Source organism: Coptis chinensis, chromosome 1 (assembly GCF_015680905.1).
Source record: "Coptis chinensis isolate HL-2020 chromosome 1, ASM1568090v1, whole genome shotgun sequence".
NCBI lineage: Eukaryota > Viridiplantae > Streptophyta > Magnoliopsida > Ranunculales > Ranunculaceae > Coptis > Coptis chinensis.
Window position 1 is genome coordinate 21,932,670 of NC_141456.1, and position 142,941 is coordinate 22,075,610.

The following is a 142,941-nucleotide window of genomic DNA, read 5'->3' on the forward strand; positions in this document are numbered from 1 at the left end:
CAACCTTTTCCCTTGAATTAGTATCACTCCCAACACCACCTTTTCCAATCCGACCACGCAACTCACTCTCCTCCTCCTCAGAAATCATAATAACAGTAGCAGCCTCTCACACCACTAATCTTCTTCTTACTACAACTCTTCTTATTATTATTCTTAATCTCAATTCCAACTACCACTTTCCTTTCCCTTTCCCTTTCACTGCAGTTGTCTCTTTAGCAATTGCAGCTCTAGTTCTAACACAATTACTAACTAAAACTTGTGGTTTCTTATTCTTCTTCGCAACAGCCCAGGCCCGGCCCCTCCTCGACCTTTGGGTTGCTTACGTTGCTGAGAAAGTGAGAAGTACCTCTGTGGCTCTGTGAGTGAGACTGGATCGGCTGAACCCTTTCTTGCACAGATATATATACAATTGAACCTTCTTTGGAAAAGTGAAACACCTCCAGAACAATCAAAAAAGCATACTGGAAAATTTCAGAGATCAGGCTGATCGTGTTCTTACAGACTGTATCTATAAAAAACGATATTTTTTCACTTTTCGTTACATGTGAGGAAGGGTTCACTTACAAAAGTTAAAAAGTACCCGCACAACAAATTGACTGGTCGACATTCTCAAATATTCAAGCAACAACAATTGGTTTGAAATTCATACCTAATCCTTGTACAATGCAAACACAGTAAAAAGAACACGGACCAACTAATGCACTTCTCCTAGCCTCTTAGGTTGTAAAATAAAAGTACGCCAATAATGAAGATGTAGACTCTTTTACAAAAGCTATCACCTATTTACACTTACTGCTCCTAAATCCTAACAATATGGAGTTAGGGACAATTGTTCCCACCGATGTGGACACAGGACATTAGAGTATATATCTAATTTTCGGATTGCACTAACTAAATCATTTAGTTGGAAATGCTTCTATCGTGCAAGCAAATTTTGCCTTATGTGTTGAACTCAAAATCGATGCTCACTTCATACCACTTTTAATTCGTTAGATAACTATCACATACACTCTATATCACTTAAATTAAGTTTTTTTCTTCGAGATCATAGGATTCATAGCTCTTATAATTAGTTAGATAGCTATTAAAAAAAACAAACGATCTACGCTATCGCTTGTTTTATTGCAAAACTGCTGCATAGTGCTTGAAAAAAAGCAAGCAAACTGCAGCCATAATTATCTAGAATTCCTCTACAAAAAAACATTATCTAAGATTCTAACAGATCACTAAAAAGAACCTTTCATTATATTCGGTCTGTTACACTAATAAAGGTTTTTTTTCTTAGATAATCAACGACATGATTTTAAACTAACCATTCTCTTTCTCAACAAAATTTGAAGCCCCCATCACCACCAATTATTCTACTCACAACAAAAAACAATAATTTGATTAGAAATTGAAGTGATGAAATGATGAGATAGATCTTATAGTGGGAGAGAGAAGTATACCTGGTTGGTTGTGAGGGCTTGATGTGTGAGAGAGAAAAGAGTCCACCGACTGTAGTAATAATGGAAGAGGGTAGAAGATTCAACTCTTTCTGGTTTTTTTTGGTTGAACAGAGGTGTAGGTAATAATTTATTCGCCATTGAAATTCAAGAAAAAAAAAGAGAGAAAGTGAAAGTGAAATTGAAGGAAAGTAGAGAGAGACTGTTTTTTTTTAACATTAGCTTTTGTTTTTGTTTTTTGGAGAAGAATATATAAAAAAAAATATATAATATTCCAGATGATATATTGTTGAAAGAGATTATTAAAAACCAATTGTGCGTGGCTGAGAAGTGGAATGAGTAAATGAGTTGTAGGTGGAATTCATGTATCCGCAATCAAAACCTAGGGACAAATAGTATAAAGAAATTGATCAATTTTTTTGTGTATCATAATAAATTACACGATTCCTTCATAAACTAAAATACATGTCAAGTGCATAATTACATTGACTGAGGTTACTCCAAATGGTACACTATTATGCTATTTTTATCTGAACATGAATGACATTTGGTAGGATGGGTTGGAAATTCGACCGATCATCGCCTCGCCAAATGACCTTGAGGGGAGGGATGTTATTGCCCCTCCGCTCAAGTCCATACAGAAAGATTTTGGAAGAATAACCACCATTATAATTGTAAGGTGATAAACACATAATCATTCAATTTCAATTTCAAAAGTCATGAAGTTCTCAAGCTATTTAATTGAATGAAGCATTTGGGTGTTTCTCCTGATAGAAAGGTTTACAATGCTGTCATTTATGCATTAGCAAAAGGTAAGCATGTGAAAGAAGCCTTTGATTTAATGAAGACCATGGAAGAGAAGGGTTTCAAACCAAATGTTGTTACTTACAATTCACTAATCAAGCCTCTTTGTAAGGGTCATCGGGTGGAAGAAGCGAAGGTGGTCTTTGATGAGATGTTGCAAAAGGGTTTCTCCCCGACAATTAGGACTTATCATGCTTTTTTTGGCATCATTAAAACTGGGGAAGAGGTATTTGAGCTCTTGGAAAAGATGAAAAATGCTGGATGCCACCCCGCTAATGATACTTATATCATGTTGATTAGAAAGTTCTGTTTGTGGCATCGATTGAAAATGTTTTCAAAGGCGTGGAGTGAGATGAGTGAGAATGGATTGAGCCACGACCGAGCTCATATATAGTCTTGATACATGGACTCTTTTTGAATGGAAAGTTGGAGGAGGCCTGGAAGTATTATGAAGAGATGAAGGAGAAAGGATTTTTGCTAGAACCAAAAACGGAAAAGATGCTTCAAGCTTTCGCCTCTGCCAGGCAGTGTTGGAGTTATCCCTCACATGAGGAGAGAAAACAGAGCTGGAGAGAAACGGGGCGAATTCGCATCGCATGTCATGTCGCCAGGCCGATATAATCTCCGCCCAGTTCCAAGATGCTAGGCGGACCCGCGCCGACTCCAAGACGTTGAAGCGCCACGCTTCATGTCTAATTTCGTGGGCCTTTGCTACAGTACCCGCGAAATTTGGTTTTTGGAGATAAAAACCAAAATCAAGGTTTTGGAAAACCTAACTAACCAAGTCGGAAGGATTGGAATCCAGACCAAAACAAAGAGAGAGAAACCCAATCTTCAAAGCTATCAAGATTGAGAGATAACCTTTACAGAGATACAACCCTGTAAAGAGATAAGAGTGATCTAGTAAGGTGAGAGACTGAAAGGAGAGATTGTAATCTTCCTTCCCACTTTATAAAGAACTGGCTCTTGTGGAAGTAGGCATTATTGGCCGAACCACGGTAAATCTTTGTGTTGTGGTTTGCTTTTATTGCTTTACATTATTATCTGTTGTTAATAGTTGTTTAGCGAGTTGGGCATGTTAGTATAGGTTGTAGTTGATATTTAGATTTTGTCCGAGTTGAATTGTGTTCAAATACAAGTTATCCGTGTAGTGGGGAATCGATTGGTATTGGTATAATCCCCAACAAGGGTATCGAGCCGTTTAGATAGCCTAGGGTGTTATCCGAATCTTAGTCGGGTGTTTGAATTTAAACTCCCGAGAGAAGATTTGAGGTTAAATAACTTGTAGAGATGGACCATTCCGCGAACACTCGTATGATGAGTCCGAATAGGAAGAACTACACCATCCGGAAAGCCAAGATGGAAGACTTGCTATACCGCAAGGACTTGGCACTTCCCATTGAGAATGAGGGAGTAAAACCATAAAAAGACCGATGAGGCCGAAGTGGAAAAAAAAAAGCTGACGTAAAAAAGCCGATTGGATACATTCGACAGCTGGATTGACGACATGTCTTTCACCATGTGTCCTTAGAGACTACAACCTTCACCGTGGAAGAAACTCAAGACCCAGATGAGAGAAAGTCGGGTGGAAACAAAGTGCTAGTCGTTAAGAAGTTTGCGCACCACGGCACCAAGAAGGTTCTTCAATGTTTGAGCATCTTAATGAAGTACGTAATATCATCAACCGATGCATTTGATGAAGATCAATTTGGGAGACGGTTGAGGCTTTGTTTCTATTAGGCTCTCTACCCGAAGTTGGGAGACATTAGCGCTTTCCCTACATGGAGCAGCCAAGGATGGAATTGTTACCATGGAAATGGCTACCATGTCTTTGTTGAATGAGGAGACTAGAAGGAGTGGAAGAAGCGGCTCCTCTCACTCGCAGATCCTTTCACAGAAAACGGGGAGAGGTCGAAAACGTAAAACCATCTCGCTCTGTGGTGATGACGTAAGTAAATCTAGGGGTAAAGCTAGAACTCCTAAGGCGCAGAGGCAATGTTACTATTGTGCCACCAAAGGCCACTTCGTGATATGAGTGCGTAACAAAGAGGGATGAGAAGAATAACCGTGGTACATGAAGACATGGTGCGCAGGAACGGAAACACAGCAGAGATACTACCGCATCTAGTCGATGACCTAGTGGGATTGTGTCGATTGTGGTGTGTGCCGCCTTAGTACCTCATGTCGATACGAGTGGGTGATAGATACAGAGCATCCTATCACGCCACAATCGCATCGGGATTCTTCACTACCTACAGCTGTGGTGAATATGGTGAAGTAAGGATGGGTAACAGTGGTGTCTCGAAGATTATAGGCATTGGAGATGTTCATATAGAAACCAATGTCGGCTACACCTTGACACTCAAGGATGTAAGACATGTCCCTGACATACGGCTAAGCCTAATTTCGGCTGGGAAATTAGATGACGATGGCTTTGTAAACTCGTTTGGTAACGGGGTATAGAAACTGAGCAGAGGTTCCATTGTAGCAGCCAGAGGAAAGAAAACTTGCTCTCTTTACAAAACACGCTAGTTTGTGTAAAGCGTAGTTTAATCGCGTAAGAAGAAGCTTCATCCGAATCGGGGGCACAAGAGACCGTGGTCACATGGGCATAAAAGGGATGGAAGTTCTTGCTAAGCAAAAGGCCGCGGCCGCATACATTAAAAGTACACATTTAAATACATGTACTCATCGTTTGGTAGAAAGCAACACGGGTGTCTTTCCAAAGATTCTCGCTCTCACGTAAAGGACACCGCCCTTGAACTAGTGCACACGCACTTATATGGTCCTATGAGAGTAAAGTCCCACCAGTGGAGTTTCGTACTTTGACATTCATTGATGATGCGTCAAGAAAGATATGGGCCTATAGTCCGCCCAAGGATAAAGTACTTGGCGTGTTTGAGAAATTCCACAAAGATGGTGGAAAGAGAGACCGGAAGTTGTTGAAGTGTATTCGCCGATAATGGGGTGAGTACATTGGGCCATTTGAAGAGTATTGCCGTGAGTCATGGGATTCGCCATGAGCGCATCGCTCCCAAGACACCGCAAATGTAATGGAATAGCAGAGAGAATGAACCGCACTACCATTGTAGAGATGAGATGCATGCTATCTCACTCTAAGCTACCTAGAAGCTACCGGGTAGAAGCAATGCGCATAAATGTGGTGCATGTGATCAACCTATCGCCGCAAAGCCTCCGAATAGTGATTATCCGCAGAGAGTATGGTCAGCAGATGTTGATTATGGATACTGAGGGTATTTGGGTGCGGGGCATTTGTGCATATTTCGGGATGAGAGATCCAAGCTTGATGACAAAGCTAGCAAAGGCATTTTTCCGGTTATGGAGATGAAAAGTTTGGTTACAAACTCTATGATCCGATTAACAAGAAGGTAATCCGGTCGAGATGTTGTGTTCTTAGAAGACCAAACCATAGCAGACTTTGAGGAGGGTGAGAAGCTACGCTTTTCACCAATGATCTTGTTGATTCGTAACCGGTTCCTACCGTGGAATGTCGCGTATGGCATTGAGAATGCAGAGAACCATGAGTTTGAAGCTCATGATGAGAATCCTATTGCTCATGATAGGATAGAACCTATTGGTATAGAAGATGCAGATGAGATGCATGAACCACCACCAGAGCAAGCAGAAGTGCATCCTCCTGAGGCACCAGCAGATGGGGCAAGGAGGTCTAAATGAGGGAGACTAGCTTCAACCAGGTATCCACCACATACGTACGTGCTACTATCGGATGGTGGAGAACCTATGTACTATCAAGAGGCACTTGAAGGTACAGACAAAGAAAAGTGGTTGAAGGCCATGCATGACGAGATGGATTCTTTGCATAAGAATCACACTTATGAATTAGTTGAGAAACCCACAGGGAGAAAAGTTCTCAAGAATAAGTGGATATACAAAGTCAAGCATGAGGAGAACAATCCTCACCCAAGGCATAAAGCTCGCCTTTGTTGTGGAAGGGATTCGGCCAAAGGAAAGGGATCGACTTTGATGAGATTTTCTCTCCTGTAGTGAAGATGACTTCTATCCGGATGGTATTGGGTATGGCCGCAAGTATGAACCTAGAGGTTGAGTAGCTAGATGTTAAGACAGCTTTTCTTCATGGAGACCTTGAAGAAGATGTCTACATGGACCAGCCAGAGGGGTTTGAGGTCAAAGGCAAAGAGCACCTAGTATGCAAGCTGATAAAGAGCTTGTATGGGTTGAAGCAAGCACCGAGACAGTGGTACATAAAGTTTGACTCCTTTATGGCGAAGAAAGGATACAAGAAGTCCGCCCGATCATTGTCGCTTTGTTCGAGATTTCCGGATGGGGATTTCATAGTGCTATTGTGTATGTGGATGATATGTTGATAGTTGGCCCAAACATCAACAAGATATCCAAGCTGAAAGAAAGACTTGAGTAAGTCCTTTGAGATGAAGGATTTGGGTCAAGCAAAGCAGATACTTGGGATGGGATCACTCGCGACGAAAAGAGTGGGAAGTTGTGGCTTTCAAGAAAGCTACATTGAGAAGGTGTTGAAGAGATTTAACATGGATCAAGTGAAGCCAGTCAGTTGTCCGCTTGGTGGCCAGTTCCGCATGACCAAAGAGATGTGTCCTAAGGGTGAGCATGAGCAGAGTCAGATGGAAAAGATTCCTTATGCATCCGCAGCCGGCGCTTTGATGTATGCCATGGTGTGTACTAGACCGGATATTGCTTTTCGCCATTGGGGTTGTAAGCAAATTTCACAACCGGGTAAAGAAAATTGGGAAGGTGTTAAGTGGATATTGAGATATCTCCAAGGCACTTCCAAATCATGTTTGTGCTTTGGTGGAAGTAAGCCCTTACTTGAAGGCTACACCGATGCGCACATGGCGGTGATGTCACTCGATGAAGTCTACTTCGGGTTATCCGTTACTTTTGCGGGGAGCAGTTTCTTGGCAATCTAAGTTGCAAAAGTGTGTTGCCCTCTCCACTACGTAGCCGAAAGTATATTGCAGCCACCGAAAGTGTTGCAAAGAGATGCTATGGATGAAGAGATTCTTCGACGAACTAGGGCTAAAGCGTAAACAGTTTGTAGTTCTATGTGATACCGAGCGCCATCCACTTGAGCAAGAATCCGAAGTTTTCATTCTAGATCCAAGCACATACATGTATGCGTTATCATCGATTAGAGAAGTACTTTCAAAGACAAGCATTTGTGTATCGAGAAGATCCATACCGACAAGAACGGGTCGGATATGATGACCAAAGTCTTACCGAAAGGTAAGTTTGATATTTGTTGTGCTTCTACCGAATGGTAGCGCACTCCTCCCGCTTGATTTGGCAATTGCATGGAGGTATCCCCCCTCACCGCTCGAGGGGAGATTGTTGAGTTATCCCTCACATGAGGAGAGAAAATTTGGAAAGAGAAACGGGCGAATTCGGCATCGCGACATGTCGAAGCGCCAAGGCCAGTTCCAAGATGCTAGCGCCGACCCGCCGACTCCAAGATTGGCCAGCCAGCATCGCGCAGTGTCTAATTTCGTGGGCCTTTGCTACAGTACCCGCGAAATTTGGTTTTTGGAGATAAAAACCAAAATCAAGGTTTTGGAAAACCTAACTAACCAAGTCGGAAGGATTGGAATCCGCACTCAAAACAAAGAGAGAAAACCCAATCTTCAAAGCTATCAAGATTGAGATAACCTTTACAGAGATACAACCCTGTAAAGAGATAAGAGTGATCTAGTAAGGTGAGAGACTGAAAGGAGAGATTGTAATCTTCCTTCCCACTTTATAAAGAACTGGCTCTTGTGGAAGTAGGCATTATTGGCCGAACCACGGTAAATCTTTGTGTTGTGGTTTGCTTTTACTGCTTTACATTATTATCTGTTGTTAATAGTTGTTTAGCGAGTTGGGCATGTTAGTATAGGTTGTAGTTGATATTTCGATTTTGTCCAGAGTTGAATTGTGTTCAAATACAAGTTATCTGTGTAGTGGGGGAATCGATTGGTATTGGTATAATCCCCAACAGGCAGACTGCTGGAACATTGGATTTCAATAATCAAACGGGTTTGGATTCCTCGAAAAAGAACCCCAAAGTTGTCTTGAACACGTCTAGCTATGAAAAGGATTTTCAAACTACCAAACCGTAAAGGTTACGCTGGAGAAGGGGTTTCTTTTTTGGGAGAAGTAGGATCTAGTAGTATACTGAATGGGACTCCTCACCTAGCCCTTGATATTGACTTCCATAAAGGTTTTAATCCGGTGTGCAAGGTATATAATAAACATCATTTTTGTTATTTATAGATGCTTTTTTTCTAGATTTTTCCCATAACTTGTTATAGTTGTCATTTGCATGAACTCTCCTTGGCAGAGTCAGTTTCAAACAAAGAATGTTTGTTAACAAACTGCCTAATGTTGACAATGAAATAAAGATATGCACAAAAATGTAATGGGTATTAACATCAAGTCATTCTTCAACAGGGTAAAAACCTCAAGCTCTAAGCCATTTGATATCCATCTCAAAGTTTGAATTATATGTTCTCTGTAGTCAGTTACTCAGTTGTTCCTAGTTCTTATTGCACCAAACAAAATATCAAATGTTATGTTCTTTGTGACTCAACTTTTTGAAGTGTTGTGTGTAGAGTTGGATTGTTAGGTACTGTTGGTATCAGGTTTCAGTAGTATGTAATGATCACATAGTTTCAAAGTAGTGTTAATGCATTTGAAGTTTCTATGACGTCTAGGTTATTTAAGCTATATATATGGTCAAAAAATAAAGGGCAATGTCTCGATTCTGAGTACTGTGCTAAGACAGACCAAGGTTAGTGTTTTGCTTAGAGCAGTTTCAAATGTGCTATTTTGCTGTAAAGATTTACTTAAGGCAAATGGAAGCTTATTATGGATTAATGAGAAGCAACCTGCAAGTAGTGGCCAGTGATTGAGTTAGGAAATTTGATTTTGACCCTATCGAGCATTGTTGGTAGTATAACAGATGATGACAGACAAATTTTTATTTTTGTGACACTCTTCACAAAACAAAAAATCTTGGCCCATAAATTACCAACTCGTAATTCAAGATCATGCCTGTGGTCTTGTTAAAAGGATTTGCTACCTCTAGAGTAGATGGAACCTAATTAATGCCAACAAAACATAATATTTATGAAACCACTAACCTTGAGTGCCGGATATCTGTAGAGTATTTGTGATTGTCTCCTGAGTGAAGCACTACCAACAACACTCCCAGGTGGAAGCTCTGCTAAAGAAGCTGCACTCAAGGAAATGAATGCATCTCGAACATCCTCCCCGGAAGGTTGCAAGGCAAAATAGTACCATTTGGTAAATATGTAGGTACATCTTTCATGGAGTGAACATCAATATCAATATCACTATTTAAAAGTGCCTCATCTATTTCTTTCGTAAAAAATCCTTTACCACCTATATCTACAAGGGGCTGATCTAAGATTTTGTCACCAGTTGTTTTTATTAGTACAATATCAATGGCCCCTTCTTCAGCCAATTTTGAATGCAAAGCAATGAGCTTTGCTCGTGTTTCGTAAGCCTGCGCAAGTGCAAGTGGGCTGTTCTACATAAGGAACAAAGTGAATTCATCCAAGATGCATATGCAGTGTAAATCGACCAAATACCCAAAAACAATAAGTAGCTAAAATATTTACAACAATAAGTGTAAATGGACTGACACCAAAAACAATAATTGCTAGGAAAAAATGAGCACATTCAGTAAAAAAGAAAGGAGTTACACCACTACCTGATAAGTAAAATTACTCAGAAAAACATGAAGACAAAGGTGCTACAATAAAATTCCAGAGTGCTAAAACACATCATAACAAAAATGTGTTGTGTATTTGAATTTGCTAGAAACAACTTAACGTACAACCTTTCCGATTCTTGAGCTTATCATTCCACACCAAAATAACTAAACAAAGAAGTCGTTCGAGTAGAATAAATCCATTACTACAATCACCGTCAACCGCAATTGATCTGCCTATCATCCTATTGTATAAAACAACATATTACTTATTTTGAGAGAGAGTACCGTGTCAACGCTGACTGGCTTTCCATCCTCCAGGAGTACCTCAACTACGGTTCCTGACTGATCAGAGAGTACCGTGTCAACGCTGACTGGCTTTCCATCCTCTAGGAGTACCTCAACTACGGTTCCTGGCTGATCAGCCTGAAGTAAAAAAAAGAAACAAAAGGTAGAGTTACACAACAAAGCCTGTGCATGACATGATTTACAAATTTTCAATAGAACCACCACTTGTTAAGCAGGAATTTGTTTGTTTTTCTGCAAACTTTAATAAAAATTGACCTTGAAGACTCTTAATTAAAATGTATGACGCAAATACTTTAACTGATCAGTATAAGAAAGAAAAAAACAAAGCGGATTACTGTAAATACCTTGCTTTAAGAAGTAAACGAATCTAGTAAAATTGCTTTGTTGTTCTTATAATATATCCTAAAGTTCAAACCAAATTAAACTTCTGTATGACCCGCTTGCATCATGGAATTATCCATATGATCAAAACCTTTGTCTCCTAATTCCTAAAAGGTAGGATCAACACTGAGAAGAGTTTCAAATGATAAAAAACTAAAAGCAAACCCATCCAACTAAATAGGGTCAAACATTGCACACCTTCGATACAGTCAAATGATTCCTCTCCTCGTGATTCTCCTCGATATCTCAACAACCTCTATTGGCGAGACGTAGCGGTTCCACTCTCTTCAGATCTCCCCGAAATTTCCTTATCACTATCAGCAGTTCCATTTAAATTTTCGAACAAAACACCATTGTCATGAGAGGAAGGAACCTGGTAAAAAACAATCTTCTCATGATCCATCATAGCCACATCACCAATGGTAAATATTTAGGAAGCCATTGCACGCTAAAAAAACAAATGTCACTAATATCAATTGTTCTTCTTATCCACTTCACTCAAATACAACCAAACCTACGCATATGACACAAAGAAATCAATCACTTCTCAAATATTTGACTCGACAACCCAATGACAACCTACGCTCCTCTTTTTTAATATCAGTGACAACCTACGCTTCTCAAATATCAAGACTCGACAACCCAGTGACAACTCCCAAGAGAAACTTTTAAAAATAGAAAACGGATTTGAGAGAGTGATTCACAGAGGAAAAAAAGATACCTGTTGATCTTGGATTGTCAATAGAAATTAGATTGGTGATGATTGAAGAAGTAAAGATGGTTTGCCGTTTTTTTTCCTATAAAAACCCATCCTTTCTCTTTCCTTCACAATTCGTGTAAGATTGCTTCAAGATTCACGTTAAGCCTTTGATCTGAAACACGGTACTAAAATGAAAGAGAACTTTGTTTTTTTTTTTTTTTGAGTTTTGTTTTTTTATGTTTGTTTGGGTTACGAACAATTGAAATCTGCAAAAAAAAAAAATGGCGTAGATTTACTTTTTTGAAGAAAAATATGATGTGTCAGTCTCAAAGAAAAAAGAGAGACTAAAGCATTCTCAACTACTTAGTATTAATGGTCTTTGATGTCTCATATCTCTAATCTCTCTCTCTCCTTAATATCTCATCTCTTCATTTTTTTATCCTCATTATCTCATCTCTCTCTCTCTGATCTGAAATTTCAACAATTCCATCAGAAATTCCACACAAAATTTCAATATACTTTAAAATTTAGAACTTATTTTATTTTATTTTTATCCTGACAAATTTAACACATTTAGTCTAAATTAGTGTATTAGTGGGACATTTTTACATCTAGAGCAACAAATTGGGTCAGGAATTTAGATTTTTATGTTCGATTCAAATTTGAATTTTGGAATCGGGGGTTTTTATTATCCCGATTGATTTCGGTTTCGGATAGGTAGTATAAAATAAGTGCCAAAAAAAAAATAGTAACATCGCTCACGCCAGAAGACAATTAAATTTCGACAATTCCATAAAAAATCTGGACATAATTCCAATATGTTTTAAAATTCGGAAATTATTTAATTTTTTTTTTATCCCGACAAATTTAATACATTTAGTCTAAATTAGTTAGTGGGTTAGTGGGACCTCTTTACATCTAGAGCAACAAATCAGGTCGGAAATTAAAATTTTTATGATCAATTCAAATTTGAATTTTGGAATCGGGATTTTTTTATTAACCCGATTGATTTCAGTTTCGAATAAGTAGCATAAAATAAATGCGAAAAAAACAGGCACATCGGTTGCAATTTGATTGGTTGGCTTATTTTGACTGGGATTTGGTTGCAATTTTTTTAAAATCAACATTGCCACATAGATTGGGCTTTTGGTGGGCTTGCTTTCATGGTTTGGTTGATTAGACACTCAATTTCACACTCATTGAGCGTGCCCAAAATACTAGTATATATATATATATATATATATAGACCGTTTTTATAAATTATAACCTTGCATATGATATTCTGAACCTCACAAGTGCTTTCTTGATAACAAGCAAAGAGCACACTTCAGATTTCAGACCTACTTAGCAGTCCCATCCTTCTGCAATACGCCTAGACAGACAGAGATGCAATTGAGCATGTGACACATAATTAAGAGTATGACACACAAATTGAGGTGACACAATACGCTCTGTAAAGATTCTCATTGTATGTCTTATGAGAGTCTCAATCAAACTCCCTAACAGTAACACAAGAAAATATGGCCACTGAAATTAATCTAGAAGATTTTCAGTCTTATTTGAAATCTTTCTTCAAAGATATGAAACCCAACATACAAGAAAGAAATTTAGTTTTTACTGAGATTTTACGGATTAGATGAGTCTTCACTGGCATCCTTTCCATCGTCTGCAGTCTCTTTCAATTCATCAGCAGCAGAACTTTTATTGGGGGTGATGTATTTCCCCGTCATAGGATTAATAGGACGGGTATCACGTGGTCCGCCTTTACGTTCCATTGCAAGCATTGGTGGAGGGGGTAAAACTCCCGCCCTGAAGAGAATGCGTTGAACAGGTTCTGAAGGTTGGGCACCAACTGATAACCAGTACCTGCAACAGAATAGAGAGAAGGCAAAGCGAAAACAAGATAAGCAATAGTCATGCAGAAACGTTTTAACATAGAAATCTTGGCAACTCTAGTAAAGAAATAAAACACCTGTCAGAGTGTTTTAGCTCTGCCAATCATTGAGGAAACCATTGCAAGTAATTGCACCATGAAGAGTAACAAAGAATGCACTCATTAGTGATTAGTTGGTAAATAGCCTCACTGACAAGATGCGGCACAAAATATTTAACTATCATACACATTTCAATCGAAGAGTGGTAATTGAGGATAAACATGTCACGTTTGAGGACCACAAAAGGTGAAAACATTTCAATTAACAACTGAGACAAGAAAGTGAGAAAGTTTGATACTAGAGTGGGTAGTACAGATTATGTAATAAAGAATCACACATGTTGGACAAGGATAAGAAGTGCCAGGCATGTAGACCTTTGTAAGTGGCTATATGTATTGTATTAACGCTTGTCCAAACGGCTATTAACAAATAAACAAAGAAAAAAAAAACGTAGTCAACAACATAGGTAAAAAATGATGCCAAGACAGTCCTCGGTAAGAGTGAAGACAGAGATAACAATTAAAAGAGATAGCATGACTTTTCACAAAATTTGAGATTAAAATTCCAAAATAAAAAGGCAAACCCTTCTATTTTTAGTGGTCTGATTATATGTGAAGCCGTGAATATCAATTTGTAACATATGCACCAGCTTGGTAGCAGTCAGGCTCCCTTTCATCTTAGAAGTGAGAAAGCATATATTAAGGGCATACAGAATGGACAGCAGCAAGCGGAGCGAGAAAAGTGAATCGAGCATGTCAGAGAAAGCAGGTGGCCCTGTTTATTTCTTTATTTCTTAGGGTCAGATGAGAACCCAATAAAAGTATGTCAGCGATGGAGACCTATATGTGATGGTTATTTTTTGAAGACTAAATAACTAATAATGAATAGAGAAATAATACAGGGCACACGTAAGGAAAATCACAAAGGAGAGAAGCAGCATCTAATGGTGCGGCATGTGTGATACCATGAACTAGTGGGAGATAGTACAGAAACAGAAAAATAGAGAACGGTATGACAGGCTAAAAATTTAAACGAGCCAATCTTTTTCAACAAATAGTGAAACTAGGAGTAAATCTTCACAAGGTTGCTAGTGACTTAGTCAAGGAGCACTACAGTGTCAGAAGCACCTAGGTGTCCACTCAAATAAGTTGTGTATGTAGGGGAGCGATATCCTCATAGGGCATCGCACTCGCGAGGAGCATAAGGGAACTGAAGATATCGACCTCCAAGACGGACTGAGAACAATAGCCCCTAGCAGTACACGAGTCGCAAAGAGATAGATGAATCCAAGGCGACCTCCAAGACCGACCTGCGAGCGGCTCGAGTAGGTGGTGCGAACGAAGATATCTCAAGATTTAACACTTTGCCGATACGAACGCCGGATAGAAACACACCCCACCGTGTAATGATTGCCAAGATCTTAGTGGTAATCTCATCACCGGAAATAGGGACTACCGCGATCTACCCCCAATCGCATCGGGGCATATCCAAAATCCAATTCAACACTCATCCGCGATCTCTACCCTACATTTGCACAAAAGAGTACACGCGTCGGAAGGATCTCCTCTCCCCGAAATCTATAAATACCACCTCCACGAACTACGTCCGGACTGATTCTTCTCTCCCCAAGAAAAGGAAAACGAGAGAAGATAAGATAGGCAAAGCGGTTAAATTCAATAATTCCTCGGTCACATCCAAAATCCAAACCCCTCCCGTTCTTCCTTGTTGTAATTAGGAGAAGATCAAAACACTCCTTTACATTGGCGCCGCCTCGTGGTTTCGACATCGGAGAGCCACTTTAGATCGGGCTTCATCCATCTCTAACTCTCCACCCCACGAAGCATGGTTAGCATAGAAGATCAAGTTCTAACCTTGCCCACCGGTTAGGAATAACGAATGAGAACATTTCCTTGCTCGGGAGGAAAATGCTACTTTACGCTTCGGTGGATAGTTACCAAAGAACAACAAGTCGGCAACGGAGCCGAAAGCACAAAGATCAATGACGTTAATCGCCAGATTAATGAAGTTATCCCAAAGGATTGGCCGGACATCACGCGAAGAAGGATTCGACACGATTGTGCACAAGATGCTTAAGACGTATCGTGCATCTCCGCTCACCGCAGAGGTCCTCGAAATCCCTCTCCACACGACTTTTATCCAGCCACGCTTTCCCATGTACGACGGCAAAGACATGCCTTGGTCGACATGTGGCTCGCTATATTCGAGTTTGGCACTTTACACTTCACCCGAAGTTTGATTATCTCCACTGCAGATTATTTCCAAACCTTTCAAAGATGGCGCCTCGATTGGTTCTTTTCATCGAGTCCGATTCTATAAACACCTTCAACGAAATTTTTATCGATTTGTTCGCCAAACCAAGACGTCCACAACAAAGGAAGAAGGCGATCTTGATTCTCCGCTTTCAATTATCATTCAAGGAGGACGAAACTATTCGTGAATTCCTATGACGGTTCAAGGCCGAATCATTTGCGGCATGGAAAGTGGCTTGAAAGAATCTTTCGCCATTAATCGGCCTTTTCCAATGCTTGCCGAAGTCGCGACACCGACCTCGCTAGGTCGTTAATGAAGGAACGCCAGAGACACCGTCCGAGCTCTACGCTCGCGTGGACAAGTACATCAAGTTGCAGGAAACTTTAAAACTCCATGGTTTAGCAGAGAACCACGAGGTCGCTGAAGTCTCGGATCGTACCCCACGGGTCAAGAAGCGCCGACAGTCGCTTTGCACCCAGCTTCGTGCGCGACCGATAATGTTAGAGAGTTCATTTGTCGACATCGCCCCCCACCACATACTGGATAAGATTAAGCGCGCCCCATTTTTCCGGCCAAACATCAGGCAACCCGCAGATCGACCTGGCAAGCCTTTTTGTGCATTTCACAAAGCAAAGTGCCATGAAACTGATGCATGCTGGGGGCTCAAGCATTATCTCCAAGACCTGGTGGAAGATGGTCATATCAAATAATACACTAGCATTCCTGATGGCGACCTGCATCACAAGTTGATGGCTCGTCGTGTACGTAGTCGATCTCCACCTCACCGTCACCACCAAGGGTACAGCTCGTCCTCACAAGTAGGACGCCCCGCGGATCGTTCGCCACGCGAGAAGGCAAAGACTCGTCCGATTGTGACAATGCCCGCACTATTCATGTGATTACCTTTCCGGACGATTCCGTGACCTCTTCCCGAGAAAAGACGCCGGTAGCGCTCTTCAGAAGTCTATCATTTTACTTCACAGTGCCCACGCCTGGGTTCAGTCGCAGCAGCGATATCATTTTCACAGAGGCCGACTTAAGCAAAGTCTGCCTTCCTCATAATGACGCATTGGTAGTTCATGTCAAAATCAGCGACTCGATACCGATCAAAGCGTCGATCGACCCTAGCAGTTCCCGCGACATCTTATTTTACCACACCATGCAAGAGATGAACCTCCCCAAGTCCGTTCTCGTAGACCCAATCGCCCCCCTTTACGGGTTCAATGGCTCCAGAGCCGACCCCATTGGTGACATTATCTTACCAGTATCGGTGGGATCTCGAGAGGATAAGATTACATGTAATACACGGTTTTGCGTTCTCGACATTAAGTCGTCCTACAATGCCATACTAGGGCGACGCTGGATCCATCAGATGCAAGCAGTCCCATCAACATTGCATCAAGTTCTACGTTTTCCAGGACCTAGGGGAATGATGGAGCTTAGAAGCAATCACCAAAGTGTATCATCAGAAACGGATAGTATCAACCAACAGGATCGCGATGGATCGACACCCATCATACACGAGCCCACCAGTTACACAATGGCACATGATTTAGTGGCCGGAGTCCAGACTCGACCTGCCAAGCAGAACGCTGGGGGCTCCAGCAAGCCAATACCTGCAGTCGCTCCCCGACTCATTCCTGCACAAGCAAAGCTACCCAGCATTGATACAAAATCAGCCGCCCCATCGACTAGAGTGTCAAGAATCGCCTCGATTGTGGTGGGCCAACACACGCGTGCCAACAACGGCCGTACCACCGTGTTGTCCATCCCTCCATCTTTGATCCACGTTTCGGGGATGCCCCCATCAACGCTGATGCTCAAGTCGTTCAGACCCCAACTGCTAGCCAGACTAGCCCAGAGCACGCTCAAGACCCCGAGAGCGAACTACCAAAGCAAATACCCACCATCCGTTGTAACACCTCCAAAGGGCGTAAAAGAAAGAGTGAACTTAGGCAATCACCGACGACCCCAAGTTCGTTATGTAGGGCCAACCTCGACCCCATGTTAAAGACCCAAATTTTGTAAATTTTTATCTATGAATAAAGATGTTTTTGCTTGGTCGAATATTGATGTGTCTCGAGTCGATCCTCAAATCGCATGCCATAAATTAAATGTGAACCCCAATGCTAAACCAAACGACAACGACCTCGTAGACTATCCCCGCGGCTTTCAAAAGCCATCAACGACGAGGTCGAAAAACTCAAGCAAGTCGGTTTCATCAGAAAGGTAGACTACCCCGAGTGGATTGCAAATATTGTCGCCGTCCCCAAAAAGAATGGCACAGTTCGCCTATGTGTCGATTTCACAAATGTCAATCGCCACACGCCAAAAGACAGTTTTCCCTTGCCTCGCATTGACCAACTTGTCGACCAAACCTGTGGTCATGAGCTCCTCTCCTTTATGGATGCGTACAGAATGGGTACAACCAAATCCCACTCGCCGAGGAAGATCAAGAGAAGACTTCGCTTCATTACGGAGCAAGGGATCTATTGCTACAACGCGTCCTCCCCGCTCGGTCCAAGAACGCCGGAGCGACATACCAACGCCTTTGGTCACCGACATGTTCCAAGACATGTTAGCGACACCATGGAGGTCTACATTGACGACATGGTGGTCAAAGCAAAAAGCCGGTGATCACCTCACCCACCTCGAACAAGCGTTCTCCGCATTACGCCGTCTGGGCATGAAGTTGAACCCAGAAAAATGCCTCTTTGGGGCGTCCTCCGGCAAGTTTTTAGGGTATCAGGTGTCGCAGCGTGGGATCGAGGCAAATCCTGACCAGATCCGAGCGTTCTTAGATATGCCCGATCCACGCACAAAGAAACAGATACAGAAATTGTCGGGAATGGTCGCGGCGCTCAACCGGTTCATATCAAGGGCCTCAGATAAGTGTAGACCATTCCTGCAGCTCCTCAAAAAAGGCGAGCCATTTTCATGGAGCGATCAATGTCATCATGCATTCGCTACTCTCAAAGAGTATCTCACCACGCCTCCCGTCTTAGCCAAACCAATATATGGAGAGACACTGGGGCTTTATCTGGCCATATCCGATTTCGCCATCAGCTCAGTTCTCTTTAAAGAGGAGAACAATTCAGAGAAGCCAATCTACTTCACGAGTAAGACACTCACGCCAGCCGAAAAGAATTACGCCTTCCTAGAACGAGCTGTACTTGCTTTGTTGTATTCCGCACGGAAGTTCAGGCCGTACTTTCAGGCACATCAAATCAAAGTTCTTACCGACCTTCCATTGAAGAAAGTCCTTCACAAAGAGAACAAGACTACTCGAATGGCAGTTTGGGCCGAAGAACTCGGAGAACACCACATAGAGATCGTCCCCCGCACTTCTCAGAAAGGTCAGGTCGTCGCCGATTTCCTAGCAGATTTCCCAGTCGAGGACCCCAGCTGGGAACAAGAAACTGAGCTCCCAGACACAAAAACGAGAGTCAAATCGCCCTGGTCTCTCTTTGTGGATGGTTCGAGTAATCTCGGTGGAAGTGGCATCGAAGTCGTCTTAGTTTCCCCCGATGGAAATATGATTGAAAAGTCAGTCCGCATCGTCTTAGGGGGCACATCGCTTGATGACGACATCTACCCCCGACCTGACGTACTGGCCACGTCATCTCCTGACCTAGATCGGGCATTACCCCCGCCTATCCTATCCTCTTCTTCCAACTCAACCTCCATGCCGACACTTACTGTTTCTTCATCCTCGTACTCTCCACAACTTAAAGATATCTCTCGGACCTCCTCCGATCGAGTATCATCAGAATCGGACATTATAACAACTCTTTTCTATCAAATATTCAGTCCTAAACCCTTTAGCCTTACAATAACCTACCTACTTAAAATAACGAGCCGGACAGAGAGGAAAGCAAATGGAAATTGGAAAGATAACAGCAACAGGAGCACTCACCTAAGAAACCCTAGCTGGCGTTTTTGCGGAGGAAGAAAACACGAAATAACTTTTTGGTATCTCAAATCTGATTTTGTATAAACCGCCCGTTCAGTTACCAAGGAGTAATCATTACACCTACGCTTATAGCCCGCGACGTGTTCCAAGGCACCGCCCTTTTCAAATTTCGATAACGCTGGCGACACGTTTCTTCTCCAACTGCTACGATTCTGTCACGTGCAAGTAAGGTAAAACTACCTTTTTCCCGCCAATTCACCAGCCACAAAGATTCAAAAGTGGTGCCCTACTACCGGTTCATCCACTACTGTTCGCTCATGCTCCACCACGCTCGTCCGACTCTTTTCTCGCCAAGTAGCGCTTTCCACTACATCTATGCCCCATCGAGAGGGTCGGTGGGGGAGCCGATATCCTCATAGGGCATCGCGACTCGCGAGAGCATAAAAGCTTAACCAAGATATCGACCTCCAAGACACCTGAGAACAAATACCTAGCAGCATACGAAATCGCGCAAAGATAGATGAATCCAAGGCGACCTCCAAGACCGACCTGCGAGCGGCTCGAGTAGGTGGTGCGAACGAAGATATCTCAGTACGAACACTTTGCCAGATACAGAACGCTTCGGATAGAAACACACCCCACCAGGTGTAATGATTGCCAAGATCTTAGTGGTAATCTCATCACCGGGAAATAGGGACTACCGCATCTACCCCCAATCAGAACAGGGCATATCCAAAATCCAATTCAACACTCATCCGCGATCTCCACCCTACATTTGCACAAAAGAGTACACGTGTCAGAAGGATCTCCTCTCCCTGAAATCTATAAATACCACCTACTGGAACTACGTCAGACCTGATTCTTCTCTCCCCAAGAAAAGGAAAACGAGAAGATATCAGGGGCTAAGCCGCTTCGCTCCTCGGCGACCTCATCCAAAATCCAAACCCCTCCCGTTCTTCCTTGTTGTAATTAGGAGAAGATCAAAACACTCCTTTACAGTGTAATATGTAATGGAAAAAAGAAAAGAGAGTCATGAGATTGAGACTAAAATTAATTAAGGAATAAGGATCGAGAATAAGCAGCTCGCTAATCCATATCTTATTGTTTGTGATATGGGCATTGTCAAGTACTCAAGTGGTTGTCTTTAAGAAGATGGACTTAGATGTATACCAGGTAAATGTGATCCATAGTTTGTGGAAGATTGGATCGATGACTCGACTATCGATATTGAAACCCCTCCCCACCCGCCAAAAAAGATAAAAGAGCGGTGGCGCAACTTTAATGACTTTAAATTTGAGGAGATGCACAAAAATGCTTTTTTTAGAAAGATATTTCAAGAAAAACAAGAAATATCTAGAAGTTAACACTTTGGATCTTTGGTACTTTAGTCTAAGGAGGGGGTTATCTGGATACCTAAGATGTCGCCCTCAAAATTAGGGGACAGATTCGCGACCATAGAGGTGTGCTTCATGCAATTTGAAAAATGTATCAAAGTCTTGATAATGGAAAAATTTGAAAACCATGTACTACAGAAAGACAAGTAAAGCTAACGTTAACTTGATAATTAGCCTCCTTATGAATATGAGAAAAACAGGTTTCAAACAAGCCAGCCTTCTAATGAATGCCTTCCATTAGTTTTGAAGTTCCAAAGGAAGCTTGCAAATTTAGCTAATGGATCATGTTATATCCATAGGGTATAACAGCCGTTATCCCAAGCAATCCACACCACAGTTAATTCCAAATCACTATATATGCATAGTGCATAGTGGACGCCCAATACGCATTGAAGACGTTGAGATTTAAAGATAGGATAAGTTATATGAAGTTTAGCCGTTAAGAATAGGATTAAGTTAGGAACACTGTAGGACTACTTCCAAGAGGTGATAAACTAAGACACTATACTGAAGTTTTTTTATGTCGAAGAATGACACTCCAAATATATATATATATAAACACTTTTTATACGACAGTTTATACAGTTTATATAACATTATGTATGTATGTATTATAGTGTTTTTTCTATTGTTAATTAAAAGGTTTTCACTTCTATACAAGTCGAACACAAGACCTCCCTTATGGACAAGCAACCCTCAAACCACTAGACCAAAGGCAATTTCTGCTATAAGAAAGATACTAGTTATTAGATACTTAGACTGGAAGTCTAGAACACCAATGTAAAAAAAAAGAGCACCAAAAGTCAATAAGATTATGTACGATTGTTTTGTCTTCCCCAAGTCATTATCGATATGTGTGCTACTGTGTCTTCTTTACTAAGAAACTAAGAATACCACACTAATACTCTTTCACTCAAACAATATATCTTCTCTCCATTCTCATGCATTTTTCATCTCTTAGAGACAAACAATCCGATTGTTACGGTGTTACCCTCAAGATCTCACTATTTTAGGTAAGTTCACTCTCTCTCTCTCCACCATTTATCAATTTGTTTATGTTTTAATATTTATGCAACTTATATATTGTATATTTGTGGCTTTCTCTTGTACAACATTAACAAGCATTAACAGCAAGAATATCATATTGCTTCTAAGCTTCTTCTCTTTCTAACGTGGTTTGTATTATGCCGACCAACTCATATCAATATGTACCCTCTAATAATAATTTTCTTTCATATATTGCATGTCGCAACGTCTCGCAAATGTTAACTATTTGCAATTAATTTTCTTCCTTAATGTAGAAAGGTATGATATTACTCTAGCTACTCAAGTGTTTGTATAAAATTGTTTATATTTGGTTTCTTTTCAGGTGAGATATGTCTACGCCAGGAGAAGATGAAACTAGTAATGTTAGTCATGCAACAATTACTACTCTTACTGATCAATCTATTCCCGCGACTTTGGTAGAATCCAACGCAACTCCAAACGGTGGTGATGAAAGTCAACTTACTTAAAGTAGAAAAAGAAGACCTACTTCTGAAGTGTGGAACCACTTCAAAAAATAGAAAATCAATAATGCAATGAAGGCTATTTGTAATTATTGTGCAAATAAGCTTGTAGGGGGGCCTAAGGATGGGACATCACACTTGTGTAATCATTTAAGGATATGTCCTTTGTGGAAGCAAACAGATATAAGACAACCAATGTTGAGTTGCTCTCGAAAAGCTGATGGGAAAACCATTATGAGCACCTATTCCTTCGACCAAGAAAGTGCATTGAACTCGCTTGCAAAATTGACAATATTGCACGAGTATCCAATTGCAATGGTTGAGCATTATGGATTTAGGGAGTTCTGCCGCAATATCCAACCCATGTTTTCGTATTTTTCCCGGTACTTAGTGAAGAAAGAAATTTTTAGGATTTATGAAGATGCAAAGAGTAAAGCCATGGAATTGATGGGAAAAACTCGGAGTAGAATTGCCATTACTACTAATATGTGGACATCTTCTAACCAAAAAAGGGGATTTATGGTTGTCACAACACATTTCATTGATGACTCTTGGACTCTTGTACTGGTGTTTCTCTCTTTCATAATTTTTGTTTTTTTTTGTTTTTTTTTGTTTTTTGCATTTGGTAAATGTTGCATCTGCTAAATATTTTAATCTTTCATTTTGTACAAGGTTTATATATGTACCATGTCCTCATACCTCTGAAAGACTTACTGATGCTTTGATTAAATGCTTGTTGGATTGGAACCTAGATCGTAAACTATCGACTTTGACAGTAGATAATTGTACGACTAATGATTCTATGGTTGCCCTTCTTTTGGAGAACCTTTCTTGTAATGAATTGTTACTAGGTGGTGATGCACTCCATGTGTGTTGTGCTGCTCATATTTTGAATTTGATTGCAAAGGATGGGTTAGATTTGATTACTATAGGTATTGAGAATGTTCGTGACAGTGTTGTCTACTGGACAACAACACCTAAAAGAGAGGAAAATTTTTCTGAGGCAGTTCGTCTATTAAACATTTCAAACACTCTTAAACTAGCCCTAGATTGCAGAACTAGGTGGAACTCAACCTATTTAATGCTTCACATTGCTTTGATATACAAGGATGCCTTTTTTTGTTTGAAACATCGTGAAGCGCAATACAAGTGTTGGCCTAGTGATGAAGATTGGTTGTTAGCAGATGAAGTTTGTGATAGGTTGGAACTTTTTTTTTAAGTAACTGAATTGTTTTCTGGAACTAAATATCCCACAATTAACTTGTTTTTTTCCTAAAATTTGTGAGATTAGAGTAGCACTTAATGAGTGGGGGTATTCTAACTATAGCGTAGTTCAACACATGGCAACAGAAATGATCAAAAAAATTGAAAAGTATTGGATCTCTCTTCTTGGCATAATGGATGTAGGGAATGTTTTGGATCCACGATATAAGATGAAAGGGGCTGAGTTCTATTTTCTTCTTATTTTTCCAAATGGTGAGGAAAAAGAAATTAAAGTTGTTCAGGATCTTTGTGCTAAGTTGTTAAAAGATTATCAAGCTAATGAGAAATCAAATGTGAAAGCTCGTCATATAGGTGAAACTTCAAGTGAAGGGTTTTCTGTATCACAAGGGGTTCATGGAAAGAAAGGATGTTATTTAACTAATATGTTCGACTTGTTTGTTTCAAGTAGTACTTCTACTACTGAGCATGTTAAGTCAGAACTTGACTATTATTTGGAGGAGCATATCTTACCCAGAAAAGATGACTTCGACTTATTGGCTTGGTGGAAAACAAATGGAAATAAATATACTACTTTGCTTGCTATTGCTAGTGATGTTTTAGCCATTCCAGTGACTACCGTTGCTTCCGTGTCTGCTTTCAGTACTAGTGGTAGAATTTTCAGTCCGCATCATAGTAAACTCCTTCCAAAGACCTTGGAGATATTAATGTGTGCTCAAGATTGGTTATGGGATGAAAGTTCAGGTAGTTAAATCTCTTTATGAAAAAGTTGAACTGTATTTTTTGTTAGTTAAATGTGAGCTAATCATTTTTTTAATTCTTTTAGTGCTAGGAACACCATGTGGGAAAAGTTTATACACTGAAGACATGGATGTTGATGAGGTAAATGATAGAGCAAAGTATTTACAAGAAATCACGTTAATCTGATTTTGATTATATATATTGATACCAATTGCTATTATTTATTGTTGTAGGATGGCGGTTGCACTGATCCTTGAGACAGAACCATGAAGTCATTAAAAAAACAATTTTTTGGTTTTTGTGGTGGAAGAGGCTTTTGTTATGCCTTTTGTCTTTTGTCTTTTTTTTGTAAAAAGGGGGAATGCCTTATATTAGAAAGAAACAATGAAATACAAGAAACTTCTGTTTGCTCTATACAATCTATATTACAGGCTGAAGGATCATAACTTCTGGAGTATGTGTTAAACAACGCAGGGAAGCACAAATATTTTTGTACTTGGCAAATTTAATCTACCACCTAGACTACTGTGAAAGCTTATTAGTTTTTATTAAAAGTGAGTATGATGAGTACAAGTCATGATTTTTTTTTTCTTTGTTTCAAAGTTGGTTAATGAGGAATGGGGAGAGTATGGGGACCCGGTACCCATACGGGGCAGGGATAAAGAATCCCCGACTACTCTCAAGTGGGGATTGGGGCGGGTATGAGGAATGGCAGGTATGGGGAATAAAATTGAAGTTAGGGACGGGGATGGAGATGGCAAACCCGCCCCATTTACATCCCTACTATATCTCACTCTACAAATTTACTTACGACCTGATTTTTTGTGGATGACATCTTTCTATCATGAATGACAACCCTGCAAAAAATAGGCTCATTTGGAAATTTCTAAAGATGTCAAAAGAAGGTTACAAAATTTTAAATCCTGACCATTAAAAAAAATTACATTTTCAAATCAACTTTGGAAAGGAGTAGAGATTTCGAAATGAACTCAAAATTTGTATATATGATCTTTATGGTGATAATACCATACCCACAAAGTATTAGCTCTTAGTTCAACTTAGAAAAGGGTGTTGTATAAACTGTTGTACAAAAAGTGTTGTCAGAGGGAGAAGAAAAAAATAATACTAGTTGGCTATTTATCCGTGTATTAGTCATTGAAGCTTATATTTTTTTTTTATGAAGCTTATATACCTACGCCGTGTCGGATAGGTGTGTCAATGGAACTTAAGGAGAGTACTTATTGACAAATGAATAAGATTCAGAAAATAACCAAAGGGGTCATCCCTTGATAAGGTGAGAGCATTTCTTCCATATGAGTACTACACATATATATTATTCCCTGATTCTTTTGTATATTATCACAAACTAAAAGTAAACTCATGAATTGACAACTAACTGAAGATATGGTCACCTACATCCCTACCGTCATTACATTACGCATTTACATAGAACTAATATTGCAATTCTCCAAAAGAAAATCACTTCATAGACTACCAAGAACCATAACAATGACTATCAGAATCTAAAATATTATACTTACATCACTCTATCGAAGTTTAAACCCATCCGTTTCCCTCCATCCTGACCTACATAATCTTAGAAAATAAAAATTACAAAATTTAATAAAAAGGATAATAAATAACTTCAAATTGAACAATGAGCAGTATAAAAATTAACACTTTAGCTGATAAGAATCATTAATAAATGGAAGGGGGAAATGTACCAGGCAAAGGATTGTAATAGCCCAAGACTTCAAGATGTTTGCCATCTCTTGGAGATCTACTATTTGCAGCCATAACTCTATAAAATGGTTTGTTTTTGCACCCAAATCGTGATAGTCTCAATCTTACCGCCATTTTGCAACTGAAATAAACTAGTATGGCTTTATATCTCTGTAAATTGAGGGAGAAAAAAGTTAGAAATTGACAAAAATTCGGAGACCAAATTGAGAGGAAGTTGGTGTGATTGTGAAATTATAATAAAAATTGAAAATTTGATTTTAAGGAAGTGGAGATTTTAGAAGGGTTTAGGGTTTTACCTTTTGTAGAGAGAAGAGTGAGAAAGTGAGGAGAGAAATAAATATAACTGATGTGGGCCCGGAACAAAAAAAGAAAACAAAGTGCACCAGCAGGGAATCGAACCCGGGTTTGTACGTGGTCTGTGGATTGGTGTCCCTTCATGTTTGGCTCAGTAGTCATGAAAAACTAATGTTGATGATAATGAAATGGACAAAGCATTTGAAATGGATGAATACTCTATACTAAGAAATGAGTAAAGTCCCATGAGTAGATGACTCTCCTAAACCAAGTTATAAATGGAATTGTATATAGTTGTTAAATTATGTGAAGTGATGGAATTTTTATTGGATCAGAAAAAGGATTACTTCTCTATTCTCTCTTGCTATGTTTGGATCTTGATTAAAAAAGACTATATGATAACTACAAGAGTCTCACTATGCAGGTTTTCTTGGCGATCCGGATAGAAAATGCCCAAGGGAACATTGCTTGGGTAAAAAATATTGGAAATGTCACACGAAGCTGATCTAAGATAGATTGGATAAACCTTGTATCAAAATCACAAAATAAAATAAACACTTGGTGTCACTTGTACAATTAGAACTGCATCATTTGATAAAGTGTTATAGTGTTATTGTTTGGTAAGAGTATACGGTAAGAGTGTGCCATGAAGTTGTTGGTTATTGGAATTATCTAGGGGTGTCTCTTTTTGCTGAATTTTCGATTTTTTTGAAATCTGACTCGAAATTAGTCTGGCTCTAGGTGTAGTTTTCATGGGTCAATTTTCTAATTTTCCGATTTCCAAAAATTCAAAAAAAAATTGGATCGGATTAGGATATAACTCTAAAAACCGATCCGATTCGATATCCGATCAGAAAATTTCGATATATAGCCAATCCGAATTTTCTGATATTATTGCCAATTTATTCCGAAAATATGTACTTCTCTCACTATCCACTTAATTAGATCTCGACCGTTCATTCATTTTCTAGTTTTTTACTTCCAAAAACAAAACAAAAACATAACCTAGCTGCTACTTCCCCACTTGAATTGGACCACTCCACAGTCATTACACCGTCTGTTATAACAACAATGATATGAAAAAAAAATGTCATTGAGTATGACTTCTAGACCAATTCAAAAGCCAAATTCCAATAGATAGAATGTTTTGTAAAGCTACTTAGAGTCCAAGACCATAATCCATTATTCATGCAGACATTTCACGTTTCAATTTTTGCATATGAAAAAAGATTGAAACATTACAAATACCGAGACCTCAACAGAATGTAATGCTTGCTGTTGGTGGCTGCAGGTTATTTTTCTCATTTTTTCTTGGATCACTTGTTTGAATGAAAATGAGTTTTCTCAGTAAACAAGTGCGTATTGTTGTTGGTACATTAGTGTTGTGGACATGGTTTTTTCTCCCTACAATGAATATTGGCGTATAATATTCTAAAAATAATTGAAAATAAAGACATCTTTGAAAATTTACCAAGTATTCCAAAATTCCCAAATTATTCTGAAATTTTTGAAAGTTCTGAAATTTGAAATATATTTTGAATCCGAAAAAAAAATTGGATCGGATTTGGCTAGTATATTAAGTTAAAGAGGTTAATCCGATCCAATCCGAAATCACCCCTAGAATTATCTATGGTTTTGAAATTTCTCTCTCTATAAAATTATGGTCAACTATCACTCATTTTCATACTAAGTTATTAGTAATCATTGATTTTTTTTACAAGTAATTCTGATTCTATTTCTACAAATTGAACGAAAATAAGAAAAAATTGGAACCCCTCCCCACCCCTCCCTCCCCAGCCCCTTTGAAGGGAAGTTAGCGTCATAGCATGTTAATGAAATTATAAAATTATAATAAAAAAATTAAAAATTGATTGAAGTAGAGTATTAAGGTTTCACGGTTTCACCTTTGTGACACAGCAGAGAGAGAATCAGAAACGAGTTTGAGTAATTGAGTATGACTGTCTGAGCACTCCGAGAGTGAGTACACAGAGAAATATAAGAACAAATATATTCTTGTGGACCCGGATAAAAAAGAGAGCTGATAATAGTTTTGCACCAGCCGGGAATCGAACCCGGGTCTGTACCGTGGCAGGGTACTATTCTACAACTAGACCACTGGTGCTTGATGTTAAATTGCTGCACGTAGTAATCTCATGACAACTCAAGAAAGACAAACCATCAGTTTGTAAAAAACACGAGATGTATGTTGAGAACTCAGGAGAAAGAAACTATATGTGACTTGAAGACAACCGACAGTATTGTATTGTGAATAGAGTAATTACATTCTGGAAGGTATGGAAGTTATGGGATGTCTGGAGCTTCGTAGATGGATCACTTTGTTGTAATGATCTATTCTCTCCCTATCTTTATATTTTTAAAGAAAGTTATCTTTATATTTCTAAAGAAAGTTCTTTATATTGCTAACGTAAAAGTTAGATGATTTCTACTAGAATCTAAATTTAAAGAGGTCTTTGAACGTTCAACAGAAGCTTAACGGGAAGAATTAGGAAAACAAATGGAAGAAATGATGATATAGAATTATAGATGGTTGAAAGTTAATAAAATTATGTTTAAATTTTGTAGATCAACACAGATTATAGTTGAGCCCAACTTGATCCAAGAATGTATCTATTGGTTCTTATTTAATAAATAATAGTTTGTTTCTAATTATTTTATGATTTCACTGGGCAGTGGGCACTCCTGCAGGTAACTGCCAGATTCTATATGCAGTTTACCACATACATTGATACATAACACTTGGGGTTATCAAATATCAGGGGACAACCATGGATCCCTAATAAACTGATATCAATGAAATATGCTACAGTTGCTACATGTGGAATTGTGGATGCCTGGTCGAGTTGAACAAAGAACAAAGTATGTAAAATATGCGCGTCTCAACAAAGAAAATTAATGCGAGTTTGTGCTGTACGCCTAGAATAAGACAGGGTTTTCTACTGAAGTAGTTAATCTGCAGAAAAATATTCAAAACCCATCAGATCTTTTAATATTTTTGATTTTCTTATTAGATACAATTTTATATATACATGAAGATTCGTAGTCTGAACTCAGTATGTTTAATGCTGAAGAAAATGATAAGAGCATCTTCTTGATACTCAATTTTCAAAGTGCACACTCAAACAAATGGCTACTATTGTTATTTTGATTCTACTTCTGTTATTTCAACTTTTGCTACTTCCTAATCCGAGTTCTTCCACTCCCTTGTGCACTGACTCAAGTGTGTATATTTGTTTTCCTCTGTATTTCATTTCCTTTTTGTTGTTACTGCGTGGGATTCATTTTTTTTTACGTTTCTTATTTTTTTATTATAAACAGGAGCACCTAGCTTTACTCCAGAGAGACCTTTGGTGTTCTGTCCTTACAATGGAAGTGTCTGTTGTGATTCCATTGAAGATTTGCGATTGAAGAAGCGGTTTCAGTCCATGAACATTTCAGATAATTCTTGTGCTTCTCTCATCAAATCCATACTTTGTGCAGTAAGACTTCTTTACCCTTCACTTACAAGAACTCCACATGCTTAAATCACCTGTTCTTATTTCACCAAATAATGAAGAATCTATGCTTTCATTTACTGTAAATCTTGATGTCTGTCTCGTGATTTAATTTTTTCAGTCTTGTTTTATTGGTTAATCATATGTCTCGTCTCTATGTGGCAACATAAATATGAAAATATGATAAGAAAACTCCAAATGGCTGTATAGTGTCGTATAGAAGATTGAATTAGTACTTCGTTTCAAAATTGGAACACGAAGACAAAGCCTTGTAGTCACCCTTTCAAGGCTAGGATCTCATCCACAAAGCCTTGTAGTCAGCTTCAGAACAGGAAACTGTGTACGCCATGAAATTAGGTTCGAGCAAGCAGGTTTCAGTTGAGCGATGATAATAACAGAAGCCATCCGAATCAGGATTAGAGAAATCGTGCAATTTCAATGCACTTGATTGACGAGCTAGTAAGTACACAAACAGTTATGTTTCACATATATGCTAGGACCACAGTTCACACATTGAAAATACCATACATTGACTTTGAAATAGACATAGAAATATCCTGTGAACCCCCACGACATACACTCCGATATTCAGCGCCACTGGAGACAGGTTCACCACTTGACCATGGGATTTTAGAGGAGCTGCACATAGGGTTGAAATTGGTTTTTTGCCTGGCATATTGGTTATTCTTAGTAAACTTATAAAAGACCATCCACCATATTCAATTTCAGAGGATAAATCCAAATAAATTCACTAAAGAAGCTTCAATGGTAACTTATACCGATGTAGGTTGTGGTGAAGAGTGTATTGCACAGAGGTGACTTATAATTAACATGTATTTAGGTTGTGGTGAAGAGTGTATTGTACATAGGTGACTTATAATTAACATGTATTTGACTTGGAACCACGAGTAATAGATTCCTTAATGAAAGCAAATTTGTACAATAGCATTTTTGGCAGATGTAACACACAAGGGTTAAGGACTCCCTCTATTTGTTGGCCACTCCATCATGGTTGAATCTGCTGTTTGTCTCCAAGGCCAGGTTGTATAAAATCAAGCAAAGTTGGCTAAGATATTGAGTTCTTACGACTTTCATGGCTTCCTGTTTTTTATTTAACGTCTCATAGAGCTAAAGGTGACTAGATGTTAACATAAATGCATTTGTAGACTGATAATTTTGTTTTTTAAGTTCATTTCACCCATTGTATAATGATCAATTGACTCTTAAGTTGTTTGCAGAAATGTGATCCTTTCTCTAAGGAGCTATATAAAGTTGATTCACAGACTGGAAAAGTTCCACTTCTTTGCAACTCCACAGTTTCAGTGAATTCGACCGGACCCAGGGACGCTGCAACTGATTTTTGTGGCGAGGTATGGGATACATGCCAGAATGTATCTGTGTTGAACTCCCCATTTGCCCCTTCATTGCATGGTAGAGTTGGAGTTCCCTTAAACCACTCTTTTTCTAATTTGACTGAGCTTTGGCAATTTAAAGGTGCTTTCTGTGAAGCATTTGGTGGATCTTCTGAGAATGGTGCAGTATGTTTTCAAGGTGAACCTGTTTCGCTTAGAAATACTGACATTCTTCAAACTCCTCAGGGTCTATGCTTAGAGAAAATTGCTAATGGATCTTACCTTGATATGGTTCCTCATCCTGATGGGTCGAACCATGTCTTCTTGGCTAACCAACAAGGTAATATATGGTTGGCAACTATCCCTGAACCGGAAACGGGAGACATATTGGTGCTTGATGAATCCAATCCATTTCTTGACTTAACTGATATAGTACGGATGGATTCCAAACTTGGGATGATGAGCATAGCTTTCCATCCAAATTTTGCACGCAATGGCCGTCTTTTTGTCTCATTTAATTGTGATAAGGTCCAATGGCCCAAGTGTCCTGGACGATGTTCATGTAATACAGATGCGAACTGTGATCCTTCAAAGCTTAATTCTCAAAATGGAGCTCTGCCATGCCAATATCATAGTATTATTTCAGAATTCACTGCTAATGGTACTTCAAAGCCTTCATTGGTACACATTTCCACACTTCTTATGATAATCAACACAACTACACACTAAGATGGTTTAGGCGAATCTCTTTTGACATGCTTGTTTTTCAGGCAACAAGAGCCAATCCATCGGAAGTGAGAAGGGTATTTACGATGGGACTCCCAACCACAAGTAATCATGGAGGACAGATTCTCTTTGGACCTGCAGATGGATATTTATACTTCATGATGGGAGACGGTGAAGAAGGTGGCGATGCTCAGAATTTTGCTCAAAACAAGAAATCTTTGCTTGGGAAAATTATGCGTTTTGACGTGGATAACATACCAGGTGAGTATCATTATCCAGTGACTTGGTGAGAACTTACTCCATGAACATGAATCCCATTTATAAAAGTTCACTATTAGGCTACTTGAACTTTACTTCACTTACTTCATCCTGTTAACCAAATTTTCCTCAAGAAGCCTAACTGAAGGTGTATCATCATTGGATGACTGGAAGAAAATAGCAAACGATCAGGGGCCCTTGGAAAAATATCATCGTATATGAAATTGGTTGAAGTCCGTATATACCCAAGAAGTGCTTTGACTGAAAAGAAACGAAGCATAAAAAACTGACAAGTGTTAGACTATTAGTGAATAGAATTGCCAAAACTAACGTTAGTCGAAAGAAGGATTTCTTATTTGTTGAATTTTCTCTGAATCAAAATGTTTAGTTTGTTGAACTGGAAGTACCTAACAATATTCATTGTTAACATTTGTAGTTCATAGCCATTTTTCTTACACTTTATCATTTATCTTCTAGGTGTAACATACATAAATGACCGCCGACTATGGGGAAACTATTCTATCCCGAAGGATAATCCTTATTCTGATGACAAGGAACTGCTACCTGAAATCTGGGCTTTGGAATTTCATAATCCCTGGCGCTGTAGTTTTGATTCTGAAAGACCGTCCTACTTTATATGTGGAGATTCTGGTCAGGTTTGGAAATTAACTGATTCCAGTATTATATGCATTACTTTAAGATATATTTTTTGGCATCATTACGACTGCATTTGAACCTCAAGGAATTGTTCATTTCAAACAGATCTACCCATTTTCATCTTTAAATTGTACTCTGTTTGTGATTGATTATAACTAGTCCTTGAATTATCCATGTTCACAAAATCTTTGATCTAGTCGCTCACCAAACATAATTGCTAATAAGAACAAAAATCTCACAGAACCAGTATGAAGAGGTTGATATTGTCAAGAAGGGTGGAAAACTGGAAACTATGGATGGCGAGTATACGAGGGCTTTACACTTTTCAACCCTCCCAAGTCTAAAGGGGGAAATACATTCGCAAACTCGATAAAGCCCATCTTCCCTTTAATGGGATACAACTATTCTGCTGTAAATACAGATGTGGGATCTGCATCGATCACAGGTGGTTATTTCTCAGTCCAAAACTGATCCATGCATGTATGGAAGGTGAGCGCAGTCGTTTTATTTTCATAAATCTAAAATTTGTACTAACTGGTTATATACTATACTTTAGAAACTTGGAACAGCTTTGTTAGGATTATATTTTACAACTATAACTGGCATCCAGGTACCTGTATATGGATTTGTATGCTGGTACAATATGGGCAGGCATTGAGAACTCATAAAATAGTATGAATTTCACTTCCTCCCAGATTTCTTTCAGTTGTGCTCATGACTCTCCAATTGAATGTACCTCAGTGGGAAAACGTTCTTCTCCTTCTTTGGGTTATATTGTGTCCGTGGCAGAGGATAACAGGAAGGATATCTATGTTTTAACAAGCAAGGGTGTGTACAGAGTTGTTCGTCCTAGCCGCTGTAATTACACATGCTCTAAGGAAAATGTTACAAATGCTAAGACTCGAAACAATGCTCCTTCTCCTGCTTCATCCAGCAGCTATACCAGGGGACTGCAAGAAGTTTTCATTTTGCTATCTTCTTGCTTGTTACTTGTACTGGAGTTTACGATATAATTAAATAGTGAACTAGGACTAGTAGAGCAAGTTGATAAATTAGAGAGAGAGAGAGATTTGAGAATATTTACTTGATTGATTTCTAAAGAAATTACAATTGTTTATATAGAGGTTACAAGTTCTAAATAGAGATTACAAATTAAATAGAAACAAAACAGTCGGTGTGACTTGAGAGACACGAGGCGCGGGGTGCGCTCGGGTTGAGCCTTGGACGAGCGCAGGTCGTGCTTTGCACATGCTGTATCTCCTGGACTCTCGTCAAGGCATGGGCGCAGGTCGCGCTCTATCATGCTTTGGTTGAGCGCAGGTCGCGCTCTTCACTATGACGTGAAGAACAACTTCTAATACTCCCCCTCAAGTTGGAGAGTGAATATCAAGAACTCCCAACTTGCGAATTAATCTCATGAAGGTGTCCTTGCTGAGAGGTTTAGTAAAGACGTCAGCCACCTGATCTGAGGATGGAACGAACGTAGGAGATAATAACTTGGCCTGTATCTTGTTGCGTAAGAAATGACAGTCCAATTCGATGTGCTTCGTTCGTTCATGAAAAACTGGATTTTGAGAGAGATAAAGGGCGGCTTGATTGTTACAAAACATGTTCATCGGAAAAGGATGAGAGATGCCTAAGTCAGAGAAAAGATACTTCAACCATTGAAGTTCACACGCCAGAGTAGCCATGGAACGATATTCGGCTTCAGCAGAAGAACGGGATACAATGCTCTGTTTCTTTGTTTTCCAGGATATAGGACTAGAACCAAGAAAAGTGCAATAACCACTAGTATAACGATGAGTGACAGGGCAGCCAACCTAATCAGAGTCACAGAAACCAGAGATGTGTAAATAACTATTAGCGGATAAGATAATCCCTTTGTTGATCGAACCTTTAAGATAGCGGAGTATACGATGAGCAACATCTAGATGTGGAGTCCATGGGGACTGCATGAAACGACTGAGATAATTAACAGAATAAGTTATATCTGGACATGTAACTGTGAGATATAAGAGACGCCTAATCAAGCTACGATAGACAGTAGGATCCTGAAGTAATGTGTCATCATCGGTATGGAGGTTGATGTTTTTGTTCCATAGGGAAGTCAGAAATACGACCACCAGTGGTACCACAATCAGACAGAATGTCCAAAAGACATTTGTGCTGTGTAAGAAATAATCCTTCTTTGGAACGAGCAATCTCGATACCCAAGAAATATTTTAGACGTCCTAAGTCCTTGATATAGAACTTTGCTTCTAAAAATTTCTTCAAGTTCTGAATGAGAGATGGATTGTTGCCTATGATCAGAATGTCATCCACATATACAAGGGCAAATGTAGAATCAGAACCACAAATATTAGTGAATAGAGAATAGTCGAACTTAGACTGAGTGAAGCCGGTAGATAGTTTGACAAACCATTGCCGAGAAGCCTACTTGAGTCCATATAAAGACTTATTGAGGCGACATATCCTGTTCTCCCCCTGTTTAGCGAATCCAGGAGGTAATATCTCATCCAAATCGCCTTGGAGAAACACATTGTGGACATCCATCTAATGAAGAGTCCAATGTCTGATAGCAGCAATGGAGAGAAGTAATCGAACAGTGACTAATTTTGCAACGGGTGCAAAAGTGTCATGATAGTCTTGGCCTTCAATCTGATTGTAACCCTTGGCAACCAGACAAGCTTTGTAACGTTCAATAGAACCATCTTAATGATATTTAATCTTGAAAACCCATTTACAACCAATAGGCTTATGATGAGAGGATGATGGAACAAGAGTCCATGTGTGATTTTGTTCCAAAGCTGCAATTTCAGCAGCCATAGCAGCTCTCCATTTTGAAATTTTGACAGCTTGAAAAAAGGATGTAGGAACAACTGAAGAAGACACTTTATACAAAAAAGCTTTATGACAAGGAGAAAAGTTAGTGTCAGAAACATAAAAAACCATAGGGTATGGAGTGGAAGACCGTGTTACCTTAGAGTCCGATTGGAGGAGGTTGGCCGAACGAGGGACTGTAGGTGCCTTGGTGAAAGTAGGGCAGTGATAATCTTTGATGAGGAGTGGTGGGGGTTGTCACACTCTAGTAGATTGAGATGAGTTAGGAGGATTGAGGTGTGATGACTGAGGATCTTCCAAAAGTGCGGGTGACGGAGCTGTAGGAGTGGGAAGATTGTCAGGAAGAAGATACCGCGGGTCGCGCTCAATTTGGGCTGGAGAAGGGAGCGGGCGCGCTCCGTCCATTGGAATTACATGAGATGATTGAATGTCGAAGGTTTCATTGTCTAGGATGGGTAAGGGAGAAACGGGCAGATGTGATTGGGGGAAGATAAATGTTGATAGGGGAATACAGTCTCATGGAAAATTATGTTACGAGAAGTATAAATTTTCTTGGAAGATAAATCATAAATGCGATAGCCTTTTTGAGCATAAGGATAACCAATGAAGATGTTAGGTTTCCCGCAGTGATCAAACTTATTTTTAATGAAAGTGTTGTGAGCAAAACATAAACTACCAAAAACACGAAGATGGACAAGAGTGGGAGGTGTTGTAAATAAAAGCTCATGAGGTGATTTGTCATTTAACAAGGTGCTAGGGATTTTGTTAATAAGATAGCCTGCGGTGAGAATGCATTCACCCCAGAAGGATAATGGGAGATGAGCTTGAAAACGTAATGCTCGTGCAACGTTGAGTAAGTGACGATGTTTTCTTTCAACAATAGCGTTTTGTTGGGGAGTAGCAACACAATTACGTTGGTGGATTACCCCATATTTTGAAAAGAATTGTTGCATGTTATGAGATATAAATTCAGAGCCAGTGTCGGATCGAAAGACTTGGATTTCATGAAAATGGTCATCAATGTTGCTATGGGCAGATATGAGTGAATGTATTGTAAAATGAAATTGAGTATGAACCATGGCAAAAAAAGATTGTAAATGCATGGCAGTTTCAGATTTGACAGTCATAAGATAAATTCATGTAGCACGACTAAAATCATCGACAATAATTAAGAAAAAACGAGCATTGAAATATGATGGTAAATGAAAAAGACCCCAAATGTCACAATGAATCATTTGAAAAGGTCTAATGATTTTTATTGAACTATAAGAAAAAGATAAACGTGTTTGCTTAGCTTGCGGACATACAATGCAAGTAGCATTATTGGAACTAGAGATGAAAAGAAACTGCTTAGCTAAAATCTGCAAAGGCGTGGAAGATAGATGTCCTAGGCGATAATGCCATAAATTATTTGTGGTGGAGTTGTGGGATGAGCAAACGGAAGCTAGTTGGAGATGGTAGAGTCCCCCATTAAGCCGTCCCAATCCAATCTTCTTCTTCGTTAACTGGTCCTGAAAAAGGCAAGAATCATTAGTGAACGTGACAGAGATGGGGTGAGATTTGACCAGTTCACTAATGGAAAGTAAATTAAAATAAAAGGTGGGAACAAACAGAACGTTGTCAAGACGCAAAAGGGGAGAGAGAATAACACTACTAACATGAGTAATTAAATGGTCTGTTCCATCCGGAAGTTTAATAGTAGAATGTGTTAAACAAGTATGATAATGAGAAAACAGATGTAATGATGAACATACATGATTGGTAGTACCAGAGTCAATAATCTATATGGATTTAGAAAAACACGAGAGAGATATACCTGTCAGGTTTGCTTGTGAAGAGGTACTACCTGAATCAAGCAAACTGAGAAGTTGGTTGTATTGTTATATGGAGAAAATAGGAGAATTGGAGTCTGTAGCAACTGAATTAGCCTGGGCAGGTTTGGGTGGATAACCGTGCAGTTTGTAACATGTACCAATATGATGTCCAACTTGGTTACAATGGTTGCAGAATGGACGAGTGCATGGGCTCCCGGTGGCCCTTCAGATCCGAAGGCACGCGGCGCCGAGGTCATTCGCGAACCACCAGTCGCCGTGGAGGTTTAGACGGACTGATTTGAAGAAGAAGCCCGGTTGGTCTTCAAAATGAGTACTTTCGAGGCGGCAGCCGTTTGGAGCGTAAGGAAGAGAGAGTGCATGAATATCTTGTTGCTTCTCCTCTTGTCGGATTAAAGAATAAATCTTGGACATACGAGGAAAAAAGGATCCATCAAGAGAATTTGATCATGGATGGATTGAAAACGAGCATCTAGGCCTTGCATGAATTTCATAGAACGACCGTCTTCAACCTCTTTGGCAAAAATAGATGCATGACCACAAGTACAAGCAGGCATAGTAGATAAAGAACTTAATTCATCCCAGAAAGATTTAAGCAAAGTGAAATAAACAAATATCGGACGATTGTCTTGCTTGAGAAGAGTGACGGAATCCTTCAGTTGAAAAACCTTGGGTGCATTGGTTTGTGAAAAACGATCACCTAGATCTTTTCAGATTTCGGATGCAGAGTCGGCATAGAGGATGCTGCCACGGATATCTGGAGTAACAGAATTGAGAATCCATGAAGCAACAAGGTCATCACATCTCGACCACTTGGATTTTTCTTTGGGAGTGTTGGGAGGAGTTACAGAGCCATTGACAAAACCAAACTTATTCTTTACTCGAAGGGCTCTAGAGATAGATCGTAACCAAATTGGATAATTGTCCCCTGATAACAGAGGAGATACGAGGATAGCCGTGGGGCTATCTGAGTGGTGGACATAGAAAGGATCATCAGAATCTGGAGGAGAGTCATTATTAGGAGTGGAGGGGTCGGCCATTGAGAATTGAGAGGAGGCGGAAGCTGATAAAGTTTAGGATTAGGGTTTGGATCAATATTAGGTTGATACCATGATAAATTAGAGAGAGAGAGAGATTAGATAATATTTACTTGATTGATTTCTAAAGAGATTACAATTGTTTATATAGAGGTTACAAATTCTAAATAGAGATTACAAATTAAATAGAAACAAAATAGTCGGTGTGACTTGATAGACACGAGGCGCGGGGTGCGCTCAGGTTGAGCCTTGGACGGGCGCAGGTCGCGCTCTGCACATGCTGTATCTCCTGGACTCTCGTCAAGGCATGGGCGCAGGTCCCGCTCTGCACATGCTGTATCTCTTGGACTCTCGTCAAGGCATGGGCGCAGGTTGCGCTCTATCATGCTTTGGTTGAGCGCAGGTCGCGCTATTCACTATGACGTGAAGAACAACTTCTAATACAAGTTGACAATTCATACTTAGATCAAGTGATATCATGGTGTAACATTATCATTTTTGAATGGCCAACATGAAACAGAGGCTGTAGGCTTCTTCTTCTTGGATAGACTATAGAGAGAATGCAGATGTGCAGGCATATGATATTTTAATTTGATGTATTGGATTATAACTAACCTAATAAAAATGAAATATATTCAGGCTCTTAGCCTCTTGCATTACAAATTGGCGCCATACATCTTTTGGTTTCTGTTCTTCACAATTTCTTTTATTACATATCCATTGATTGATTGCAAGGGGCCTACCTAATAGGGTTGTTGCATTTTCCAGGATGATGCAGTCCTCCTGTTAGTTTGAGTTGCATACCTTGTATGTAGCTCACTTAGCAAAAAAAAAAATTGATTGATGCACATTGCAGTGTCTTCTCGTCATCCTTGTCCCATTTCTTCTAGACGAGGCTTTGGAGCGAAAACGACGCCCCAAATACAAGGCTTCAGTCAATATAGACGATCTCTTTGTGCATGGGTGTTTTTTTTTTCTTTTGCGAAAAAGTTGGATCAATTAGGATCGAAAAGGATCAAGGAAAGTATACTAGTTTAACAGAAGACAAAAAGATTAGTACTTAATTATTTTCAAGATGGATGAATGTCAGCACCTAAGAAAAATAAAATGAAATATAATATAGAAGTCCGGATAGTGTTTAATTGTTATTTTCAATTGGATTATCACTGTGTATTATTTTAGAAAATTGAAGAATCTAACATGTGGAGTTGATAATAGAGGTTCTCTTTTGCTAGTTAAATAGCATATTTGCTCTAATAACGTGCACATGTCTTTTACTAATAAAATTGTAAATTTGATCTTAGTTTTACTCAGATTATCTAAATTTGAAAAGTGACACATTTTCAACCATTCTTAAGCGATGGATGGATATACAACAAACATACAAAGAGTACTCAAAATATTGTGCTTTCTATGGTGTGATGGTGTCACAATCTATATCCGCATGCAGAGGGTTTTCTTGTGGATGTGACCGAAGTATCTAGCAACAGATAATTGGTTTAATTTATTATTTGAATGGAAGTTGGCTATCTAGAACATTTGAAAACAAGTAACAGAACAAGTGGAAGAGTTGTTCTGATTTCTTTCCTGAATCCAAAATGTAGGTGTTTGGTTCTCATTTTTTCAAAAAATTATTTTTTCTTAAAAATTATTTTTATGAAAAAATATTTATTCTAAAAACAGTTTTTGAATAAATATATTTAGTTATGAATTTTTGTAAAAGCTATTTTATCAAACTAGATTTTGCACTATATTTTTTAATATATTTCACATATGGCGACATAAAATATTAAAGTTTAAAACATCCCGATGGTTCATTTGCCTTGAGCGCCCAAAGTGTTTCCCTCAAAGAAAAACAGTTACCTAATTATCATAAAACTAGTTTTTTTTTTACCAAAAAATATGTTTTAGATGAAAAACTAGTTTTTTTTTTTTAAATAGTGACCAAAAGCATTTATATTTTCAAAAAATATTTTTTCACTAATAAACAATTTTTGTCAATAAATAAATAAATAGGATCCAAACACTTTTTGTAAATAAGATTTCAGCCTTTAACAATAATATTTCCAAAGTTTCAACCTTTAACAAATCCATTTTTCTTATAAAATAAGATTGTGTACTAAAGTTTATAGTATCTTCCATGTCAAGTTACCAAGATATTTTTGTTTCTTGTCAAAGATTGTCTTCACCAATATCTTCATATTTAGTGAAAAAGCAGTTTTCTTGCTTATTTGAAAGCAAAACTCAGGTTGAGAGCTTGAGGTTTGATTACTGAACTTGACTTTTGCTTTCTGAATTCAAACCCAAGAACACCAATTAACCAGTTTGAGGACATGACAAGTTAAGTTATCCAGTTAGTCAACTTGATGATATTTTGTTAAATCTCAGCTACCACATTCTATAATCATGAAAATTGAAGTCAACCATTACGACTGTTTGATTAAAATTAAAACTGTAGTGGTGACTAGCATGATGAACTAGTCTTGGAATATTCTTTTTTTTGTTATTTGTCAATTCAAATTGCTGCTTAAAGTGAAAAGAATGGGATCAAATGAAAGAGGTTGAGTAAGAACTAGAAACATGTACGTCAAAATTTGTTAAAGAGAGAAACATTGACATTCTACAATAAAATATTAGAAAAATATGCGTTTGTAAGCTGGACTGAAAAGTAGTATATTTATAGGAAGATAGAGAGAAGGGGAAATATGGTTTTTCAATACTCAAAAATAATTTTGTTCGTAATTAATCCTGTTTACTTTTTTGAGTTAACTGGTTATTTTGCCATTGAGTGATTGAGAACTTGTAAGGTGGGATCTTCTTAGTTAAATTTCTACTGAGCAAGACATAAAAGAGAGTATTGGTGGTATGGGTGGTGGTAGTGTTGGAATGCTCTTTGTGTTTTCTTACTTGGTTTTGTTTCCTGCTCCTTCTTCATCGCATCCTTTATGCACTGATTCAAGTGGGTGTCTTTTATGTTGCTCTTTCAGCACTATAGTATAACTGCATTGATCTTGCAATGTTTTCATGTGTTGGTCTTTTGTTGAATTCTAAAATGCAAGTGTTTTTATTCGAATAGGAGCACCCTTCACCTCAAAGACCCCTCTGGCCTTCTGTCATTACAATGGGAGCGCATGTTGCGACTCTATCGAGGATTCACAACTGCAGAAACAGTACCAGGCGATGAACGTTTCAGATACCGCCTGTGCTGATCTCCTGAAATCTATCCTTTGTGCGGTAAGTTCCCTCGTATTTCGAATCCTCCAAAGGGCCATAAATGCTTGATGGTTGGTGATTGGTATTCCAATAGCGTCATCTTCATTATCATTCATGATAATGTGTTATATATCCTAGTGCTTTTCTTGATGTTAATCTTACTTGTTGGACCCATGAATACTTTATTTAAGTGGAAACTCTTCGTAAAGAGTCTAAAGTCCCTGCCAACACTCACTGTGCAACTTTTGTGATCCATTGATTTTCATTATTTGTTTGTTGGTTTTTATGGATGGTATCGGAAATCTCCTTGTTTAGTGTAGCATGCAGGAAATGCTTAAAATAAATACTAGTGATGGAACTTCAAACACCGATTTTGTTCAAAGACTTAACCACCAGAATTCCTTCTACGGGCTAGGAACATTCAAACACTCTCTACTCCTCTTGATAATCTATTTGTATGCTGAAATCTGGATGACTGAATAAACATGAAACTCAAATGGTTGGCATCTTCCCTGACAGGCCGGGACAGATATAGCTATCCTTTTTTCTTAATTGTTACCAGTTAGGACACAAGGTTCAGTGCAACTTAATTCTAAAAAGAAAGTAGAACATTCCCTTTTATGTACTTGTTATCATATAAACTATTTTGTTTAACATTACCCTACGAAACCATTACTTTTGTAATGTATTTTTACCACAGAGCAACATTCCTTCTCTCCATCTTGATCTATAGACTTGGTTTGCAGAGGTGCGACCAGTTCTCAGCGGAGCTATTTAAGATTGAATCAGGCTCGCGGACCACTCCGGTTCTGTGCAATTCGACATTTTCCAAAAACTCATCACAGTCTAATAGCGTGTCGAATGATTTTTGTGCAAAGGTCTGGGATACATGCCAGAATGTTTCTATACTGAATTCGCCGTTGTCCTCTCCATTCCAATATAGAGAAATAATTAACTCTTCTTCATCCAAATTGACTGATCTCTGGCAGTCAAAAACTACTTTTTGTGAAGCTTTTGGTGGCTCTTCTGATAATGAATCTGTATGTTTCGCTGGTGAACCCACTAAACTAAATAATACTGGAACTCCAGCATCTCCAAATGGTATCTGCATTGAGAAAATTGGTAATGGATCTTACCTTAATATGGTTGCTCATCCAGATGGGTCAAATCGCGTCTTTCTGTCTAACCAAAAAGGACAGATATGGTTAGCGACTATTCCTGAGGTGGACTCTGGAGGTATTCTAGGCATTGATCAATCCTATCCCTTTCTAGATATAACAGATGAAGTACATTTTGATTCAGAACTTGGGCTAATGGGAATTGCGTTCCATCCAAATTTTGAACGTAATGGACGCTTCTTTGTTTCCTTCAATTGTGACAAGGTCACCTCACCAAGATGTTCTGGAAGATGTTCTTGTAATTCTGATGCCAACTGTGATCCTTCGAAGCTTGGTTCTGATAATGGGGGCATGCCATGCCAATATCATAGTGTCATAGCCGAGTTTACTGTCAATGGTACCACATCACAGCCTTCCTTGGTACACATCTATATGCTTCGCAATAAATGACAGTAACAATTCGTACAATGTCAGTTAGTTTAATCCTCTTTTAATATTTTTTTGTCCTCGTTAGGCAACAAGCGCCAATCCATCAGAAGTGAGAAGGATTTTTACTATGGGCCTTCCGTTTACTGGCCATCATGCTGGGCAAATACTGTTTGGACCCAGTGACGGTTATATGTACTTTATGATGGGAGATGGTGGAAGTAATGGAGATCCTTATAATTTTGCTCAAAACAAGAAATCCTTGCTTGGGAAGATTATGAGGTTTGATATAGACAAAGTATCCAGTGAGTATCTGAACAGAACATGCATGACTGTTTAGTAGTCTTCATCATGTTGAATCTAGTATGTGTTTACCTGTTGCTGTTATTTTGGGTTGGTACTTGGTAATAGAAAAAAAAAAGGGTATAAGCTCGTTGTTATTTCGACAATCCGCTGCCACTGGCTTATGTGATGAGCAGATATTCAAGACCTCTCTGTGTGGTTTCCTTAGTGATGTGTTTTGCCAAACTCTACTGCAGCTGGTGATCCAAAACCGTCATCACTGCCTTCTGTTTTCCTATCTGCGAGAGGGAAAATATGAAAAGGAAAAGAACAAAAAAGGAATTAGATAATAATCTCGAGAACTGATTTTCAGGACCGTTAATGTCTATTTTCCGCAAGCTCACAGAGTCATGGTCTCACATCTACACTGCCTGACGTGTCTTATATTTTTCTTAATTAATAGGCATATCCTGAAGATGGCTGGAACTTAACTTGTCTTGTTATTCATATACTCGTTCCTTGCCATTTGTGAACAGGTGCAACTGAAACGATGGACCTTGGTTTGTGGGGAAACTATTCTATCCCAAGGGACAATCCATACTTTGACGATAACGAGTTGCAGCCTGAAATCTGGGCCTTGGGTTTCAGGAATCCTTGGCGCTGTAGTTTTGATTCAGAAAGGCCTTCCTACTTTCTCTGTGCTGATGTTGGCCAGGTTGGCAGAAACTGTTTTTCATAATCATTTTGAATGTGCTAAAGTCATTCTGTTTTCACTTTTTCAAATATCTTAGACATCACTAAATTATGTTGAAATGGCAACTATTTGAAATTTATAGGACCACTATGAAGAAGTGGATATAATTACCAAGGGCGGGAACTATGGATGGCGAGTTTATGAAGGATACACTGCTTACACTCCCCCACAATCTCCTGGAGGAAATACGTCTTCCAGCTCCATCAGTCCAATTTTTCCTGTAACAGGATATAACCATTCCGATATAAATAAGAATGGAGGATCTGCATCAATTTCTGGTGGATATTTTTATAGGTCAATGACTGATCCATGCATGTATGGAAGGTCAGTGCGGCTTCATCTAGTATGGACATCCGTCAGTCGTCTTCCATTAATATTAGAATGTGTTTACCTAGGAACTCCTTAATCAGCTTGCTGATAATCTTCTCTACAGGTACTTGTTTGCAGACCTCTATGGTAATAATATATGGGCAGCTACTGAAAATCCGGAAAACAGTGGGAACTTCACTAGCACACAGATTCCATTCAGATGTGCAAGTGACTCTCCAGTGCCATGTGACTCTGTAGCTGGTAATACAAGTCCTACTTTGGGTTACGTATTCTCATTTGGAGAGGACAATAGGAAGAATAATTTTCTTTTAACAAGTAGCGGTGTGTACAGAGTGGTCAGCCCAAGTCGCTGTAGCTATATTTGCTCTAAGGAAACTGTCAGACTCCCGGAAATCCCAGGTGCTACTTCTTCGCACTCTTCTACAGACCGACCGCGAAGGCCCTTTCAAAATGAGCTGTTGCTTCTCATTCCTTTTATACTGCTTCTAGTAGATTTTTTCTTGTAACATATTTCATGACACCCCCAGAAAAAAAAAAAAAAAAAAAAGGAACACAATGAAAAGCAAACACGAAAAAGAAGGCATTTTTTTAAAGTGGTCGGGAGTAGCGATGATGTTGGATTGGTTGAGTTAGGGAAACGAAGGCTAAGATTTTGATGATTTGTGAGACTGGATTGTGTTAGATAAATTTGCTTATATTAGATCAGCTAATCAGAAATCAATGCATGTGATTCTGTCAATCCCATTTTTCATCCTTTTCGGCCCAATTCTAATATTGTGAACATTAGAGACAACTAGCCCGGCCCATTTAAAGACAAGAAAACAGAAAAAACAGTCGTCTACTCATTTTATCCCCAACACTCTGAAACGCCATGAACACTAACTCCACACTATCTCCAATTCCACCACACTCACTCCCTTCAACTTCCTCCTCAACCTTCTACACAAACATAAACAAGACTAAAAAACACAAACCCCCGTCTCTTCTTTTCACAATCACATCATCATCTACTCATTCTCCAAACAAACATGTCTGGAAACGAAATTCAAACAACACAACTTCACTTCCTACTTCTTCAACTCACCAAACTCGTCATACCCATGTTTACTTAGACCATAGTGTAGACATGGACGACCTTCTTTTGTCCATATCTCAAACTTCAACTCAACAAGAGTTATACTCATTACTGTCCATATATAAAGATAGACAGCTTTCTCTTCGTTTCATGGTGTCCGTTCTCGCTCGAGAAACGGATTGGCAGAGAACTGTTGCGCTTCTTGACTGGATGATAGAAGAAGCGGGTTATATACCGTCTGTTTTTGCTTACAATGTGGTGATAAGGAATGTGCTTCGGGCGAAGCAATGGGAACTTGGGACTGGACTAGTTGAGGAAATGCGTAAAAGGGCAATTTCGCCGGATAAGTTTACTTACTCTACACTTATTACGCAGTTTGGGAAAGAGGGTATGTTTGATTCTGCTCTTTCTTGGTTACAATGTATGGAACAAGATAGAATTACTGGTGACCTTGTGTTGTATAGTAATCTTATTGAACTTTCGCGTAAACTTCGTGATTATAGTAAAGCAATATCTATATTTATGAGATTAAAGAATGCTGGTATTACTCCTGATTTAGTTGCTTATAATTCTATGATTAATGTGTTTGGTAAAGCTAAGCTTTTTCGTGAAGCGACACAGCTTCTTTATGAAATGAGAGAAGCTGGTGTTGTTCCTGATACTGTTAGTTATTGTACACTTCTTAGTACTTTTGTTGAGAACAAGAGATTTATTGAGGCGTTATCGATTTTTACTGAAATGAAAGAAGTTCGGTGTCCGCTTGATCTTACTACTTGTAATATAATGATTGATGTTTATGGTCAGCTTGATATGGCAAAAGAGGCAGATAGACTGTTTTGGAGTATGAGAAGAATGGGTATTGAACCTAATGTTGTTAGCTATAATACCCTCTTGAGGGTGTATGGTGAGGCTGAGCTGTTTGGAGAAGCTATCCATTTGTTTCGGTTAATGCAGAGGAAAGATATTGAGCAGAATGTTGTCACTTACAATACGATGATTAAGATTTATGGAAAGTCTTTGGAGCACGAGAAGGCAACAAATCTTGTGCAAGAGATGCAATCTCGAGGGGTTGAGCCGAATGCTGTTACATATTCTACAATCATCTCAATCTGGGCAAAGGCAGGGAAGTTGGATAGAGCAGCAATGTTGTTTCAAAAATTGAGGACCTCGGGGGTTGAGATTGATCAGGTTCTTTACCAAACGATGATTGTGGCATATGAGAGGGCAGGTTTGGTTGGACACGCTAAGCGTTTGCTGCATGAGCTTAAAAGACCTGATAATATTCCCAGGGAGACAGCCATTACCATCCTTGCAGGCGCAGGTCGGATTGAGGAAGCCACCTGGATTTTCCGCCAGGCTTTCATTGAGGGTGAGGTGAAGGATATATCTGTTTTTGGGTGCATGATTGATCTTTTGTCTAGGAACAAGAAGCATGCAGGTGTTATTGAGGTGTTCGAGAAGATGAGAGCAGCTGGTTATTTCCCCGATGCTATTTCAATTTCTCAAGTGCTGAATGCTTATGGGAAGTTGCGAGAATTTGAGAAGGCAGAGATCATATATAAAGAGATGCAAGAAGAGCGTTGTGTTTTTCCTGATGAAATACACTTCCAAATGCTAAGCCTCTATGGTGCACAAGGGAATCTTGAGGCAGTCGAAATGTTGTTTGATAGACTGGAGTCTGATCCCAATGTGAACAAGCGTGAGTTAAATCTTGTGGTTTCCAGCATTGTTGAAAAAAGAAAAAAGAGACTAGATGATGCATCTCGAATTAGCAGTCAGAGAAGGGAAAGGCTGCTTGCAGAACCATTGCTATCTTAAGAACAAAGCAATATTGGATAATCATCATACCAGTTGTAAATTGCAGTGGTTTTGTTTCGAATGCTTGTAGTTTTCTTTATTTTACAGTTTAGTCTCCAGTCTCATGCTTTTTCGTTGATGTATTGATCACATTGTTTCTAATACATATATTGGTTGCTGCTCTGCTGGAGACCAAACGATTGAAGTGATAGCTGTCCACTTAACTTGTCTTACACATCCTCCTTTTTTAGTTAATATATCAACTTTCCGTGGAGTAAACCGATGAGATTGCTAACTGTTTAATTTGTCTTGCTATACTTTTCAAGGTATTATTTCCTGAGTAAATCATTATTGACTGTCTTGTGCCCGAAATTTTTTTGCTGAAATTTGCTTCCTGCAGTTCATGCTACCAAGGCGTGAGGATCAACGTTTTTGGGATTTGCTGACTTTATTGTGCCAGTTTGCCTAGTAGTTCATAATTCAAAAGCCATATAGGTGAACTTAGACTAAACTACATTTTATGCAGAAGACCTTCAATAAGGCATTTGTGGATAGTACACATATTGTGCGGAGTCATTGATATCTCCTTATACGAAATGGAAATGTTACTGAGCTGGACTGATATGTTATGCTTGTATAGATACATGTATGCTTTGATTTACATTTTCCCCCCTTAGTTTCTATCCATTCATCTAGTAAAATTCGTAAGGGCATATCCCTCTCCAGGTGCTATAAATGAGCCAACTCGATGGCAGTGCATATTTCGGTTTGCTGTAAACTGGAGAAGAACAAAAATCATATCATGACTATGCTAAATTGAGATTGATTGGGTCTAGTATTCGGTTGTAAAGCTCAGATACTACTATTCCTAGTAGGGGTGGTACTGATGGCTAATATTAATTCCATGTAAAAGATTTTCATCTTAGATTCTTTCGTTTTTCCATTGCTTCTATGTCAGATGCCTGTTATTATGCTTTCACTCACGTAAGGTGTTAGACTCGGTTAATGTGACTTGTCTACATTTGGTTTCACAGGTTGCTTAACTTGGCCTTCTTAATGCTATTATCCATAGAGGTGAACATGGAATCTTCTAATGCTATAATCTACAAAGGCGAACATGCTATTATCAAGAAGGGAGACTTTGACAGGTATTATATGCCATAAGGTCTGCTCACTCCAATTGTCCAGGTCACCTGTCATGAGATAACACCACCACCACCCCCCCCCCTCTTCCACAATGCAGACTTCTATGGACTCTAACAAACCACATTTTGCTCTAGGATGATGGATGGCCTTGATCTGGCATGTTTGTTGTTAGTACTCTTTAAATATTTGCCACTTATTCTAGCTTATAAGTGGTGGACCACCTTTTCCGTGTGTTTGCTTTTGACTTATACTTGTAGACCACTTATGTTGCTATTTATAAGTGCTACAATATATACTGGAAAGGATGGCTTATACTGGCTTATAAGTGCTGCTCTACTTATAAGTAGCAAGCACTTACAAGTGGATAAAAATCAAATAGGTGGATAGATGAAATTTTGTGCCCATACTACTTTACATATTCATTAGATTAAAACCCCAAAAAAGACTCTTGAATAACTAAGAAAGAAGCATCCCATAAGAAGTCAGAAGCTTCATATGGTGCTTCGCTCAACCAAATTCTACGCAGTGGCTTAGTGCCCTTTATGCATAGCTTCCATTTGGATATCCTCAAAATTTATTACTTAAGTGCTCAGTGACTTATCATCAGGTGAGGAAGAAATTGAGGAACGGCTATGCTTTTCAGCAAGTGTTTTTCTTTCTGTTTCAAGTAAAATAAAATATCAGTGCTGTTACGAATTGATAATCCATGTAATAAGCAGACGTAGCTTTGCTCCGTTTCTTTTGTGGATCATATGGAAAACAAAAACTAGGCATCAAGTTGTTATACAAAGTAAAGTCTACGGGAGAGAAACATTTAATTTTTTCCTCCATTACAAAGAGATCTATTGTAGTAAAGCTATGAAGTTGGTAAACTATATATGTAGTTTACAGGTAACGTCCACTGATACATACATCAGAAATGGATACAGTCTAATACAAATTGAATGTAGAAAAGTGTCTTCGATGGGGATCGGTGAGCTTCGGAAGACTGCAAAGATGAACATGGTAAATTTGTTGCAGTTTAAAGATGAAGGGGCATGGCAGCTATTGACTCTGAACCAAGCCCAGTACAACCAGATTACTATGGAGTTGGAAGGAAATGACTGCAGTGTCCATCAATTTCTTACTCTCCTCCCCTGGCAGAACAGATTATAAAAGTTACAGCCCAGATGCTACTCTTGCAAAGAAATGCTGCTCATTCCCAGTCGACAAGGCTATTGATATGTACAAATGGACATTTGGTGAATGGTCTGCCTTCATCAACTTCGATGTCAATTATTTTGGAGTCTTTGTTCTCCAAATCATAAAATAGTAGTTGGTTCTTATGATGTACAAGAATTATAGTCCTGCCTGAGTAGTTACTGGGAGGGAAACTATAGACATGAATAGGGTAATGTAACTCACTTTCAAGAATAATGTTATAGCTCTTTGTCCACTGACAATTATGATTTTCCTTGTAATGTAAAACCCATATATCTAACTGTTTGGGGGATGTATCATCTGTTAAACATAAAGATCCCTTCACCTCTAATATGCTGTTGTGATTATATCTGCAGTTGATCATGGGAGATACCTTTGTTTCTCTGAATGCAACTTTTGCAGCATTTACTGAATAGATGGATGGCTCGTAGTTTTCTTTTGATCCAGTAACACAGCGAGTCGATCTCAACCAATGAAACTCCTTGTTAACCAAAGGGGGAAATTGCGTCGAGAGGACTAAAGATTCCTCAAATGGTGTATGCAATACTGTCCACTGAGAAGTGGTTTTATCTGGTTTGAACACAAAGCACTTGTGAAAATCCACTGACATGCCAACCACCTTATACTTGTGATCAATAGAATCATCAAGAACCACAACCCAGTCCCGTACTTCATCTTGCGTTTCCAGACGAGGAAGTGTTGTACAATTGCGAGTGATGGGGTTGCAGATATACAGTTGTTTACCATCACGTTTGTTCTCTAATAGCATTAGCCCATCACAAGATGCTCGTAAGGATACTCCACCCTTGCTATACATCTTGACTTCCTTCAGCTCCATATCTTTGAATTCTTGTAATTTGATACTTGAATAGCCATGGATATGAGGCTTTACACACATAATCTCAATGAAAATCTCTTCTTCATGATGACTATCAAGATGTGCAGAGGCAAAATAGCGGTCAGAGATCAATTTGAACAAGAACTTGCATACTCTCTTCAATGTAATAAGATACTCCACAGGAACTCTTAGTAAAATTTTTAGTATGATATCTTGAGGGAGATTTAGCAGCATCGTCATATCGGCTTTCAGTTTCTTGTTGCTGTAGTTGTTCATACTGCACTTTCTCTCCCTCTTGCCACCCTGCATGTGGAGTTTTTTTTTTTTTTCTTGAATTCTCGTAAAGAATCTAAACGCCAAGAATGGTATAGTGAAGAAAGAAACAGGGTTTAGGGTTTTATGAGTTGTTTAGGAACTTTATTAAGGAATTTTTTTTTTAAAGATTGCTTGGGGAATACGGTATTTTCTTGAATTCCACGTTTGGTTTCTTGAATTTATTGGTCCAAAAATAGTAAGTCAATAAATGGGCTTTTCTGGCGTGATTCTTGGAAGGCCCATCACCGAGCGTCTATGTTTCTTGCCTTGATTCTTTGAGACGTTAGTGCTTGGCACAATATGTTGAGTTTTAATGAACGGGCTGTTTAAGTGCTTGATCAATACACTGGGGTCGGGGGGTTGCCCGTGTCTACGGCCCAGCAATGAACAGTCAACCCAATTAATTTTTCCCAAAGGCCCCGACCCTTTAAGCTTTTTTCCCATAGGCCCAAACCCAACAACTTTTGTTGACTTATAAGTTTGATCTAGTGTCACCCATCAACTTTTAGTTAACCGTCACACTATTTGAACTCACTTGAAAGTGCCATGTCACAACTTGTGAAATACAGTGTTAGCCGCCGGATGGGGCCCGCTCACATCCGGGACGGAATGCTCTAAAAGTTATCTTGCATTGGGAGTGCTCTAAAAGTAACTGTTCTATATATAAATTTCACTTTCGGAAAGAGGAAAACCACAAGTCTTTTGCTATAGAAATTAAACGAGTATATTGTATATATATTTATGGCAGACCAAGCAATAACCCACTGGTTGAACTACTAACCCAAAGGACCCGATCTCTTTACTGGGTTGACCTACTCTGAGGGTCTGATAACATTAGTTTCAATCTATCTAATAAAACATAACGGTGTGACCCCCCCGCCCCCCCACCTATTTACCTTTGGATCTAAAATATAACTTGGCAAATCCAAAGGATGGTGGGGAGTGGACAGATTATTAAGAAGCAACAAGAGTAGTAGATCAAGAAGCAACAAAAGTCAACAAAAGCTGTTGTATGGGTTGGGCTTCTGTTGGCGTGCTGGGCCGGAATTTAAATTGGGTCGGATGGGTTGGGTTTTAAAACAGTGTCGTATGACACGGGCATACGCTAGTGTTAAACAATGAATAACTCAATGCCTTTTCACTGTTAAATAAATAAATTAAGAGGTAAATAACACCGAAATTCAATATTCTAACTAAATCAAAGGGATTTGATTATTTGAAAGGGAAACTAACCTGATTGATTCAATTATTCTCTCTAAAATTGATATTATCAAATCTCAGCTTTATTTTTGACAAAAATAAATCCTTATAACGAAACAATATAACATAATAGAATGAATGAAATATATACGTACATATATATAGACGGGCTTGAGTTTTTCGGTTATTTGATATTCTAACCCCGAGCCTAACCCAAAACTGAGTCGGGTTTTGATTTTATAAGACCAAGCCTGAACCACGGATCTAAAATGTTAGCCCAGGAACAACAAAAGTTAGGTTCGGACTTGGGCTAACCCAACCCAAGTTCCACCCCTAACCATAACTGATTAGACCCCACAGGTACTTAATCTGTCCTCCAAAGCCCGAACCAACCTCATAGAAGTCATCCCAAAGGTTAGTGGGATGGTAGCCCTGACTGGTAATTGTAATCCCTACTCCTTAGTATTCATTTTGTTTGTTTGACGGAAGTGGATGAATTTGGTAATCTCAAATTGAATGCTTAAGTTTGAGAGGTTTAGACAAACTCCAATGGCTATTTCATAAGAGCATTGTTTGGTATGGCTATCCTTAAGAGCAAGTCCAATTGGGGGCTATATGGGCTGCTAAAGGTAAATATAGCACCCTAACCACAAAAATTTCATTCCAATGGGGCTGCTAAAAAGGTCTTAAATTTGGAAGAAGTAAAAACCCAGCCAAAGTTAAGATCTTCGCTAGCAGCTGTCATAATAAGTTTTGGGAGACGGACGACATAGTTTCTACCGTCTGTTGGTTATTTATGTACAGACGGCAGAAACTATGTCATCTCTCCCATTTTAATTAAATGGACGGACGACAAACACTGTGCTGTCCGTACCTTCCAGACACTCAACCAGATTTAGACTTAGCCAAATTCAACCAATTTTTCACTCACATGCATTTACTTGCCATCATAGCCTCAACCTTCAACTCCTCAACCATCAACTCTTCAACCACCAACCTTATTTCTTGTGTCAACTTTATAGACCACAAATTTATTAACTTTGCAACCTTTCTTCTCACATTCATTCTTAACTTTGCAACTTTTCTTCTCACATTCAAAATGACTTCTTCTTCTCGCTATATTGAATCAAGCTCCTCATCTGAAGATGATAACATGATGAATGACGATGATAACATGTTCGTACCTATTTTCTCTTTGTTGCAAGATATGCATGAAGCTACTCGTGATCATCGAGGCTCAGTTCCCAGTAGAAAGTACATTTATCGTGATCGAATCGATGCTCACAATAGGATTATGAGGGACTATTTCGTGCAATACCCAAAGTATCCCCTTGATATCTTCCATAGGAGGTTTAGGATGCACCGCCATCTCTTCCTCCGAATCTTGAAAGCCGTCTCTGACCATGACAAGTATTTCACATACAAGGTTGATGGCATTGGAAAGCCATAATGTTTGACGGGTATGCCAAAGGTGGTTGCTTGCATATGGTTGTGGTGCTAATGCATGGGATGAATACGTTCAAATCGCAAAGAGCACCTTTTTTGAAAGCTTGAGGCATTTTTGTAATGCCATGTTAGCGGTCTTCGAGGAAGAATATTTGAGGGCTCCAAACGAAGAAGACATTCAACGTCTACTTGCACAAGGTGAAAATCGTGGCTTCCCGGGTATGCTTGGAAGTTTGGATTGTATGCATTGGCAATGTGAAATGTGTCCTATGGCATAGCAAGGTACACATATAGGACATAAGAAGAAACCTACAATCATTGTGGAAGCCATTACCGATCAAGGCTTGTGGATTTGACACGCTTTTTTTTGGTATGGCGTGTTCAAACAACAACGTCAACGTGCTTCAACATTCTCGCCTCTTTGACAATCTTATATGTGGTGATGCTCCTTGTTGCAATTACACTGTGAATGGTCACCAATACAAAATGGATTACTATCTAGCCGATGGGATTTATCCTAAATGGGCTACACTTGTACACAATCCCTCACCCAACAACTCAAATAGAGGGATTCTTTGATAAGATGCAAGAAGCGTGTCGCAAATATGTGGAGCGTGTATTTGGTGTCTTGCAAGCTAGATGAGGGATAATCAAGAGGTCGGTGCAAATGTGGAGTAGGGATGACATTAATCGGATAATGAAAACGTGTATAATTTTATATAATATGATTGTCGATGATGAACGAGAGATTGATATCGAAGATTGGCAAATTGACATGGATTGGGAGCCACCAGTCGCATTGTATGTTGTCGGGAATCGAAATAAGGAAATTGTAAGAAGACTCAACACACTTCATCACATTCAGAGCAGGGAAACTAATGTTCAACTAAGAGTTGACCTCATCAATCACCTTTGGCAATTTCGTGCGGATCAAGGAATGTAGTATGAGTATTTCTATGTTTGTAGTTTGAGTATTATCTATGTTTGTTCTATAGTTTGAGTATTATCTATGTTTGACTTTATGTTGTTTCAAGACAATTCAAATTCAAATTTAAATTACAATATTGGAAATGAACCAACAACAATGGAAATGAAATAATTAAAACAACATTGAAATTAATCTAAGTAGTAGAAGCACCACCCCAACTAGAAGCACCACCACTACTAGAAACACCATTTGGAGTTCCAAACATTCCACTCTCTCTCCTTTGGCAAATTATCTCCATTTTCATTTGATAGGGTTATATACTAAAAACATTACTTTTGTATTAACTCTAATTCTTCATTTTTTGAATGAGAATCATATGGGCAAATATTATGCATATTATATATGTTATTAGTTATATGCATGTGTCTAATACTTTATGTTGTAGATGATATGGTGTAAACACACAAAAGATCATATCATCAGTACCTTATAAAGTATAAGTAATCATTCACAACCTAAATGGATTTGGACAAACCATTAGTACGGTTGTAGTATAATATGGTATTAGTCTATCTTGACTATAAGATTACACTAGTACACTTTGTGTGTATTGAATAAGACCAAGTGAGGTTGTTTCTTCTTATACTGACTATATAAGAGAACAAACACCTCTGTTATTATGGATGCTTGTCCTCCTAATCCGGATATAATAATGGGCACTTACATGCATTGTTCATTGCTTTAAATCATCAATGAGTGAGATTCATATGTGAATCAACAAACTCGATGGATTGGGTAATAACATTGTATGTAAGGTGTGCTGTTGATTATAGAAGGAATCCGTGTCCCGCAAGAAGTCGGGTTGATGATGTCCTCTTGAGGAGCTCAAAAAGATTGTCATGTAAACCCTACAGGTGGATTTATTCCGACATGACAATGAGGTTGAGTGGTACTACTCAAGGACATAAGAAGTTGATTAATGTAGTTGTCAGTAACTTGACTTAATCAACGGACATTCGATATCTTAAACACGGAGAGATCAATGAGCATATAATATGGAGCCCATAAACGCTGACACGTAATTTGGGATTAGAGCGGTAGTGCAACAATGGCCTTTAGTGGAATAAGCCATTTGTTGACGGACTTGGGCCGTGTGTTCGGGGAAAACATGGGAAGCCCAAGCACGTCAGGAGGCCCAACCCTAATTTCTCCTCATGGTCCCTGTTGTAGCCTATAAATAGAATACTCTCTCTCTAGCCGAAATTGACTATTCATTGTTCTGAAAAAGAGGCAAGAAAAGTAGATTTGAATTCGTTTATTATCTTGAGAGAAAGAAAGGGATTGGTAGATCGTTGCCCACACAACGTCCAATCTGTTCTAAAGGAATACAATAGAAGATCAAGAGGTTGATTGTTGATTCGGATTCATAAAGCTTGGATTCTCAGAGTTATCAAAATCGGATCTAAAAGGTATGTTCTCTATCCAAATCGTGGACACCCATTAATTCTGCTGCGCGTGGTGTTCGCGGTTTGTAGAAATATTGATTCTGAAAATAACGATTCCTACATCATTGTCTTGAAGTATTCAGCAACTTCCGGCTCAAGAGTAGAAGTATCTTGTGCTAATATTTTGTTGTCTTATTTTCACTTCTTGAGCTCCATCATCTTCACCCTATTGGCGGCACCATTCGTCATTTGTACCAAATACTTCTCCATCATCTTGTAATTCTCTCATCTTTTCTCCATCACCCCTTGTTCCCGGTGGTCGTTTTTTCTTGATTCCACTTCCACTTGCATTTCCACTTTCACTTCCACCTCCACCTCCACCTCCACTTCCATCCCCAACTTGTGTAGGAAATGGATCAATTGGAACGCCACCAAGAGTTGCCAACGGCGTTGTGGGTGTTGAAGGCACGACTTCGTCATCTACATCGAGAATGACGTTGGTTCGTCTCCTTGATGTAGTTGTGGACCGGATCTCCAATTCTTAATTCCATTTTAGGCTATCTTTGAGGAGGACCCAACAATGCTCAAATTGAAAGTGTGCGTTATGAGCCAACATATATGTTGTTTTTGCTCGGCCAACCAATCTTGGATCGTTGTGCCACTTCTTGCGGTCCTCTCCGACTCTCCGAAGAGGAGATAATTCCCGCCCACCGGTTGCAAGCTTTTTGGATGTGTCTAAATCGAGTGGACACCGAATCCTTGCTTCTCTTGTTATTTTCGCCAACTCTCTCTCGAATTTTTTTTACTATTCTCTCTCAATAGTGTGTGACTCGTTGCCCCACACCAACAATTGGATCTTCATTAACATATATCCATGCTTTGCAAAGAGCCTCGTCTTATTGAATTGAAAAATTGGCGGACCTTGTAGATTTCTTTCCTATTGATATGGTTGTATGTTCATTTGGATCCATTGTTGTACTTGGAGTAGTGATTGTTGTAGTTGGAGTAGATAGAAATTGTATGAGATTTGAGAGCAAATGGCGAGAGAGTTATGTGAAGTAATTTTGTAATTGCTATAAATCTGCAATTTCAGAAAAACTAGCCGTTGGGATGTCTAGACTAGACACATGGCAGAGTTTATGCCGTCCATTACAATTTAACATATAGACGGCAGAAACTCTGCCGTCCGTATCCCGAACTTAACAGCTCCTAAAAGTCCCCATTGGACTGATTTTTCGAATTTGGACTGCCAAATTTGGCTGGGGCTACTAAAGGGCCTATGTGGCACCTTTTAGCAGCCCATTATAGCTGCTCCCCATTGGACTTGCTCTAAAGGGTAACAGAAAATGTGGGGTGCAAACTACAAAAAGTCCAAAGTCCAACGTGTTTTGGGATGTTACGTCAAAAATGCAAAAACACCATTGGGTTGATAAAAAAGTAAGGCTATGTTTGATAAGAGCTGTGGCAAATGCAAATTTTGTTTCAATTTGCTACTGGCAAATTTGCTATGTGACAATTGCAAATAACTTGTGGCAAATTTAAATTTGTCATTTAAATTTGACACTGTTTGATGATACTGTGGTAAATATGCCCTGATTTGCAACCATTTTCTGCTGTTTGATTGTCCAAATTTGCCGCGGCAAATATTTTATTTTTTCATTTTTTGTGCTTTTAAAATATTTAAGATTTAAAAATTATAGCTACTCTTATTTGTAAATTTATTTTATTTGTATATGGTTCCATTGAAAGACATGATGTTAATCTCTTAGCTACTACCGTCGTATGTAAGACACAAGTTTACTGTGTAGATGGATTTGATAAAACGTTTAAAGTCAAAGTCCTAGGTGAATCTCCTTTTGAAGCTACCAAATCCAAAATGATAGGTTCATGTAATGGGATAGTTTCAACACTTTAAATCAAAGGTATATACGCACATAGTACAAAATATCAGGATATAGGTATTTATCGATATTCAATTTCTGGATATGTATCGTGGATATATCCTCCTCTTTGGGGATATTTGACATTGTTTTACATGCAAATATCGTGGATATTTATTGATATATCATGATAAATTATTTATATTTATTTGAAATATAATGGTAAATATTAAATAAAATTGTTATATACACAAAATATCGCCAAATATTTCCAAATATCACAAAATATCTTCAAATATCACAAATATCACAAATATCGTCAAAATATCACCGATATTTACAGTCGTATATATCTCTAAACATATCGTGATATTTATATATCTTTCTCTAAAATCTGGATAGATATCCCCAAATATCGCGATATATCGGGATATTTTGTACTATGTATACGCATACTGCATGTCTCGAACATTATAAAATTAATTGTCCCTAATTTCTATTATTTTTTTAAACCGTAATTGAAAAGTTTCCAACAGTACTCAGTAGTGAAAGGTCTAAAAATCGGCAAAGGTGCTCTCGAGTGTGCAGTTTGTTTAAATGAATTCGAAGATGATGAAACGCTTAGAGTGTTACCGAAATGTGATCATGTCTTTCATCCTGAATGTATTGATGCTTGGTTAGCTTCACATACTACTTGTCCAGTTTGTCGTTACCGAATTTCAAACGCTTCTTCCTCCCATTTCTTGAATCCATTACACGCACTTGTGCACCTCTCAAACAAATAAATAAAATACAGAGACCAACTTCCTATATTAATCAGTAATCACCATTTAAGATGAGGTATTGTATGATACAAATGTTGCGTAGAGTGGTAAAATTGATTTGAGAAGAGGTGTTTGAATTTTGGATTGGAATATGAAAACGAAATTGGTTGTCTTCCATTCATAATTTTAGAATTGCCTTGAACTGATGGACGTGGAACCAAATATTGCCCCTAGACTGTTGTGTTGTCCCGTTGAAAGGTTCACATTTACAATCTGCATTACAGAATTTTGCTACTGGAGATTTGCAGTACTAGGAAGCAATAGTTTGATGCATGTAAATGACAGCTTTTATGGGTTAATTAGACTGCTGATTGGGATCGAAGGTCTCAATTTACCTGAAAGATTGATCACCGTCTACTAAAATTAATAACCAAGGGAAACATAACGCACTTTAGTACAGCTGAAGAGTAGTTCCCACATTTTCTCCAACTGAGCATATAAACAGAGGCGTATAGCATATAGAAACTACCCTAGAAATATTTGAAACATAGTTTTGACAAATTAAATATAGTTTTGAAAGATATTATACGAATTATAGTGAATTCTGCATCAACCGGCATCCAAGCTCTGGAATTTGTTTTTCTTCATTTTTCGTCATCACCAAAAGGACATAATAGTATACTGTTGTAGTTCACTGCAGGAGCATACTTGGGCTGAATGGCATATGGTCCTCCACTGAACCCAAACCCATGATCAAATCTTTGCGAATACCTGAAAAAGCATTGTACTGCTCATATTTCTAGCATGTGTCAAGATGATAAGATAATATAGCTATGAAAGGGGAAGCCGACAAAGGCGGTTTTGAAATAAAGCCCACTATCTAAATGGTGTCAAATATGCAGTTTGCAACCTAGATAACAAAGTTCGAAAAGATTAACCCAAAAATTATTAAAAAAAAAAAAAAAAAAAAAAACAAACAAAGTTCGAAAATATTTACTGGGAAAGAGGCTCGGGCGTGCACTAGTATAAAACACCATGTATCATCCAGTTTCAACAACTGCCCCTAGTTAAATACATAGTTCGGGATTTTGGAATTCTCAGAATTCCGACAAATCCAAAAACTGAAATTCATCAAATTTTGACCCCTATCATATTCGGAATTTCAATTGATTTCGAAATAATCAATATTTCGACTATATATTTGGAATTCCGTTTTTTTTTTAAAACCAAAATATTGGACGGAATTCCAAGGTTTCGTTCGGAATCACGAACACTGGTTAAAAGTAAACCATTGCCTAGATGCACTTCCATACTAACCATCACATATGATCATTATACACTTTTATAGCTTTTAAGTTTTACCTACAATAGTTTTTGAGCTGTTGGATTTTATACTTATTTCAAGGAACAAGGATATCCAATAAATGCTACAATGGTATAGCTGTGTAGGGTCATAAGGAGATGGCTTACATGTATACGGGCAGATAGTTGAGCTCTCGCCGACTAACTATTAACTGTAATTGTCTATAAGAAGCAATGTGTACCCAGTGGCGGAGCTAGGAAATTGAGTGAGGGTGAGACAACCCTGACAGCCAAGCATACAAAAAAAAACTCATTTTTTTAACTAATATTTCAAACCCGATCACAAAACAAGTATAAAATGAACATAAAAAATCATATATAAAGGTAGCAATAATAAGTATATTAAAAAATAAAGAAAGAATCTAATCATTGTGAGCTATAATATATTTGATTATGGCCGGTACACCATCGTGTCTTAGGCTTGCTATGTTCTGTCCCATTCTTGTGTCTGCCTCATGGAGGAGCCAACTCCTCTATAAAGTAGACTCCTAAGGAAACTAACTGAAGGAATAATTTGTTTCTCTAAACTCCTTGACAAGACAGTTCGTTGGACGAGATAAATTTTCCAAGATTAAGTCCAGTAATGTCGAGGTCGCTGAAAAACTTCAGCTTGGGTTCTAGAATTTTATCAAGATTAGAAAAGAATACTGAGAGGCGATTGGCAATGGTCTTTGAGATGTGGGCATCAGTGAGACCATAGGTTTGAGAGAGAGAGAGAGAGAGGACTGCGTCAAGTTTAGTTGTTGTGAATCTTTTTAGTATATTTTTTTTTTGAAGTTTTGAGAGCTGATTCTGGGGATAAACCACATGAGTTTATGAGGTAATCTACTACGAAATTTGGGTTTGAGATGATGTGTTTTTGGGTAGAGATGAATCTAATGAGTTATAGGTTATGGAACAGATACAAATGGGTAATTGTTTATCTGTATTTTCTAACATTTCGTAATATATTTCTGGATACAAATTGATGGAATGTTGTGCAGAAGATAGTTTTTTGGGTATTGAGAAAAGTATATATTTCTTTTTTCTAAAAAGTGAGGGTACGCCAGGTGTACCCTGGACCCCCTGGCTCTGCCACTGTGTGTACCTGTCGTAACTCCGGTCATAGTCGGGGTCCTTACGGTCCACGTCACGATCCCGAAAGATGGCCACCTTATTGTTTATCTTGTACCTACCAGCAGGATCATGTTCTATCCTACCTCTACCTGATCTACTGCTACTTGTAGATGAATCGTAACCCTTAGAAGGACTTTCAGGTCCTTGAACAATAAATCTCTCATCAACCTTTTGACCTTGGGGAGCAGGTCTGGACTACAGGCAGCACTGACACTTCATCTTTTGCTTTCACATTGGCACCTTTTGTACCATTTTCAGAGCTAGATATTCGTGCACGAGCTCTATTATATTCTTCTTTTCTTTCCTCTACACTTTTAGCATGGTTCGATTTGGAAGAACGGTTTGCATTGTTGGCTTACTCTGAAACTAACTTCCAAGAAAAAAGACCATATCTCAATGTCTCTTTACAAGCCACAACAACAGCTTCGCCATTTGAAAGCATTCCCACTCTCTTCCTAAACACAAAAACATCAAAATTACTTCAAAAAAACAAACTTTATACCAAAACTAAATAAAATTCAAATGCCCAACATCAAATTACCTCCGCGGAAAGAAAAAATTCCTTCGACTTTTCAATCTAGCAAGAATAGAAAAAACAGCTAGACCACCTTTCAAACTAGCTCCAATTGCAAAACCTTTAGCAGAAGCATTATGGATCAAAACAATACAAACAAGCCAAGATCTACAACAATTAAAGTAAATAGAATTCAATAGATATATTCAATATGATCAAACAAAGAAGTATCAAAGATCCAATCCGAATTGAATAAAAAAACATACCTGAGAATATCTCTTTTGCTTTCTCTCTGTTTATTTTTGGGTATGGAATTTAATCTATTTACAAATCATTGATCAAATTGCCCCAAACCCAGCACAAGCTTAGCTAGAACTTTAAAAAACAAGAAAAGAAGAAGAAGAAGAAAAGAGCAATATAAACATGCAACAGTACTAGAACCTCCACTTGTTCGACAACTCCAATATTCAAGTGGCAACAAAACTAAGAATTGATCATTAAGGAACTGGTGTTGTTAGACATTTATAACAAAAGCAAAATATACAATTTATACAGGCATGTCAGACTTTTATAAATCAATCGTAAGTACAAGGACTGGTGTTTTACAAAAAAAATTCAAAAGAAATGCCTTAAACCAGTTCTAAGAGCATTCAACAAGCAACAAGCAACCCCCTTCCTGAGTTTAAGAAACTTCTCCAATCCGCTACTCCTATCATTGCTGCTCCTTCATTGATCTGTTTTGACGGAAGCATAGTTTTCTATTGAAAATGAACATACAAATTTGTCGTAAGGAAGCTAATTAGTGACAAAGTCACATAGAAATAATATTTTGTAGTCCCCTCACACAACCTTTAAGAATATAAACCAAAAAAGAAAATTGAAAAAAAATTGGTAAAATAACACGTTAAAATAGATTGATAAGTTTGGGTACCTGATTAGCCATAGTAGCAAAAATCCAAAAGAAATGCCTTAAACCAGACAAGTGCGCACATCACATGTACCATAATAGCAAAAATTCAAAAGAAATGCCTTATAATTAAGTCATTGGAAGGTTGTCCAAAAGCCACTCCCCCCTAAGATCTTCATCATCAAAACTCAAAAAAAATTCACCCATGTTTGGGTTATTTCCAAGGAATGTCATTCCACGCTTAAAATTATCTTTAGACAGCTCGAGACCTTTCAAGGCATCATGAACTTTCTGCATCATGCTAGGAGGTTGCTTCAAATTGTCCGCCATTGCCTTAGCAGCTTCTGCAAGATGTCCAATGTCTTAGCTATCTTTTCGTCGTTCACATCTATGCGTGGTTTTTCTTTTCTTTTGCCCATTTGAATTTTGACGTGGTGATTCTTCTTCCACATTCACTCCTGAGCCTTCGGTAGCATCTCCAGTATTGTCAACATATTCATTTACATTAACGGGGTCATTATCATCAGTTTCATTTATTAAATTAAACACACAACATAGTTATTAACTTAGTAGTATCTTCTCGCATAAAGGAAAACCACAAATAAAAAAAACATTTCACTTAACTTACCATCTAATATAGGTATAACATCAGTATCATGCGCATTAAAGTTTCCACCTCCATTTGCAGAATTGTTTCCATATATGAAGTCAAGCATCTCATAGTGTTTAAGCCACTTTGTTTTATAACTTGATGCGGCTGGGTGGGCCTACAATGATAATGTGATCACTCACTGTAAGTCCTCTAGGAAGCTAGCTTCCCTTTAATGACAAATATATTAAATATATTAAAGCAAAATATATACAAAATGGCTAAATCAAGATCATTTACCTGAATATACCTCTCCCATACATCGGCATCAGCCTCAATGTACTTAGTTTGATGGTTAAAGGAGAAGCCACTCTGGGCTAACAACTCTGCAGCAACTGTGTAGGCACCCTTTAATGTCCTTAGCCTAGAGCACACATTCTTCCATTCCACGTTTTGAGAATCAGAATTGGTTACGACACTTGCAACTTGAATTAGAGTATCTTTCTTGGAAATATTAGAATTCTGAGAACCCTTCCCTAGAACAGTAATGATGTCAAACAAAGTTCCAACAAGGACATTGTCCATTCCATCGTTCCAACATATTTGATGCTTCCCCTAAGGAGCTTCTGGAATTGGCGGAGGTGGGGGTGGAGGACGTGGTGCTTGGCTTCTAACATTGTTATGTGACATTGTTCTGAATATAATAAACCAAAAGAGATTAATATAATAATCAATGTTCTATATCGACACGAAACCAAAATGTAATAGTAAACTTCGTAATGTAGGACCTGAAACCAAAACAAAGTTAAGATAATCATACACAAATCTAATCAAAGAGTTACTAATATAAGGAAGGCTAGAAGGAACCATACTGTCATATAGAATAACAAAAGTCATAAGCCAGAATAATACAAGCATCCCAGAGACAAAACACATCATTCAACATTGCCAAAACAATGACAACAAAAAACATAAAGTTAAACCACTATTGCTAACAACACACTATTTATTCTTCTCTATTTCATTCATCTCGACGCTCCCACATGTTCGCCATCAACCCATCTCTCCACGTTGTCCAACCATCACTCGAAGTTATGGTTATCCCTGCATCATCGCCTACTTCTCCATTTCCTTCCTCTTCAATAGTCGCTCTTTCTTCTTCCCATATATTATCATTATTATCAAGCAAAAAGTTATGCAACCCACAACATACACAAATTATCTTTGCTTGTGTCTGAACGTCATGGTGGGGAGCATGCCTAAGATACGCAAATCTTTTATTCAACACACCAATTGTCCTTCCTACAACATTCCACAAAGATGAATGACGGAAGTTATACATTTCTTTTGCATTTCGAGCACCGTTGTATCTAGAGTTACGTTGTTGGTCACTAAGATGATATCTTACAGCATGATATGGTGTAAGGAAGTGTGGAACTAGCGGGAACCCCAGCATCGGCAAGATAATAGTTACCTATGTGAAAAGATTAATTAGAATGATTGCTAAATTTTAATAATACTAAAAAACAATTGGGATTTGAAATATTTTAAGGATACGTACCATGTGGTACCGTTAGTTTGTGCCCTGGCCGACTCACTGCACATCTCAGCAAACGACCATTATGGGTGGAACCCTCCCAACCAGTAAGTACATAGGTGAATCTCATACCAAATGTACATGCCACTAAGACATTCTAAGTAACCTAACCCTTTTGATTACGATACCTGTAGAGAAAAAAAGACGTTTTTTCTCTCCTTGGTATAAGGCGCGCCCGTGCCCTATGTATGCCTGAATAAGGGCGCGCACACGCTCATGTTTTTGGCAACTTCCAGTGTTTTTGGTACGCTCGCGCTTGACTTTTGCCTGGCCAAGGGCACGCCCGCGCTCCACCGTTTTCAGCATGAATTTGATTGTTTCAGAAGTTTTTGGAAATAGTATAAATATAAGTTTTTTCTAGAAAAACTTAACCTAACCAAAACCAAGAAAGAGAGAGATTATAATAGAGCAATTCTTTGTGAGTTAAGTGTTCATTCTTTGTGAGTGAATTGAGAGATCTTGTAATCTGTTACTCTGGACATCTAGTAAAGCTTGGAACTCGCAGTGTGGACGTAGGCAAATTGCTGAACCACGATATATCCGTGTCTTGTGGTTTGTTCTCCTTTACATTAATTGTTTTACTTTATATGCTTGTTATTTGATATTGAGAAGTGTTGGGATATTACTTGGAGGGTGTTGAAGTCTTGTTTAGTGAGAATGATCGATCTTTGTGTAGGATTGATCTATTTGTTGTGGATAACGTTGTTTTCGCATTGTCCTATTCACAACAATACCTAACTTGATCTTGAGGTGGTATGTAAGTTTCAAAGTGGGTGTCATCAATTGCACCCACAACATCCTAATTAATATACCATCATCAGTAAAAAAATTACTAATTAACATTATGTGCATTAGATATATAGCTAACAAACCTGGAAAAAATGGTGCCAAGGTTTAGGTGTTACAGTCGGCTGGAGAGTTTTCCATGGTAGCAGGTCGTACCTCATCTCTATGTAGCCTAAGTAGTGTATTTAAGACTCGGTGAAAGTATCGGTTAATTGTTTCAGTTGATCTAAAAAACTGAACTTCCAAATTCCAATTCCTTAAATCGTGCCCAACCGTGTGTAAGAAAATGGCTACTTGTTCTTCAACCTTAACAGACCGACTATCAACTAGCCCATACGCTCGCAATCGAGTGCATAGACGATGTTCAAATGTGAATATTCTCATTCTCAATTGTTCGTAGCATATATGGTCACTACACCTGAACATTCGCGTGAACACAATGTTTCTTTGAGCATCCTAATTTCTAATGAGGGCCCTATGAACTATAACCCTTCGCTTATTTCTCCTATACCATTGGTACCACATCATAGCCTGCATGATGGTTAACATCATGGTAACCGCAGCAAACCTACGCTCTTCGTCAGTCGTCATTCTACCTAATTAAATGGACAGTCATGCATGAGACCAAATAAGACAAAGCAAAAACATGGAAAACCCCGATTGATAAAAATTTTAAACCCGTCAAGTGTGATTTAAAATATGCAATGGTTGTTAATCTTAAGAAAGTATAAAATAAACTATATGCCGTTAATCTCAAGAAAGTATAAAATAATCTTAGTAGGTACAAGATTCCCTTGGTTGCCAAGGGCCATGCTCAGGCTTGAGTAACATTCTGGAACAAATAACTTTTATCCTATTAGAAATACAGTAGTTTTTTTTTTTTTTTTTTTTTTTTTTTTTTGGGTTGAACACAAGTAGTTTGTTCTTAACATTCTTGTCGTGCACTGGATGTAAATCATAACTAATAATTAACCAAAATTCTCACACCCCCATTTCATAATTACACTTGAAATTAGCCAAAGTGGCAAGACCCAAATAAAAAATACTTCAAAATTGACTAAAATAAAGAGATGGGTACCAAAATTGAACAAGAAAGAACAAATTTTTTATCTAAAAAGTTGCCAAAACATTCTCAATAAAATATATATATATATTACCGAATAGAGAAAGAGAGGAGGAGGGATGAAGGAGAGGAAGAGAGAGGAACGAACCTGTTAAGGAGAGGAAGTGATTTCTTCCTTGAGAAAATCGCAACTCACTGGTTGGATTTTGAAGAAGTTGGGTTGGAGAGATATTATTGGGTTTTTTTCTTTTGGTGCGGCAATTTTTTTTTTTTGGCAAATTCATGTGTTATTTTGGCGTGACAAAATTTACTCATCAATTCCCCCTAATGTAAAATTTGTCACGAAAATGGTGGTAAATCAAAGGGTGTGGCAAATCTTTAGAAAATTTGCCACCGAATTAAAAAGGTATCAAACATTAGCAAATATGAGTTTTTTGCATTTGCCATTATTTGTAACGGCAAATATGGCTATTAAACACAGCCTAAGCATTCACTTATCATCGCTTTACAAGGATTGTGATGTTTATTCTAACATGTTATGTTTCTATTTAATAATACTAGCAAACTGACACGTGGCTACGCCACGTGAGCGGGCAGTTTTTTTGGGCAGTGGTAATGCTGTAATTGTTCACAAAAAATGAGGGCAATGTTTCAATTTCGAAAAGAGGAGTCCACGTGTCAGCATTTTGGACAGTGGCAATATTGCAAATATTTGCAAAACTGAGGATAATGTGCTAAATCAAGGGGGAAACGTCTAAATTTTACCGGTCAAATACCGGTCTTACCCTTCCATAACATATCTTATTTACGTATTTACCTTTTAATAATAATTGTAATAACCAAATATGTTCAGGGGTATAAGAGGAAAATATCACTGTTCACGAGACAGTTTTCTTTAAAGTAGTTAGATAGGCCAGTGTGGGCCCGAAGGGCTCTATCCAACAACTCCAATCTTCCCTGACAACTTATGCCATGGCAGATCTAAATACTTATGGGATATTCAGAACTTACATTTTATTTCTTTAATGCAATTTGCTTGTGCTTGGCTGATAATTGTATGTGGGTTATAGATAAAATACTTGCTAAAAATTGATTACGAGTGTCAACTGCTTTCAACATCTTAATTAGTGTCTGAGCTAATGTAATTTAAGCTCAACCATAGTACAAACTATTGTGCCAGAGGGCAGTGATATGCATAGTTCCGTACTAATGTTACAAGCACTAATAATCTAGGCCATAGCTACTTGATCCGTACCGTTGAAAAGTGCCGCAGAATATAACAAGCTAAATTTTTCTTGCAATAGGTTTAAACCAATTTCAGTATACAAGCGCAGCATAAATGATTTCCCGAGTGTACTGGTCCATAAAAGGTTTGACATACAAATTGTACAGTTGTTTCTGGAAATCAAGTTTAATGAGAAACTGGCTCAACAGACAAAAGGAATTATCAGTGATACGTCTAAGATGATAACTTAAAGAAAGATATATTCATTTATAATCATAGATGGAACTAGGGGTTGTGTGTGGGTGAAAAAAGAAAAGAAAATACAGTTTTTTAGACTTACGTCCCCACCAACTTATTGAATTAGACTTCCGTCCCCAGTTCTTTGCATATTAGACTTATGTCCCCAATTTCACAGCTGACTCAATTGATTCCGTTTTGTGTATGTGTAAAGACACATTTACCCTTGAGCAGGCAAAATGACGAATATGCCCATTGACTCTATCAAGACCAAAAGCTTGCAAATTGACACGTGGCATCATCCCTCTCATTTAATCCAATGAATCAAAATATTTTCCCTAAATGACACCCAATACCCTTGCTAACTTGAATTGACCAAACTACCCTCAATCATTTTCCCTCATTTGCCACGTGTCAGCATCCTGTGAAATGAAATCAACGGTTCATAATGGTTCATGCAAAACACGTCTCATCACCTCTGTAAGAGCACATTTTCTTAACCAAAAGATCACTAAAATTTGCTATCTTCTTCACTACACTATCTAGCTTGGTGGTAGCCAAAATGTTTTGCATTTTGGTTTAGCAGACAAACACTACACTATCTAACAAAAGAAAAATGCAAAGAAGATACCTTTAAGCTCAAGTAGATAGCTTGGTGGTAGTTACTTACACATGATCCAAATTTGAGCTCAAGGTAAGTTACTTACATTTCAAACCTTTAATGTTTGAACATGTTTTTAGGTGGTTTCAAGTATGTTAAGTAAGAAATGTAAAATATTTAGCATTTTGTATTCCAGGAGTAACTTTAACATTTTGTTTGTTTTGTTCTAACTTAACTGTAATTAATCTGTATCAAACACAGATGGAAAGGGATTGTTTGGCTAAGAGAAACTTAATGTTCCGTTATCATGGGGCATTTCAAGAGGCACCTGATGGTTCACTATATGCCCATGATAATTATAGAGGTGGTGTTATGGAGAAGATGAGGAATGTGGACGGGGATATGATAAATTATATAGACTTTGTAGATGATCTTAAGGAAAACTATTTGTTTGATATTAGTGCAGTGTTTGAAGTATTGTACCTTTGTAATGGTAAGAAGGTATATGTTAAAAATGATAGTGATTTGATGCAAATGTGGGCTAACATGGAGGAAGATATAAGTGGGTGAAGTCATGTATTTGTTGAATTTGAAGGGGAACTTATTGAGTTGGTGGAAACTATGATTGTACTAACTCCACAAGTTTCAACTCCATAGCCTACGAAGAATGTGAAGAAGAAGAATAAAATAAGAAGAAGTATGAAGAAGAAGAATTCAATCATTAAAGATATTGATGATTTTTATACAAATAAGTGTCTTGGTACACTAGATGATTATGAGGAAGAGGAAGACTGGAATGATGATTTAACACCAATAGCAACTAATAGTTTAGCTCCAGTTGATATTTCAAAGGGTTAACTAGTATTAACCCCCCCCCACCCCACACACACACACGCACACACACACACACTAGATGAGCCAATTAGGATTTCCCCCCACTAGATGGGAAACTAGGGTCTCCCCCCTAAACACACGGTCAACTTGGTTTGACCGATAACTTTCAAGTTAAACAATTGAAAATGACACAAATGCCCCCACCTAATTAAAATTGAACATTTTCTTTTTGAAAATAATGAGGGCATTTATGTCATTTTCAATTGTTTGACTTGAAAGTTAACGGTCAAACCGAGTTGATTGTGTGTTTAGGGGGGAGGGGGAAATCCTAATTGGCTCATCTAGTGGGTGGGTGGGGGTAACACTAGTTCACCCTATTTCAAATCCACCACCAATATCACCTATCATTTCAGCAACATGTCCTGATCCTGAGACTTTACCTCCAGCACCACCTATAGCCAATGCATCTCCTCCACACATTTCAAAGTCCACATCACCAAACAAGTTAGCTCCACTAACACAGTTTTCACCTCCACCACAACCACCAACACCAAGACCCATAGATGATATTGAGGATGATGAGGGGTATAGGAGTACCCAATCTTCTGAGGACGAGGAGAACCATGTAATTGCAGAAAGAGTGGACTTTGTTAAATTCATTGCAGTCATTGATAATATGGAAGATGGAGATGAGAGAAGTGAACAGTATGTGAACAAACCAACAGTTTGGGAGGTAGGAAGGAAGTGGCCAAACATTGATGTGTTAAGACAAGATATAATTGATTTTTGTGTAGCAAATATGTTTTCTGGTGACTTAGTGAAGAACCTATTAAGAATTAGATTAAAATGTTTGGGGGAAGACAAAAAGAATGTACAATGTCCATGGGTAGCTTATTTCAGGAGACAAGATGATAGATTCACAATGAAACTGAATACACTGAAGGCAGCACATACTTATAAGGCTGATTGTGATATGTTCAACAGAATGGCCAATGCAAATTGGGTTGTTAGAAAAATTGAAGATCAAATGAAGGTCAGTTCATTATAAGTGTTTGGAGTTCACTATAAGAGTTTTTTTTTTTTGATAGTATCACTATAAGAGTTTAAATAATACTAATGTAGTAACTTTTATATTGTTTTGTCCAAGGTTCATTTCAAAACCATGACTCCTATTTTCATAAAGGGAGAAGTCATGAGGGTTTTTCATGTCAATATAAGTTATTGGACAGCTTGGAATGCAAGATTCAAGTGTCTGCAACAAATTTATGGGGATTATGGGGAAAGCTACAACATGATCCCAGTGCTATGTAACATGGTATACACTTTTGAATTGTTTTCATAATTTACATATCTTTTTGTGTGATTTCAACTATCAAATTAATTGCATGTTTGATGGTTGTTTGTAGATTCATGAGAGTAATGGTCTTTCTACAATTGCAAAAGTCTTAAGAGATGCTAACACACTTCAGTTTGAAGGAGTCTGTATTGCATTTGATGCTTGTATTCAGGGTTTTATAGTTGGTTATAGGCCATTAGTGGGGTTGGATGATTGTTTTCTTAAAGGGAAATATGGAGGGCAGGTGCTTAGAATGGTTGTTTTAGATGGAAATAATGGTCTATTTCCTTTGGCTATATACATTTGTAGATCTGAGTGTAAGCAATCATGGTGTGAATTTTTGAGTATCATGGCTGAAAAGCTAGAACTGCACCCTTGGCCTTTTACCTTCATTTCTGACAGGCAAAAGGGTTTGATTCAAGCTGTTAAGGCTCTATTCCCTAGAGCACAACATAGGTTTTGTTTCAGGCACATGTATAAGAACTTCAAAAAGCTTTTCAAGGGTGACTATATGGAACAACTTGCCTGGGCTGCATCAAAGGCATATAAAATAGAAGACTTTGAAAGGTGGATAGAAGTGATAAAGAAAGAAAACATTGATGCATGGAAGTGGCTGCAAAAAGAGGGATATGAAACATGGGCTAGATCTCACTTTTCTGAGGAACTTAAAGCTGAACAGGAATGCAGCAATTTCTCAGAGTCTTTCAACAGTTGGATCTTAGAGCTCAGAGACCTTCCAATTGTCAGTTTACTAGACTAATATCACCTTCTGTTAATGAGTTTGAGGTACAAGAGGAAACAGGCTTGTAAAGGATGGGATCAAAATGGATTGGTCCCTAGAGTGAATAAGCACATAACAAAGATGATAGAAATATGTCCATCCTACATCTTTGAAGGTTCAAATGATGATCTTTTTGTTGTGAAGAATTACCATGGTGATAGGTGGAGGGTCAATATTGTGGACCACACTTGTGAATGTAGGGTATGGCAGATGACTGGAATTGTGTGTGTTCATGCTGTGAGAGTGCTTTTACCAAGAAGAGTTGAGTGGGTTGAGTACTGCAGCTCTTACTTTTGGGTCTTAGAGTATAACCTAGCTTACATGAGTAATGTGAAGCCCATGAAAGATGTCAAAGACTGGCCTAAACCTATAGGTGTTTATATATTTGTCTGGTTTAATATGCTTATGTTATTTACACTAAATTGTAGTAACTAATCTTCTATTAATCTTAAATTTTCTTAGGATCCAACCAAACTTGTCAAACCACCTCCTTTGGTGAGGGGTATTGGAAGGCCTAAAAAGCAGAGAATGCGTGCTGAGGATGAAAATGAGAATGGTCATGTGCAAAAAAAGAGGAAAATGACTTGTAGCAAATGTAAAGGAGAAGGGCATAATATATGCAAGGTCATGTAAGGGTCTTTTTGCATTAGAAATAGCAAGCAATGCAAAGAATAAAGCACTAAGATTGAAACCTAAACCTTGGACAAGGTCTAGAACTCTCACAGGAGAGTCCACTTGCATGGATAGGGCAAAGTAAGTTAAGTTTATTAATATTTGTTCAGCTACTTTGTTTATACTAAAATGTTTTTACTACTTAGTTTATACTTTGTAAACCTTGGCAGAAAGATTGTAAGAAAGACATAGGGTGGCATTAGGAAGGCTAAAAAATAGAGTGGTTTGCAAAGTGGAAGTGATGCTCCTCCAAGTGAGTCCATAGCAAAACCACCAAGCAATGCTCCTCCAAGTGAGTCCATATCATAACCAGTAAGAGTGGCACCAGTGAGACATGAACACCCTAAAAAGAGCCAAAACTATGGACCAACATTATTCAAAGCACCAGAGCATAGACATACTATGGGTGACTTGATTAGAAAGCAAGGAGAGGGAAAAAAGAATAGTGCAAGTGTGCTAGTTGCTACAAGACAAGTTGTGAACGGAGCAGGAGCAACTTTTGCAAGTGTTACAGCTCCTTTCAAAGCACCAGCAGTTGTGAAGGGAACAACAAGAAATAAAGCACAAGCAAGTGTTACAGCTCCTGTCTGTCAAAACACCAACACTTGTGAAGTCAGTAAAAAGAGACTTGGATGAATATATGTTACATCTCCTTTCAAAGCACCAAAAAATTTGCTTTTGAAATTCATGTACAACTGGTTTAATTTGGAAAGATTTCTTTTGGAAAGGTTTCTTTTGGAATATATGTGTACAGAGTTGGACTATTTCTTTTGCAATGTGTATATATAATGTTCTATTTCTTTTCAGTGATTTCTTTTGCAGTATTTATATGGCGTATTTTCTATTTAAATTACATTAAATATTATGTTAAATTTGATTAAGAAAATGTTTGCAGTTTTGGTGATTCAAGTATGAGATATTTACTTGCAGTTTATGTCATGTTTTTAGACTATGCATAGGGTGGCAGAAAAATCAGAAAATGTTTGCAGTTTTGGTGATTCAAGTGTGAGATATCTACTTGCAATTTTTAGACTATGCATAGGGTGACAGATTCATTTTACTAGGCTGGCTTGTATTGGCAGATTCATTTCAGTCAATGCCTCGTGAATCATCCAAACACCCTATTCACTTTCTATAAAATCATACTACAACCCCATACACATCTCACATCAATCTTTTCTCATCTCTTAACTCTATTCTCATCTCTCAACTCTATTCTCATCTCAAGTTGCAACAGTTGGAAGTCATGGCTGTAGGAAGAATAGCAAAAATTCAGCTTGATAAAAAGAAAGTTGATCATTCTTTTGAGCAGATCAAAGCATTGTTAAAAGAAAAGAAAGATAAGCGGCTGTTTTTAGAGTTGATGGAAAATGAGGGCCAAATAACTTTCAAGGTCTGCAAGGTATGCAACAATATGTGTTATTTAGAGTTGACTGATACCATAGGGTAATGTCCAGCAGAAGAAGCAGCATCACCATATCCTCCACCAGGTTTTGCTCCTCCACCACCAGCAAAAGGATTCGGTATGAAATTTGCTCCAAAAGCTAAACCACAACCAACACCAGTCCCTCCACCACCACCACCACAACCACAAAAAGTCCCTCCACCACCACCACAAGCAGCATCAGCCTCTCATTCACCCAGGAAATCAGCAAGATTACACACTCCACTTCCAAGACCATCACAACTTAGTCAATCACAATTACCAGCACGTGAAGCTAAAAAAAATTGTATTGGCATTAGCAGCAGTTGGAGTGTGCATGAGCAACAAGAAGAACAAGAACAAGAGGACCTAATGTGTAATGTGTCATGGTCTAGTGTACTGTCTGTTTTATGTGCCCAAGTTTGATGTTTGTGTTAGTTTGAAGTAGTTTGAATGTTAGAGTCTCTGTTCTATGTTAGAGTCTCTGTTCTATGTTGCTTCAATGATTCAAGTGTTCTTTGTTTAGAGTGTTTTGAACAACAACAACAACAACAACAACAGTACTACAACTCTTTCAATTAGACTTCAAACATGAAACTTACAACTTCAAACATGAAGTTATAACAGTTAGTTACAACTTCAACTTCAACTTCAACTTCAAACTTCAAACTACACTAATGATGATTAAACTAAACAAAATACAAACATTTCAAACCACCCCTTTCCCTTTCACAGTCACTTGTGCTTCAAATCCTTCACACAAATTATCCGGCCACTTCAATTTGAACACAAACTTTGGACTTCCCATTAGAACTCCCTATAGACAAGCTCCCCCCAACTTGAGAAGACAACTGACTAGGCTTTTGCTCAGGCATTGACTCCTTCAGAGCATCCTTCATCCATTGAAAACTTTGGCATTTTGGGCAACTTAAAAACTTTTGACCCCATGAATGAGGTTGTTGTGAAGTTTTCACAAAAGTCCTGGATTGCATCTCTTGCAAGGAGAGCCAATCCAAGGGCATCTATCATACCAATGATCAAGCTTTCCACATGAGAAGCAAGTATGAGCCTGAAATTTCAACAATTAGTTTTCCTACTTTAATTAGTTTTCCATTGCTACCTGAATTAAGGTACAAAGTCGAGGAAATACCTTCTCCATTTGTGCTTTGGACGAAACAAGTTCACCACAACCTCCCATTTGTGCTTTGGACGAGTCAATTGCATCCATTTCCATTTAAGAGAAACTTCTCCTACTTAAAGAGGGAAGAGCCCAACGTTAAAATCTAACAGTCTGATTCTGCACGAACCAACTTATTGAACCAAATTATGAACCATTGATTTCACTTCACAGGATGCTGACACGTGGCAAATGAGGGAAAATGATTGATGGTAGTTTGGTCAATTCAAGTTAACAAGGGTATTGGGTGTCATTTAGGGAAAATATTTTGGTTCGTTAGATTAAATGAGAGGGATGATGCCACGTGTCAATTTGCAAGCTTTTGGTCTTGATAGAGTCAATAGACATATTCGTCATTTTGCCTGTTCAGGGGTAAATGTGTCTTTACACATGCACAAAACGGAATCAGTTGAGTCAGCTATGAAATTGGAGACGTAAGTCTAATATGCAAAAAACTGGAGACGGAAGTCTAATTCAATAAGCTAGTGGGGACGTAAGTCTAAAAAACTGAAGAAAATATATTCATTTATAAATTACCTTAGATTCTTACTACCAAACTCAATCGTTGCTTTCTAAAATATCCTGAGACATCGCAATAAATGTCTGTCTTTGTGATATAACTCAATTTTTCACGGCCTAAAAAACCTGAGCAGCATATGCATATATTTATACAACGCCAGTACCCTGGCAGACCCAGACGCACTGTAAACAACATACTATTAGGGATCGATAAGCTCAACGTAATAGATGAACAGAAGAACCATATAAAAGCTTGTAGTTGTCTAATTTTCTTGCTATATTGTACCAGTGTTGTTAAAGACATGCTATTTGCAACATGATCGATGGCATACTGAGGCAAAATATATGGTGACATCTTCTCTGTTACATTTCCTCGTTTCGCATTTCCAATTTGCACATCCTATGAATTTAATAATTTTCTCTTAAGAAAAAAAAAATCAGGTCACAAACTCTCCTTCAGTTGTTCTTGCCTTGGATAAGTTTTTTGTCTTTTTGTCTTTGACCTCTTCCTAAGTCTGCTTTGCACAACGAAGGACAATGAATTTGCAACATGAGCAATGTTCTAGTTTTAGAGTTTACAGAACATTATATGCCTTATAAATTTGCAACATGAGCAATGTTATAGTTTTAGGGGGTGTTTGGATCCTATTTATTTATTACCAAAAAGTGTTTATTAGTGAAAAAACATTTTTTTAAAAAATAAATGTGTTTGGTCTCTATTTAAAAAAAAAAATAGTTTTTCATCCAAAAAACACTTTTTGGTCCCAAAAATTTGTTTTATGATAATTAGGTAAAATTTGTTTTTCAAGTTAAAAAACTATTTTTCTTTGAAGAAAACACTTTGGGTGCAAGGCAAATGAACTTCCCGGATGTTTTAGACTTTAATGATTTATGCCGCGATATGCCAAAATATATTGAAAAACATAGTGTGAAATCTGATTTGATAAAATAGCTTTTAAGAAAAATCACAACCAAACATATTTATTGAAAAATTGTTTTTAGAATAAATATTTTTTCAAAAAAATGCTTTTTAAGAAAAAATGAGAACCAAACACCCCCTTAGAATATATGCATTAGAACTTTTGTAAAAGTTTTGGGGGTGCAAAACCTTATAGTCGATCTGGCCAATTTTATAGCACCAAATCTTTGGGTTTGTCGTCGCACCCCCACGCAATACCTGGTTCCATCTATATAAGAACGTTTCATAGTACTAAGACCAAAGTTGTTATATGTCTAAGAGCATCTTTAGGAGTGATATCAACCTAGCATCAAACAATTTGGTGTTTTTTCAACTTCAGGAGAGTCACATGTTGATGAAAACACTAAAAAAATACCAAACCAAATACCAAATCGGCCAATATTTGGTTCCAGGTTTGGTGCTGTATCAAATCACTCACGCGGTGTTGCCAAAACCGCACGGTTTTGCCAACACCACGTGGGCTTGGGCTTCTAATTGGGCTTATATGGCGCAGTTTTGTGAAAACTGCACCAGAGATTGAGAAAGAAAAAAAAAAGAAAAAAGTTTATGTGCGATATATGGCGCGGTTTTCTCAAAACCGCGTAGGCTTGGGCCTGTCAGTTGGGCTTTAGTGGCGCTGTTTTGGAAAAACCGCGTGGACTATATGGCGCGGTTTATCCAAAACCGCGTAGTTTGATGTCGAAAATTTGATGTTGTTCCTAAAGTTGCTTGGTGTTTTTTTGGTTCAAAATTTTGGTGTTTTTTTGGTAGCTCCCCTAAAGATGCTCTAAAAACATTTTAGAGTACAAGACCAAGGAAGTAGTAAACTTGAGTAAACATAAATTCACTTGAGTAAACATAAATTCTTGGTTTTGTATAACCACTTATATTAACCAGTACAAATTTGAAGTTTAAAACAACTACAATGCCGACTTTTCACCTGATGCCCATGGCAAACAATGTAGACTTTCCAGTTGAATAGCCGTTACTCTTAGCGACATGATGTTACCAATTAACAATGCTATTGGTATGAGAAAAGGATCTGAATAATGCTACACCCTGAAATGGGAAGTCATATTTCTTGAGGTCCTTCTCATCCAGATCATAAAGGAAACACTGGTTTTCCAATAGGCACATATGGCGCGACTTATCTGGAATTTGAAACATATACTATGCATTTTGGTCCACCGGCAGCGGTCTGTAACTCTGTCGTTTGTAACCCATATATCTAATTGCTTGTACAAAACAAGTTCTGTTATGCACAGATATCCCTTTATCTCTAACAATTTTGACATTTGAAGAGGATATGGACGGAATTTTTGTCTCCCTGAGTTTTTCTTTTACAACATCCAACTGGATCATACTAACGACCTAGCAACCAATGTAACTCATTGTTCACCAATGTGTGTGATGGTACAGGATACAATCTCAAGAGTGGTGCAGGAAAATATGTCCATTGAGTACTAGAACTAGTCTCCCCTGCACCTTCTTTACTGCTAGTATGGTAACTTGGTATTTTGAAAACCAAGCGTGTGATCAACCCGTAACATATCCCAAATACCTTGTATTTTCCATTGATTGACAACGCATCATGAACTAAAGCCCAGTTATGCACAGTACTGGGGTTTCTAGGGAGCCTTGTACATTGGCGCGTCATGGGATTACAGACATACAGTAAAGAAGATCCATCTCGTCCAGTGATAGTTCTGCTCATAAGCACATTAGTAAGAGTAAACCATTACAAGAAGCTACTAACTGAAGTTCTTCGTTCAACAATTCTTGGAACTGTAGAGGCAACTGGAATTCCTTCAGTTCGGGATATTCCACTTGTAAATTGATGGAGAAGTAACACTGATTTTTGGCCGATCGTCCGTCGTTCAGATGAAGGATAACACATTCTTCTTGTGAATTATTCCAACGCTTGAGATATGCATGCGCAAAGTAAGGATGAGATATCAAGTTGAACCAGAGTTTGCATACGTACTTCAGTTTGATGATGGACTTTGGGGGAACTCTTTGTAATATGGTTGAGACGATCTCTTCTGGCCGGTATGCCTTGCATATCATCTGCCATTAAATTAACTTCCTCCAAGGTTTCAGGATAAACAAACGTGGTCGATGGTAAACTTCAAGGATTGTAAAGATTTTAGGAAACTGCTAATAATAAACAAGGTACCGGTAATTGAGCAGTCTAACTGAATTAGGAAATTAAAATTTAATTAAAAAAATAAATTTAAAGAAATTAAGTTGAATGTCGAAACCAACTCAAAAGCCTTGAGCCCTGGACAGCTAGATTATGTATGCAGACGAGTATTGGACTTATTGACCTCATCAACATGTTTGTGAGCCAGAACAAAATTAAATTTTACCTGACTAGTATATATGGCCCCTTTAAAACGAAACGGACGCAACTTATTTGTTTTACTGTAGTACGTTCACTAAAAAACCATAGCTTCAAGCCTTCAACCATAGGTTTATGCAGGATTGGCAGTTTGGCACGAGGAAAAATTTGTCATGGGGTCGGCCACACTATGAGGCAGTACCCTACCTCATTTCTTGTTGTCGACATGTCCTCATTGTGGTAATAAGATGTCTTCACTCTTGGACTGGAAAAACGGTGCTAAATGTCCTGCAATATAACGGTGCTAAATGTAATAAGATGTCGACATGTCCTGCAATATAACGGTGCTAAATGTAGGAATTTATTTCAAAAATATACTTATTGTTAAGTAAACAAGAAATCAAATTGATATAACAAATATATTATGAACAAACCTTTAATTTCAACAAATAAACAAACCTTTTAGTTCAACGAATGAACTTAATTTTGTCAATGATTAAATCCGAGCCTAGTCACTACACCAGATTTAAAAAAAAAGACAAAGCTACCGACACTTTTGTTTTGTCTTTTTGTGAGTACGCCCACCACGTGTCGTTGAACTCCCCTAAGCGTCGGATCACATTATCACAACAACTGTTTACTACAAAACTTGTTTCGTTCTCTCCATCGCAGCATAGAAGAAACAAAAATATATTATTATTTTTCACTCTCAAAATAATCAAAATCACTCTCAAAATAAGAAAAATCACTCTAAAAAACCACTCTCAAAATCTTTATAATATTTGATCGATCCTCAAATCGCTATCTTCAGCAAATCTACAATATCTTCAGGTAATTTCAATTATTTCTTTATCAAATCTACAATCTCTTTATCAGATCTAAGCTATTTCGTTTAGATTTTAACGTTTTTTAAAGTTTAATTCATATAATCTTTAAACATGTAATCAGATTCGAAATTAGTTAAACAGAGTAGTATTGTAATCAGGTTCGAAATTAGTGCTTTAATTAGTGATTCATATTCTGTTTAACGGTGATTGAGAGGGGCAGTGATCTGCTTTTAGTACATTTTTATTTTGAGGTATATCATATATGTATTTTTGTGTGTGTGTACATACCTTTTCTCAATTTTATATATGTGTTGTAAAGGATGCCTTAATTTGCTTAGGTAGTAGACTAGATAAGTTGTGTTTTCAGTGTTATGTTAGCTTCACAAGTCACTGTGATGTAATCAATATCCTTGTTTGGACAAAGTAACAGTTTTAGACTACTATGGATGGAGCGGGCGAGGTTTTGCTTGATATCGTTTAGAAGGGGAGGTTTACTTGTATGTTTATTTATTTGTTGGAAGGGCAGTAACATTCCTTTGGTGAAAATTGTCTCTATTGAGACAATGAAAAAACAATGAAGTTCTGACATTGTTACAAACAAAGATTTTACCCGAAAAGTTTGTATTATTAATGTAGAATGGAATGAGTAATACTGGGAAGAGGAAGCAGGTTATGTTTGAGTTCATGCTGATTTCCATCACTTAGGTTTTTTTATTGCAAGACAATGGTCTTACTTCTGAGAAGGTTGAGCAAAAGAGAGAAAATATAAACTATTATGATCGATTAAGTTGGATATTTCGAACAATTGTGAACTAAAGTGGTCATCGATATGTTGCTAGTCATTTGTGTATATCGGTTAGAAATTTGCCATTGTATTATAGCGAAAGTGCATATACAACCTCACAGATAGCAGTAGCAGGGTTGGTTTCTCTATTGTTCCTATTCCATCCTATTAGTTCCTACGAGATCTGCTTGCTATTGGTTTTGGCATAGTGCTATCTAACTGATTAGAAAATATAGAAGTAAACAAAAGTTAAAAAAAACTTATTGGTTCCAATTTTGGTTTGACTAATATGTTCAAGTCACTGAAATTGTTCATGTCACTAATAATGCAGAGTATATGACCTTACTATTCCACTAATTAGAAACAATTTTGTCGCTAAAATGTAGTGTGGAAAAACCCAAAAACATCAATAAGAGAGGTGTTTTACCAGCAAAGATTTCCACCATAATCAAGTCTCAATGACACGAGACTTGACGGGTTTGAGTCGTGTTTTTCTAGGTCAGTTGTCTAAGTTATGTTCTCTAGTACTCACTCTGTCTGGAATAGATACAATTTGTGAAGAAAAGGAAAATGATAACTTGCTGATAATGTCAGTTCTACCTTACCGTAAAGTAAAGTTCGTAGATGTTGAAAAATTGTTAGTGTAACTATTTTGTTTGTCGTGTATTTTCAGAATAGGTAATGGCATATGCTGTTTAGCTGACTTGGGTTTACTTTATTTTGATGTTTTGACATGTTTTATTAGTTTCCATGCACTTAACTGAAGATTTTTGAATGAGCATGCGAAAATTTCATGAGTTTTTGTGAGTTTAAATGGATAATGAAGACTTATTATTTTGTTTTTAGTTATAGATTGTTCATAATGTTGTGAAATAATATGTACTTATCTACATATTGCATTAAGTAGGGATGAGTTTGTCACGTCCGCACGAGAGTGGATGAAGAAAATCGAGTGGGGAGTGATGCATATCTAGATGGAATCGAATCATTCCTTGAATTCATGAGGGATAGTTTAGGAAAAGGAACTTGGTCTTCTTGTCTGTGTGCCAAGTGTTGCAATGTTCGTGGAATGGTTGATCCAAAAACCATTTTTGTTCATTTGGTTCGTTATGGATTTGATGAGTCTTACACTACATGGTATTTTCATGGGGAGTCATTTGTAAACAATGTTGGGAATTTTGAACCTTTTGGTTCATCCTTTCATAACTCTCCCGAAGATACCCATCCTCAAGAAATTAACTTTGTGAATGAAGAGCTTAGGACTGTCCAACTTGATGATTTGGATGAATTCGTAGATAAGATTAGTTCGGATGAAGATTTCAATGCGGATGAGATAAGTTCGGATGAAAATGTGGATGTCGATTGCCATAATGAACAATGTAACCAAAATCCAGTTAATTTAAAAAAGGAGATGAAGTTCAATAATTTGTGGGAGGATGTGAAGAGACCAATATATTCCTCATGCAGACAAGAAAAGACTAAGTTATCAGTAACAGTTGAGTTGATGAACCTCAAGACAAAACATTAGTGGTCTGATAATAGCTTCACAGAATTATTGGATACGCTAAGAGATATTCTTCCTGAAGATAATACATTGCCTCTGTCTGTATATGAGGCTAAAAGGCTGATTAAATCTTTAGGTATGGACTATGAAACAATCGATGCATGTCCCAATAATTGCATTTTGTATTGGAAAACACTTGAAGCTCTTCAAGAGTGTCCTAAATGTGGTGTGAGCAGATGGAAGAATGTTGAAGCTGTTGATCTTACAGACAAGAAAAAGGCTAAACCCGTACCAGCAAAAGTCTTGAGATACTTCCCATTAATACCTAGGTTACAAAGATTGTATAGGTAAGGCTTTGGCTTCAATACTTGTACGTTATCGCATTTACTTCTTACCCTTTGAATCAATCAGTTTTTAATGAAATATATGTATATATATTTTTTTTAGTGTTCCATAGATTGCGGAGAACATGACATGGCATTCGAGGGCCGTGGTTGACGAAAATAGAGTGAGACATCCGGTTGACTCTCTCAATTGGAGTACAGTTGATGCAAAGTGGCCAGAATTTTCTGCTGAGCCACGCAATGTCCGTCTGGGACTTGTGACAGATGGATTTAATCCGTTTTCTCATTCTAATAGTTCTTATTCGTGTTGGCCTGTTATGATTGTTCCATATAATCTCCCGCCATCTCTTTGTATGGTTAAACAGTTTATTATGTTGTCCATGTTGATACACAGGAAAAGTAGTCCAGGGGAAAGACATTGATATGTCTATTTGCAACCCCTAATCTCCGAGTTGAATGAGTTGTGGTCTACAGGCACCAAAACATACGACTCTCATAGTAACACCACATTTACTATGAAAGCAGTTTTGTTGTGGGCCATACATGATTTCCCTGCGTTTGGCATGTTATCGGGTTGTAAGACTGGTGGAAATTATGGTTGTCCTCCATGCGGCGAAAAGACATATTCAATTAGGTTAAAACATGGGAATAAGAATGCATATATGGGCACTAGGAGATTTCTTCCAGGAGGATCATCCTTTTAGGTGACAAAAAAGACCATTTGATGGGAAGGAAGAACATGGGGAAGCTCCAAGAAGATTGAGTGGTTCCGAGGTAAAAAGCAAAGTGGAAAGTTTTGAAACGGTTTATGGAAAGGTAGCACGAAAGAAAGGGAAAAAAAAATGTTGATGATGAGGGCGTGACTGCATGGTCGAAAAGATCAAAACTCTTTGACTTGCCGTATTGGGAGGTAGCTTTCCATTTCTTAATTTGGTTTGTCGTACATCATTATACATCATTGTAATTTGTGTGTTTTCGTGATTAACAGTTCTTGTTTAGTCCTCACAATGTGGATGTAATGCATGTGGAGAAAAACGTAGCCGAGAACCTTATTGCGACAATTTTGGAAATGGACAAAAGCAAGGATGGTTTGCAAGCACGCTTAGACTTGAAGGAGATGAATATAAAGCAACACTTGTGGCCAAAAGAAGTGGGAAATAAGTTGTTGCTACCAAAGGTTGATTTTACTTTATCCCAATCTGAAAAAAAATTGTTCTTTGAGACCTTAGCCACATTAAAGGTACCTATAGGATATAGTTCCAATTGGAAGCAACGGGTGAGCAAGGAAGATTTTCAATTAAAAGGCTTGAAGTCGCATGATTATCATGTAATGATGCAACAACTTTTGCCGTTATTACTCATGCATTACTTTAAAGAACATAAGCAATTCATGAGTAACAATCCGACAATTGTCAACATTTTTCAACATCCTTTGCTCCAAAGAAATATACCTCGATGAGCTTGAAGCTGCTAGACAAAGAGTGATTGAAGCGTTGTGCGTTTTTGAGAAGTATTTTCCTCCTTCATTCTTTGTCATCATGATGCACCTTGTTGTGCATTTGGCGGAAGAGGTAGAACTTTGTGGACCTGTTTGGTGTCGGTGGATGTATGTTTTCGAACGGTAAGTTTTATGAGTGAGCTATCTATATTTTTGTTATTTGATATGAGTAACATATGTTGTTAATTTGTACTAGGATGATGAGAGACTACAAGAGGTATGTAAAGAATCCAACACATCTTGAAGGTTGTATTGTTGAGCGTTACGTTGTCGAGGAATCAATAATGTATTGTATGGAGCATATGCCTGATGGTTCAAAGGGAAGCTACAAGCGAGGTAAAGAGAGATTCATGGATGACACAGGAGAGCTGACAAATGAGAAACCTCTCAATAAGAAAGGCGTATATAGATTGAGTAATGTGCAATACGAACAAGTACGTAGATGGGTGTTGCAGTGCTCAAAACTTTCTATTCCATGGCAAAAGTAAGTCTACTCTTGTCATGTTTATAATGTTATATATGAGACTGTGAAACTCTAAAGACCTATTTAACTTGTCTCTTATGTCATTTCATTGTAGGAAATACCAAATATACTTGCAAAGATTTAAACCGAGTGGTCGTAAGAGAAAAGGAAACACCGAAACACCAATGAGTTTTATTCCTTGGTTAAGGGAACAAGTATAGTTTCAGTACCTTAGTAATCACTTAGAGTAACACGTAGGATCATGTAGTTCTTGTAGAATAATATTAGCTTTTGTGGATTTTTGACAGCTACAAAATGAAGAGGTTTCTCCCATCAAGAGACTTGGCGATGGTCCCAACTTCCAAACGATTTAGGTATAACACATACCAAGCCAATGGATATGTGTTTTCTCTTCTTGAATGGGACACTAACAAGACAACTCAGAATTCGGAATTAAAATGAATCGATGACTAACTTTAGTGCAAGTGCAAAGGATAAGAAGCTCGTGGTCCGATGATACTACTTATTATGGGATCATTAGACAAATTCTCGAACTTCGACTACTTTGATTTCACTATAACCGTTTTTTTGTTGTGATTGGGTTAGTGTGGAAGATAAAGTGAATGGATGTTACACTGATCCGGATATTAATTTAACATTAAATGGATTTGAGCAAGTTTAAAGGAAGTTCAAGATTGTAGATGAGCCTTTTATTCTTGCCTCACAAGCATCACATGTTTTTTATTGCAAAGACCTAATGAGGAGTGGTTGGAATGTCGTGTTACATGCTCCAAAGAGAATGACTAGAGACATGGATGCGTATGAAAACCCTTTAGTTTTTGAGTCAAGATTGTAACGAGACACTTTTGAGTTCATTAGTGTTAGAAGATAAATTATTGATGTTCACTAAGGTACTTGGTCTACTGATCCCGTTCATGGACTCGCTGTAATGGTTCTTTTTTACTATTTATTTATTGAATGGGTAATTGTTTTTATATTTCTATTGTTTGTTTTCCATGAGAAACCCAACTACTCACAATACACTATTGTTTGAGGAATCAATAATGTATTGTATGGAGCATTTGCTAATTCCAGATATGTACTTCTTATGTCTGAAATCTTAGTGACTTGATTTGTCGCATGCTGATTTGGTTTTTTATATCAGCTTGTCTGAGGCAGCATTTGGCAGTGTTATTGAAGCGTCTGTTACTTTATATTTGTTCCATAAGCTACAATTTGCATTCTAAGTTTTGGATTGCGTATCTGGGGCCTTTGTATGCTTTTGTATTGGCAGTGTATTAGGTGTTAATATTGTTTTCTGTTCGTATGTTCGGCACTGCTTGTGTATGTATAATTCTTGACGAGTTCTGGTAAGTCGGGTGTGGCTTAACTAATAAAGTTATTCTTAGTTAAATCTGATTGCATGTATGTTATGGATGATATACTTAAATCTGATTGCATGTATGGCATTATTTGCAGGTCAAGTATAGTGCTTTTCTTCCAGCTGTGTTGGGGTTTCTGCTAAGTGTGTATTTGTTGAAATCCATAGGATCGGATATGTTGGGACAGGAGAGCACAGAGGTACTTTCTTTTAAATACGTAAAATTTCAGTTTGATCGGTCATGGTATCCATGGAACTTCATGGCCTGCACCCCTAACCGTTGCAAATGTGAGCCCCATAAACCTAAACCTCTCCTTCAAGAAAACCACAAACCTCCAATATATATATATATATATATATATATAAATATATATATTATAATATATATATATAAAATTAAAAATTAATGTTAAGCAAAAACATATATAACTTGATAATGTTGGTGATACTTTTTATATAATTTGTTCAGGATAGGAAAACAATGTCTAACAATAGCTTATGAATTAATCATAAGCTAAAAAGAAGCCACCTGCATGCTGTCCTATTATAGTAAATCTCAGCATATTTTTCTGTACAAGGATCATATCCTGAATATTGCCTGATAATCTGGAGAAAGAAAATGTACAGAATATTTAGCACCATGAAATTTTTGTAAAGTATCTGAGTGTAAGTGTGCATAAATATTCTTATATAAGTGAAGTAGATTACTGATCTAAACTTATATAATTTAGATACTGGTTGCTGGGGATAAGTAGAGACTGCTGCCAAAGTAGGGGAATCAATGGGGGAGGTAGAGACTGCAGTAGGTCCATGATCATGAGTAGATCTAGGGGAAGTAGGAACATTGCTAGCAGGTGGAAGAACTTAATCAACTGATGGTACTTTAGGAAGTGGAAGAGAATCAGCAGTTAACTGAGGTTGATTAGGAGCATCATCAGCAGTGGATTATTTGGAGTTACAGGAGGAGGTATCTGGTCTTCTGTGGGAGAAGTGACACCTTGTTCTGATTTTGCTTCTGCTATCCAAACTCTTTCACTATCTAGTAGAGGAGAATCTTCAAGATTTGGACAATTATGAATCTCCAAATAGTTGGTCTGGGAAATGCTCCTTGAGTTCTGGCCATATTCACAGTTAACTTGTGTAGAAACTTCAAGCGGAACATTATGAGATTGATACTGGTCAATCTCAGAATCTCGCAAAGTCAGGGTTGTATGATGTTGCATTCTGGTACTGTATGCACAACATTCCCTTGTAGTCCACTGGGGGTCTCAAAGGAGGCTCTGAACCAATTGATACCAAACAAGCTGTGGTCACGATGTCTTCATAGTAAATGAACCAGTTGAACTAATGACTTGTAGTTCATGAATTTTGAGGTTATTTTAAATACGTAAAATTTTAGTTTGTTAATGGTTGCTGCCTAATAGTCTATCTTTTATCCTATTAAGAGCTCAAAGCAAGCGGAAAAGAGGGCTAGGAAGACAATGTTATCACGTGAGGCTGTGATGGCTAGAGTCTCTTCAAAGGGAAAGAAGAAAGTTGAATTTGACTCTGACGGACAGCCTATTGGAGACGGTTCAAAAGAATTTTCTAGTTTGCTTGGTGGGACAACAAAGACACATTGTCCTATCTCTTATGAGAGTTTCAAAAATGTGCCTAGTCCAACAAAAAACATAATCTGGAGCAGCGTTGTGGTTAGTCTTCTGCTCTTATCCATTATGGTTCTCTCTCTCTTTTTTTAGTGTGAGTCATTATGGCCTAAATATCAAATTTAGCTCTCCATTTTCTAAAATTTGATATTACTAATCAAATTTTAGAAAATGGGGTTATCTCAAACTGTTACAAAAAACACTTGTTTAAACTAGAAGCATAGACCACCGTCTCAAAAAGATGCGTAAGAAGAATAAATTTATATGCAACTCAGTACTTTGTTTAACCACATTGGTGTCAAACCCATCACAAGTATCATTTCCATCAAAACTAGATAAAAATAAGTTGAAACATATAGAACAACTTGATGCAGCAGCTAAAGGAGCCTATGTATTGAATAATGATCTTGATACTATTGACAGACTCGTTTCGAGATTACATGCAGTGGTTGAGAGTGATAAACTATTGATTAGGATTGGTATTGAAAGGGGTAGAGATAAATATCCAATTCAAGAAGCGGTCAAACAACTTAGGAAGAATCAGTTGAATTTTGTTAATCAGTTGAAAGATCTTGAGGAACATGTTTGTCTTTGTTTCGCGACGGTTAATCGACTCTTTTTATGTAATCCGATATTTTCAAGTATGTTTGTACTCCTCTGGTGGGATACTGGGGTTCATGTTAGACCTACTAAAAATGAAATATGACCATGATTACTGGGATACTTTATCCTTCTTTTGGACAAGGTTGTTTTTGTTTTAACCATTGGCCTGCTGCTTTAAGTTATTTGTTTTGTTTGTTGTGATATAGAATATGATAATGATTCGAAATTTTAAAAAGTACTAGAATATGGGGGGTTGAGGTTGGTTTGTATCTGTCATGTTTTGTATGTTGATAGTATTTAAAGAGTTCTGTTTTTAAAGAAACATCCTATTATCTGTTTCAGGTTCTACTTAGTTTCCATTAATGAATACACACAACAAGAGGCGGGAAGTCTAGGATGGAGAATTCCACCAAGATCTGATGTATCTTAAAAGCAATTGGTACTAGAAGAATACACTATTTTCTGTTTTGTTTCTATGGATGGATATCCTGAACTTTTTAGGAACTTAGTACCATTTAACGACTAAATGTTTTGGTTGAGTTTTCTGTTTTGAGTTTAGGGTTGTAAAAGTACTAAAAGAAGCTGCGATGGTTTGTTAGTAGGAGCTGAGTAACTTCTTGATGGGAACCTTTAACTGTTGCTATTAGGCTGAGTCGCTGAGTAGGCTATAAAATTGTTTCTATTAGCCATTTGATGATGGATGAGAACTGGGCTTTGTCTATTACTGCACACTTCAAAAGGCACAAGTATCTGTTTATTACTGATGCTATTAATGCTACAGAACTGTAGGGGCATTTTTTGGCTCTGATTCATCATTTTAAAAAAAAAATGAAAAAAAAAGACACTTGTCAAGTGTTGTAGAAAAAAAAAGACTGCAAAAAAAACGGGTCACCATACGACACCTAAAAGTGTCTTTTTTTTGGAAAAACGACATCCAAAAGTGTCTTTTTTCAACATATATGGTGTAGTGAGTGATGATCACTATGTCTTTAAGACAGATTTTCTCCTTCATGGTGCTTGAAGGTTGATGGGAAACTGTCTCTCAAGATAGAATGAATTTTCTTCTATAGAAAACTAGTACTTCAATTCTATAGAATCAGCGAACACAACATAGTATTTGACTAAGAACAGGGGGAGAAGAGAAAGATCAGAACTCTGTGTGATCTGGTGTGTTTTTCTCTCCAAATTCATCCACTATTTATAGGTGAGTGGTGCCTCTTCGAAACAACACAGTAACTCTTGGGAAAAAGTAAGCAACTTTTTGAAAAGGCACATGTTTCGAAAGGACACACCATTTCGGCATAAAACACTGTTTCGAACCATTGCCTATTTTGAAAGGTCGCACCTTTTTGGCATGATGCATTGTTTCAAACCAGTGCATATTTCGAAAGGTCGCACCTTTTCGGCATGATGCACTGTTTCGAACCAGTGCACCCTTTCGAAAAGGTTTTTCTCACTTTACGTACTGTTTCAAGATGAACCCATTTCATCTCAATGTGGGGTAACTTGGAAGACAAATTACTCATTCATATCTCAATGGATTTGTACAAATCCATTTTTCTAACAATCCCCCACATGAATGAAATTAAATTTGGCCTCTTCTATCATAAACATTGGATTTCTGTTCTTTTACAAATGAAAAGATACCGCATCAGGTTAAGTGATAAGAGCCCAAAACTGTAGTTTTAACCCTTTAACAGTCATACTTTTAGACCAATTATGTGAGTAATAATTAAGAGTTAACACCGACACGTTTTTATGCATTTCGGGCTTCAAAGTCCATTATATGCGAGAAATGTGCCACTTTTAGCGAGATAAAGGAGCAAAGGTCGGTTACTAAGGAATTCGTGATTAAAGGCCATGTTTCGAGAAGACAAAGCCTTTCTAAAAGCCCTGGTCAAAAGCTGAAAAGTCGACGCGCGTAAAAAAGACACAAAGTCGAAAAAACTTCCGAAGGACATATCTTTGGACTCAGACCTCGGAATGGGGCCTACCTTATGTCAAAACGACCGGCTCGGAAAGAGATTTCTAATGGTCTAAGCCTTGACCCAATCAGAGGAGCAGAAGTGGACGGAAAGTCTGTTGAAGCCAACTGCAGCTGAAGAGGCCTTTTTGGACTGAAAGAATTGGGTTTTGGGCCTGATTCTCTGGCCCAAAATATGGCTCCAAGCCCATGCACGATTTTTGGATCTGAATGTATAAAAACAAAAGCTTAGCTCTTTGTTAATGGTAGAAAAGTAGGTATATAATAGTAGATAGTTAATGGTAGATAGGTTAGAGTAAAAAGTAGCCATTAAAATAGCTTCTAGATCTAGATCTAATTGTTTTAATTAAGTTTAATTTCAAATCCAATTCTTGTATTAGATTAAACCTTTGAATCTTGTTCTTCATTTTGATTAGATCAATAAAGTAGTATGTTCATCAATTTCGATTTTTCTCATTTCCATTTCTAGATCTAATTTCAATTCCTGTCCTTATTTTATTTGAGTCATTAAATTAGATTTCATTATTGTTTAATTAAGTAAATTTCAATTCTTTATATCATGTTTAGTTTAAATGTAATCGGAAATGATTGCGTAATGATTCTCGGCTAAACCTCCATTAGAGGGGGTTGAGAAGCCTTGATGAAAGCTTGATTCGATTAACGTAGATTCGTCGTAATTTCCTTTTCCACTCTAGAAACGCGTTTAGTTCACCATGAGAATGGGTTTAATCGTTCACATGCTAGTTATTAATTGGTAGAAATGCCATGTGTAATTAGGGATTAGGAAGAACCAATTGTTCTCAAGGGCAGCAATCAATCGGACTGACGATTTGTAGTTAATAGGATTAAGTCGAGTTAAGGTGGAATCAATTCCCCTCTAACTCCCTATCATCGAATCAACGTAGCATTCCCTTAGTTATTCCCATAGTCGACTAGTTGCATTTGTGGGTAGTTGCATCGTAGTCTAGTTGCCTTTTTCGTAAATCTCTCATTAGACTTTAAGTTTAGATTACTTACATGTAGAGAACATTAACATGCGGAAGGACTAGGAGTGGAACGAATCACTCTACTCCACTATATCTCATAGGATTGAGAGTAGAATTCTTTGATAAATTAGACACTTAAGATAAGTTTTAGTTTTACTTGCGTTTGTAAGTTTAATCGCTTTATTTCGCAAGTAAAACTATTCAATTTTATCTTTTATCATTAAGTAGCATGGGAGGCCTTGAGCTTTCCTTAGTGAAAGACGATCAGATTTAATTGGACGATTAGTAGACTTCAATTAATGTCCTTGAATTGTCAGCTATTTGTATAAACCTAGACAATCATCTTCACGCTAGGGGTGGGCAATGGGCCGGGTTGGGCTAGCCCGGCCCTAAACATTTAAAAGCCTTTTAGATATTAAGGTCGGGTCGGCCTGGCCCTAAAGTTAGCATAGGGTCGGGTCGGGCTGGGTCACAAGTCTAAATCTCAAGTCCTGACCCTACCCTAAGCCCTCTTTAAAGGCTTTAGGGCCGGGTTTTAGGGTCGGGCCTATATATTTTCTTCGTTTTACAAATGCCATTTTGCAGACAAATGTTGTTTTTTTGGTTTCTGTGTTACAAATTTCTGCTCTATATTTCGCTTTAATGGTGTGGATGGAAGCCTTTAGTTCTAGACTTGGCTTGGATGTGAATAAAAATATAATTTATAAGAAGTAAGTGGGAAAATAAATTGAGAATAATAAGTTTTAGACTTTGATTTGATGATCAAAGGAATAAAGTCTTATTTTTTTATTAGGCTAGTGCTCATTGTTCTTCATGGCTGCTAGATAGGTTGACAAGTTTTTGTTATATAAGACAAGTTATTGAAAGTACCCTTGGGTGTAAGTGATAAATTACAAAGAACAATGTTATTTTAATTTAAAATATTTAACAAAAAGTTGGACAATTATGGTACGTGTATTTATAGTGAAAATATGAAACTATAACTAGGGCTTGGTTAGGGCTGAATTAGGGTCGGGCCTATGTTTCAGAACCTTAGCCCTAGCCCTGCCCTAGAAGGCCTTAGGGTCGGGTCGGCCCTGCCCTAAACTATGTGAGGGCTTTATAGGGCTTAGGGTCAGGTCGGTCAGGGCCGGGTTAGGATCGTTAGGGCCAAATTTCCACCCCTACTTCACGCAGTACCTTCTCGAATACTGTTAGTTCTCACGTTTGTGTTCATTTTGGCCTTGAACACTTCTTGGTTTCAGATAGTGTTTTTAAGACATTGCCTTTAAAATTCTCATAGAAGCGGCCCCACTTCGCACTAACATAGGTGATTTCTATAAAGAGTATCCTGCAATACTCCACTTGGATAACATAACTTTTCAAGATATAGTAAATCATTAAAAGCTTGACTTATCCTGGGTCTTGCGACAGATATACACTGTTTTATATAGGAATGGGTTAGAGTATATTATTACTCTCCAGTGCTAACTGAGTTACAAACATAATTCAGTTGGCCCATTGAACATATATCTTGGGATCTCCAGTCAACTAGGTTGGTTTTTCCATTATAAGGACTCTTGGTTGATTATCTCAAAGGCTTTAAGCCCATTCCCCTTGATAATCTTTCCACTTTCTCTCTTGTTAAATCTTTTGTAAGCGGATCCACAATGTTATCTTTTGACCTTACATACTCGATTGAGATAACTCCATTTGAGAGCAGTTGTCTAACGGTGTTATGTCTACGATGTATGTGTCGAGACTTCCCGTTATACATACTACTCTGTACTCTACCAATAACAGATTGGTTGTCATAGTGTATACACACTGCTGGCACAGGTTTAGCCCAGTTTGGAATATCCTCTAAGAAATTTCGAAGCCTACTTCTTCTCCAGCCTTGTCCAATGCTATATATGAATTATGATTCAATAGTAGATCTTGCTATGCACGTTTGCTTTGAGGATTTCCTTGAAATTTAGGCATCTCTCCTAGAGTAAAACACCACATTTGATGTCTTTTGAGTAATGCTTCAACAAATTTCCAATTTTGAATTGATTAATTCAAGAAAATACATAATCCCCCACATTTTCCAATTTCTCATGACAAAGTCAATAAATTGGAAAACCATTTAGATATATGTTTTTCAAGTGAGACGTCTTGTTAAAGAATATCACATATCATTCATATAGTGTCGAAAACACTTCTAAGACCTCAATTTTGCTTACAAGTATGCCTACAAAACAATATCTTAAACAATCTTCTTTATTGGCACTTTGGCGCAATAGTAAAATACATACATCTTATAAATAATAAAATACTTTTAGAACCCTTTTAGCACCCGCCATTCCTAACATCTGGAATGAAGCAAGGATTCTCGGAATCTTGGATCATAATTCCCAAAGTGTGGCATTACCACCACCTTGTTTGCTTTCAAGAAGTCCATTCCAAGAATGACTTGAAAATGGTGTAAGCGAGTTACCATCAGGTCCACCTTTCCTCGCCAGTTGTTCATCTTAATGTCAACTTCCAAAGCGAGTCCTTTCACAGGTTCGGCTTCTTGGTTCAAGCCTCTCATAAAGCCTTTACATTCTGTGAGTTTTAATCCAATAACCTTGGATACATACTCAGAGATTAACGTATGAGTTGAACCAGTATCCACCATTGCTAGTAAACACCTGTAGTTATTGAGTTCCACCTCAACGAACATAAAGTTGTCATCGGGGACCAAAATGTTTATACTATTCAACGAACTAGTATGTCTAGCAAATGCAATAGGAACAACATGAATAGGAGAACCTGGTGGTGTTGTCATTTCTATTATGAAATAGAAACACACTTTGTTATTTTTTTAAAACCTAAAAAAGAAAATAGAAAAAAATTCCGTTTAGTAAAGAAGATACACTCACAAACTAATATGTGAACTTGCTTATGTTTGAGAGAGAAAGAATGGAACACCTCTGGTATAATGAGTAGGCATCGAAAGTACCTTGTTACTATAAAAAAGATAGTTATTTTGCTATTCACAAAGAGGCGTGGACGTCTCTTTGTATATAGACCAAGTGATTGTTTTCGTTAGGTTTTAAAAACAACACATAGTCGATTTTAAGCACCTGTGCAAGCCAAAATCATGAAAAGCCGCCACTTATTTTTTTTAAAAAATGCTGGAACTTTAAGACACCAAGCACCAACAGTTAAAAAAAAATAGTGGTTTCAACCGTTTCTTGCCAACATGGGGTACGACTTTAAGTGTTTTGCCTTTTCAAATATTCGCTCCTTTTTTGAAGGGTCACACTTTTTCACACTTGAAAAACGTCTATGCACCGATTCAAACATTTCTCAAAGTCAATAAATTACCAAATGACCAGGTGTCAAAAAATTACACCTGTTCGCAACTTTTCACAATTTTTAAAGTGAATTAAGTAATGAACCCCCACTTTAACCAACAAGAAGAAATTGCCCTGTGGTTATGCAAATACCATTTTGGCGCTATCAAAGAAATCCAATTCACATATGACATACCTGATTTTTTGGACCAATTCCATGCGTCAAATCCAGTATCTATGGTGAGAAAAATTTCTGCCATATTACAATCTTTTTCGCTAACGTCTTTACCAATAAAGCAAGAACGAAATCCGCTTCAAAATTGTTAGTGCATTTGTACTAAACAACAAGTATAGCCAAAATTAATTCAACCAAATTAATTCAAAGAAAAAAAAATGAATCTGTCTTCAGTTTGTAGGAAACTTATTTCAAAAATATACTTATTGTTAAGTAAATAATAAATCAAATTAATATAACAAATAAATCATGAACAAATCTTTAATTTCAACAAATAAACAAACCTTTTAGTTCAACGAATGAACTTAATTTTGCAAATGATTAAATCCAAGCCTAGTGATGATCACTATGTCCTTAAGACAGATTTTCCCCTTCACGGTGTTTGAAGGTTGATGAGAAACTGTCTCCCAAGATAGAACATATTTCCTTTTATAGAAAGCTAGCACTTCAATTCTATAGAATCAGCGAATATGACATAATATTTGACTAAGAACAGGGGGAGAAGAGAAATATCAGAACTCTGTGTGATCTGGTGATTCTTTCTCTCCAAATTCATCCATTATTTAGAGGTGAGTGGTGCTTCTTCGAAAAAACACAATAACTCTTGGGAAAAAGTAAGCAACTTTTTGAAAAGTCATATGTTTCGAAAGGACACACTATTTCGGCATAAAACACTGTTTCGAACCAGTGTCTATTTTTTCGGCATGATGCACTGTTTCGAACCAGTGCACCATTTCGAAAAGATTTTCTCACTTTATTTACTGTTTCAAGATAAACCCATTTCATCTCAATGTGGGGTAACTTGGGAGACAAATTACTCATTCATATCTCAATGAATTTGTGCAAATCCATTTTTCTAACACTAAATTAAAAACGTTTGGGGCATTTCCCAGTTCCAAATACGGCAAGGGGCATTTTTGCTCTCACTCCCATTCCACGCACTATCCGGTCACTCGGATGATTTATGAAGATCCCTAAGATCCATAATGTATATATTGTAACTGTAAGACTTATGAATGATTTATGTTTAAGCTACAAGTAGGGTAGGAATCGGGTCAGGTTCGGGTCGGAGATGATTATATCCGAATCCGAATTCGAATAATTTCACAGTATCCGAATCTGAACCTGAACCCGATTATATCCGAAATTTAATATCCGAACCCGACCCAAACCCGATCGGATAACACTAAAAATTAAAAAAAAAACTCAAAAATTATACTCGAACTCCACATACCCGAATCCGACCCGAATACATAAACGGATATGAAAATCGACCCGAATCCTATGTATTCGGTAATCGGGTCGGGTCGATTCGGGTCTACCCGACCCGATTCCATGCCCTAGCTACAAGTCTTCAAACTACTTGAGGGTTAATGGATGAAAAACTTCACCAAGAAGATCTGGAACCGTACAACCATTGATCTCACCCATTATCTAGTGGAGGCTGGTTGGTGCCAATAAATCGGGACATGGACTGATGGTTTTTTTTTCCGATGAAAGTATATATATGGCCATATGGGCATCACGATTGTGGACTCGTTAACGATTTAATCATAATGTATAATGTATTAGTATTAGTATGTAGTATTAGTATGTAGGACTCATTTAACATAGGTGTAAATGTGTGATTCAGCTTTCCTTTACATATACAGTCGGATGGGAACTGATAAAGGGATATATGAGGGGGACCGAGTTCGACTTAGGAGCGAACTGCCTACGTATCTTGCTTTGGGTTTTTCCAGGGAGGCAAGAATCAGGTCTGGCGTAGTTCATGGGAGGGGTATTTATAGATGTCTAGAATAAATCCTCGCCCACCACGTGTAAAGGGTGCCACCAACGTAGGGTCTAGATCAAAGAGGCGTGTGAGACCTGCCTTTATAGGTCTGCTGTGATGATGGAGTTTAGTAGTTTGGGCAAGTAGCTTGCGGCAGTGGTCAGTAGCTGGTGGCAGTGATCCGTGCCTGTGCTCCTATGCTCATGATTGCTTCTAGAAGGCAAGCTGAGTCACGTTATAGCCTGGCTCGCGTACTGGTGCCAACTATTCTGGAACGTTCTCTTAGCTTGTGGGTGCGATCTGGTTCCGCAGGTCGGCGTGATAGTTCCACCGTGCTAAGTACGCGCTTGATATTCCTAAGGGGGGATATCACTCCCTTACACATCCCCCTCTTAGTAGGGCGCGCTGGTCAGAGGAGTGGTTTGCTGAAAGAAAAACAGTAGCACGTGTGGGTCGTGCTAGAGGTGGAGATATCTGCCTAGCTGGGGGAAACGATCTGTGGTACCCGGTGAGCTGGTGAGCGTAGACGTTTGACACGTGATCGAAGACGGGAGAATCTGAAAGCGATTCTGTAGAGAAAAACGTCCCTTCCATTTTTCGGATGTGAAAAGGCGGGGCGATTGGTTGGGAGTCATGTGCGCGCGAGGTTGGTTGGGGTGTAATCATGATGCCTTGAAACCGGAGGGCGGTTGTTCAAAAATTTCACCGCTCTTTTGAAACGTCATTTGGCTGCTTCGTCTGGTAGAAACCACTTCACTACCGCAACATTCTTCAGGTTAGTTTTCTGCCATTGTTGAACTCCTGCTTCTTGTTTCGTTCTTAGTCTCTGGGCTAGAGCTGTTAGGATAATCGGTTAGTTACTAGTGGCTAGAATTGTTAGGGTTAGAAGAAATATGTCTGACTAAGACGACACGCGATCTAATGAGGTTCGTGAAGTTTCTCTTGGTTGGGATGACGAAGAGGAAGAGAAAGATGAGTCTGTGTGTGGGGTGGTTGAGGGTGATGATGAAGATAAGGCGGTTGAGGGGGCTGAAAGTGAGGAAAATGCGGCTCGATCTGCATTTGTAGCTGCTGAAGCTAGCACTTCAGTGTCATTGCGGAGAGGTCGCCTTCTAGCGAAGCCGCCGCCTAGTATCGTGGACGTGATATGCTTTTGAGGCGTTCCCCATATTTAAGAGAGAAATATGGGATAACTGTAAGCGGTCCGAAGATTCATGAGCCTGACCAGAACGCTCTGGTCTATAGCGATAGGTACACCCCACCGAATCATGGGGTGATAATCTGTGAGGGGCAGCTGAGGGCGTACATGACGATACCGTTCTCCAAGCTGGTTTGTGAGTTCTTGAACCGCTATGGCAAGGCTCCTGTTCAATTTGTGGGTAACACGTGGCGGTTGTTCAAGGTTTTTGACCTGTTGAACGCCAGCGGTGAGTACCGGATAGAGGTCGCTGATGTTGTTGAGCATTACTTATTAAAGCGATCTCGGTCGCTAAACTTTAGCTTGCAAACTCAAGCTACGCTGTCGAGCGTTCTGGATGGTAAGAGTAACGAGTCGTGGGATGACCGCTGCTGCTTGTTGGAAGCTACTGTGCGAGCGGGTTTAGTGTGGACAATAAAATATGTGACTTTACTGGTGGGTACCAGTGCGTTGTCTGATAGTACCGTTCTTGCATTGGTTGGTTTTGTACTGAAATTGTTGTTTCGTTGTCTGTGCAGATATCCACTTGGAAAAGGAGTCGAGTCGACAGGTGATTGAGAAGTTCGCCAGGTTGACGCGAGCTGAGAAACTAGCAAAGCTACCGAAAGTTGCTCATTTCTTTGAAGAAAGGGGAGGACCCGCAATTAGGGAGACAAGGAAAGTGCAAAAGACCAGAGTGCGGGATAAGGTGAGCCGGAGGGCGTCGAGGAAACCTGTGATGGAGAAGCGAAGGAGTGATCTGGTTACCAGGGAAGATAAGAACCGAGGTCGCGTCTTTGGGTGAAACGACTACCGGAGGTCTTTGGTGCCTCCGTCCGAGGTGGGGAAGGGCCAAGAGGACGCTCCGTTCGATTTGGAGGACATTCTCTTCGAAATCCCAGAGTCTCGACCTGCAAAGGTTGCGAGGGTGGCTGAGACCGCACTGGGGGGTGGTGACGTGCGAACCGGGGGAAGGGTGGCTAGCAGCTCAAGGGCGAGACCGATGCCTGACTTCAGCGTCCTAGGTGAGGACACCCCGGAGGTTGCTTTGGAGGTCGCTTGGACCAGGGTTGTTGGAGATGCTTCTGGCAAGATGAAGGGGAAGGTTGGTGTGAGAGAGACTGCTAAGGGGCCCGCCAGTACCGGAAAAGACGAGTTGGAGCGCAACCTGATGTACATAGATGAAGTGACCGGGAAGAAGCGCTATGTGAGGAGGTCGGACTGCAGCTACAAGTCCGCACCCATAGCTGCTTGTTTGCTGGAGGGTATGACTCTGGACGGTGATAGGAATGACCTGGATGCGAAGGAGCTGGAGTCGAACCTGAGGGGGATGGATAAGGCGATGTGCCTGGTAAGTAACCTTTGCGCTCCGACTTGGCTTTGTTATCGTGTTATACGCGGTTGTTTGATACTAACGTGATATGTTGTGCGAGTTGTCGCAGCTGATCGCTAGGTACTAGAAGCTGAAGACGGCCACGCAGATCGCTGACCTGGAAAAGACGGAGGTCGAGTCGCTGAGGGATGAGCTTTCGAATCTGCGAGCTGTGTAACAGTCTGAGAAGAAAGAGCTGGATTCGCTGAGGCCCCAGCTCACTGCCTTGACTCTGGAGAGGACATCTGCAGTGAATGAGTCGATCGGGCTAAAGCATGAGCTGGAGGCGTTGAGGGGCCAGCTAGTCGCAGCGAACACCTATGCTGAACGATGTAAGACTTCCACACTGCAAGCGAAAGAGGCCTATCTCACTATCCGTGCTAAGGTGAAGGAACTGGAGAAGAAATTGGACGACCTGCAGGAAGAGCGGGAACGCAGAACGTCGGGAGAACGCGAAGGCGGACTACTCGAAGATGCTAGCACTATTCCTGCAGTCGTGCCTTCCCCCCTTACTGGTGCGGTGAGTGATCAGCTTTAGGGGTCTGGCGAGCTAAATGTGGTTGCTGTTGAGGCAGTGGTGGCGTCTGCTGGGGATCCGAGCTCTGCCCCAGCGTTGAATGTCGCTCTTGGAGAAGATCTTGATGATGTTGTTTGAAAAGTTTGTTGTTGTTTGTGGTTGTAACTGGCTTCTGGCCGTAAACAATAGAGCTGGTTTCCTAGGTTGACCTGGGCAGCTCGTTTTTCTTCTTTGCCATTGACTATGATAACTAGTGATTAACTGTGCTGGATTTCTTGAGTATTCTCAGCAGCACGGTTGGTTTGCGAACTGGGGCATCCGTTATGTCGTCAGTTCGCTCCTTTTATGAATGTGAAACTTGTTACTTTTGCTTTCTATACGTAGTCTTGTGTAAGATGTGAATGTTTGGACTTGGTAAGCATGGGTATGCTGTTGCGACTTGTCGTGCGTAGGGTACGGTGTCGATGCCCTGCAGGTCGCACGTGTCTATGAGGACGCCAGGCTTCAGACTGAGCTGCCTCGAAGCTACAAAGATGCGTCGCGCGCGGCACGTAAGAATGTGGGCGATCGGGAGATATGAAATGATGGGTGCCAGGTGGCCTGCCGTTTGGCGTCTCAATGCCATTATGACTTGTCTTGGGAAGAGACGTTTCGTAAGCTTAAATAGAGCTGTTTCGAGAAACTGAAGGGTATTTGCCAATCTTTTCTTTGAGTTTGCTCTGCTCTATTAGACGGTGCGAGGTTCCAGCTTCTACTGATCATCTCAGGTACGTCTGTGCTTTGTTTGATTCGTAGTTTATCTTAGGAAACCTTGTTTGCTTGGTAGCTCGCTGATGCTTGAATGTGTTATGTAGGACTGACAATGGCTAGACGTATCGCCCGGAGTGCTGGTGGTAGCGAGGGGGTTAGGGAGACTTCGCCTCTCGTGATAGAGGATATGGCATTCCGACCTCACCCGCTGGGGAACCATGGTAAGCGTAAAGCTGAAGATTCTGGTGCTAGGAAGGGCAAACGTGCTAAGGTAGGGGGAGGTGGGCGACCTGGTGGGGTCGTCTTTAGGTCTCCGAGTCGCGGGGGGAGGGACGATCGTGAGCAAGATCGCCATGCTGCGTTTGGCAGCTTGTCCCCGCGTCGTGGTGATGTGGGGAGCGACTTCTTCTACGTTGGTCGTATTGGGAAGAAGCGCATGGTGAAGCGTTCTGATTGTAGCTTCCACTCGGCTGCTATATCGAACTGTCTCCTGGAAGGGATAATGCTCGATGGTGACAAAGCCGAGTTGGAGGGTGAAAGCTTGGAGACGACCCTGAAGACCACGGACGCGGCTTGTTGTTTGGTAAGCTTTTGTTGATACATGTTATTGTGGCTTGAGTGAGGACGACTGATCGTTAACGTCTTGCATGCAGTTCTTGGCAGGGTATGATAGATTGAAACGCACTCTTCAGCGACCTGTTAGCGGTGATGGTGGCGTGGCCGAGCTGGCGATGATGCGTTCTGCATGGGAGGCCGATAAGAAGAAGTTGGCGTCCCTTCGAAACAAGCATCATGAGACGTTGAGGAGAAGATCGGCTTTGGTAAACTCACCGACGGATCTGGGCAGAGGCACCGGCGCCTGGCGGATCGAAAGTATGCCAAACAGTGTCAAATGGTGGCTCGTAAGGCGCAGAAAGAATATGATCAAACTTGTGAAGATCATTCTGTACTGGCGGAGTTGTATGTGGAGCTACTGGAGAAGCATGACCAGGAAGCTGAAGACGCCGCCACGCTTGTTGTTGCCCGTAATGCGAGCCATCTCCCCTCGACCAGTGCCGCGCCCAGGGATAAGCATGTTGTGACAGACGCAGGACGCTGACTGCCCGACCTTCTCTTTGTAAGCTTTGAATGTAGTCGATTTGTTTGTTTGTGTTGTGATCTCGCCTCTCTATATGAGAGTTAACAATAGAGCTGGTTTCTCAGGCTTGCCTGAGCAGTTTGCCCCCTTTTTTTTTTGATAAATACTTGACGAGCTGGTTTCCACGAAGGTGGCAGCGCGATGCCTTTTAACGGGTGTAACAGCTACCGATCTGGATTTCTTGGGTAAACCCAGCAGGTCGGTGGAAGTGTGAACACTGTCTGGGCTTTAGGCCCGCTGTACTTTTAACGAATATGCATGAAATTCGTGCTTTTGCTTATGCTAGATCTCTTTTGGCTACTATTCCGTTTATGATAATTATAGCATATTGTGGATGTGAAGCTTAAGACTTAGTTTAAGAAAGCGGTGTGCTCATTAAGTAGCCCCTGAGGGCGTATTGCTCATTGAAAGCGTTCTCACGAAGTTAATCCCAGGGGTATGGGTCCTTAACTTGGTGAGATTTGGAGAGGCTATGAGCCCGTAAAGCTCGAGAGCGCTCGCTCGCTCAAAAATCATTTTTAGCACCGGGCGTATGGCTCGCTGAGAGCGTTCTCACGAAGTTAATCCCAGGGGTTTGGGTCCTTAACTTGGTGAGATTTGGAGAGGCTATGAGCCTGTAAGCTCCTGAGAGCGTTTTGTTCGCTGGCGAGCGCTTTTTTAGTGGGCGATGGCTCGGCCGAGAGTTCTCACGGGTTAATCCCAGGGGTATGGGTCCTTAACTTGGTGAGATTTGGAGAGGCTATGAGCCCGAAGCTCGAGAGCCGCTACGCTCGCTAAGAAGAGCTTTTTAGCCATTGGGGCGTATGGCTCGCTAAGAGCGTTCTCACGAAGTTAATCCCAGGGGTATGGGTTCTTAACTTGGTGAGATTTGGAGAGGCTATGAGCCTGTAAGCTCCGGAGAGTTACTCGCTCGCTAAGAGCGCTTTTAGCCATTGGGCGTATGGCTCGCTGAGAGCGTTTGTAGCCCCTGAGGGCGTATTGCTCACTGAGAGCGATCTCACGAAGTTAATCCCATAAGTATTTGACTGGAGTGGTCGACGATACAAATGTAACTAAACTATCTGAATTATCAAAGATTAGGAACATGACTGTGTACGAGACTGAATTTTTATTGATAAAATCTCTTTAACAAGTAAGTATTCCAAGGTCGTGGAAGTGTTGTCCCGTCTTGTGTCTTTATCCAGTAGGCCCCATTGCCCACAACTCGGTTTACTACGTACGGTCCTTCCCATGTTGCTGCTAGTTTAGAATCATCCTGTGTCTTTTTCAGAACTAGATCACCAGGCTGGAAGGATCTAGGATGTACTTGTTTGTTGTAGGACCTCTTTAGAATATGTTGATATGATGCCACTTTGATAGCTGCCAGATCGCGGCGCTCCTCCAGCAAACCAACCTCTCGGGCTAGGACCGAGTCATTATGTCCTGACTCGACAAGCTCGGATCGAGTTCTTGTGATTGTCAGCTTGGTTGAATAACAGCTTCGGTGCCATAACACAAGGAGAAATGGTGACTTCGCCGCGTGTCTTTGAGCGAGTGTGTCGTCGCGATGAGCCCACATAATGTTCTCTAGCTGGTTTGGCCATTGGCTCTTGTTCTTTTCGATCTTTTTCCTTAAGTTCTCTAAAATAGCCTTATTGCTGGCTTCTGCTTGACCATTGCTTTGAGCGTACTGTGGAGTGAAGAATGTGTGAACTATCTTCCACTTGGCTAAAAATTCTTTGACCGTTTTGCCTTTGAACTGGGAACCATTGTCCATCACCAAGGTGTGTGGCAGACCAAATCTGGTGACAATGTGAGTCCAAATAAAGTTTCCGACGTGTGACTCCTTGACATGTGCCAAAGGAACTGCTTCGATCCACTTGGTGAAGTAATCGGTTGCCGCTAAAACGAAGCGGAACCCAGTGCTTTTCTGTGGGATGAATGGTCCCATGATGTCCATGCCCCACATGTGGAATGGCCAGGGACTTGCAATGTTGATCAACTCCCGAGCGGGCTGGATGATGTTGTGGCCAAATGTTTGACATTTGAGGCATTTGAGCACATATACCTTGGCGTCGATCTACATGTGAGGCCAAAAGTATCCTTGAGAGATCGCTTTGTGGGCCAAAGAACGACCTCCAACATGGTTGCCGCATTCTTTTTCATGGATCTCAGCAAAAATCAATTGACCCTGAGTTAGACTTAAGCATCTCAAGTGAGGTCCTCCAGCAGATTTTCGAAACAACTTGTTATTTAGAACACAATAGCGACGTGCTAGGTATGGCATCTGCCTGGCTTTACTTTGTTCTGCCGGAAATGTGCCTTTCTGAATGTACTATATGATGGGCTGCATCCATGTTTGGCTCCTCTGCTCTTCAGAGAGTGGGCAGAGGTCGCTGATTTCTAAGACGTGCTTTACTTGGTAGGCAGGTCGGTCAACTACTTCAATGAGGAGTTGTCGCGGGGCGCCGCCTGGTGTTTGAGTAGCCAAGTAGGCTAGACTGTCTGCGTGACGGTTCTCGTCGCGTAAAAAGTGGTGCATGGTGGCCCTTTTGAAAGATAGGAGTAACTGATTAACAACTTTAAGGTATTTAGAAAGGTTACCTTCGTGGGTAGTGTACTCTTTAGCAATCTGGCGAACGACCAGTTGCGAGTTACTAAAGACTTGAAGTTCTTGTACACCCAGCTATAGCGCCATTCTAAGCCCCATAATTACTGCTTCGAACTCCGCTTCGTTATTGGAAGTCGCAAAATCGATACGAACTGATTTCTCCATTACTTCTCCGGCGGGCGATACCAGTATGATGCCAACGCCACTTCCGCCGGGGTTGTTGGAACCATCTACAAAGAGGGACCAAACAGTCTTGTCGTTGTGTTTGGGAGGTTTGATGTCTGTCTCGGGCTCCCAATGTAGATCATCCATCGGGAAGTCGGCAAGGAAGTCGACAACGACTTGTCCCCTTCAAGGTGTATTGGGACTAACTCGACGTCGGTTTGTTGTCGAAAGCTCTTCAGCCCAGACTGCCATGCGAGTTGTCTTATTTTCCTTGTGAATAATCTTCTTCAACGGGAGGTCGGTGAGTACTTTGATTGGGTGTGCCTGGAAATATGGCCTGAATTTCCTTGCAGAATATAATAGTGCTAAAATTGCTCTTTCGATGTAAGAGTAGTTCTTTTCGGCTGGAGTTAATGTCTTACTCGTGACATAGATTGGTTTTTCTGCGTTGTTGTCGTCTTTGAACAGGACCGAAATGATAGCGAAGTCTGATATTGCTAGATACAGCCCCAGCGTTTCACCGTCTGTTGGTTTGGCTAAGACGGGAGGTGTTGTGAGGTACTCTTTGAGAGTGGAAAAGGCCTGGTGACACTGATCGTTCCATGAGAACTTCTCGCCTTTTTTGAGGAGTTGCAGGAATAGTCGGCACTTGTCTGATGCCCGCGATATAAATCGGTTAAGTGCAGCAACCATGCCTGATAGTTTCTGTATCTGCTTCTTTGTCTGCGGGTCGGGCATATCTAAGAACGCGCGAATTTGATCTGGGTTAGCTTCGATTCCACGCTGTGATACCTGGTAGCCTAGAAATTTGCCGGAGGACGCTCCGAAAAGCATTTTTCTGGGTTCAGCTTCATACGAGTTCGGCGTAACCTAGAGAACGCTTGCTCGAGGTGGGTGAGGTGGTCACCTGCTTTCTTGCTCTTGACGACCATGTCATCGATATATACTTCCATGGTGTCACCTAACATGTCTTGGAACATATTAGTTACCATTTGTTGATACGTTGCGCCTGCGTTCTTGAGGCTGAATGGGAGAACGTTGTAGTAGTAAACCCCCTGTTCGGTAATGAAGGATGTTTTCTCTTGATCTTCCTCGACAAGTGGTATTTGGTTGTAGCCACTATAAGCATCCATGAAGGAGAGGAGTTCGTGGCCGCAGGTCTGGTCCACAAGTCGGTCGATCCTTGGTAACGGGAAGCTGTCTTTAGGTGTTTCTTGGTTGACATTGGTGAAGTCAATGCAGAGGCGAACTGTGCCGTTCTTTTTGGGAACCGCCACTATGTTAGCGATCCAATCTGGGTACTCGACCTTCCAGATGAACTCGACTTGCTTGAGTTTATCGACCTTATCGTTGATTGCTTTTTGGAACCGTAGTGATAGTCTCCTCGGTCGCTGTCGCACTGGTTTGGCACTAGGGTTGACGTTCAACCTATGACAGGCGACGTTGGGATCTATTCCTGGCACATCAATGTACGACCAAGCAAAAACATCTTTATTCATGGACAAAAAGTTCACAAGCTGGGTTTTGAGTGTGGAGTCGAGGTTAGCCCCAATATAGACGAACTTAAGGTCGTCTTCTGTTCCTAGATTCACTCGCTGCCTCTCGTCGGCTGGTGCCATAGCTTGTGTTGGGAGAGCGTCTTCTGGTGGTTTGATCTCTGTGGCTGCACTATTGGTCGGATGAGTGATTGGACTTGCTGCAGGAGTTGGAGTGTTTTCTGTGGTTACGACCATAGAGTCTAGGATGACGTATGTGGTTATGACAACGTAAGTCGGATCATCTTTGCCCAAAATTTGCTTTGGTGGTGGTGGATTTAACGAGGCTTACCTCCGGGTTTGCATGCAGTGGAACGCCGGTTATTACGAGGCGCAGCCCTGGTGTCTTAATGAGTAAGTGAGTGGCTGCAGTGACACTTTTCGGAGTCGGTTCAGATGGATAGGTCTTCTTGTTAGAGCCTCCAGTGCTCTGAGTTGGTGCGTGACCTCTGACTTCGGCGACCAGGTCTTTGGCCATAGTGTAGCTGGTGGGCTCATCCCTTACGCTGATTGGGGCCTCAGCAGTCTTGTGTGCTGAGTGGATTTGATTACAGTGATAGGCTTCCAGCTGGTTGCTACGAAGCTCCATCATGCCCCTGGGGCCTGGAAAATGGAGTACTTGATGTAGTGTAGAAGGTACGGCCTGCATTTGATGAATCCAACGCCATCCTAGGATGGCGTTGTAGGACGACTTAATGTTCAGGACGTTGAATCGTGTGTTGAAGCTGACTTTATCCTCTCTTGATCCTACTGATACTGGGAGTATAATGTCACCCATTGGGTCGGCTCTGGAGCCATTGAACCCATAAAGAGGAGCGATACGATCTATGAATACTGACTTGGGTAGGTTCATCTCTTGGATTGTGTGGTAAAACAAAATGTCGCATGAGCCGCCTCCGTCAATCAGACACGCTTTAACCGCCCCGGTCGATCCCGACGTGGACGACGAAATTTATTCGTCGTTGTGGGGAGGCGGACCTTTGGTGAGGTCGGCTTCGTGGAAGGTAATATCCCCGAGTGGGACCGAATTCAATGTCGTAGGCGTGTCTTTGCTTTGTGAAAAAAATGGTAGACTTCTTGGAGAGCACCAACACGCCTCCGCTTTTCTCTGGAAGAAGTAACAGAGTCATCTAGGAAAGTGATCATATGGATGGTTCGGCCGTTGGTATGATCCGGACGAGTGAAAGGGGCGATCATCATGCCGGGACGGGTCGACGGAAATCCCTCTCCGCGAGCGAAGCGAGCTTGAGGTCTTGTCGTTCCCTGCGGGTGGAGAGATCGCCCGCACTCGTTAGGCCATAAGTTTATGGCGCAAGTCGCCGTCGCCAATGTTGGTGTATCTTTTTGATTTGTCCCCGCTTCACGATGAGATCTTGGAGATAATGTTTGAGCCCCCAGCAAGTGTCGGTTTCGTGACATTTTGCTTTGTGGAATGCGCAGTAGGGCATGTCAGGTCGCTCTGCAGGCTGCCGCATGCTAGGCTGGAAGTAAGAGGCTCGCTTGATCTTTTCCAGTATGTAGCTGGGAGAGCGTGTCAGGACAACAAACTCTCTGTTGTTATCTAGGCGGTTGCCCGATTTAGGTGCTTGTGACCTGGGACGTTTTTTTGCAGGTGGAGTGTTGTCAGAGATTGCCGCCACTTCTTGGTCGTCTGATAGACCATGATGTCGCAAACCCTCTTGCTGCTTGATGTACTTATCGACCCGAGCGTATAGCTCTGATAGGGTTTCTGGGCGCGACCTTATCCGCGACCTGGAGAGGTCGGTGTTGCGCACCCGACAAGCGTTGGAGAATGCCAGTGTGGCAAAAGACTCTTTGAGCCACTTTCCATGCATAATAGTTCGGCTTTGAACCGACCTAGGAATTGGCGTATCGTTTCATTCTCTCCAAATAATAGCTGGAAGAGTGAATCCAGATCTGCTTTTTACGCCCGTCATTGCGGCACGCATCGGCGTCTTGGTAAACGATCGCTGAACCGCCGAAAGTCTTAATCGAGTCTGATTCGAGTGAAAAGAACCAATCAAGTGGACCATCTTTGAGGCTGGCGAGGAAGAGCCGACAGTGAAGATGGTCAAACTCCGTGGAGCTGTAAAGGGCTAGGCTTTGAATGTAGCGGGCTATATGCTGGCCGGGGCATGTGCTGCCATCATACATTGGGAAACGTGGCTGGACGAAATCTTAAGGAGAGGATTTACTGAGTACCTCTGTGGTGAACGGGAAGCGCAAAGACGCGTTTTGCATTTTCTAGACGATCCGGGATCGTCTTTTTCGCATCAAGGCTCGTCGATCCGTTGCGACAACTCATTAATTTATTGATTAACTTCGTTGATGTCGTTCTCGAACGCGTTACCGGGTGGTGTTGAAGGCGTTAACTTGTGCTCCGAAGAGCAAAGATTTTCTTGCCGGAGCAAGGAAATGCTCATTGGTTACTTAACCGATGTCGCGAGGCCTTGAACTTGAGCTTCGAGGCTTGCCATGCTTCGTGGGCTTGAGATATGTGGTTTTTGGTGTTTGATTCTTTTGGTTTGTGTGAAGAAGATGTCTCAAGTAATCGAGACCACAGATGGCGCCAATGTAAAGGCGTGATTCAGCTTTCCTTTACATATACAGTCGGATGGGAACTGATAAAGGGATATATGAGGGGGACCGAGTTTGACTTAGGAGCGAACTGCCTACGTATCTTGCTTTGGGTTTTTCCAGGGAGGCAAGAATCAGGTCTGACGTAGTTCATGGGAGGGGTATTTATAGATGTCTAGAATGAATCCTCGCCCACCACGTGTAAAGGGTGCCACCAACGTGGGGTCTAGATCAAAGAGGTGTGTGAGACCTGCCTCTATAGGTCTGCTGTGATGATGGAGTTTAGTAGTCTGGGCAAGTAGCTTGCGGCAGTGGTCAGTAGCTGGTGGCAGTGATCCGTGCCTGTGCTCCTATGCTCATGATTACTTCTAGAAGGCAAGCTAAGTCACATTATAGCCTGGCTCGCGTACTGGTGTGAACTGTTCTGAAACGTTCTCTTAGCTTGTGGGTGCAATCTGGTTCCGCAGGTCGGCGTGATAGTTCCACCGTGCTGAGTACGCGCCTGATATTCCTAGGGGGATATCACTCCGTTACAATAGGTATTTATCGTCATTTCTTGCGTATGTGAGCCAAAGTGGGAACATTATATAACCCTTAAATTCTTCAGGCCAAGTTAAACGATATAAGGCCAGACTATTACATCACGAGATCACTCTTTCCGATCTGCCAATCTACCAACCAAAATTGTATACGTGGCACTAAGGCACTAACTAGCCAACACAACCATTTTAGATGCTTCATGGTCCAAATCTCATTATCTAATTTTGTGCATGATCCGCTGATCATATACAAAATTAGATAATCGCCGAATTTGTCTAATTTTTTTACGAACACTTACATATAAGTTACAAAAATTATCTATGAGAACATTATTATCTTTTATTTTTTGGTTAATGCAATCTTATCAAAAATATATATATCAGCCAACTAACAATTACTACCATTCATTAATATTTTCTTTTCGGAGTTGGTCCACCGTCCACCTACCTGCTGATGTTAGACTGTTAGTAATTCGAAATCACAATCCTGTTTGGGATCAAAATCTGAAGTTCCTTCAAGTGCACATACTAGTTGTGTTGTTATAACTTATAACTATAGATCATGTGGTTAGCTGCTAGTCCATCCATCCATCTTCCCAAAAAGAATGTGTAAAGAACCATATGAAATTTAGGTGGAACAATATTTCAACAATATTTTCTCTTCCGTTACCACATGAATTCCAAACTTTTTGACTTGTACCATTAAATACTGTACTAATTAAAGCTATACGTGTCATTAATTAACAATAATACTTGAGATTGATGCTAACCAAACTCCATTTTTATGCCAAATAAAAACAAAAGAAAATAAAGATTAATTGAGCACTCTAAAACAAGTCTGCCAGTGCAAGCAACCAAGCAAGCAAAGCCAACTCCTGCTAAAAAAAATGATAAAAACTACCCAATTCCTCAAAACTCAAGAACAAGAAAACAAAAAAAGTTTACATTTTGAAACCAGCCCAACACCCAATTCCATTAAACCAACATAAAAAACTAAAAAAGAATAGATTTTGAGACACCCCAAAGTTTCATTTCCATGTTTTTAAGCTAAGAAAACAGAGAAGAAGAAGAAGAAGTAGTAGTACAATGAAGAGATTGAGAAGTTACTTGCACTTTAAACAACAACAAACAAATGTTGTAGAACGTAAATGGATCTTTCCATTAGCAATAGGTTCAATGGTATCTTTATTTCTATTATTTCTAACTACATTTACTTCCCCAGATGGGTTTTTACCATTTTTACCCTTATATCGTTCATCAAAAGCTTCATCATCAGCCATTTTTATTGAATCTAAACTACACCCACTTCCCATTTCATCATTCCCACCACCACCACGTTTTGCTTATCTCATTTCAGGTTCAATTGGTGATGGGGTGATGTTAAAAAGAACATTACAAGCTTTATATCATCCTATTAATCAATATGTTGTTCATCTTGACCTCGAATCGACACCTGATGAAAGACGAGATGTTCAAGATTTTGTGACTAATCATTCTGTTTTTAATGCTGTTGGGAATGTTAGGATGATTACAAAAGCTAATCTTGTTACTTATAGAGGTCCTACTATGGTTGCTAATACACTTCATGCCGCCGCGATTTTGTTAAAGGAAGGTGGTGATTGGGATTGGTTTATAAATCTTAGTGCCACTGATTATCCACTTGTTACTCAAGATGGTAATAATAATGCCTTCAACTTTTATTTGCCCTTTACGTGTTTTCGGTTAATTTAGTAATTGATTGTCTTTTGTGGTAAATGTATAGATCTGTTGCATACATTTTCGTATTTGCCGAGGGATCTCAATTTCATAGATCATACTAGTAACATTGGTTGGAAGGAGTGAGTGGTTTCTTTTACTTGATTGGTTTTAATGTTTTTTTTAAAGGTTATAGTGCGTGGGCATTGATTGAATGGAAGTTTTTTTTGGTTGTGTAGATTTCAGAGGGCCAAACCGATAATTATAGATCCGGGGTTGTATATGACTAAGAAAGCTGATGTGTTTTGGATAACTCAGAGAAGAAGCGTTCCCACCGCTTTCAAACTCTTTACTGGTGAGATTTCATTATGTCTTTTGGGTTTCTGCTTCATTCAGTTAGTTTTCATTGTTATTTATGGTATCAAAACAGTGTTTAGTTTAGTTGCTTCAAGGAAATATGTGGTGTGAACTTTTGGCTTTCAAAGTTCTATTGTAGTTCTGTCTGGATTGAATAAAGTAGATCTAGTAGGAGCTACTAATTCAGAAATGGAAGAACAGGCCATGACCTGATTGGTATTGACATTCAACCCAATATCTGTGGTAGGTTTACTATTGCTTAAACATCTACAACTCTTTGTGGTATTATTGAAGTGCATTTAGAACTTAAGATTTTAGTACAAGAGACAGTCTGGGTTATATACACCGAATGCGTAATAGATTAGAGCAAAAAAATACTCTACTTGAACTATTCAAAAGAGTGTTCCGTTCTTAGTATATGTAGGAGTCGAATATCAACATCTACAAGACTACAACTAGGAAAATATTTAAAGCAGAATAAGTTATTAAGCAGATCTATTAAATTGGAAATAATTTTCGGAGAGCAATTTGATATTTAGCTTTGTGCCTGTGGTTGATTAATAGTGCATGCACATCTGTGAACAATAATCGTAATATTGAAGTGAATTTACTGCTTAACATGTTGTTCATACAAGAAAATGCTTTTGCAAGTAATGGTATTATTGAAGTGTTCCTAAATTCAAGATTTTTATACAAGAAAGCAGTATGTTATCAACAATGTGCAGGTAATGAATTATAGCAGAAAAATAACTTGAATCGAACCATTCAAGATGGTGCTACACTACCCTGTTTCTCGTACATATCAGCATCTACGACATTGTAATGAATAATGTGGATATGGATACGGTGTCTGCTTAGAAGTATATTCCCAATAGGGTATTAATTTGTTACTGTTAGTTTGTGTAACAAATTGCATTGCCTCATAGATAGTTTCTGAGCTAAATTATAAAAGCAATGGATTGTCTCTGATGGTTCTAGTATTCACATAAGTGATCGGAATCATTTGAGAAACTCTTTTAGCCACCTGTCTTTCTACTATCCCAGTAGATTTTGGGATAAGGATATTGAACGAAGATACTTTTGATTCTGCGTATTTGAACATTTAAAGTGTGAGCGTCAATACTGGTTTATGGGGTTTTCTTCTTAATCACTGACAGGTTCAGCTTGGATGGCACTTTCACGACCTTTTGTTGACTTCTGTATTTGGGGATGGGACAACTTACCTCGAACTGTCCTCATGTACTACGCAAACTTCATATCCTCACCAGAAGGCTACTTCCACACTGTGATCTGCAATGCTCAAGAGTTCCGTAACACCACTGTCAACAGTGACCTGCACTTTATATCATGGGACAATCCCCCTAAGCAGCACCCCCACCACCTCAATGTTAACGACATGTCAAGGATGATTAACAGCAATGCTCCATTTGCTAGAAAGTTCCCAAGAGATGATCCAGTACTCGACAAGATTGATGCTGAGCTCTTGTTACGAGGATCAGATATGCTTGTCCCTGGAGGATGGTGTGTTGGAAGTAGGGAAAATGGATCTGATCCTTGCTCAGTGGTTGGTAATACAACAGTTCTCAAGCCAGGTCCTGGTGCCAAAAGGTTGGAGCAGTTAATTGTTTCTCTGTTGTCCAAAGAAAATTTCCGTCCAAGGCAATGCAAATAATATAAACGCGCTGTAGAAGACATTTCTCTTGAGCAAATCATATATTGTTTACGTCAAGGAGGATGATCATACTCAGGTATGTAGTGTTTTTCCATGTAAAATTAGCAGCACTGGCTACTCGTTTTCACTGGATAGCAACTCGTGGATTGGCATCAAGGGGACGTGTTGGTGGAATTGAAAGTTGGGAACTAAGGATCGCCTCCAGCTGTAATATTACCATATGCACTGTCGGAATGGGTGTTCTTGTCCTGCAGAACTGGATTGGTCACTATGTAGCTCAATTCTTTTCTATACTTCCAAGCCCTTCCAACTCGCAAGAACCCATGCCTATATAACTGAAATTGTCGCAAGAACCCATGCTTCTATATTGTCGTTATAGTGTTGTCCGAATATGTGCAATTTTTCCCACAAAATGAGAACAATGACACGAATTTTTTGAAGAAGTGTGTTTACTTGTTTTGTTCTTTTGGTATATATATCTTCGCACTAGTGGAGCGTAATAGTCTTCATCTAATGAAATTTAGATCTTTAGATTTTTATTCTGTGGCGCCTGATGGCCTCGACTCTTGTTTCCTGGTCTTCAACATCAGAATATCAGATCGTCCTCTTGTTAATGTGAGGTTTGAAAGTACACAACTCATGGACCATTTTCACGAGTAAGGCAACTTGTGAATCAGTGTTCCACACTTCCACATATACAACTGTCAGTACCTTCTAGTAGCTAATGCTGTATTGCTTTAACTAAATCATGTTGAAAGCACAGCCTTCAGTGATTAATTAAATTTTCACTGATACACTTGAGACTGCAACTTATTTTGTAATATTATTAGCCTATCAACAACTAATTAGGATGAAATTTTAGCTGGGTTTTTATGGTAATTTTTTCACATTTCGTTCAAACACACTCGAAATCTCAATAATTTAATCAGGTAATGAAGATGTAAATTGTTCTTTCTTTGGGAAAAAAAGTTGTCAAGTATTACTTAATAGTCAAGTCCCGCCAACATCCAACCAAGCAAATGGAGTATTGGAGTCGTAGATTCTGAACAGACTTTCCATAAACACAACACGTTCTTGGCTTACTTGCATTGTTTCCCAAATCCAAACCCTTTTGGAAAAACAGTCTGCAATTCCAGCACTATATTTTCTGTAATAGGTTGAAGAAAGAGTTATTTTTTTCTCGTCTTCTTGTTTATCTCGTGTATTCACTACTCTGTATCTTTTCATTTCACTATAGTGTTCAATGGTAATAATAGATTCATTTCAAATATTTTTTCCTTTCAGTATTTCAGCAAGATGTTCAGTGCTAGTAATGGGTTTGTTTCAACTGTGACGAGCTTCCTGTTCATGTGGGCAACAATTTCCTCACTATTGAATTTTTCTTCTTTGATGGATTTGTTTTCAAAGATACAAAAAATTATATTACCAGCAATTAATATTGTTATCCGTGAGCATAGCAAAGATATCTGGCACCCCAACAAACCTTACCAAGTCGTTGAGACATATCTCGTCTTGAATGCAGCTTAGCAAACTCAAGGCGAGTTTAGGCAAAGGGGTTAACGCGGTCACTCTCACAATGGATGAGGACGAAAATATAACCGATGTATTCAAGGGAGTAGTGGTTAGGTGGGGATACCATTGTATGAGAAATGAAGACAACAGCAGCAGGAGAATCAAGCAGTGGGGATACACACTGACATTCGATCGGTGAGGAAGCTTTACACACTAATTCAACAGATTTTGAAAACTGTTGGAGTTCGGTGGCATTCAAGCATCCAGCTACTTTTGACACACTAGGAATGGACCCAAGAGATAATGAATGATGTTACGTCATTCAGTAAAGCAAGGAATACTACAAGAAAATTGGGAAGGCATGGAAGAGGAGTTGCTTGCTTTATGGAAACACCAGGCACAAGTAAATCCATAATGATAGACGCTGTAAGTACTCTCCGTTCCACACTACAGAACACGTGTCCATATATTAGGACGTTTTACTTCAGCTCGTCCCACAACATCAGATCGTACCAACGACCTAACACCCAGGTCGTCAACAGCATCAATTACAGCCATTTATGGAAGGATATTGAATAACGCAATCTTGGAGCTCAATCAACGCCACAATCAAGAAGACATTAACTTTGTAAGAGCAAAGTAATGACAAATCATCAAGATAGCACATAAGGTGGATCTACAATTCATAACGGTCCAAGCACACATCTATAAATAGAGAGAGATGAACTACGTAAGGCTAGCTTGATTCAAGTTTACCCCGAGAAACTTGATACGTAGGCAACTCTTATCCCAAGAAGAGTGCAGCCATTCCCTATTCTCCAGATCATCAGGCCATTGTCCAGTAAACACAACATCTACATTGGCGCCGTCTGCCGGTTCGTTTCCTTAAGAAAAGCACACTTACTCTTTTCTCAAGCCCACGAAACTGGTAAAAACCACCATGGATACCTCTCTTCAAATGTTGGCAGAACAAATGAAGATGCTACAAGACGCTTTTGTCACTTTACAACAAGAGAATCAGACGATGCGCGACTAGGCCACCTCCAACGCCAACAACGACACCACAGAAGCAGGGGAGCACAACACCGTTGCAGCCCTTACCAACACCACCAATCAACGCTTAGAAGACTTCGCCCAAAAATTAGAGAAGTCAAACAAAAGAGCCAGCACGATCCAGATCGCTCAGAAGATGCTAGAAATGTACAAGGCATCACCATTCACCACGTAAATCGAGACAAAGCGGCCTCGCCCGGAGTTCATCCAAATAAAGTTCCCCCAGACGACGCGGTACTTTCTCGCCAGTAAGCACGTAGCTCGCTTCAGTCAAATCCTTGCACTCTACAGCCATCCAGACTATGACTACTTGAAGTGCAAACTTTTTCCAGCCAGTTTGAAAGACGGAGCAATAGACTGGTTTTACACATTCCCTCCCGATTTGATCAACAACTTCGACAACCTAGCTGAGACGTTCGTAGCAGAGTTCGTCCACAACAGAAAGAAGTGAGCCGACCTGGACTTCTTGTTTTAGCTCAAGCAAGCTCATGGAGAAACGATCCGAGTCTTCCTAGGACATTTTAAGAAGGACCTCCTCTCGCTGGAATCAGGACTCAGTGATGGCTTTGCAATTTCTGCGTTCACAAACGCCCTCTTAGACGACTCCGACCTAGCAGGGTCCCTCATGCGCAATAAGCCAGAAACCTCAGCCGACCTGTATCACAGAGTCGACAAGTACATAAAGTACGAAGAATAGATGGCCCAGCGCAAAGGCAAAGATGTCCTCGCCGTAAGTAACGAGCAAGACCCCAAGGAAAGCAAGCAATATTCAAATAACAACAACAACAACAACAAGAGATCCAGCTCCAGCAAACCCTTATACACAAAGAGGGAATTCTCTAACCTCTCTAGGACACCTAGTCAGATCCTGAAGAAGATAGATACAACACCATACTTTAAACCAAACATCAACAAGGTGATCACCATACCAGAATGTCCATACTACCATTTCCACAAACTCCACCACCACGACACCAATGATTGTTGGAGCCTAAAGCACTACCTCCAAGACTTAGTGGAGGAAGGCAAATTAAAAGAGTTCCTACCAGAAAGCGACCTGAGGCACAAGCTGGATGCCAAACGCCACGAAGCAAAGCGCGAAGAATGAACGACACACGCAAACAACAGAAATGAGGGCGGATCAACTCGACGATCTAAATCTCCAGGTCGGTCGAGGCACAACAGGAGACAACACTCTTCCGACCACGATGAGGACAAAGTAATCAACATGATTACAGACACCTCAAACAACGAAACCTCAGGTCGGGAGAAACGCATAAGAGTAGGAGCACTTCAAGAGATCTACCACCTCTCACACAAAGCTGATATGATCAACCCCACAAATCCTCAAACAACAATAACAATTTCATTTACTGAAGAGGACCTAGACAAAGTGTGCCTACCCCACAATGATGCCTTGGTAGTACACGTAAAAATCAATGGGTGGACAGACAAAAGAGTCCTCATCGATCCAGGCAGCTCGTGTAACATACTTTTCTATCAAACTTACAAGGACATGCACCTACCAAATTCGGTGATGATAGAATCAAACGCACCGCTTTACGGGTTCAACGGAGATCGCACAGATGCTATTGGAGATGTCATCTTGCCAGTCTCCATTGGAGAGAAGGAAGACATGATCAAAACTTCAACACACTTTAGTGTGATCGATGTCAGGTCGTCCTACACCGCCATTCTAGGATACTGTTGGATTCACAAGATCCAAGCAATTCCATCAATCTTACACCAAGTCCTGCGATTTCCCGGTCCCAGAGGAATCATGGAGCTCAGAAGCAACCAACTGGAAGCTCACCGATGCAATCAGGTCAGCACAACGAACTCACCCAAGCCTCAGGTCGTTGAAGCCAAAGACGTCCCAAAGAGGGAAGATCTTCAAACATCCAGCCCTCCAGCAACTGCATCAGACAAGCTCAAAGGAAAACAAGCTCAAATAGAACTAGGAGAAAAAGTCAATTTGGGCACAACTGATGACCCAAAATTTGTCTATGTAGGGCCTGATTTAGACCCCAAGCTTAAGAAGCAACTTGTCAAATTTCTATCTCTCAATAAAGATATTTTCGCTTGGTCGTATATCGATATGCCAGGAATCGACCCTCAGGTCGCTTGCCACAAGTTAAATGTAGATCCAATTGTCAAGCCTATCAAACAACGACCTAGGAAACTAGCACTCAAGTTTCAAAAGACCATCAACGAAGAGATAGAAAAGCTAAAAAACGTTGGATTCATTAGAGAAGTCGAGTACCCAACCTGGCTAGCCAACATAGTAGCCGTTTCAAAGAAGAATGGTCAGGTACAACTTTGCATAGACTTCACCAACGTCAACAAACACTGCCCAAAGGACAGCTTCCCCCTACCAAGGATCGACATACTGGTAGATTAAACTTGCGGCCACGAGCTTTTGTCATTTATGGACGCATAAAGTGGGTACAACCAAATACCGCTTGCAGAAGAAGATCATGAAAAGACGTCCTTCATAACCGAGCAAGGTACGTTCTGCTACAACGTCCTACCATTTGGCTTGAAGAATGCAGGTGCGACCTACCAAAGACTGGTCACCAAAATGTTCAAAGACTTGCTAGGAGACACTATGGAAGTCTACATAGACGACATGGTGGTCAAAAGCGAAAAGGCGGGCGATCACATCTCCCACCTGCAAGAAGCCTTTGAAAGACTTCGCCAAAACAAGATGAAGCTCAACCCAGCCAAATGCGTATTCAGAGTAGCCTCAGGGAAATTCTTAGGTTACCTCGTTCCACAAAGACGCATTGAAGCAAACCCATAACAAATACGAGCTCTCCTAGAAATGCCAGAACCAACTACAAAGCAACAAATCCACAAGTTATCTGGCATGGTTTCAGCCCTCAATAGGTTCATCTCAAGAGCATCTGACAAGTGCAGGCCATTCATGCAAATACTCAAAAAGGGAGCAACTTTCACTTGGACAGATGAGTACCATAAAGCCTTCAACAACCTGAAAGCTTATTTATCAACTCCACCCGTCCTGTCCAAGCCAGAAGAAGGAGAAACATTAGGGCTGTACTTGGTGACTACCGACTTCGCAATCAGCTCAGTTCTCTTTCGCGAACATGATGGAGTCAAAAAGATGATCTACTTCACCAGCAAGACGTTGGCAGATTCAGAAAAGCATTACTCTCCAATGGAGAAAACAATGGTTTCTTTACTCTACTCAGCTCGAAAGTTCCGACCTTACTTCCAATCTCACAGCATCAAGGTCATCACAGATATACCCATCAAACAAGTATTGAGTTCCAACAACAAAACAACCCGCATGGCCAAATGGGTTGAAGAACTCGGAGAACATCACATCGAGTTCGTTCCCAGAACGTCTTGCAAAGGTCAGGTCGTTGGTAATTTCTTGGTAGATTTTCTCGTCGAAGATATCAGCTGGGAACCGGAGCCAATCACTTCTCTCCATCAACAAGCCACCCCAGACACATGGCACCTCTACGTAGATGGAGTGTGCAACAACAATGGCAGTGGACTTGGGGCTGTGTTAACTTCACCAGAAGGAAGCCAGCTACAAAAATCAATCAAGATCGATTTCGCAACGTCCAACAATGAAGCGGAATACGAGGCATTGATCACAGGACTCCGCATGGCACAACAACTACAAGTCCCAAAGCTTAAGGCTTACAACAACTCCCAGCTAATCGTCAAGCAGATCACCAAAGAATATGTCACGAATGGATCAAACCTGGCAAAGTACGCTCAGATCGTCAATGACCTCATCAGATTGTTTAAAACGTTCTCATTAAAGCACATTCCCAGGGAAGATAACAGACATGCAGACAGTCTAGCTTTCTTAGCTTCAAAGACACAAGAAGCATGTCCGACCATAGTCTACATTGACGTCTTGGAATGACCCGCATACCACATAGAAAGTGTCAACAGCCTCATAGATTTCCATCCCTCATCCGAAGAAGAAATCAGTCAATCTTGGATGGGCCCATTTCTCAAGTTCATCTTACATAGTGATATCCCATCAGAAGCAAAGAATGCTCGTGCAATACAATTCTGAGCCCCAAGATACACAGTGATCAACGGACGACTGTTCCGCAAATCAGCAGGAGGACCCCATCTAAGGTGCATAACTCCGAGGAAAGGACAACTCATTTTCGACGAAATCCACAAAGGCGAATGTGGTAACCACGCAGGAGCAAGATCTCTGGCACATAAAGCAATAGCCCAAGGGTATTATTGGCCATGCATGCATATCGAGGCAAAAATGTACATTCTTAAATGCCTCCAATGTCAAACATTTGGTCACAATCACCTAAGTCCAGCTAGAGAATTGATCAACATAGCCAGGCTATGGCCTTTTCACATGTGGGGGATAGTCATCATGGGACCGTTCATCCCACAAAAGAAAACAGGCTCAAATATGTCCTGGCAGCCACAGATTACTTCACCAAGTGGGTTGAAGCAATCCCACTAGTCCAAGTTAAGGAAGTCAACGTAATCAACTTCATCTGGACCAATATCATCACTAGATTTGGTCTACCCCACACCCTTGTCATGGGCAATGGAACCCAATTTGCTGGCACACAAGTCAAGACTTTTTGATAAAAATGGCGCATCACTCAAGCATTTTCTACACCTAAATATGCATAAAGCAATGGTCAAGTAGAAGCCACAAACAAGGCCATCAAAGAAAACCTCCAAAAGAAGTTGGAGAGCAAGAAAAGCCAATGGCCAGAGCAGCTCGAGAACATTCTATGGGCATACAAAACAACAGCCAGATCCAGTACAAATGAGTCTCCTTTCACACTTTGCTTTGAAACAGAAGCAGTGATACCATCAGAGCTCACAATCACAACCACACATTCTGACATTGTCGAATCAGGAGACAACGACAACATCTTGGCAAAAAAAGTTGATCTCCTAGAAGAACGTAGAGAAGTAGCTGCAATATTCCTAGCTCGGTACCATCAAACAATCCAACGATCTTACAACAAGAAGGTCGTCCCAAGATCTTTTCAAGCTGGGGATCTAGTCCTCAAAAAGACACTAGGTCCAGCCAAGCTCAACCCAACATGGGAAGGCCCCTGCATTGTCGATAGAGTCGTTGGAAATGGCGCATACTGGATCAAAACTCAGCTCGGTGATATACTTCCCTGACCTTGGAATACAGCTCTCCTTAAGCGCTTTTATCAACAAGTTTTTCTCCAAATACGTAAGTCAATATGAATAAAATTTCATCAATACTTTGAGTGCATATATCATTTTTTGCATTACATGAGTACCATGCATCTTACACTACGCAACCCGACCTAAGACATCACAATGTCAGGTCGTATCTCAAAGGCGGAGTCAAGAACGACTCAACAACAACAGCCACGCAGTGGTTAAATTTTCAATCAATTCAAACCAAGGTCCCCCGAAAGGACCCTAAATCAATTTAACACCAACACTAGGGTTAAGTTTGATTCAACTGAAATTGCCACTCAAAGGCCAATTATCAGACAAATTCAACTTAGGGGACCCCCAAAGGGACCCCAAGTCAACTTACGACCTCACAAAGGGTTTAAGTTAGACTCAAATATAATGGCCACTCAAAGGCTAATTATATCAATCAAAAGTTCCCCCAAAAGGAACGATTCAGGGCGTACACCTAGGGACAAGACGAAGCCCAAACACCAACTTCGCAAATATACTAGGTCGTACGCAAACACTTTACGACTTGTAACAATCAGACGACCTAGCAAAGTCAAGCAGTTCATCAGTACGACTACGATGCAACACAGGTCGTCGAACAACAAATCAAAAACAACAAAGCAATCACATACATGCTTCAAGCAAATTCCAACAAGTAAGTAATTTAAGTATTGCTACTTACATACAAATTTCGGTTAGATACATGAGTCCCACAGGTTATTCCAGGAAAACGACCTCAGTATCCCCATCATAAGAATATAAAGTATATCAGTATCAGTATCAACTCGTGCAAAAAGAGAATATTGTTCAAACACTTCAACCACATCACAAACATCAATCAAACCAGAAGAGGCTCAAATAACATGTGTTACTTGATCAACATTCAAAGGCTCCAATAGCCCACCCTCTTCACCTACCGTGCCACTAGCCAGATCAGCAACAACTTCAGAAACATCCGAGACAGAAACAACAGAAGGAACAGCTGGAACAACGACTTGGTCGGATGACAGATCAAATCGTCAACTAGCATATACACCAGTATCTGCAGCAGACACTGTTGCAGCCCCACTTTCAACTGACATCTTGAGGCGCTCATACTTATCTACTACCTCCACATAATCATCTACCATAACGTAGACGCCGCCACTCTCCACCAAGTCCACCAAGTCGTTATACTCAGTCTCAACTCGTTCAGCAACGGACCGTAACTTCTTGCACTCGGCGACCCATTGCTGAACCTCTAGCTTTGCAGAGTCAAGAGAGGGTTGCAACAGAGCCACTTTCCTACCCAACTCTTGCACCTGAGCCCTCAGCCCTGCAACCTCAGCCCTCTCCACTTGCTGCTCGGCCACCAACCTGCTACAAGTTTGCTTGCTGGCATCCAGCTCCTTCTTGTATAGATCGGAGATAGACGCCATCTCCCTCAGCTTACTGTACATTGCCAGAACCTAACAAATAAGAGAACAAATATAGATATTAGATTGGATCAAAATCGACAAAGCCCAAAAGAAGCAAGCTCAGAATGGAAGAACACTCACATAGCACAAAGACCGGTCCATCTCCTGCAAGTTCACTTCCAGACTCTTATTATTCAGCTTGCGCCTATCCCAATCAATCACAATACTCTCCAGCAATGCCCCACCAACCAACTTAGACTTGAAGCTACAGTCCCCATTCTCCACAAACTTTCTCAGACCACTAACAGGGTCTTCATACATAACCGGCCTGTCCAGAATAACACTTTCACCTTTCTTACTTGGGTCCGTACTTCCTGACCCCTTGCATTGTTCAGCAACAGGCTCAACCTCATCAACTTTCTTCTTTCCATGGACCTCAACCACCCCAGCATCAATAACCAAATCAATCAGGTTCATCTTCTTCAGATGAACCCAACCTGAAGATGTACGACCCTCACCAGTACTAGGTCATTCCTCAGACTCAGTTCGGGCCCTCTTAGCCCCCTTCGACTCAACCATTTCGGAATGCCTTTTTAGATTAGGCTTCCGAAACAAAGTGGGGGCATCACCCTCCCCACCAGCACTTCCAGCACCCGCATCCCCAGAAGAGAAGCAGTTGGATGCAGAACAATCTGCATCACCAGAGGAGAAGCGCTTGGATGCAGAGCGTGCCACATCCCCTAGCTCATAACGTTGGAACGCCAAACGATTTGCATCGCCTAACTCAGAACGTTGAGACTCCAAACGATTTGCGTCACCCAACTCAGAACGTTGAGATGACAAACGATTTGCGTCACCCAACTCAGAGCGTCTGGATTGCGTCACACCTCTAACCGTCCTCACCGCCCCAAAACGGTGTTCAGCAGATCCTCCAGCCGACCTAGCTGCCCCAGAACGGCTATCACCAGCCCCTCCAGCCCTTTTCCCTCCAAAAATAAATGCTTTCTTTTGACTCTTCCTCTTCGTGGCAGATTCCGAGCTAGAATCAGAGATAACAACCGCAGCTTTGCGAGCCCTCGCTTTTTGCTCCAGCTTCTTACGATTGATTTTCTCTCCTCCATGCCTCTTAAAATAATGCGCAACCTCCCCCAACAATGCTTGTTTCTCCTCCAAGCTCAAACAAGCAAACCTTTCAATAACACCGTCCGTTTGTACGAAAACGAATTGAGATCTCTGCAAAAACAAACCAAATAAATCAGAACGTCTAAATTATAATGTACCATACACACATTACGACCTAAAACCAACGACCTACCAGGCAACTGTACAACACGATTCTCAATCTCCTAACCAGGAGGACAATATCTACCCATAGCCAACAACTTCCTACGCCCCCACTCCTCCTTACTCACCCCCACGATAACAGGAGACTTCCCCTTAAAGACATGAAAACTGAAATTCATAGCACCCAACCTCTTCACAACAAAATGCTCCATCACATCTGATAAACAGATGTTATAGCCCCTGTCATTCAACAAATCCAACACATGGAGAATCCTCCAACTGTTCCCTACAAACTAACAAGGTGCTTTCCCCAAAAAGTTCAACACCTCTACAGTAAAATGGGAAAAAGGCAACCTCATCCCAGCCTTCAACTGTCCATAACAAACAACTACTCCTCCACCCCAAGGAACGTAGTCATTTCCATACAAATTCCTCTCCTCACTCAGGTCGTACATGGCCAGGTCGGCATTCACCCAACCAAACTCCTCCCTCAAAGCGGGATAGCAATCCTCCGACTTAGGCCTCCTTTCATCATCAGCCATCATCTCCAACGAGGAAGACGATAAAGCCTTATCACCACTACGAACCCTTTCCTCAACTTCTTCATCACTTACCATTCTCTCTCTCCATTCATCAACTTCAATCTCACCACTCAAACTATCACTAGTTATAGATATTGCAAAATCAAAGAAAGAATGAAAGCTCAAATTTTTAAGTTGAAAACACAAACTTGATGGCAAAGGAAGAGAAAATTTTCTTTCTTTTCTTTCTTTCTTTCGCTCTGGTTTTCCCCTTTTTTCCTTTGATTGAAAAGTGAATAGAGGAAAAGCTTTTACAAGTCAAAACCCCTTAACTGCCCAAATCCTCGAGACAATCAAAACGTTTCGTGTTCCCAAAACCTAAATCATTACTCGCCCACAAATTGTTGTATTTTCGGACCCATAAATCCAGCCCAATAGTTCTCGCACATTCCCCGAAACCTAAATTCAAAAGAAAACAACTGTCAGACACGTGCTTCAAAACTTTACTTTTTTAACTGTTCTTGTTCCACGCAACAGCTGTCCAAAGAACGAAAAAAAATAAAGGGGGCTATGTAAGTACCCTCCGTTCCACACTACAAAACACGTGTCCACATATCAGGACATCCTACTTCAGCTAGTCCCACAACATCAGATCGTACCAACGACCCAACACCCAGGTCGTCAACAACATCAGTTACAACCATTTATGGAAGGATATCAACTAGCGCAATCTTGGAGCTCAATCAACGCCACAATCAAGAAGACATTAACTTTGTAACAACAAAGTAATGGCGAATCATCAAGATAGCACACAAGGTGGATCTACAATTCATAACGGTCCAAGCACACATCTATAAATAGAGAGAGATGAACTACGTAAGGCTTGATTCAAGTTTATCCCGATAAACTTGATACGTAGGCAACTCTTATCCCAAGAAGAGTGCAGCCATTCCCTATTCTCCAGATCATCAGGTCGTTGTCCAGTAAACACAACATCTACAACCGCTATAGCCAATTTCCTGGAGTATGACATCTATGATCTTGAATTAACTGCTGTCAAGAATAATATATCGCTCCGTAGGTTCCTATCAAATACTACAGATAAGTTGGTACTTGTGATAGAAGACATTGATTGCTTTCTAGGCCTTGCAGGAAAACGAAACTCATCGAAACTTGTTAAAGAAAAAGAACAAGAAGAAAGTAGTGACGGGGATGATATTATATTTACTATGTCACAGGTCACTCTATCAGATATGTTGAACTTTATCGATGGATTGTGGACAGCTAGTGGAGAAGAACGGATTGTCATCATCTTTACTGTTACGTAAACGAATGCGGAAGCGTGACAATTGGACAAAGAAGATTGAATGTGGTGATAGAAATCGACAAAAAACAAATCAATTAAAATACTTACCAATGCAAAGCGAATAACCAATAGAAATGGAGACGAGATTTACGTGGCTTAGTATTAGCCTAATCCACCAAGTAAAAGAAGAGAACTTTACTAATTAAGAGAGAAACAAATAGAGTACAATCACTCACAAACGAATTCCGAAGAATTCACAAACTCTCTCTCACAAATTGAAGCTCACAAATCTATACTCTCACAAATTGAACTTAACTAATTTGACCATCCAAACTTGAGCATGACAAATCCCACAAACCGGTCTCGTATTTATAGAGGTCGTGGGTATCAAATTGGAATCCTATTAGAATAGGAAACTAAAACCTTAACCGTGTGGTGCTGGTATTCCAATATGAAAATTAATTCCTAAACTAAAGTGGCGGTGCCTCTTTCCAATATGAATTTGGTAACTGACCAAACTCAACCACGTGCTATATACCAACACTTCTCCACCTTGGTGAAGATTTATCCAAATCTAAGCCGATCAACCGAATAGCAAATCCCCTCTTCATTGCACAAATGTCCGAAGGACCAAACAAATAACAAATGTCTCGAAGGACCAAACACGACTGTACCACACAGTGGCTGCCTACGTACCCTTGTTAAAGGATCAAGCCGATCGTAGTTCGCCAATGCCCCTAAGAGCCAAATCATCTCAAATGAAAGATATGAATCAAATTCAAACAATATTGAAACTTGATTCCATAAACCACTTTGGTTAACATATCAGCTGGGTTCTCCTTGGTGTCTATCTTAGTGAGTAAGATATCACCCTCCTCTAAAATTTCTTTAACAAAGTGAAAATGCACATCAATGTGCTTCGTACGGGCATGGTGAACTTGGTTCTTGGCCAAATATATAACACTTATGCTATCACAGTGAATCTCGAGCTGATCCTGCACAATACCCAAGTCATCTAGCAAACCCTGCAACCAAATAGCCTCTTTCATAGCCTCAGTCACCGCCATAAATTCTGTCTTTGTCATAGACAATGCAACTGTAGACTGCAAAATAGACCTATAACTTACCGGAGCACCAACTAAAGTAAATACATATCGAGTAATGGACCGACGCTTATCTAAATCACCTGTATAGTCAGAGTCCACATAACCCACACAAAGCTGACTAGATCTCTCTCAAACATCAAACCAACATATACAGTGCCAAGAATATACTGTAGAATCCATTTCACAGCTTGCTAGTGTTTATTCCCAGGGTTATGCATATATCTACTAACAACACTAACAGCTTGTGAAAAGTCTGACCTAGTACACACCATCGCATACATCAAACTACCAACAACATTTGCATATGGAACATGAGTCATGTACTCACGCTCTTCATTGGAACTCGGAGACATAGTAGCACTAAGTTTAAAATGAGGGGCAAGAGGTGTACTCACAGACTTAGTGTTTCCATCAATACCAAACTTCTGTAGTACCTTATACAAATATGTCTTTTGAGACAAAAAAAAACTTGCCTTTTGCTCTATCTCTCTGAATCTCCATGCCAAGAATCTTCTTAGCTTCACCCAAGTTCTTCATCTCAAATTTTGAAGACAAAAGCTGTTTAAGCTTATCAATCTCAGTCTTGCTTCTTGAGGCTATAAGCATATCATCAACATACAAGAGCAAGTAGATAAAATAACCATCATGTAGTTTGCGAAAATTGACACAATGATCGTAGTGACTTCTTGTGTACTTGAGCCCTAGCATAAACCGATCAAACATTTTGTACCACTGCCTGGGAGACTATTTCAAACCATATAACGACTTTTTTCAGTTTACACACCAAATCCTCTTTTCCTACAACTTTAAACCCACTTGGCTGAGTCATATAGATCTCCTCTTCTAAATTACCATGTAAAGAAGCAGTTTTTACATCGAGCTGGGCTAGCTCCAAATCATACTAAGCTACCGAGGCCAAAAGGATGCGTATGGAGGAGTGCTTCACAACCGGAGAAAACACCTCATTATAGTCAATCCCCTCCCTCTAAGCGTAGCCTTTAGCTACCCATCTTGCCTTGTAACGTAACTCATAACTTAGAGATCCTTCTTTCAATGCAAACACCCATTTCCAGCCAATCGCCTTCTTACCCTTAGGTAACTTTACAAGCACCCAGGTATCATTCTTATGAAGAGATTGCATCTCCTCATCCATAACTGTCTTCCACTTTTCTGACTTGGAGCACTGGATTGCTCCATAATATGATGAAGGAACATCTTCATCAAGACTTTTAATACAGGAAGTGCATAGGTAACGTAATCGTTTAGCCAATATAATGGGGGAACATTCCTATTAGATTTACCAATTGCAATAGGCTCATGAACCGGAGCCAAAGGATCCATATTCTCTGCATCATCATTTGTTCCATCACCTGTATTCACTATTTCTGTGTCTTCAACTGGAACATCAACTGACTGACTACCCATGGTTGCCAATCTACTAGATACAGAACCATCTGGACTAGGTGAAGACGCATCAATCTCCACCTGCTGCAATACCTCTTTGGCCATACTCTCCACCTGCTGAGAGTCAGTAGACTTCAACATAAAAGCCTCATCAAATGTCACATCTCTGCTCAAAATAAAGTTCTTATCTTTTGGATCCCATAGCTTATAACCTTTAACTCCATTTTTCAGACCCACAAAGATAGCTTTCTTTGCTCTAGGATCCAACTTACCATCTTTGACATGAAAGTAAGCAGGACACCCAAACGCACGAAAGGAACCATAATCCTGAGCAGGTTTACCAGACCAAACCTCCATAGCAGTTTTACCTCCAATTGCAGCCGAAGGCAACCTGTTAACAAGGTAACATGTATAAGTCACAGCCTCAGCCCAAAACGCTTTGCCCAATCCAGCATTAGAAAACATACACTGCACTTTCTCCATTAGAGTACGATTCATGTGCTCAGCTACTCCATTATGTTGCGGCGTACCTTTTACTGTGAAGTGCCTATCTATTCCCTCATTCTGACATACTTACAAGAACGGATCACTTGTATATTCACCACCATTATCAGTTCAGAGTCTTTTGATCTTTCTGCCAGCCTGAGCTTCTTCCACTTCACAAAGATATCTCAGACTTCATCCTTATTTTTCATGGTATATACATACCCACAAACGCATAGAGTAATCATCAACAAAGGTCACATAATAATGTTTGTTCCCTCCAAGAGATGCATTCTTGGAAGGACCCCAAACATCAGAATGAACATAATCAGGGGTTCCACACGTACGGTGGATAGCGGTGCCAAACTTTACCCTTGTCTACTTGTCCAAAATACAATGATCACAAAAATCCAACTTACAGGTCTTAGCACCTTTCAACAATCCTTGCTTCGTTAATGTTTGCATGGACTTCTCTCCTGCATGTGCAAGACGCATATGCCATAATCTGGTGGCCTCCTTAGCAACTGCCTCCGAATGCTTAGTAACAACTACTTCTCCACTAACTGTACCACCCTTCAAATAGTACAAGTTATTCTGACGTATGCCTTTCATGATAACCATTGCTCCATAAACTATCTTTAGAACACCATTGTCAATGACTACCTTGTAGCCCTTAGCTTCTAAAGTACCAACAGAGATAAGATTCTTCTTCAAAGTGGGAACATATCGAACATCCTTTATTTCCCTAACCGTTTCATCATACATCTTGAGACAAATATTACCCATCCCCATAATGCGACAGGGTTGATCATTTCCCATCAACACATCACCTCTTTCAAACTCCTTGAAACTTATAAACCACTCCCTTACGAGACAAACATGATAGGTAGTACCCGTATCCAAAATCCAATAACTAGAATCAATGAAACAAATACTCGATGTAACGAGAAAAGAGAAATTGGAACTATCAAAATCATTACCTACTTGAGAAATGTTGACATTGGACTATTTCTGCTCAATATCTTTCTTCTTGTGTTTCAACTTCTTGTAGTCCTTCTTCCAATGTCCAACCTCATGACAAAAAGCACACTTATCACGGGCTAGATTTCGCCCTCTCGACTTAGAACGAGATTTACTTCTTCCACCACCAGAGTTTGGGCGGCTATTAGACCTCCCTCTTACCACAAAAGCAGTGCTCGTCGACTCTCGTGACTTTTTTTCATTGTTGTTCATAATATCCTAACTTGTCAACGATGACTGCACCTCAGAATAGTTCAAAGCTTTCTTTCTGAACATAATGGTGGTTTTTATATGCCCATACTCCTCCTTGGGAAGAGATCTCAACAAATGGAAAGCTTTGTCTTAATCCTTCGTTTCTTCTTCAATGTTCAACAAGTCGGTAAGTAACTTGTTAAACTCGTTCATATGCTGGGACAATGACACACCTTCTTTCTTTCTCATATCATACAACTTTGATTTCATAAAGACACGACCTTCCATTGTCTTATCTAAGTACTTCTCTTCAAGAATTCTCCAGATTTTCTTGGCTGAAGTCTCATTGAGAACAAGGTACTTCACATCCCTAGCCAAACACGATCTTTATGATACCACAAGCTTGCCTATTTTTCTTAGCCCAAACACTCTCCTCTATATTCGATGGTTTTTCGTCTAACACATCATCCAAGTCTTGTTGGCATAGTACATCTATAACCTCACAACGCCATATACTAAAATTGTTAAATCTATCGAATTTCTCCACATCAATCCTTGCATGGTTAATATTCAAAGTCGTAGGAGGTGATTTCTCCTTAGACGTCGTAGAAGTAGTACCCGATGGAGGATCCGTTGCCATACTTTTTCAAACTTTTATACACCACAAAACAATCAATAAACCAACAAAAGAAGCCCTAGGTAGAACCTTGGCTCTGATACCAATTTGTTACGTAAACGAATGCGGAAGCGTGACAATTAGACAAAGAAAATTGAATGTGGTGATAGAAATCGACAAAAAACAAATTAATTAAAATACTTACCAATGCAAAGTGAATAACCAATAGAAGTGGAGACGAGATTTACGTGGTTTGGCATTAGCCTAATCCACCAAGCAAAAGAAGAGAACTTTACTAATCAAGAGAGAAACAAATAGAGTACAATCACTCACAAACGAATCCCGAAGATTTCACAAACACAAATTGAAGCTCACAAATCTATACTCTCACAAATTGAACTTAACTAATTTGAGCATCCAAACTTGAGCATGACAAATCCCACAAACCGGTCTCATATTTATAGAGGTCGTGGGTATCAAATTGGAATCCTATTAGAATAGGAAACCAAAACCTTAACCGTGTGGTGCTGGTATTCCAATATGGAAATTAATTCCTAAACTAAAGTGGCAGTGCCTCTTTCCAATATGAATTTGGTAACTGACTAAACTCAACCACGTGTCGTATACCAACATTTACAACATATCATGTCGACAAGCTTGATTCTTCCCACATTGAGCTAGCTTATTGCAAATATGAAGCTTTCAAGGTGCTTGCAAAGAACTATCTAGAACTTGAGTCACACCCATTGTTTGAGGAGGTGGGTAATCTCTTGGAGAACATAGATCGAGATTACTCCTACAGATATTGCAGAGGTGTTGATAAGCAAGAGAACAACTCCTTTGATTGCAAAGCAACTGAGTGTCTAGTGGAATTGATTGAAGTGCTTAAGAATGGGGCCAGACAAAAAGAGAAGGCATCATAGCCGGTGTTGTGTTATTTTGAATAAAACAAGTTGTTATGTTGGGGTGGCCTTGTGGTGGTTTGATACCTTGACCTCTATGTGGAATAGTTGTTCAATTAAAAATCTTTAGTCCCACATTGGACGAAACACTAGTGGATAGTGTTTATAAGCTCTAGCCTCACACTAAGGGCATGCCCTACAAATGTTTTTGTGTTAGGAGGGGGAACGCAGTCAACACCAAACATAGTCACAAAAATCTCCGATTTAAAAAAAGAAACGTAAAAGGTCTCCGAATTGACAAGTTACAGAATTTCAAAACGAATAAACAATAAAAAAGGTAAAAGTCTCCGAATTCTCGATGTTTACCAATTTTTAGCAATTTTTTCCGATTTTTTTTTTTTGATGATAGATAGCTTTCTATTAATTTTTTAAAATATTTTACTCTCTAAATTGCAATTATTTGGAGGATATCGTAAGATATAACAAGGATATATATATATTTGTAAATTTTGAATTTGATATATACTCGAAGTAACCCTGACATTATGCACAATCACACATTGCGTATTATTTTATGTTTTAATTATTTATGGCTTTCCCGATTTTTTTCGATTTTTTTAACAAATTTGTACGAATTAACGATTTCTTCTTTGACGAATTCCGAATTTGTGACTATGACACCACACACGCGCTGCCCCGAACCGGGATTGTGGCTTGGGATCTTTGATCCCTTACCTTTTTGGTAAACCAATTTCTTAACAATTTACTTTTGGAATTGGAAATAGAAAGCATAGTGAGCTAGTGGACTCCAATCGAAAAACGGGAAACTGAATCAATTTTCTAATTTAGTGGATTTACTTGCGCTCCATGTTTTTCCACCGTTTTTAACTCTATATAAACGCTTATTTTAGTAGCCTAAAACATATCTTAAAAACCCTATTTTCTATACTAGGTTTTTGGGCAGTCATAATATTAGTCTCGTTGTTCGTCATTTTCTTCTTTGTTTAAGTGTTGTTAACATAGAAGATTGATTGTTAGTACGTGGTTGTTGTATCCTAGAGATTGGCGTGATATATCTGTACAAGGAATAACAGACACGAAACAACTTTAAAAAGAGTGACTTAGTCCGCGTCTCAACTTTCTTGTATTCACAGTTTGTTCTTGTTGCAACAATTAAATTTCCAACACATAATAATGGTGGTCATGGAAGTTAATAATATGTGTTTTCTGTTTGTTTGTCCTTACGTAAGATAGTTATATATTTTTGAGTCTATAGTTTTGTGCTAGTTGCAATAGACGTTTGATTACGTATGTGTTGTTGTTAGAGAGAATATTGAAGTTGTGTTTTGCGTTTTTCTGTTGTTCTTCTCTCTCAGTAAATCAATACTATGTTCTAGTCCTTATTATTTTTTTGTGTGTTTTAAGTTGTGTCTTCCAGTCATTTGCAATGCACAATAGTTCCGCACCATTGTCAACAGTCATTTGCACTTCATATAAGGCGGGGACAATCCCCCAAACTTCCCAAGCAAACCCCCCACCTTAATCTCAATGGCATCTCAACGATGATCAATCACATCATTCCATTTATTAAGAATTTCCCAAGAGATGATCCATACAAGTTTGATGCTCAGCTCTTGTTATGAAAATCAGGGTGTGCTTGCTCCTAGAAGATTGTGTGTTGGAAAAAACAGGGTAAATGGATCAGATCTGTGCTCAGTAGTTGGTAATACAATTGTTCTCAAGCCAGATTTTGGTAGAAAAAAGAAGAATGGAGCAGTTGTTAGAACTTTTCTCAGTAAGGTGTACCTGTTGGATTTTATTGAATTCCTAAAGTTGTCCCACATGATGGACACATGTCATATATAATTAATCAAAGACCATTAATACTGAGTAGTTGAGAATGCTCCTAGTGACCCACGTCAGCCCCCCTTTTTTCTCTGAGACTGACACATCAGATTTTACAATAATTCGGTACCAAAAAAACAAATTCACGCCCAGATTTTGGGAATTGTTCGCATAAGAATCTAACAAAAGAGTGGATAAAAAAACCTTTCGTCAACAAAACCTTATAACCCAAACTTCTTCTTCTCACCAAACCTTATAACCAAAAAAAAAAAAAAAACTCTTCATCAAAACCCCAGTCCAATCAGAATAAACCCAAACTTCTCTTCAACACCAAACCCAATATGCAGAACAAGAATTCAAGCTAAGATTCGTGAAATATTCGTGTCGTTCAACAATAATTGAAGGAAAAATTGTGTCTTGGATTAAATCTGAAGGTGATAAATTATTGAAAGGCGAAAGCGTAGTTGTTGTTGAATCAGATAAAGCTAATATGGATATTAGTTTCTATGTTGCTGCTATTGGATCTACTATTGCTTATCTTCTTTGAAAACCAAAGACGAGGGTCGGCGGATTCGAAGATGGCGGGCTTTTCTAAGGAAGAAAAACCAGTTGAAACTTCATTACTATTGTTAGTTCAATTCTCCACCACCACCCCCAGTGTCGAAACCTTGACCGACTATTTTTGTTATGGCGTCGGTCCATTATGCTTCTGATTGAGGGAAAAGAGCAGTGGCATCGCCTTATGAGTTGAGTGTGGAATTGAGTTCAGTAGTTGGAAGTAGACTGTTGGGGAAAACTGTTGCGAAAGATGTCGAGGCAGCTACTGCTGCTCCTGCCCCCTGTAATGGAAGTTCGAAACCAACTCTTTCTTTGAATGTGGAATTGGGTTTTGTTGTTCCTTTTACTACAGTAAATGCAGAGTGCTGTTAGTAGGAATTGAGAGTCTCTTGGTATCGACGTTTAGAGTTGGGTATACTATTACTACTGATGCTCTTGACAATCTTTACAAGAAGGTAATATCTTATTTGAAGTTGTTGATGTTGTGAATGTATAGTTATCCATGCATTATTGATTTGTTTTGATTTTGATATAATTTTCTTATATATAATGTATCAGTGGAATTCATAAATTAAGTCGAAGGGAGTCACTTGAGTGCATTGCTTGCAAAGGCGACTGCTCTTGCATTGGTTAAAGACCCAGTTGTGAATTCTAGCTGTACAGATGGAAGTAGTTTTACATATAATAGCAGCATTAACATTGTTGTTGTTGTAGCTATTGACAGTTGATTGATGGTATGCCTATCAATCCTGAACAATCTTGGCATATTATTCTATGAATTATTCAAATAGGATAGAGTACTAGAAAAATCAAAATCATTATTTTTCTATTTCAGATCTTCAATATCATGCTTAGTTGCTTACCTTTATTGCGAAACTATTGTATAGGTTTCAGTCAATCTGGTTTATTAGCACTTTTTGGACTAAATCAATAGATATTTAAATATCACATTATGTAATTTAAACCCTTACATAATGACTATTTTCTAGATATTTACAATAACTATTAACATAACTGTTAAGGGTTATAAATATTTATATAACAATAGTTATATAACTATTTATATAACTATTGTTATATAACTATAATCAATAGTTATATGTCTAATCAATAAATATTTATATAACTATTATGTTATATAAATAATAGTTATGTTAATATAACTATTTATATAACAGTTATTGGAATATAGTGATTTTCTAGATATTGGAGATATGGTCAAGCTGGTGATTGAGTCATTATGTTAATATAATTGATTGATTCACCAATTATATTGGAATCGCTGAATTTTGATTGTTTGAAAGTTTAAACAATTTTTTCCCCTCAAGAGTCATGACCTTCTAATCAATCTCTGGAAGAAAACACTAGATACACAAAAGTTCTTCCTAAATACTATGAAAAGCATTCAAGTAGGACAAATTTTATTTTGCCATTGAAGCACTCCGATCCTTTGTCCAAATTCTATCAACTAGGGAGAGATTTGCACCAAATATGCATAATACAAAGGATGCTAAGGGGAGTTTTCTCTGAGCATTTGGTCCATTTAACTTCTACCTTTTCTAGAAGTTGAATCTGTTGATGGCGAACACAAATAAGAATGCGAAGAACATTGTGAAACCAACCAAAACTCCAGCTGCTGGCCCCATAAAATTGGCATTGTATCCATAATGGTCTGTTACAAAATCTTTTATTCTCTGCTCTCCTGACCTTGACACCTTGACCATGTCCTCCATGTCCCCGTATTATGAAATTATAAGACCGTAAATTGTTCAGACCACCGGGAAAATCCAATAATACCAAATCCACCACTTTGGTATTTTCTGCATTGGAAGAAGCTAGGTCTGCAATTTGTTCCTCAATATCTGCACTTCGTTGTCCATTACCTTCTCCATACAAGATTCTCTAATTTTGACGTAAAAGAGGCTGGCTGGGTACTCTTAATCCTTACCTGGGACAGTCACCAGAAGACAAGGATCAAGGAGATCCTTTGTCTAACCCAGATTTTCTGGGCATTGGCTTCTCCTGTTTGGTTAAATAGCAATAAAAACACCCCAATTAAATGACATAATTGCCAACATGAGAAAATACCCGATCACTGAATTAATCCCAAACAAAACAGCTGAAGCCAATCTCGCAGGCTTATTTTTCAAACTTAGCCGAGGAAGAAAGGGTGTTTCGAGTGATGAATTAGATGATTTGGATTTAGATATAGTCTTGAATTTAATCCTTCGATCTTCCATGTATTGGTAGAATATTGAAAACAGGAAACACGCGAGTAAAGATAGTGAGTAGTTTAGGTATGAATCGGTTTTCTTGTTATTTATTTTGGTGTTACAGGCAATGTCGCATTACGGATATAAAATAGTTCAGACTCTTATCATGGATACTGAACATGTGAAAAGAGCAATGAATAAGATCAATGCAGGTTAGTGGCTTTACTCAATAAGTTGATGGCTTTGTTGAAAAGTTGATTTTTGTTAATTGTACGAGGTTCATGAAGTTAGACTGAGAAAAAAAAACTTCCTACTGCTGTTTCCAATTTAGTTTTACTATTTGACAACCTATAACAGCTAGCAGATATAGGTCCCAACCAATTCTACTGCAAAATGTGTATTGCATCCAAACAAACAAATGACAGGAATACAAAGGAGTGACGGACTAAAGTTTGAAAGGGATGAAGGGAGAATTAATAGGTATCATTCAATCGGGATCGGTGATCAAGCGTTTTGCACATTATCCAAGTACCGACCAAAGAAGGCGTGTAAGAGATTTTCTTGTAACTTATTTCTTATCTCCGTATATCTTCTTTCCCACTCTTTTTTTAGCTTTCCCATTATTGTTTTGATCTTTCTTAAACTTCTATTGTTGGTGTATATTGATTATTCACTCTTTCTATTTTTCAGAAGGAAAGCTATGGAGTAGGGAATAAAGATGTTCTCTCGCACTCCTGTATATATGATCAGTTACTTGAACAGAGGAGCAAACACAATACAATGGCCACCTTCTGCTGCTACAACCATGGTCGCCAATGCCCCTGTTGATTCCCTCTTTGAACTTTCTGCCAAACGTGAGTTACTACCGTTCTTTTTTTTTATTATTTATTTGGTTTTTGTTTTAATCTTTCGTCCGTTCTTAGGATGCAATGAGCTTATTCTCGAATGAAAATCATCGCTATGAATAATGTGTTTAGGTGAAACTTAATAATCTCTTAACATCTTTCTTCAATGTGCAAGAGGGCGCTTTCCGATAAATGCTTACTAACTTTTCTTTGAGGAGGAGTCAAATTGATGAGATTTCAGTTTTAGACTTTCCAAGTTAGCTCTCCATCATTTATAACATGCAAGTAGGTGAGATTGACAAAAGGGTTAATCAAGTTTCAAGTAATGACTGGGTTACTATGTTAAATGTGGCACACCTGATGGGTGGACCTTGGACTTTCCACTAGGCCACTTCAAACCTTCCAAGAATCCAAGGTCTCATTGATTTTGTAATTGAACTATGAATGGTTACCAAATGTTTACCAGAAGATGAAACAATTCATCCAAAAAATAAGTAACATGGTATTTGGTGATAATAACGCCCCAAATCCCTGTACGATTACATCCCAGTCGATTACCGTTGTCTAAAAAAAAATCGATACCTATGAAATAAATAAATAAATAATGGCGAGTGAATCCAATCAAATAGCAAGTGAATCTCACGCTTTAGAAGTATTGAAGCCTGACTCAAACAAGAAATTGAAGCAGTAGAATCACTATCCAATTACCACAAAGCACTTAATAGTCCTGAGACGTAGTTGCATAACTCTTGGTGTTGGCCTGATGGGATAGATTCATAACGGAAATGTATTTATTGAATTAGAAATGTTTTGCTGGTATGACACTTAGTCTTAGCACCACTCTTCTTTTTTGCACCCACATTTTGGATATAATATATATTTTTGTTTCAATATCAACATGAGTTTCTCACTTTAGTATGTCTAGAAATGCTTTTCCAGTCAAACTCTTGATATAATAATTCTCAAATGTTGGTTTGATTTACTTGCTTACTTCATAAGCTACTAGAAAAGCATAATCTGGAGTATGGTTGAAACTATGTATTAAGTATTAGCAATCATTCAAAGTAGTTTCTCCATATTGGTATACTGCCAAGTATTACATATGGAATTGCTGAATTTTATCGAAAAAATTATAATTCTTGGTTCTTCATTTGAATTGAGTTGGAAATATGCAGAGTTACATACCTTATATTAGATGTACACGAAATGAGTACTTGGAAAATTTGGTAACTCAAAGATTTTATCCCCTTTGCATATACCATGGGTTGATCTTATGTATTGCTGTAATAATCAAAATGGGAAATTATAAAAACACGATCAGCGATCCTGCTCGTGACTCTCATGATATTATTACATTGTTAGTTTGATTAAACTTAATTGGTGAACTAAGACCATTTTGATTGGTAGCTAGCATGCAATTTATATAATATGCTCAGTATATTAAGTTTGTGATGCAAGATTTTATTGATTATTTGGTATGCTATTTAGAAGTAATATGGAAGTGCTGGAAAGAGTGTGTATGTACCCTAATAAATAAAGCCTCAGAATTCCTAAAGTAGTCTGTAGTTTGTAACAGAGTAACAAGAAATATATAGCAAGCCTAAACATATATGGGATGATTTGGAAATGGGATTTGTGTGGAACTATGGACGGTTATTTATTTTCAAATGGTTATATTGAATAATAGATTTAGGTGTTTTTTCTGTCAATGTGTTGATAAAGGTTGGAGGTTGAGCATTAGTTAACTGCCATCTTTGTTTTTTGGACGAGTTTCATGAGGAGGCCAACACATTTTTAACATGTTAAATAGGTATTATAGTCTATGGAGGTTGGTCAATTGACTTGAGGGAAGAGGCATTCTCTTTTGCTTACATTTTTCGAATGCAAGTGACATTTACTTTCTTTCACATTGATTAATCCGAACCATTTAGTACTCGCATACTATTTTTTTGAAATGCATGGCACAATCATGCATGGCGTGTTAGAGCTGAATATGACATAATGACTCTATTGAAAGAGATGGTAAGGTTTAGACTTTCATTAGTTAGCTTATTTGTTGTATGGTTGGTGACCGCTCAATTCAACTAGCCTCTTTGAGCTTCTTAGTCGTCGAAGAGTTTCGCACACGAGAGTTGGGATTAGGGCTGGAAATGATACGGGATGCGACCCGGATCCAACCATATCCGAATCCATTTTAACGGATATGGTTTCTATTTTTGTTACTAGAATCCGACCAGAATATCCGAAAACTCGAATCATTTTAAAAAGATTTATATTTTTAGGATATATAAATGGTAAAGAGTTTTAGTGAGAATCTGAAACTCGGATTCCCTTGCTTATTGTGTTTTTTAATAGATATGGATATCCGAAATCCGACCCGAATCCGGATGGATCCAAATATGGTAAAGAGTTTTGAGTGAGAATCCGACCCGAACCCGCTCCTGAAATTCATGCTTTCACTTAGAGAACAATAAGCAAGGGAAGCAGGCACTAATGGTTGTTTGAAGGTGATTTGCACTAATGTGGAGATTAGTTCAGACTCAATATAAATATGTTTTGCAGGATGGTAAGTATACTAACCTTTTTGTAGGGGTGGATTACCATATAAAGATTTTTGGACAAGGTAAATCTATTTTATTTGTTGAATAACTTTGATAAAAGGACGCCTCACAATGTATAGAGGAACTAACAGTCATGATGTAAATTATACAATGTTTTTAGTACATTTTAAACGTGCTAGAGAAACTAATGCCTTCTTAGGGAAGAAACTAAATTGTCTCGAGGCGCAAGGGTTATTTAACTGTTCTGGCATTCGTCGAGACGGTTAACTAATTGGATTAAACAATGAGATATGTATATTGTTATGATTTTTAGGTTATGACAGGATTTAAGTTTATGAAATGTTGAAAATACAAAGGAGATTCTGCCGAAATTTTTGTAAAATTATTCTGTCTTTGTTTAGTTTGAGTTTTGCTTAGTTGGTCTGATCACGTCCCGAGTTTCATAATGACTGTAGATGCCATGTGTCTTTGGTAATCAGTCATTATAAAATTTAGGGCGTGACATAGTTGATGGCAGATGACATGCACCTTGGTATTGTCTTAATATTTAATATGGTAAAATATATAAGTAGGAAGCTACCAGTTACATGATTCATCATGGGTTAGGGGGTAACGAAGTAGTAGCTAGACTTGCTAACAACGTTTTTGAGTGTGGTTGATGATGCTATTTTGAACTTTGCCCCTCCACTTAATGTATAGAGGAAAAAACTCTCTGGTCATAAACCCTTCAAACCCTTTAAAAAAATTTAAAAAAAACATAAACCCTTCAAACAAAGTATACATATATTATAAGTAATGAATCATTAGCTATCAATATACATATATTATTTATTCAAGTAGACTTTAGGCTTTTGAGACATTAGCTATCTATGTAGCAAGTCCGGCCATAGGCCGGGCCAAATGGCTAGTGGTTTACAAAACATGGGCTTATATGATGAAGTATCCAAATCCATATTAATATTTTGGCAATTAGAAGTTATTTCTAATTATAGTCTAATTTTTATGGGAAATTAGAATCATTGTCCAATTAAGGAAACTGTCCTTTCCTCCCTTTTCTCTATATATACACATGCCTCATAATTGTGTATTATGCAAGGCTAAGAAAACACATTAGGGTTAGAGAAAAGACTTAGGGTGAGAAACAAGTTCTCCTTCGCCGTTCTACATGTTTCATTCATCTAAAGATATGGATTAAGGTATGTTTATTTACGTTTAATTATTGATTTATGATTGTTATGATGTTGGTGAGTTCATGCGATTCAAGATCCTTGACTTAAGTTTAAGAATTGGTTTACATGTGGTATCATAACGCCTTGTTGTGAATTGTATATTTCTCCCATTAATTTTATGTAATATTTTCTGAAATTTATAAGTTTATCATTAAAAACCTGGTTTTGATCATTATATTATTTCAGTAATGGCTTCTTCACGTATTGAAGCCCACGACCTCGGATAATATCCATAAAGTGGTCGATTGATTAATTATTGATTATGGAGATAGATCAAATTAAAGTTTTGATAAACCTTTGCATCTCAGTTAAAGTGGTCGTTTTTCTCCCTTGATAAGATCCATCACCTATGACAAAAACTCAACAGAAGACCATTATAGAGTATGTGTTTTTGATAAAGTGTTTTATTAGGATTTTCCAGGTTATTTATTTTCTCAATAAATGACCAAATCCATATGGTTATAGAGACAAAATTTGTTCATTTATGAATATTAAGTATTTAGAAAGCTTCTCCTGAGCATGTATTAAAACTTGATTGTTCAAACTGTTCTTCGTCGGTTTCCGCCCAAGCCAATGATGACGGTGCCGGAATTGCATTTGGTACTTATTAATTTGTCCATATGTATTAGATTTACAAGGTCTGAAGTTATGGTTTCTATTTCATCAATTTCTTTATGGCGATATTCAAGGGTTCTTAAACCCTTAACCTTCCATTAGAATTCTTAATTGGTGCTGATGGTGTTTGTTACGCCGCCGGTATGATAAGGTCAATCTGGTCATTATTAATGATGGGTTTTGATCGATTATGATCCTTGGTATTTGTTTTCGGGTTATGGCGAACATGTGGTTTCAAAACCCATTACTGATGATCTGTGCGTGCTCATATGAAGAAGATGAGATGATGCATGATGACATCATCACTATTTAGTTTGGGCATACGACTTCTTAAACTTAAGTTTCCTTTGGGCTTAAGTTTGTTTGATTTCATAAAGCCCAGCCCGTATATATTATTGACTTGGGTCTGACCAGTTTGGACCGAGCCATATTGACACTTAAGGACTGGGTTCGGTTTGACCATATTGACTTGGTCAGGTCTGACCCATAAGGAGTGGTCCAGTTTTGGCCCATTAAAGTGGTCATTTATGTAGGCCAAATTTGTTTTTAGGCCCATTAATCTTCTTTTGGACACACAATACTCTTTTGAAGTCCGTTTTTAATGTATGAATAGTCATTATGAAGCTTTTTTCAAGCCCTACGTATTTAACAACCTTGAAAGTGGTTTTGAAGATTTAAGGATTTTGATATTAAAGTTGGAAGTTTATATAATCTTTATAGCTTGTTAAGTTGGGTTTTTATTTATCAACTTGCGTGCATTATTTGTTTTATTACGTTTAAAGCATGCAATATGATAGAATGAATATTTTTTTTTGGTTTATTAATATTATGGATGTCTATTAATTTTCACTATATAGCTTATTGCATAGTGAACTTTTGATCCTGTACATTATGAAAGTACACACGTTATTCCGCTGCATGTTTAGTTTTCACTATGATTATGTATGTTAATCAATGTCATTTAACGATTTGGTACTCACAAATTAGGCTGTATTGGTAGCTGCCACAGTGGCCCAATAGTAAGATATTGTTAATACTTCATCATATTATTGTTAGTGACATTGTATAATGTTATTTATGATGTTGATTAAGGATCCATTGGGATTATAATAAAGTTAAAATAATTGATATAAAGCTGATCATTTGGTAGTCACCACAGTGCCCCAGCATTGAGAAGTTGTAAATATCATTAACATTATAGTTCTAATTAATTTAGGGTGATAATGTGTACTAAAGAGTTAGATATGGAATTGACTGCCCACAGGTAGCAAACCTATCTAATTTTGACATACTTAATGACTTAGCCCTAAATGTAAGTGAAATTTTTGTATGTTGTGATACACGCCCACAGGTGGTTTCATAATTATAATGTACATTCATCATCATAATATTATGGAGTGAACACCCCATGTGTTGTAGTACTTACCCACAGGTGGTATTGCAATGACGACACTATTATGTTCATCATTAGATTTTAATCTAAATTATAGATGTTTGTGTTAATAATCAAATTTTTAATGTAGTGAGCATTATTTGTTTATTAAAGTCCCAATTCATATACCATAAATTTTTACTTGTCAAAACCTAAGGTGTCAAATATTCATATTACATATAAGTTGGTGTTCACCACTGTAATTCCAACTTTGTCCATGAATATTGAATTAAAATATTCACTTTATGTATAGTTTGGTATTCACCACAGTGAACCAACTATGTTCTTGAATGTTATAATAGTGACAATAATTGTTGTTTGTTTATTCGATTGTTTTGAGTTACCCACAGGTAGACCAAACATGTAAGGTTGAATAAACATTAAGGGGTAATATGCATTCTTTGGTTAAATGAGTATATGATATCCACAGATACCATACTTATTTGATTATCGAATAGGGACTTTATTATTATGCATCTTAAAGTTAGAGTTGAACGTAACTAAATGATTGTCATGTTTTCTTAGTTGTGGCATATAGAATGTATAAATCTTCAGAGAATTGGAAAGAGTTTATAGAAAGATTAACATATGATGTGATTCATTCGAATCTAAATTTGCTAATTTCATTTGTGTGTGGAGTGTATTATAGAAAAAAAAACCAACACACAAGAAACGAAAGCCACAATAAGTATCGATATTTATATATATCTTGCCACTTTGTATTTCGTTGTGAGATACATCTCACATAAAGATGACAATTCACATTAAGATTATATTCCTATCTTACATAATGAATCTCTACCAGTGTGAGTCGTTAAGATTTATATTATTAAGATTGTAAGCAACTACACAAACAAGTGAAGACTGTCAAAACAAATTGAAGTGGTGCAAATTAAGATAAAGGTCAATGTCCTAGACTAATAATTGTTGAAGTTTTAGAAAAATGTTGTATTTGTGATAAATACACAATACTTAGAACGCCACAGTATAATGATATTACTAAAAGGCGTAATCGTACTTTATAAAATGTGGTTAGGATTAGGTTAAGTTAGTCTAATTACCCTAGTTATTGAGGATATTTAAAGTTGTAAAGACTGTTGTGTATAAACTAAACTTGCTTTCCAGTAAGATAGTTCTAGAGACTCTTCTGAGTAGTTATGGAATAAAAGGAAACCTAATTCAAGTTACCTGCCTTTTTGGGGATACCAACAGAGTTTGAGCTCATAAATTATCCACATAAAAGTATATTGGATTTTAGAAAAATTACTGGTAACATTATTGGTTATCTTGAAAAATCAGAAGGGTATATAGATTTGACTTACCTAACCATAGTACGAGAACAGTAGAAACCGATAACGTTGGATTCTTTGACAATGGTGAAATCAGTGGGAGTGACATATCATGATACATGTCTATTAAAG

At 38.9% G+C, this 142,941-nt stretch overlaps 9 protein-coding genes, 3 long non-coding RNA genes, 1 other non-coding gene and 1 pseudogene across 17 annotated transcripts; 9 read left to right on the forward strand and 5 right to left on the reverse strand.

Moving 5' to 3' along the window:
• Positions 1–1,221: 1,221 nt before the first annotated feature.
• LOC147522881 (uncharacterized) lies at positions 1,222–1,684 on the reverse strand. The gene is made up of 2 exons (XR_015195703.1): positions 1,449–1,684; positions 1,222–1,361 (listed from the first exon to the last, which is right to left on the reverse strand). It is a non-coding gene; the product is annotated as an uncharacterized LOC147522881 (long non-coding RNA).
• Positions 1,685–9,964: 8,280 nt separating this feature from the next.
• Positions 9,965–11,580, reverse strand: LOC147522882 (uncharacterized). The gene is made up of 2 exons (XR_015195704.1): positions 10,650–11,580; positions 9,965–10,422 (listed from the first exon to the last, which is right to left on the reverse strand). It is a non-coding gene; the product is annotated as an uncharacterized LOC147522882 (long non-coding RNA).
• A 1,237-nt stretch (positions 11,581–12,817) lies between these two features.
• On the reverse strand, positions 12,818–28,403 carry LOC147522883 (small ribosomal subunit protein bS16m/bS16c-like). 2 transcript variants are annotated; one of them, XM_086595867.1, is made up of 4 exons: positions 28,310–28,403; positions 26,093–26,261; positions 25,910–25,955; positions 12,818–13,252 (listed from the first exon to the last, which is right to left on the reverse strand). In XM_086595867.1, exons 2-4 carry the CDS (start codon positions 26,223–26,225, stop codon positions 13,012–13,014), a joined length of 420 nt encoding a protein of 139 aa, XP_086451993.1. In that variant the 5' UTR covers positions 26,226–26,261; positions 28,310–28,403; the 3' UTR covers positions 12,818–13,011. The 2 variants fall into 2 exon arrangements, with proteins under 2 accessions (XP_086451993.1, XP_086451985.1); XM_086595859.1 differs by lacking the exon at positions 28,310–28,403 and adding an exon at positions 26,823–26,926.
• Positions 28,404–28,456: 53 nt separating this feature from the next.
• On the reverse strand, positions 28,457–28,527 carry TRNAG-GCC (transfer RNA glycine (anticodon GCC)). The gene has a single exon. It is a non-coding gene; the product is annotated as a tRNA-Gly (tRNA).
• Positions 28,528–29,317: 790 nt separating this feature from the next.
• Positions 29,318–37,349, forward strand: LOC147522885 (HIPL1 protein-like; annotated as a pseudogene). Its single transcript, XR_015215109.1, has 7 exons — positions 29,318–29,643; positions 29,742–29,902; positions 31,156–31,950; positions 32,040–32,256; positions 32,731–32,909; positions 33,152–33,399; positions 33,521–37,349. The product of XR_015215109.1 is annotated as an HIPL1 protein-like (transcript).
• A 3,295-nt stretch (positions 37,350–40,644) lies between these two features.
• Positions 40,645–46,365, forward strand: LOC147522886 (HIPL1 protein-like). Of its 2 annotated transcripts, none has more exons than XM_086595829.1 (7): positions 40,645–40,882; positions 41,697–41,854; positions 42,580–43,371; positions 43,466–43,682; positions 44,196–44,374; positions 44,496–44,737; positions 44,847–46,365. In XM_086595829.1, exons 2-7 carry the CDS (start codon positions 41,801–41,803, stop codon positions 45,247–45,249), a joined length of 1,887 nt encoding a protein of 628 aa, XP_086451955.1. In that variant the 5' UTR covers positions 40,645–40,882; positions 41,697–41,800; the 3' UTR covers positions 45,250–46,365. The 2 variants fall into 2 exon arrangements, with proteins under 2 accessions (XP_086451955.1, XP_086451946.1); XM_086595820.1 differs by lacking the exon at positions 40,645–40,882 and adding an exon at positions 40,943–41,579.
• Positions 45,615–50,203, forward strand: LOC147522887 (Tetratricopeptide repeat (TPR)-like superfamily protein). Of its 2 annotated transcripts, none has more exons than XM_086595842.1 (3): positions 45,615–48,110; positions 48,650–48,763; positions 49,369–50,203. In XM_086595842.1, the coding sequence occupies exon 1, from the start codon at positions 45,615–45,617 to the stop codon at positions 47,634–47,636; it is 2,022 nt and encodes a 673-aa protein (XP_086451968.1). In that variant the 3' UTR covers positions 47,637–48,110; positions 48,650–48,763; positions 49,369–50,203. The 2 variants fall into 2 exon arrangements, with proteins under 2 accessions (XP_086451968.1, XP_086451974.1); XM_086595848.1 differs by having other exon boundaries at positions 49,712–50,203.
• LOC147522888 (F-box protein At5g49610-like) lies at positions 49,957–51,039 on the reverse strand. The gene has a single exon (XM_086568820.1). The coding sequence runs from the start codon at positions 51,037–51,039 to the stop codon at positions 49,957–49,959; it is 1,083 nt and encodes a 360-aa protein (XP_086424946.1).
• Positions 51,040–53,413: 2,374 nt separating this feature from the next.
• Positions 53,414–54,339, forward strand: LOC147522889 (uncharacterized). The gene is made up of 2 exons (XM_086568831.1): positions 53,414–53,740; positions 54,055–54,339. The coding sequence occupies exons 1-2, from the start codon at positions 53,414–53,416 to the stop codon at positions 54,337–54,339; spliced, it is 612 nt and encodes a 203-aa protein (XP_086424957.1).
• Positions 54,340–70,284: 15,945 nt separating this feature from the next.
• On the forward strand, positions 70,285–71,704 carry LOC147522890 (uncharacterized). Its single transcript, XM_086568840.1, has 3 exons — positions 70,285–70,641; positions 70,756–70,923; positions 71,015–71,704. The coding sequence occupies exons 1-3, from the start codon at positions 70,285–70,287 to the stop codon at positions 71,702–71,704; spliced, it is 1,215 nt and encodes a 404-aa protein (XP_086424966.1).
• Positions 71,705–71,719: 15 nt separating this feature from the next.
• On the forward strand, positions 71,720–72,358 carry LOC147522891 (uncharacterized). The gene is made up of 2 exons (XM_086568849.1): positions 71,720–72,100; positions 72,188–72,358. Exons 1-2 carry the CDS (start codon positions 71,720–71,722, stop codon positions 72,356–72,358), a joined length of 552 nt encoding a protein of 183 aa, XP_086424975.1.
• A 7,106-nt stretch (positions 72,359–79,464) lies between these two features.
• Positions 79,465–88,573, forward strand: LOC147522892 (uncharacterized). Its single transcript, XR_015195708.1, has 4 exons — positions 79,465–79,646; positions 85,715–85,816; positions 86,348–87,307; positions 88,208–88,573. It is a non-coding gene; the product is annotated as an uncharacterized LOC147522892 (long non-coding RNA).
• LOC147522893 (uncharacterized) lies at positions 82,706–84,609 on the forward strand. Its single transcript, XM_086557548.1, has 5 exons — positions 82,706–83,184; positions 83,263–83,895; positions 83,969–84,256; positions 84,351–84,450; positions 84,544–84,609. Exons 2-5 carry the CDS (start codon positions 83,813–83,815, stop codon positions 84,607–84,609), a joined length of 537 nt encoding a protein of 178 aa, XP_086413674.1. The 5' UTR covers positions 82,706–83,184; positions 83,263–83,812.
• Positions 88,574–109,273: 20,700 nt separating the features above from the next.
• Positions 109,274–112,719, forward strand: LOC147522894 (beta-glucuronosyltransferase GlcAT14B-like). The gene is made up of 4 exons (XM_086595877.1): positions 109,274–110,181; positions 110,269–110,344; positions 110,441–110,556; positions 111,716–112,719. Exons 1-4 carry the CDS (start codon positions 109,593–109,595, stop codon positions 112,228–112,230), a joined length of 1,296 nt encoding a protein of 431 aa, XP_086452003.1. The 5' UTR covers positions 109,274–109,592; the 3' UTR covers positions 112,231–112,719.
• The last annotated feature ends 30,222 nt before the right edge of the window (positions 112,720–142,941 follow it).

Coding starts and splice junctions, on each gene's coding strand:
- LOC147522886 (XM_086595820.1), top strand. CDS start 41,486: ATGGGTGGTGGTAGTGTTGGAATGCTCTTTGTGTTTTCTTACTTGGTT. Junction 41,855..42,579: donor TGAAATCTATCCTTTGTGCG/GTAAGTTCCCTC, acceptor CTTGGTTTGCAG/AGGTGCGACCAGTTCTCAGC. Junction 43,372..43,465: donor CCACATCACAGCCTTCCTTG/GTACACATCTAT, acceptor TGTCCTCGTTAG/GCAACAAGCGCCAATCCATC.
- LOC147522889 (XM_086568831.1), top strand. CDS start 53,414: ATGACTTCTTCTTCTCGCTATATTGAATCAAGCTCCTCATCTGAAGAT. Junction 53,741..54,054: donor ACAAGTATTTCACATACAAG/GTTGATGGCATT, acceptor GTACACATATAG/GACATAAGAAGAAACCTACA.
- LOC147522891 (XM_086568849.1), top strand. CDS start 71,720: ATGAGTTTGAGGTACAAGAGGAAACAGGCTTGTAAAGGATGGGATCAA. Junction 72,101..72,187: donor ACTGGCCTAAACCTATAGGT/GTTTATATATTT, acceptor AAATTTTCTTAG/GATCCAACCAAACTTGTCAA.
- LOC147522894 (XM_086595877.1), top strand. CDS start 109,593: ATGAAGAGATTGAGAAGTTACTTGCACTTTAAACAACAACAAACAAAT. Junction 110,182..110,268: donor TCCACTTGTTACTCAAGATG/GTAATAATAATG, acceptor GTAAATGTATAG/ATCTGTTGCATACATTTTCG. Junction 110,557..111,715: donor CGCTTTCAAACTCTTTACTG/GTGAGATTTCAT, acceptor AATCACTGACAG/GTTCAGCTTGGATGGCACTT.
- LOC147522893 (XM_086557548.1), top strand. CDS start 83,813: ATGATGCACCTTGTTGTGCATTTGGCGGAAGAGGTAGAACTTTGTGGA. Junction 84,257..84,350: donor CTTTCTATTCCATGGCAAAA/GTAAGTCTACTC, acceptor ATTTCATTGTAG/GAAATACCAAATATACTTGC. Junction 84,451..84,543: donor TTCCTTGGTTAAGGGAACAA/GTATAGTTTCAG, acceptor GATTTTTGACAG/CTACAAAATGAAGAGGTTTC.
- LOC147522887 (XM_086595842.1), top strand. CDS start 45,615: ATGAACACTAACTCCACACTATCTCCAATTCCACCACACTCACTCCCT.
- LOC147522890 (XM_086568840.1), top strand. CDS start 70,285: ATGGAAGATGGAGATGAGAGAAGTGAACAGTATGTGAACAAACCAACA. Junction 70,642..70,755: donor AAATTGAAGATCAAATGAAG/GTCAGTTCATTA, acceptor GTTTTGTCCAAG/GTTCATTTCAAAACCATGAC. Junction 70,924..71,014: donor TCCCAGTGCTATGTAACATG/GTATACACTTTT, acceptor GGTTGTTTGTAG/ATTCATGAGAGTAATGGTCT.
- LOC147522883 (XM_086595859.1), bottom strand. CDS start 26,870: ATGTTCCCTTGGGCATTTTCTATCCGGATCGCCAAGAAAACCTGCATA. Junction 26,262..26,822: donor TCGCCAAGAAAACCTGCATA/GTGAGACTCTTG, acceptor CTCAATTTACAG/AGATATAAAGCCATACTAGT. Junction 13,253..25,909: donor TTAAACTTCGATAGAGTGAT/GTAAGTATAATA, acceptor ATTCTGTTGCAG/GTACTGGTTATCAGTTGGTG.
- LOC147522888 (XM_086568820.1), bottom strand. CDS start 51,039: ATGACGATGCTGCTAAATCTCCCTCAAGATATCATACTAAAAATTTTA.